This window comes from Balaenoptera ricei, chromosome 7 (genome assembly GCF_028023285.1).
Source record: "Balaenoptera ricei isolate mBalRic1 chromosome 7, mBalRic1.hap2, whole genome shotgun sequence".
NCBI lineage: Eukaryota > Metazoa > Chordata > Mammalia > Artiodactyla > Balaenopteridae > Balaenoptera > Balaenoptera ricei.
This window is the reverse complement of record NC_082645.1, coordinates 99,397,112-99,541,290: the sequence shown is the minus strand read 5'-3', so window position 1 is coordinate 99,541,290 and position 144,179 is coordinate 99,397,112. Positions and strand designations below refer to the sequence as shown.

The 144,179-nt window shown below is 37.5% G+C and overlaps 1 protein-coding gene across 1 annotated transcript; it reads left to right on the top strand.

Annotated features, from left to right (window-relative positions):
• Positions 1 to 30,108: 30,108 nt before the first annotated feature.
• BARD1 (BRCA1 associated RING domain 1) lies at positions 30,109 to 106,198 on the top strand. The gene is made up of 11 exons (XM_059927395.1): positions 30,109 to 30,347; positions 41,774 to 41,830; positions 45,691 to 45,839; positions 59,728 to 60,692; positions 70,915 to 70,995; positions 72,695 to 72,867; positions 87,424 to 87,532; positions 93,720 to 93,852; positions 94,459 to 94,551; positions 104,133 to 104,230; positions 105,270 to 106,198. The coding sequence occupies exons 1-11, from the start codon at positions 30,205 to 30,207 to the stop codon at positions 105,600 to 105,602; spliced, it is 2,334 nt and encodes a 777-aa protein (XP_059783378.1). The 5' UTR covers positions 30,109 to 30,204; the 3' UTR covers positions 105,603 to 106,198.
• The last annotated feature ends 37,981 nt before the right edge of the window (positions 106,199 to 144,179 follow it).

Sequence of the window (144,179 nt, the reverse complement as noted above, 5' to 3'; positions counted from 1 at the left end):
CTAAATATTCCAGAGAGGCTTTCAAGTAGTTAGTTGGAAACATGAGTCTAGAGTTCAGGAGGAAGCTCCACCAAAGGGATACAATGGCAGTCATTGGTATATAGATGATATTTCCAGCAATGAGATCATCAGGAGAGTGAATACAGAGGGAAAGAGAAGACAACCAAAGCCTGAGCACTGCACCCCTCCAATGTTAAAAGGCTAGAGGGAAGAGAAGGAACAACAGAGATCAAAAAGAAGCTAGCAGTAGAATAGGAAGAAAACCCAGGAAATGGGATGTCCAAATGCGAGGCCAATGGGGCAAAGAAAAATGATGTATCAAGGAAGAGGTAGCAAATGCTGCTGCTAAGTTAGGTCAAATAAGGACTAAGCATTTATGAGTGGATTTAGCAATGGGAAGGTCAATTCAATCCTGATGACAAATTTTGGTTGTCTAAACACTTCATAAATCCAGTGAGCTTCAGTGGATATCTGAGCCTTCCTGGGACTAGATACAATCCATGCTTTCTCAAGAAGATGAAGAGGGTATGCATGAAAAGAAGGAAGGACTCTTAAAATGTACTTTGGCTGCTTTGCCATTGTGCCTAGGGTCAGACATGTCACTGACAATAAAACACTGAGAATAATATGAAGGGCAGAAGAACAAACTCCCCTCGGTGCTCTGGGGGAAAAATACTGGAACATTAGAATCTCCTGGCAATCAAGCCAGATTAATTTACTCAATGCTTTGTGATAGATTTTGCTGTAAAATAAATTGGATAGTAGATTCTTTTGAGCAATAGTACCTAAAATTTCCAATTTCAGAGTATTTTGGCTTATTACAATCAATGGGAGGCCCCTAGATGCCTGGAAATGATGGCTGGATCCAGGATGGTGCAGCCTCCTAATGATAATGCTGGAAATCGCCCAACAGTAAGCCTTCATTGTTCAATGAAAACTCAAGAGGGATAATGCCAAAAAGCCTTATATACAAAAAGCAACTGACTCCCAGAAAGGAGGGGGCAAAATAAGTTCACATAATCACATCATCCATCCTCTATGTGGCAAAAGTTGTTCTGTGTCTGGTTTTAACGTTGGTAAAAATAATAGATTATTTTTCTCTCTTGATCGTATTTGATTTTGATCCAGGAATTACCTTTAGCTTTACTTCATTGGTGCTCAATATCATCTTCTCTCCTGATGGAAAATCCTACCTAGTCAGTGTTTGCATTTCTTCATCCACCATCCTTCTCATGGCAATAGTCACACCTCGGATAAAAATAATACCTATCTATAGGGTTGTTGAGAGTATCATGCAACTTAATCTAGCCCATTCACTTAAAACAGTACCTGGAAAAGAGCTTGTGCTGTGTGTATGAGTGTTTCCTCTTATTTTTACCTTTATGTGGTAAATGTTCTACCTTTGCATGGCCTATGTTCATATTGGTTTCTGTTCTTTGTGACCGTGACAATTGTAAAATATAGAGTTTATTAAATCATTGTGAAAATGAATATCTCTAATTCTAAATGTATGAATGTGCTGGAAATGATGATCCTGAGACCTTCAGAAACCCCACAAACTCTGGAGACAAGAGTAAATATGAGCCACTCATATTCCAAAGGCCTGGATCAGACCTCAGAGTCTGAAGATCTCTGAGTCTGAGATAAGCAATCGACATATCCTAAATGAGTATTTACAGCAATTACATACTTCTAAGAAAACTAACGCACCTATCCCTCTGCCAACCCACTCCCCCCCCACCTCAGATTCAGTAGGTCTTGTCTTTGGCCCAAATAGGTCACAATTTATTGTCCAAGCCTGGACTTTTCTTTGTAAAGAGGTATTATTGATTACATGAGCACTGAGACCCTTGCAGAGGCTGGGAACTTTGGTGATTGGATCCAGCCATTCTTCAAGCTCCTAACACCTCCTTGGGATGCACTGAAGAGGTAGAGTGCAGGTCTGCTACTCCCAGGACCCCTAATCACCACCCTCCTAGGACCCTCTTTCAGTTTTGTCATGTCCAGTTCCTGATCCTAGGGCCTCAAAGCCCATCCCCTTTCTTGGACTATTTTCTTTCACAAAACAAAATTTTCTTAACTCTGCAAGATAAGGTCCAGTTCTCCATTCAACCAAAAGCCTAACCGGGACAGACGGGTTTGAGGAGGAGAGAAAATTCTTGTGCTTCTGCTCCATCTATAGCTGTGCAAACAAAACACAAATGAATTCCTCAGTGAATGATTCTGGCACATAGTAGTAAAGAGGGCTGTACCACCTCTTGCCTCTGACTTTCACACATGTCGCTTTCTCTGTCTGGAATAGTGCTGCTTTTCCTTCCTCCTTACCTGGCTAACTCCTACTCACTCTTCCCATCTTAGTCTAAACATCACTTAGCAAATTTAAACTATGCCTTGATTCATTATTTTAAAAAATCAGCACAGCTGAACATTTTCAAGAACATTAATACACTTTCACACACAATGTTCACTAGCACAGCTGAAAGTGAGGACAGGGTGGCCTGAGATGACCTGTAAATAAGGCCAGGTTTCTCTTCAAGGGCTCCTACTTCCTTCCGGCAACCTCCTCACTACAGGACGTCCACATTTTCTGGAGCTGAGTGCTCCCAGACTCTTGCACCTTTTCCTAAAATCTTCCTGCAGAAAAGGATCTGTAATCAGTCATTTGCATCTTAATGGAAATGTAAATTGCTGTGTTAAGTCTCCCAGGGCAGCTGCAGCTTAAACCTAGGTACTTTTGTGGAATAAGAAGCTTTGTTCCCAAGTAAAATGAAGTTAAGCTGCAGGGAGGATTTTGCTTATTTCAGTACGTATTAAGTGACTTTGGGCCTGCCCTAAACTCTCCCTATCAGTTAAATATCACCAAACTTATTCTGATTTTCCCAAGGGTTATTTTGAAAACCAAATGAGATAATGTACTTGAAAGTGTCCATAAACTATAAAGTATTACACAAATGTTAGTGCTATTATTAGTAAGTTATGAATTTGACATTCATTGGCATTCAAAGCAAGTCTAGAGATTCCTTATTCATAATTCCCAGACCTCAGACAAAGTTACTGTATTCTGTTCTGCATTCAGTAGAGTTTGTAATTCCATGTAGATTTAGGGAGAGGTTCTGAGTATTGTCATAAAGCAAGAAAGCATTTTTCTTTAAGAATAAAATGATACATGTGTCTTGCAATGATTTTTTTAATCTTTTTGAATTCTATCTTTTGTCTCAGTGGGAATCTTCCAGCCTTCCTTACTTTTATCCCGGAAGAGCATTTTATTTTCCTATATGACTTGATTTTTTTTTTCTGTCTGATCCAAGAGCTAAACTTTAATATTTATTAAAATAACTCACTTTTTCATTTTCAATAAAAATGGATCAGATCCTCTCTTAACTCCTAGTTAATTAGGAGAAAATATTATATTTATTACTTCTTATAAGCGAGTTACACAGAGCTATAGAAACATATCTTTTAAAAAACGTAAAAAAGACAAACACATGGAGGCTAAACAATACGTTACTAAATAACCAAGAGATCACTGAAGAAATCAAAGAGGAAATCAAAAAATACCTAGAGACAAATGACAATGAAAACACGACGACCCAAAACCTATGGGATGCAGCAAAAGCAGTTCTAAGAGGGAAGTTTATAGCTATACAAGCCTACCTAAAGAAACAAGAAAAAGCTCAAGTAAACAATCTAACCTTACACTTAAAGAAACTAGAGAAAGAAGAACAAACAAAACCCAAAGTTAGCAGAAGGAAAGAAATCATAAAGATCAGAGCAGAAATAAATGAAATAGAAACAAAGAAAACAATAGCAAAGATCAATAAAACTAAAAGTTGGTTCTTTGAGAAGATAAACAAAATTGATAAACCATTAGCCAGACTCATCAAGAAAAAGAGGGAGAGGACTCAAATCAATAAAATCAGAAATGAAAAAGGAGAAGTTACAACAGACACTGCAGAAATACAAAGCATCCTAAGAGACTACTACAAGCAACTTTATGCCAATAAAATGGACAACCTGGAAGAAATGGACAAATTCTTAGAAAGGTATAACCTTCCAAGACTGAACCAGGAAGAAATAGAAAATATGAACAGACCAATCACAAGTAATGAAATTGAAACTGTGATTAAAAATCTTCCAACAAACAAAAGTCCAGGACCAGATGGCTTCACAGGTGAATTCTATCAAACATTTAGAGAAGAGCTAACACCCATCCTTCTCAAACTCTTCCAAAAAATTGCAGAGGAAGGAACACTCCCAAACTCATTCTATGAGGCCACCATCACCCTGATACCAAAACCAGACAAAGACACTACAAAAAAAGAAAATTACAGACCAATATCACTGATGAATATAGATGCAAAAATCCTCAACAAAATACTAGCAAACAGAATCCAACAACACATTAAAAGGATCATACACCACGATCAAGTGGGATTTATCCCAGGGATGCAAGGATTCTTCAATATACGCAAATCAATCAATGTGATACACCATATTAACAAATTGAAGAATAAAAACCATATGATCATCTCAATAGATGCAGAAAAAGCTTTTGACAAAATTCAACACCCATTTCTGATAAAAACTCTCCAGAAAGTGGGCATAGAGGGAACCTACCTCAACATAATAAAGGCCATATATGACAAACCCACAGCAAACATCATTCTCAATGGTGAAAAACTGAAAGCATTTCCTCTAAGATCAGGAACGAGACAAGTATGTCCACTCTCACCACTATTATTCAACATAGTTTTGGAAGTCCTAGCCACGGCAATCAGAGAAGAAAAAGAAATAAAAGGAATACAAATTGGAAAAGAAGAAATAAAACTGTCACTGTTTGCGGATGACATGATACTATACATAGAGAATCCTAAAACTGCCACCAGAAAACTGCTAGAGCTAATTAATGAATATGGTAAAGTTGCAGGATACAAAATTAATGCACAGAAATCTCTTGCATTCCTATACACTAATGATGAAAAATCTGAAAGAGAAATTATGGAAACACTCCCATTTACCATTGCAACAAAAAGAATAAAATACCTAGGAATAAACCTACCTAGGGAGACAAAAGACCTGTATGCAGAAAACTATAAGACACTGATGAAAGAAATTAAAGATGATACCAACAGATGGAGAGATATACCATGTTCTTGGATTGGAAGAATCAACATTGTGAAAATGAGTATACTACCCAAAGCAATCTACAGATTCAATGCAATCCCTATCAAATTACCAATGGCATTTTTTACGGAGCTAGAACAAATCATCTTAAAATTTGTATGGAGACACAAAAGACCCCGAATAGGCAAAGCAGTCTTGAGGCAAAAAAATGGAGCTGGAGGAATCAGACTCCCTGACTTCAGACTATACTACAAAGCTACAGTAATCAAGACAATATGGTACTGGCACAAAAACAGAAACATAGATCAATGGAACAAGATAGAAAGCCCAGAGATTAACCCACGCACCTATGGTCAACTAATCTATGACAAAGGAGGCAAAGATATACAATGGAGAAAAGACAGTCTCTTCAATAAGTGGTGCTGGGAAAACTGGACAGCTACATGTAAAAGAATGAAATTAGAATACTCCCTAACACCATACACAAAAATAAACTCAAAATGGATTAGAGACCTAAATATAAGACTGGACACTATAAAACTCTTAGAGGAAAACATAGGAAGAACACTCTTTGACATAAATCACAGCAAGATCTTTTTTGATCCACCTCCTAGAGTAATGGAAATAAAAACAAAAATAAACAAGTGGGACCTAATGAAACTTCAAAGCTTTTGCACAGCAAAGGAAACCATAAACAAGACGAAAAGACAACCCTCAGAATGGGAGAAAATATTTGCAAATGAATCAACGGACAAAGGATTAATCTCCAAAATATATAAACAGCTCATTCAGCTCAATATCAAAGAAACAAACACCCCAATCCAAAAATGGGCAGAAGACCTAAATAGACATTTCTCCAAAGAAGACATACAGACGGCCACGAAGCACATGAAAAGATGCTCAACATCGCTAATTATTAGAGAAATGCAAATCAAAACTACAATGAGGTATCACCTCACTCCTGTTAGAATGGGCATCATCAGAAAATCTACAAACAACAAATGCTGGAGAGGGTGTGGTGAAAAGGGAACACTCTTGCACTGTTGGTGGGAATGTAAATTGATACAGCCACTATGGAGAACAATATGGAGGTTCCTTAAAAAACTAAAAATAGAATTACCATATGACCCAGCAATCCCACTACTGGGCATATACCCAGAGAAAACCGTAATTCAAAAAGACACATGCACCCGAATGTTCATTGCAGCACTATTTACAATAGCCAGGTCATGGAAGCAACCTAAATGCCCATCAACAGACAAATGGATAAAGAAGATGTGGTACATATATACAATGGAATATTACTCAGCCATAAAAAGGAACGAAATTGAGTCATTTGTTGAGACGTGGATGGATCTAGAGACTGTCATACAGAGTGAAGTAAGTCAGAAAGAGAAAAACAAATATCGTATATTAATGCATGTATGCGGAACCTAGAAAAATGGTACAGATGAGCCAGTTTGCAGGGCAGAAGTTGAGACACAGATGTAGAGAATGGACATATGGACACCAAGGGGGGAAAACTGCGGTGGGGTGGGGATGGTGGTGTGCTGAATTGGGCGATTGGGATTGACATGTATACACTGATGTGTATAAAACTGATGCCTAATAAGAACCTGCAGTATAAAAAAACAAACAAAACAACTAATACTAAACTTTCATTGGGTTATTTGTATGGAAGAAACATGTTAATATAAATGTTTCAGACATTACATGAAATTTCTAAAAATCTTATATTTGTATTTGTATGGAAATATGTATGGAAATATGTTAATATAAATGTTTCAGACATTACATGAAATTTCTAAAAATCATATTTGTATTTGTATGGAAATATGTTAATATAAATGTTTCAGACATTACATGAAATTTCTAAAAATCTTATATTTGTACTTGTATGGAAATATGTATGGAAATATGTTAATATAAATGTTTCAGACATTACATGAAATTTCTAAAAATCTTATATGTTCTGGTATAATGTTATAAGTAATAATCCTATTTATTACTTTAAAATGTATATCTCAGAAATAACTAATTTTCTTGTCAACTGCATTATTATGAACTGTCATCAAATCTTTAACCATGGTCATTTTTAAGTCTTTTGTCATTTACAGACAGTTCTGGGTGTACTCTGATGATTTTGCAAATATGTTCCTATAAAAGGGTTTCATCTTCAAGAAATACATGGAAAAGACTCTGACAAGTACAGGTTTCTGGAAACGGACTGTACTGCTGAACTGAATGAATAAGCATTTTCAGAACTCTAATGAAAAACTGATGAACTCATAAAAGTGCTAACAAAAGATCAAGATGAAAAAAAAAAAATTAATTACATGGGACTGAGTGAACTGATGAGGATGAGTATAATTTTTGTGACTTTCTGTCTGAATTTAAAAAAAAAAAAAAAAAATTCCACAAGGACTCAGAGGCAAAGAATATACAAATCAATTTTCACTGCAAAGTAAAGGAGCTGTTACAGTGGAGGATTACTGGACTGAATGTCAATACTATGACATAGTATGAGTGTGTTTCATGTTTGGTAATTGCAATCATTGTTGCTTTTGTTGTGGTCATCCATGTACAATGCTTGGTGTCAGTGGATTTATCTCTTGTAAAAATAAAATACAGTGTGTGTGTGTGAAAAAAAAAAAAAAAATAAATAAATAAATAAATAAATAAAAAACTACTTTTTTCTGCCTACCAAATGTGTGCAGTTCAAACATTAGCATGTATTTCATATTTCCTGCATATCGCTAAGCCACTAAATTTTTCCTTTAATCAAATGTTTTGAATTTGCATGAATAAAAGTGATCACTGTCTATTCATATTGAAAGTTTATGTAAAGATTGGTCTCTGTTTAAAGTGGTCTTTGTGAATCTGTTTTTCTCTGAAGCCAGAAAATAGTTTCAGAAAATAGGCAGTGAGTTATCCCAGGAAAATAGAAACAAAAGAATCTGTTAGTTTATTTTCTGTTAAAGTGATATCTACGAGGTAAGAGTATGGCTGCTCCTGTTGCTAAATCAGAGGCAATGCCCTCTCAACCCAAATCAAATGAGCCACTGAGCTTTACTGACCCTGATGCACAGTAAACAAACAAATAAATCCATCTATCCATCCTCAAACTCAAGTACCTACCTCATGGGACCATTTATGTAGATACGTAGCTCTGAGTGTCAGAAAAGCGAACTGCAATGTCATGAGTCACATTGAGACTCTGAGTGTGTTGGCCTTTTAAAAAAATTTTTTTCATTCAAGTATTCATTTACTTACACATGCAACAAGTACTTTTGGCCAACTATGCGCCCGGCAACCATTTAGGTGAACAAGTGCCTGATCCAGGCATTCAGATGAGTAAGAGAGAGAGGATCCCCTGGCTTCATGGAGATTACGATCAAGTGGGTAGAAGGAGACCATAAACAAATACATAAAACAAGATCATGAAGCCCTGCAATGAGGGAGACAGATTGGCAAACAAAGGGAAGGTGACTCATTTAGATTGGGTGTCCAGGAAACCCTCTCTGAGAACATGAAATCTGTTTGAAGATCTGAAGAACAAGAGGGAGCCAAACCCACAAAGAACTAGGGAAGAATGTTCTTGGCCCAGGGGATAGAAATGCAAAGGCCCTGAAGAAGGAAGAGACTTGGCCTTTTTAGTATTTCTGCAAGGAGCCAGAGTGGCTGCAGCTTAGTGAGCAGAGTGGAGAGTGACAGGACAGGAAGTTAGAGACGGAAGTGGGGCCCACATCGTCAAGCTTATGAAGATTACAGAAAGGGGTTTGAGTTTTACTCCACGTGGAAGAAGAAGCCACAGAAGAGCTTTAAGTACTGGAGTTACAGGGTCTGTTTACACTTACAGCATCACTCTGGCTGCTGTGCAGGGAATGAATTGCAAAATTGCAAGAGCAGAAATGGGAAAACTAATAGCAAAGTAATTGCAGTAGACTAGGTGAGAGATGGTGGTGGATCAGGTGAGAGCAGAGGGGATAGAGATAAGTTAATGGGTTTGTGGTACCTTTGAAGGTAAAGCCAATAGTTATCAAAATACTAGATTAGATACTGAGGAGGAGATGAGAGAAATCAAGGATAACTCCTAAATTTTTGAAATGAGGCACTGTGTTGAAGGCCATGCCATTTACTGAGATAGGAAGGCTAAGGGAGGGATAAGTTTTTGATAAATCAAGAGTTCCATGAAGAGTATGAAACCGGGCAGGAGAAGCTAACATACCAGAATACTATATCTATCAGGTTAGACAAAAAATAAACCAATCACTGGTAGCAGAACTGCAATTAGGGAGGCATGAAACATGGTTCTTCCAGACTTATCTTTTTTTCTGCTTCAAAGACTAGACAATGGGCACAAATAATTTAATGGGCTCTATCTTGGGAGGGCTGTGATTGTGTTTAGCTGCAGAACACATAGATTCACGGTTCTACAAAACATTGATACATTTAATTTAATCATATAAGCTAGAAATATTTTACTAGCAGAAATATACATATATTATAGAACTAGAAAAGTGCCTGGTATATAGTATATGCTCAAGAAATATTTGTTGAATGAATGCAAATGTGTATAAAATATAAAATAATTATGAGTACGTGTGTTCATGAAAAACTAGACTAAGAGTCATAAACTATTTATAGATGCATTCAGCAAAATGGTGAGCATAGAGAAAGCCCGTGTGGACACAGATTAAGTGCAATTGTACTGTTGCTGATTCCACAGTTCCTATCTTTTCATTTTTTTCAAATAGGGAGAATCACTCAAAGAACATGTAATTTTAAAAATCAGCTTTCACCTGATGATACGATGAAATCTGCATCCACAAGGAAACGTGAGGATGTGGCCAGATGAAGGATATTCCTTCCTGGAAGCTGTAAGGACTAATGCTATAATTGATTTGGCTGGATTCTAGGGATGATTAAGTGGCCATAGATCATTGGGAAATAGAAGATTAACTAGAGAATATGTTCTTTGCTTTAGAGTAATAAGCTGGGAGTTTATGGTTTTTGATAATTTCACTATCCACTTTACATTTTTATTAAATCTGTGTTATCGGAGTACAAGTTAGCTGACTTTAGATGTAGCTTGTTATTCGTTGCAAAACATAGCTTTCAAGGAAATGCTGATATGGCTTCTAAAGGTTAAAGTTTCCAGTGTCAGATTTTCCTAGGCAACAGTTTAAAAGGCTTGACATTTGCTGAATAGCTGCTGAGAAAGGGCCTCTTACTAAAAGTGTTCTTCTTCTTGGCACATAGCATTTGTAGGAACTAGACTCATTCAACAAACATTAATCGAGGGTCTACTATACACTAGGCATGCTGGTCTGAGGCCTTGAGACAGACCTTCTATCTAATACAGAGATTAAATAGACCAACACCTACCCCCTTCCCTTCTCCACTGTTTAGTGGGGAAACAGCACAGCAAGGACAGGTACCCTGAGAGTCTAGAGGAGCAGCACCAGGCCCATTGCTGGAGCCTGGTGGCCCAGGAAGCCTTTCTGGAGGGGAATGACAAAGCAGCTGAGTTTTCAGAGATGAGTAAGATCTAAGGAGTTCACATTTCTAACATCTATCACCATTGTCTATTAACTGTCCGTTGTTCCTTACTTGTGGAATTTATATCATGTAAACTGTCATCTAAGGAACAATATTTTCTTAACTGAAACTTTGCATATTCAAACTACAAGAGTTCCAACCAGTGTGAGTATGTAGTTACTCTGAAAACTATGCTTAACTCACCTAATTGTTGAATTCATTATAAAGATTGAATTTAGCAAATTACATCCCAGAGCAAAGGTATCTGGGAATATCTTTAACAATAAGGTGCACATGTGTATGGGTGCTGTAAGGTTTCTCAGGCTTTGAGAGATATACTCAATTCCTGGAAGTTTGTTGGGCAAGTATGGAAGAATAGAAAGCCATTGCCTAGCTAAGCCTCACAGAAACTTTGGGTAATGTTTCTGAGTCAAGTAGCTTTTAAAATAGCTTTAAAAATAGTGGCTTTTAAAGGGAAAAAAAAGTTTCTGATACTGAGGTTGATTTATATATATATATATGTATATATATATACAAAGGTAAGACTAAACCTAAACTCCTTAAGCTAATAGCTCTTATAAACTAAAATACATAAATAAAAAATAAAATCAACAAAATTGCAAATTAAATATAAATCAAAATATAAGTCTAATGCAGTTTAAATTGAAAACATTAACTATGTCTCATGCTACTATTTCAGTAAAATTAAATAGAAAACTAAATAAAAGACTGGATAAAATAATTAAATAATAGAAGGATTTGAAAGATACAGACTCAAGTCTTATATTTATGTATACTTTTTTTTTTTAACCACTGTGACAATCAAGGACCTTTATTCTATTTTTGTTTTCTACCATCTTTACCTGCCACTTCTTACAGTATTATTTCAACCCCATCTTATGTTAAAATATGTGTACATTTTTTAACCTCAATAATACTAATACGAATAAGGCTAATTCACATTAGTATTAATAATTTCAAGAATTTGCTTGCTATTTGAAGATAATCAGATCTTGTAATTAACTAAATTTTGTCCAGAGCAACCCTTGATTGTCAGTTTATTGAAATTTGCATTAAATAGATACCTAACTCCAGTTAGTGGTGAGGAAAAGAAAACAAATTTCTAATGTGTATCTATGATTCTATTTACCAAATACAAAGCCGGAATATGCCCATACATCTCTGTATTAGTTTCTTATGGTTGATGCACAAATTACTACAAACTTGGTGGCATAAAACAACACGTATGTATTATCTTGCAGTTCTTGGAGTCAAAAGTCCAAAATCGGTTTCACTGGGTTGGATTAAAGTGTCGGCAGGGCCAAGCTCCCCCGGGAGGCTCTAGGGGAGAATTTGTTTCCTTGCCTTTTCCAGCTTCTAGAGCTGCATTGCTTGTGTTCCTTGGCTTATGGCTCCTTCCTCCATCTTTAGATCTGTCTTTGCTTCACCATCACACCACCTTCTCCTTTTCTGTCTCTGTAGTCAAGTCTCCCTCTACCTCCCTCTTATAAGCCTGCCGCAACCTCCTTGCAAGTGTGGTTGTACTGTGGTGAAGACTTTTTTGAACTCAGCATGTTGTGTGGTCACTCAATATTTCCAACACTTTTCTCAAGTTCCATTCCTGGGAAACACGCACTGATTTTAGTTGGCCTTTACTTGGTACATAAAATGTAAATGCAGTGTAGACACAAGCATGAGATTGGTGGCCATCCCAGTGATCCATGCATGAATCGGCTTATTTTTTCAGACTATCACATTTTTCAGCACATAAAATCTCTCTGGCCTGTTTGTCTACCATCATGGCAATTTAGCTCCTCTGAGCCTGAGTTTTGACTTCCCCAGGGTGAGGATTCAATTGGTTTGCCCAGCAGCATTTATAATAGGTTATCTCCTTTGGACAGAGCTTTTGTGCCAGACTGCCTAGCCTGGGCTAACAGTTATGGGATAAGCATCAGCAGGTCCAGTTATGCATAAAGCACTTTCTCTGGGGAAGGTAGGCAGTTTCTCAGAAGTGGGCAATCTAAATGCAAGTTTAATTGCATAATTTCTTTAGTAAAATTGGAATGGATTCCGTGATTCTAGAGCCTATGCAGTAATGAGGGTCACTAAATTGCTACAGTTGAGGAGATATGATAAATTCAAGGAAGAATACTCAAATTGATGAAATCTTTTTCACTATCAGTTACAGCTATATACAAGGCTAAAAGGATTGCTAAGTGCTTAGGGTGAAGAGGAAGGTGGGTTAAATTTGAGAAAACTGTCCAAGAGTTGTTATATCTTTATTGATTTCTTGCACGAAGAAAGGTTCTTCTCTTTGGAAGAAAGGAAGGGAAAAATACTTTCAGTGCAGGAATAAATACAGAAGAAAGTAAAAGTGGGAGAAACACATAGGAAAGATCAAGGTGCAATTTGTTTGACTTCAGCGGACAAATTAAGTTGGAGCAAAGCAGATAAGGGGATGCAATAGAAGCTTAAATTTATGGGTATTATGACTTCTCTAGTGAGTGAGAGACCCACAATTTAGGGTTCTTCTACCATAATTTGATGTCTGTCATTTATTTTGTCATGAATTTGAAAGCTTCAGAGAGGTAGAGTAAAATGACAGATGATGTTTATAGTTTCCATAGAGATTGTTCGGCAGAAAGGCACGGCAGTTACCATGGTCTAGCATTTTTATAATCTATTTTTTCTCATTCACCTCTCACAGTAATATATAATTTTTAGACCTCCTTGGGAAATTTAAATCATTTGGTAATTTTTATGTACTGCTAAGTTTCTAGGAACTTACTAAATTTTGATATGCATGAACTAAAATTACTGTGTGATTGAGTTTATTGAAGAATTTTATTCAAAACAAGACTAACAATAATTGAGAATCATCCTAAGACATCATTGTTGTTTATATTATTTCCCTGACCTATTCTTATAGGATGCTACTTCTTTGTTACTCATTGGAAAGTGAGAGAAATAGTGTATATGAGACAGAGTTCTTTTGCTCCTGCCATGGACCAAATTCTAAAAACAAATCTTATGGCCATTGTCCTAGGGAAATTGGTTGGTCATTTCTGATAATTACTAGAGCATGTTTGTGGCTGACAATGGGGGAAAAGTGGAATCAACAGTGTATTGTCAGAAGTGGTCCTCATTGTTTAAAGCAATGAGACGGTTCACAGGATTCTAAATAAAGAAATGACTGAAAAAAAAGGATGTTTCAAAAAGGGCAAGATATAGACCAAATTACTAGAATAGACAAGCGTTAAAGATGGCAGAAAGGGGGTGCATCTCTACTGAATCTTTGCGTTTACTGAATATCTGTTGGCCAATAATGGCTTGGTTTCTAATGCAACCAAATGCAAAACAATTTGGGCACTGAAAGTGCTTCTTCCAAAAGCAAATCTTTTTTTTGGAAAGCCAAACAAGTGAATTTTATGATGCATTATGATGATTTTTCCTAAATCGCTAGTACAAATAGAATGTGGAGATTTAAAATTATATGTGGAATTTTGCCAGAATGCCCATTCTTAATTATTTTTTGAAAAGGATTGGATAGATTTAAGCTTGATTTACATTTTTAATCATCTTAGTTTCTTATGTAAACCTGATTTGAAAATTCACATTTATCCAGAGAAACTTTCAAAATGAATCAATACATCACTTTAAGTGAAAATTTCCAGAAATGCTAATTGGTAGAGAGAGCTTCATTTCCTAGCAACAAGTCTCATTCCAACGTTGTATTTTTCTGACTGTGAATATGCATTGTATCATAAGATTATAATTGCATTTAAAATTGTCATCATTTACAGTTATCTTTTCCCTACATATACAACTTAACAAAGTTAAAGACAAACCTAACACTCTGACTAATCATTTTTTTTTACCAGTTTAAACTGCCACAGAGAAAAGCAATTAAAATAGAGAATCTTTTGTTTGTTAACCGCTCACCGGTCAGACAGTGGGTAAGCAATTATTTTTCTGCTTTTTTTTTAAGTTAAATTTTGAGATGAACAATTAACTTGTTAAAGACTAGGCATATATTCCCAAAATATATTATTATGACATGAGAATAGCATAACAAGATTTCTAAGGGTGAAATAATATTTCTCAATTTATTTCTCAATGATTTGAGAAATCATTTCTCAATGATTACATTTCATTTATATAAAATGATATTTCTCAATGATTATATTTCATTTATATAAAAATCAAGTCATTATAGGATGTTTGGGAAGACAGGCCATTCTTGATTATTTAGAGATCAGAGAGGTCTTTCTTCTGAGTTGTCATAATCAAATTCCTGGATTTATACAAGATTGTATAGGAAAGAAAATACAAAATACTTATAAATACATAATACAAAACTGGCCATTTATAAAATTAGTACTCACTCAACACAGAATTCTCTATGCCTAACACTAGATTGTATATCCCTGTTGCTTAAAGCATCAGCATCTGGACAATGTGATATAAATACAATGCAAATCAAATTCAAAGTAAAAATACAAATATTGCATAAGATGCAAACTTTCTTGAAGTCACTGAAAGTGACAGTGGACAGTTTCTAGAATCTTGAGCAAATGAGAATTTCACCACTCAACCACTGGAGAAGAGAAAAGAAAGCAGTAGCAATGATGACAAGGTAGGAGCTTCAAAAGAGAATTATTTGACTATCAAAGGATTAAGAGAGGCCCTTGGGAAAAGGTGGATTAATAATGCCATGTCCAACTATCAGAAACATTTCTTTGCCATGTTATACCTCAAAGCAATGAAGTTTTGGCTCATTCTTGGTTCATTCTAAAAATGAACACAAGGGCTTCCCCCTGGTGGCTCAGTGGTTGGGAGTCCTCCTGCCAATGCAGGGGACACGGGATCGAGCCGTGGTCCGGGAGGATCCCACGTTAGCGGAGCAGCTAAGCCCATGAGCCACAGCTGCTGAGCCTACGCTCTGGAGCCCACGAGCCACAGCTACTGAAGCCTGCGCGCCTAGAGCCCGTGCTCCGCAACAGGAGAGACCACCGCGCTGAGAAGCCCGCCCACTGCAACGAAGAGCAGCCCCGGCTCGCGGCAACTAGAGGAAGCCCGCACGCAGCAACAAAGACCCAACACAACCAAAAACAAATAAATAAATAAATTTATTTTTTAAAGAATGAACACATAATTGCAGTTATAACCTAAATGTTAAATAACATAATTTATTTTCACAATTTAAATTTCATTTTTTAAGCTAAAGATCCATCAAATCTCTTTTATCTTCCTCTTCGTTCTTCTCCATCGCCTCTTCCTTCTCTTTTTTTTTTTTTCGTTCTCCTACTTTAATATTTGTTATGAAATTTTGCCCCGGGGTTAAGAGGGCCAACCTCAAGTGGACCTTCCCCAGTACGAAATAGTGTCAGATCCCAGGGACCTACTGGGCAAAAACAGAAAAAGGAATGAGCCAGAGGCATTTCAGATCTCAATATTCTGAAAAAGATGAAAGAGCAGGCATTTTGGGACATAGGTAACAACACTTGTTCTGGAATGCCATCATCTTTTGGGGGTAGAATATCCAAAATCGGTGGCCTTTTCCCAGTTCTCAACCCTTGACCTCTCAGCGCTGGAGGAGAGTTTTTTAAAAAGAAGAATGCGATCGCGATGTTTTTCAGTCTCTTCCTCCCTGCACCCACCTTATTCACGTACAATCCCAAACTCTTCTTCAAAATAAGTTTTTTCAAACTTAAGTGATGCTTCCTCTATACCTGAATTTTTTCTTTTAATCTGCATCATCTTGCTTCTCCTGCCTCCTGATGTCATCAGTTCCCTAAGGTTCTTGTCCCTCTTCCTCAATACTTTCTCCTTGAATGTCCTGGATATCGAGAATCGGGTTTTTGAAATGCTTTATTTACCATGTGGTAAACAGGGACATTTTAGAGATCTTTCTAAATACTTGTCTGACCAAAAAAATTTTTTTCTAATGGAAATCAAGTTTCAACAAATCGAACAGGTACAACATGCACAGTCTCAGGAGGAGGCCGTTCTGGTTGCATTACTATTCTGCAACGTGTGGAAACAAATATCTCACATCCTTCCCTTTCATTCTGGACTTGAAACGGAATCTCTTTCTATTCAATGTATTCTTTTTGTTAATTCTAAGTATCAGAGAATACCATCACCAGAATAAATTTTCAGTCTCTCCCCGGCTTGAGTAATTGAAAAAGGGGATATGACTGAACAGCTTTGCTCATTATGATTCAGCCAAGAGCATCCATACAAGTGAGGAATAAGAACCATGGGTACCTACCCTCCCAGTGCTTTCTAATGAACCATAGGTCATTAGTACTGGGTCTTTTGGTCACCCCTAGTTCTAGTATAGATGCCCAATAAAAATATTAAGCATAAATTTTAGGTTGAGTTTGAATCTTAAGAGGCTGTCCATATTTGCAATTTATTTTCTTCAGATACCTTACAACTGATCTTAATAGATTATTTTAAAGAAAATCTCACCAGTGACATAGCTCCAATATAAAATGTGAAATCATTATGCCTTATAAAAACATGATTTATACAGGATTTTATTATATTTCATGTAAATAGTTATTAAGTAAAATGTAGTTCATTGACTGATTATAAACTTTTATAAATTGTTTCATGATATTCTTCATTTCATTTATGCAGAATATGAATAATATATCATAGAAAGGAGCTGTTATCCCCTCCGAAGTCATGTTGGAAAACTACAAAAGAAAGTTTATTATTTTAAAAACAAATTCACAATTGTAAAGTTTTTCTTCCTATACTTCATTTCAGTGAGTTTAAAATATTGATTTTCACAAACATGAATATTTTTAACTTTTACTGTATTAAAAAACATGCCAAACCTTGTAAAATAATGAGTACTGTATTTGTATTCAAATTTTCATTAGGAATTTTAATAAATATACTCTATGTATTAAGTAGTATACAAAGAAGATAACAAGTGAAGCTACTTTAAAATACAGAGGCTGCAGTACAATCAACTTGGAATAAGATTGTACTTCTCTTCCAAAGAGCTTGGTGCCATTTTTCTCCTTAAATGTTTCCTTTAAGAAGCGCATTGTTTGAAATTCATATTGCTCTCTCTTAGCAAGGTTAGGTCCTTTGTTGCCTTGACAGAATATGGATGTCTTGATTCGTGTTTGCACAGAACTAAACCATCACGGTGTATCACATGACTACTGAAACTATTTTATTGTCTTTCTGTCACATTACAAATTGATTTTAAAATACATTTGCCTTATAAAGACAAAAACTGCATTGCTTGTGCTTAAATATTGCGTAAACCAAATTTAGTGATCTGTTTATTCTTTATGCTTGCTTGGGCCCAGTTGTTAGCACTTTGGAATGTCCAACTGTCTGCAATAATTTACTGCAGAATAAACTCTTTCCTATATTTCTAGAGTCTGCAACTCTTTAACCTTATGAATTTAAGAATGAGTCAGTTTAATCTTATATCCTACTACAATAATATATTTGTATGTATGTACTATTACATTTATATGCATTTGATCTTAGTTGTATATGTAGTGGTTTGTTCTGTGTTTACTTGGTTGTAAATTTAAGTAAAGCACAACAGAGAAATGAATACACATACTGATTTATTGACAAAGGCTGCAAACGTAGTTCAGTTTGTAGGAAAGAAGGTGATGTATTTATCTATTTTATTGTCTTATGGTAACCTTTACTTTCAAAAGTTAGTGGCGTCTTTATTTAGAAGATCAGTGGATCAAATACTGTTTAAAGTAGGTATTACCACTATCTCAAAACTGGTATGCTTGTCAGCAAGTAATACTTAAAATACAAGAAATACTCATTTCAAGTAATACTTAATTTTTGAATAATTATAACACACTTAAGCAGAGCTGAGCTTGTCAAGATTGCTCGACCTGTGACCATGTTAGTGCTGTAATTTTATTTAAAGAGATATAGCGCATGAATGAGAATAAGAGAGGATGTGGGGCTATGGTTCTGTTTGATTTGATATTAAATTTATTCTCTGAGTAAGCAAATTAAATTGTTACTTTAATTCAGTATTTTAAAAAATGATCTTTAGATTTTCTTTTTAAACTATGTTGTACTAATGTTGTGTAATTAAATACTACCTAAGTCTGAGGATATCTCTATTCAAATTATAGGATTTTCTTTTTTGTCTGTGGTTCAAATATCAGAACAGAATGAGTGCGATTTTGTGATTCTCCCCCAATGCTTCAATCATTTATTCTGGCACCCTATAATTCAAGAAAAGAAATTTAATTCCTACTTAGAAATGAAATGAAGAGGAGACATTTCAAAGCAAGCCACATGGTCTATTGATCATAATGGGAGTTGCACAAAATCTTGATAGATTTTTTTAAAAGAAGGTATTTTTTTTCGGCAGAGGCCATTGTGCACTGATGATTGAAGTTTAAAACATTTGTTTTAATTTTAACAAATGTAGGGTTCGCTGAGTACCTCTTATTTTGAGTTTGGATAAAGAGAAATATAATGATAATCATTCACGTGTATAGTTTACAAACTGCTTTTTTTTTTAACATCTTTATTGGAGTATAATTGCTTTACAATGGTGTGTTAGTTTCTGCTTTATAACAAAGTGAATCAGTTATATATATACATATGTTCCCATATCTCTTCCCTCTTGCGTCTCCCTCCCTCCCACCCTCCCTATCCCACCCCTCTAGGTGGTCACAAACCACCGAGCTGATCTCCCTGTGCTATGCGGCTGCTTCCCACTAGCTATCTATTTTACGAACAAACTGCTTTTACGTAAGGTATTCTCATTTGATCGTCACAGAAACACTATGAGAAGGCAATTATTATTTTTCCCATTGTAGAGTTAATAAAAAGGAAGCAGAGATAGTAAACTCTGTGATGAGGGGGTCAGGTTGGGCTTCCAACACCTAAGATAGTGACTGATACGTAAGCGCTCAAGAACCATCTGATGCGTGAGATAATTGGAAGAATGCATTAAATGGCTTAGGTAAAACACATTAGCAAATGGCAGGGCCAGGGCTTGACCATGTATCTTACAGTTTCAAGGACAATGTCCTGTCTTTGTTTTTGTTTTGCCTATTCATTAGTTGTCATCCCACCTCTCCTGCTTTTTCCTGCCTGATCCTTCCCCAAGAGATGCTCATGAATTCTCTTAAAAATATGTATACTTTTAAAGTATATTTCTCCTTTTAGTTTTAAATACTCTTAACCATTAAAAAGAGCTGGAAAACAAAGGGTCTTTTTCCTTTTCCTGTTCTTTCTGGGTTTTGATAATTACTGCTATCACAGCATCCACATTCACCTAAAGTAATAAGCCAGAAAGATGTGAAAATCTTTGACATCAAGTCACTGAATGTGAAAATAGAACTCTATTGAGAAGATAATATGATCAGAAAAAATTTCAGGTAATATATTTTACCCACACGGACTGTCGTTTCTTGCCTCTGGCAGGATAAGCCTTCATTTGCTGGGCTGTTTGGACAGTTTTGAGAGTGAGACGATAAAAGCCTGAAACATCTTCCAGCACCACGGCCTTTGTCCATCTTGTTCTGGTAGCAAACCGTTTCCCCTTGGGGGCAGGAAGTATCTGATATTTTTAAAAAAACACAAAAACCAGAAGCTTCTTACCCAGCCCTACTGAGATAAAACAAAAGATTAGATTTCAAACCAGACTGGTGCAAATCTGAGCTCTCACCATCTTTGCTAACAATTTCATACTTTCCTCATCATTTCAAGGTCCCGGATTGCCAGCCAGCTCCTACCTTTTTTTTTGGCCACATGATGATGTGCTCTGACGCTGATCTGTAAGCAATAATGTGTTCACCCAGTTCACTTGCACAAGAGACCTACCTGTTCAGACATGAAATATTATCACCTCTACAATCAGTGTACACAGCATCCTTAGCATTTTCCAGGGAGCCAGGCGCCATAAATCCATAGATTTCCGGTTTGTTTCCACAGTAATCCTACATCCAGCTAAAAGAGTTCCATAATTTAGGACTTGTTCTTAAGGTTCTCAGTCACCCAACTCCTGGGACTCTTCACTGGCTGCCTTTTCTTGTTGCAGTTCCCATCTCGTGACAATCTTGTCGCCTCCTCCTTCTGTCCCTCTCCCTCTCTTCCCCTTCCTCCTTCCCAAGCCCCAAACCTAATTTCTCTTGTCCATGGAAAGTAGTTTAAACACTGCCTGTTGCTGCTTTGGCTTTTGCTAATATCCCTCTTAGCCAAGCACCTTATCAAGAATTTTCCCAAACCATCTCACAAAAGAAATTCCAATCTGAACCATTAAGAAAATGCTTTTTTTTTTTTTTTAACATTCTGATTTAACACACTCATAGGTTTTATTTCTCTTCATTCAGTTAGATTACATTACAACGTTCCAGTTACAACTTCATGTATGACTGGGGAATGGTGTGCGGAGAGGAATCTAAGCAATACCCACCAAGGAGAATTTAATCATCTTTAGAGAACTTGGAGGGCACAAATGATTTAGGAATGTCTAGAGAAAACAACAACAACAACAAACTTATCTTAATTAAAGAGAAAGTAGAGCAAGTTTGGTCCAGAAATAATGCCCCCAGCATCAAAGGGCCAAGCTGATTCTGACTACAGCGTTATCTGTCGCTTTGTCCTCATTCATTCACTCACTCATTCATGTAAATACCTACTAAGCTCCTGGTGCTGTTCTGTGTGCTGCGGTTATAGCAATGAGTAGACAAAAATCCCTGCTTTCCTGGACCTTACATTCCATGAGGAAACACAGATACTAAATTAGATAAATATAAGTTAAATATATAATGTATTAGCTAGTGATACCCGCCAGAAGCACACAGAGAAGGTAAAATAGGGTAGGAAGTGTTCCACCAGTCCGGCCCCTCACAGGCATGTGATGTGAACATAAAAGCACAGCAAAACCAGAAGCGTCAACTTCATACATCCTTTTTGGGAGATACTGAAGGCACTAGGCAACATAATTAGTACAGAGTAGGTACGAGATTGGGGAAAAGGAAATCTCCCTATTCTAATAAAGCAATGTTGACCCAGAGTACCTTCCAAAGGCAGCAGCTAGAGATGATTTTGAGCTGGAGGGGCTGTGGAGTCCAAAGGAGTAAGAATCTCACCATCTCAGAGCGTATCAGGCTTCTGAGCCGAGGCAGCAGAAATCACTGCAGGGCTCAGGATCAAAGCCTAGGAAGAGGGAAAATCTAGATGCCAATACTGTAGCCAATAGCACTGTGTTTGTGAGTAAACGTGAAATATAGCCTGAAGACTTCCCCTGGGTTGGGGGTGGGGGGTGCGGGGGAGACACCAGATCCAACACAGCAGGAAGATGCGCTGGTGTACAGGTAAATGTTGAACAACTGGCTTTCTGAGAGTAATTCCCACACACGTTCACTGATGTTTGTGTTCAATTCATGAGTAACATAAAAGTGAAACTTGTTTGTCAGTGATGTGAGTGAACTGTTTGCTCAATCAGTTTTGAATACTGGAAAAATAAATCATCAGTTTTTTGTACCTATTCACGATACAAGAGCTATAGACATGACATATTAATCTGTATTATTAACATAGATTTCGAGCTACCAAGGTGATGTTACTGAACGTGGAGTTGGCAAGAAATGTGCCAGGGCATACCATTATATACTATTATATACTATGGCATGTCCATTATAGACATTTTTTTAAAATGTAATTCACATTAAGAGGTTAGATAATAAAAAAAAAATGTAGTAAAACATTTAGGAAGTGATGAGTTTTAAATATTTATTACTTTTGTTTTAAGAAATTATTTAATTCTAAGTTTACACAATATGGTTTTTAATAATGGCTGTGTTTAACAAATAGCTAGTAAATTTCCTACAAATATAAGGTTGGCTCCTATGAGCCTGTATAAACCAGCTAGCACACATCACTGGTAGATGCCAAAACTATGTAAATGTAGATTGTTATTATTAATAATGTGACAATTTTTATTCTCAGGCTCAAGTTGCCCTGAAAGGGCAAGTTAAAAAAAAAATTCAGTCCTTTAATTTTACTCTATTTGCTTTGATTGAACTGGGGCTTTTCTTTGAATCTCTAAGCAACCTATTTCCAAATCTCTCTTACAATGCATAAATGAGCAAATAATAATGTCAACCATTATTTGTTGATTCCTGCTAGCTTCCCTCTCAAGAAGGTGACTTTTCACTAATTCCTCTCCAAATTCCAGAAGTTCCTTTTTGCGTTCAGCTATGTACTATATGTAATCACTACTAGCTAGTATGCATTAGGTTGAGCCAGATGAAATTGCTGTTATCTGACCATTTCTGACCTACAAAAACAGTAATTTCATATGCTTCAGTCTAATGTCTTTGCTGTAGTCAAACTGGTGCCGGTGTTCCCCCATCATTTGTGTCTCTGTGTTTATATCATTTTGCCCATTTGAAATAATCTTCCTCCACCCTTCTACTACTTTAAACCTCTCTGTCTCTAAGACTTAACTTCTGCTTTCACTTCCTCCACAAAGATATCCACGATCACCCCAGTCTTCTTTTTTAATAAATTTATTTATTTTAGGATCTGTTGGGTCTTTGTTGCTGCATGCAGGCTTTCTCTAGTTGCGGCGAACGGGGGCTGCTCTTCATTGCGGTACGCAGGCTTCTCATTGCGGTGGCTTGTCTTGTTGCAGAGCACAGGCTCTAGGCGTGTGGGCTTCAGTAGTTGCAGCACGCAGGCTCAGTAGTTGTGGCTCGCGGGCTCCAGAGCGCAGGCTCAGTAGTTGTGGCATGCAGGCTTAGTTGCTCCACGGCATGTGGGATCTTCCCGGACCAGGGCTCAAAGCTGTGTCCCCTGCATTGGCAGGTGGATTCTTAACCACTGTGCCACCAGGGAAGTCCTCCCCAGTCTTCTGTAAGCAATTTTTTTTTTTGTTTTTGGCCGGGCCACAAGGCTTGCAGAGTCTTAGTTCCCTGACGACCAGGGATCGAACCTGGGCCACAGCAGTGAAAGCGCTAAGTCCTAACCACTGGACCAACAGGACCCTGTAAGCAATTTTAAGCATTCTCTTCCCTGACCTTTTGTGATACTTACATGTGCACCACATAATTGAACACTTAATTATAACCTGTCTCATATCATATTATTTGTATTGTTTCTTATATTAATCTTGTCTGTAGACAGTAAATTCTCTGAGAGGAAAGACTATAAGTTAAACTTCTTCTGTAATCGTACAATGCATAGTTGTGCTGAAAATCAGTACGCACCCTCATATTTAAACTGACTTGGACTTAAAGTCCTTGGAAGTTAATTAAAACTAGGTTACGCAGGTGCTTAAAATCTGGTCTTTGAAGTCAGGCAGACCTGAATCTATTTCTCTACTCTGCCGCTTATAACCTGTGTGTCCTTGGGATGATTACTAAACAACCTGAAGCCCCTTTCCCCCTTCTGTCAATTGGATAGATAATGACCTCTTTACCTTCAGGTGATGGTTAGGATTATATGGTAAGTCTAAATTATATAGACTCTTTGTGGAAACTTAAAACCAACGGATACAGTTGACCCATGAACAACAGGGGTTTGAACTGCACAGGTCCACTTATACGTGGACTTTTTTCAATAAACACAGTTGGCCCTCCATATCTGTAGTTTCTGCATCCACGGATTCAACTAACCATGGATCCCAAACTTAATACATGATCTAAGGTTGGTTTAACCCTTGGATATGGAACCCCAGATACAGAGGGCTTACATGGGACTTGAGCAACCTTGGATTTTGGTATCGTGATAGGTCATGGAACCAACACCCCCTCCATACCCCCTGACCCCTGTCCCATTCTGAGGAATGACTGTATATTTTTCTCAATGATTTGATTAATTCATGTAAAGGAAAGACTATCATTGTGTATGTCTGGCTTAACAATGAAAAGTGTTGTTATAGTTATTTTTAAGATAAGGTTTATTCGTTGAGGTAACGTCCCAATCTCCCAATTAACACCTAAAACTTGCATATATATATATGCAATTTATATATATATATATATATATATATATATATATATATATATATATATAATTATATTATTTTGAGGCTGCGGGGAACAGATATTTTTAAAAGTTGAAATATACTGGATTGCAGTCTACCTGACTATCCAAGAGGATATTGTTCTTATTATCTAAGAATAAATTTCTTATCATTTTCTTTTTCTTTTTTTTTTTTTAATTTATTTTATTTATTTATTTGTGGCTGTGTTGGGTCTTCATTGCTGCACATGGGCTTTCTCTAGTTGCAGTGAGCAGGGGCTACTCGTCGTTGCAGTGTGCAGACTTCTCACTGCGGTGGCTTCTCTTGTCGTGGAGCATGGGCTCTAGGCGCTTGGGCTTCCGTAGTTGTGGCGCACGGGCTGAGTTGCTCCGCGGCATGTGGGATCTTCCTGGACCAGGGCTCGAACCCCTGTCCCCTGCATTGGCAGGCAGATTCTTAACCACTGCACCACCAGGGAAGCCCCATTTTATTATTCTTGAACCTAGAGTAGAGTAGGTTTGTAGAGTAATAAGTGACAGCATTTATTAAGAATTTACTGTGTGTCAAGAACTTTGCTAAGGTTATTAGCTTATTTTATCCATGCAACAGCAATGAGGTATTTTCTATTATCCCTACTTCACAGATGAAAAAATATATAAGCTATCTTTTGAGATAGCGAGAAAAGCAACTAAATGAAGGCAATGCAAAAATATTGAGGAGAGATTTAATAAACTTTCTGTCACAGAGAGTGACTTTACAACAGTAGCTAAATTTTAATTCAATATTCTCAACTCCAAAATGTATTTCTAAAGGCCTATTAAGGGGTATTATCAATACTAGCAAAATGAATCCAGTATGAACAAGGCATAATTTCCAAAACAGTATATGTGAATGGAAAAAAAATAAAGCTGAAATGCACTTGGTAACTGGCCATTGCTTTCAGGGACAATGGTATACAGTCATTCACTCATTTCCCTATTTATCGAACATATACCGTGTCCAAGGCATACTTAAATATACTGGTTACCTTTTACGTGTCCTTGGAAAGAAATTTAAATTATTGTATGAATTTTGATTGCACTGATTACAAAATTTTGAAACACAGTGGAACCCAAACTAGGGTCAATGCTCATTTCCTAAATGAACATTTTATGTGCAAACAAACAGCTGCTGGAATTCAACAGAATTTAAAACAAGCTGTTTGTAAATTTTACAAACAGCTGTTTTTGGTGATTTTTGTCAACAGAATCTTCCTGCTTTGCATCACAACATTCTTTCATTATGGTGTCCCGTCAAAGAATAACTTGTTGGCTTTAATCACATTTACAGAGATTTATGACTTAATACTTATTCAGTGGTAGAGCTTCTCAACACAAAATGTCAGTGAGCCTGTTATAAATTGCTTCTGGCATTCCTACTCTATCTTTTATTTGGCTGGGAGTATTTCCACCTGAAAGTGATAAATTCCTGCTATAACCACTTTATGTGCTTCAGTAATTACACTGTACAGAAAAAGGGGGTTTCTACTGAGATCTCTCCTTAAAAACAGCAAGTGATAAAAGGCAGTGGAATGAGCTGAACTCTGAAGTCTGTTGAACCAGAAACAATGACCAGTGAAATATCTGTGTCAGACTGAATTTGATAAATGATCAGAAAATACAGAAGATACCAAAACCTTTAAAACCATTGCTGAAGGGACATAATAATATATCTATGTCCTTAGACTACATACTTTTGATTCTGTAACAGAAATTTGGCAGGTCAAGAATGGGGTTAACATCCTTTCAAAAACCATTTCAAAATATCTAGATGCTTCTAGTGACTTAGGTAATTTTTCAGTAAATGCCAAGGTCTACATGACACTGAGACTGTGTCTATATGTGCAACTCAGAGAGACTGTAGCCACTAACTTGATCAATACATGTATGTACAACTGTACTGCCCAAGTAGGGGTCCACATTCATCATATGGTGTCTGTGGGTGGTAGGTACTGATTAGTTTTGGCCATACTGTTTTGTTTGCTTCATATAAGCTGTCTATAGTACATAGGGCAAAATTACTGTTTTTAATTGTTGAGGTTTCCTTGCTCTTAAAGGAAGAACAAAATAAATAAAAGATCTCCAAGTTAACTGAACAAAACTATAAGGGTTTGCCAAGGATGGTGTTAGGAATTCAGTAGATAACTTCATTTGCGATGATACTAAGAGAGATTATGGTCATTAAGCAAAATTCAAGCTTCCTTTCAGAGTTATTGCACCATATTTGCAAAGGAATTGCTACGGCAAGTATCTATGTTCCATAGTCACGGAATTGAGCAGCTCCCTCTAGCTCAGAAGATGTACTCTTTCGTAAGAGAACTTTAAAACAAGCATAACTGGCTTAGTGCAACTCAACAATGCTAAAACCAGTTCTAAAGATGGGAAAATGTGTTGTGCGCTGTGACTTAAGCTTCACTATATGTATTAAAGTTCAGGACAGTCCATTGTGAAGGGATTTGCATTGGTTGTGCTGCATTCCTGGTTTAGACCAGTTTCATAGTTTGTAATTCCTTTCTCACAGTAACCCTGTGAGAGGTCGGTATACATTGATCTGACATTTACAAAAGATGAAACTAAGTTCCAAGATAGGTTAAACAACGGGCCCATGGGCGCAATTCTAGGAAGTGGCAGGGGTCGGTTTATAACCCAGTTCTGCTTGACTCCAGAGCTCTATGGCACTTAATCATTATACCACATTGGATTCCAGAAAAAATGGCACAGAGCTTATGACTTTAACTTAGGTTAATGGCATTTTCACGTAGGAAGGCTAGCTCAGTCAAACGCAGAGAGCAGACACCACACTCCTCGATGCTGTGGAGGTTTGTTCCACTCCATCAATTACCACATTCAATTGTTCTTTATCAATTGTTTTCAAACTGCATTTTCTGGGGGTAACTCTAGGTTTCATAGAGGTCCTTGCAAACAAAATTTATATCTGTCAAAGAGAGTGCACTCAAAAGAATTGAGGTCGTCGATTTCACTGCATGACACCATAATTCAAAGCCAGAGAAGAATTAGTGTACGTGCTGAATTTGTGAGATAGCTTCACATTCCACGGGCTGAGAGTCTGGGTGTTACTCTTGTCCCATTTTGCTTGTTCTATATGTTTATCCAAGTGAATATGAGGAAGATTTACTACTTGTAAAATACTTCACAACACAACAGAAGAAAAAAAAATTGCATTTAGACTGTTTTTAACAAACTGTTATATTGAGCCTAAAGATTGGGAAAGAGATCCAGGCTGGAGATGCCTTTGGAGTACAGTAGAATTACAGATGGTAATCAAAGTGATGCAGGGCAGGGCATGGAAAGAGAAGAATGGGTAAATAGGCTAAAGCAAGCCAATTTGTATGCCTCAGAATCCCCCCTGCGACCAGAGAGTTACACTGGGGTAGGATGAATCATTTTGGAAGGGTTGAAGGTCCTAAGGTTCTGGGGAATACTGCTTAACTGGAAGAAGAGGAGGATAGACTAGGAGTGAAATGGAGCAACAAACCTAAACTTGATGGACTCAGGAGGTCCTTGCAGGGAAACGGAAAGGGAAATAGGATACCATCTATCCCTTTTTAAAGTGGAGAGGGGGTATTATTAATGCCCTAAGCTAAGGCTTTACCAGGACCCTATAGCTGGACTGCATTTCCCTGGGGAACTTTTTTCTGGGAACAGAATTTCAGGATTTCACACATTGTTGGTGTACCTCATCCTGGGTAGGTCACCCATCTTTTACCTGCACACATAATGGACATGGGAGAAAGAATTGGCTCTTGAAATTCAGGATGCAGGCCTGCGAGGAAGAGTTGGTTCAAAAACACATACCCCGTCTCCACTAAAAGCTAAGCATCAGTCACCTGAGCTGTAGCACTGCAGGGCTGGGAGGAAGCAAATGGAAGGGGAAGTGGCAGATGGAAGAGTAACCTTGCTTATTCCCTTGACCGGTGTGCTATGGCCAGCATGAAACAGCTGCCGAGAATTTCGTGAGTTTGAGGAGCGCTAATGGAGCAGTGGTAGAAGGAAGGAAGAGGAAACTAATAGGAGAAAGAAGTCATTGCACCTGCATCATAATTCATTTAATAGCCCTGCACGAACAGGCCAGTAACAATTGTTTGGTCCTCAAAGCATTTGACCAAAATGTGAAATTTTCATTTACTCTGATCACAGTTAAAGTATGCCCTAATGAAAAAAAGCATCTGATAAAAATATTCAATGTCATTCTGTGGTAAGTAAAGCATTCACAGTACTGATCATCTTCACATTAGTTTTGAGTACTTATGATGTAGGTGCTTTTACATTTACTGTAATCCCACAAATCTACAGGATAAATACTATTATCCCGGTTTTGCAGATAAGGAAACAAATGCTCGGAGAACTTAAGGCTTGACTTAAATCACACAATTATTCAGTGGAGGAAGTGGGATTAGAAGTAGGACTTCTGGCTCCTGAAGTCTCCAGCTAACTCCATTATACACCATAGCATCTCTCCAAGTTCATTTAACATTTTAAGTTCTCTAGAGTTTGATTTCTCTGCAAAGGGTAAGCAGTGGCTTAAAAAAATCAAGGATTAACTTCTTGGCTACCTGTGAGGTTAAATATATATATTTATATATATTTGGTTAATTTCATGTGCTATCATAGGTCAGGTAAAACACCCTGTAAGATCTTATTTAGTTTTACTCGTTCTGCGTCTACTAACCACGTGTTTATTTGGAAATGTTTTAGATGGCTGCCGTGTAGCTTAAAGACTGAGCGGGACTTGGGTGGACACCGGGTTATCAGCTAGAAGGCTATGGGAACACTCCAGGTGAAAATGATACAACTGGGCCTGTTGTGAAGACAGAGAGAAGTGGAAAGATTTGAGAGTAAGGGGGAAAAAATGCAAGGGTTTGGCAGCGGACTGAATGGGGAGGGTGAAGGGGTGCGTAGTAGGTGTATCTGTATATATGGCCATCAATGAAAAGCCGGGGGTGGCGTGGGGAGAGAAAAGAAAGTTACTTTCTTAGGAAATAAGAGTGTCAATGTTACAAGCAAAGCGTTTCCAAGCTCAGCAGTAGTCGAAACAGCACTCCTTATAGACCATGCTCAACTAAAAAGTTTCTCGGTTTGTGACTTTCCATTGATTAAATTCAGCCAAGGGTCCCTAGAATCCGCGCTCTGGGAAAGCAAGGACTTGCTCATATTCTTACTTTTACGCCTCAGGGCAGCCTGTGGCCCCACCCCCTTTCCCGCCGACAGCGGGGGTCCTACCGCAGCCGCGCCCGGCGCCGAGGCCCCGCCCCGCGCCGAGGCCCCGCCCCCCGGCCCGCGCGCCGGGACTTTTGGCGCGTTTTGGCCGTGCCCCGCCCACCCCGCGCGCCTCGTCCCCCTAGGCGTCCCGCCGGCACAGAAGCGGGAACAGCTGGGGCGGGGGGCCCGGGGATCAGGTCGCAGGCCTGCGCTGTCTGGGTGGTTGCCCGAGTTCGCCCTGCCTCCCGCTCTCCCAGGAGCCTTCTCCGCGAGGGCGGGGCGATGCGGGGGAACCGGCAGCCGAGGATCCGCTCCGGGAACGAGCCTCATCCCGCGCCCGCCATGGAGCCGGCAGGTCGCGGGGCCTGGGCCCACAGCCGCGCCGCGCTCTACCGGTTGGAGAAGCTGCTGCGCTGCTCGCGTTGGTAAAGACCGACCCTCGAGGGGGCTGCCGGGAGGGCCTCGGCGGGGGCAGGCGTCTTTTCAAACCTCCGGTTTCCTCCGTTCATTCCCGTCTCCCCACCTCCCCCAGCAGTTGGGCCGCCGAGCAGAGTTAGTACCTGACCAGGGATCTGGTGTTATTTATCCCCACTCCGGGCCCCCATTCAACCCTTTCTGGGCGGCTTTCTAGCCTTTCTTGCACCAAACCCAACTAAGATGGTAGTTTTCGAACTTTAGCGGGCCTAAGAGTCTAGAGGCGTGGCTGAAGATGCGGATCCCTGTTCCCGCCTCCAGAGTTTGAATCTGTAGCTCTGGGGCATCTGCACTGTTCACCGGACCCGTGATTCTTGTGACCAGGGTAATTCCAGAACCTTAGGCCGAGGACTGTTAAGTTTGAAGAGGCCCACTAAATTTGAAGCAGCTGTCACTGTTTGCTGAGCTGGCCCCTTTGACCTTTTCTCCGTCGCAGCCTTATTTGGGGAGGGAGGAGAGTTTGGGGGACTTTTTTGGGGGGTAGATTGAAGATGGAGGTGTGATGGACACCGCCAATTTCTCATTCAATATCACATTTCCTTGGTTTGATCAAAGACTGTATGGCTTGGGGTTCCAGCTCTTAAGAGATGCTGTTTATTATTACTTTTTGCTTCTTATTTTCTTCATGCTGTTACACCATGGGAATCCTTTAAGTTCAAGGTTTTCCTTCCATCTGAAGACATCACTTTCTTGACTGGTCCTCCTTGCTTCTTCTTTTCCTGTAGCTCCTCCTAGTATAGAAATAAAGAAGATTTATAAAACCCAAGAAGGGCTTATCTCACTTTTCATTTCTTCCAAAAGCGTTTATTGAGCGCCTGCTGTGTGCACAGCTCAGTATTTCTGCATCAGTATCAACTCTGGCAGGTTTTCTCTCTGCTCGTAGCCGTTCTACCCTATTTCTTTTTTGGACTTTGTTTTGATTTCTTTTTCCCCCCTCTGATGTCCAACTTGCAGAACTTTGTTGTAGGTAAAGCGTAAGTAACATAGCAACTCTTTCTTTAAAAATGGAAAGGATGTAACTGTCAGAGTTTCGCACTTATATTTTGTTTTACGAAAACTGTAAACCTTGTGACAAAATGACATCATTACCCTCCTTAGAAAAGTGGCACTTTTGTACATGAAGACATTCTGATGTTGTGTGTGTTTTCCCATAGCACAAGGGTCATCCATCAGAGACTAAGAAATTTAAAACTGGCTCTGCTGGTTGCTATAATAGAAGCAATTGTAGTCACACCTTCATAGGTCAACGAAAGTTAGACGTTCAGATGGCACATTTCTGTATGGAAGGCACTAGGGCGGCAGCGGCATGCCTCACGTAGACCGTAGCGTCAGACTGCTGGGGTCAGGTTCCAGCTTTGCTACTGCTGAATGGCCCTAGTCATCCAACATCTCTGTGCCTCAGTTTCCTTATCTGAGTGACGATAGTGCTCAGCTCATCCTCCTGTGAGGATTCATTAATAATAAAAAAAATATATTATTGAACACCTACCAAGTGCCAGACTACTCTAGGCATTGGAGATTCATTAGTAAGCAAAGCAGACAGAAACCCCAACCCTTATGAAGCTAACGTTCTATGGGAGGGAAGAAACTAAATGAAATTATACACGTAAAGTGGTGAATGTGGTGATTGTTATAGAATAAGTGATTAGCAGCAGGTGTTTTATGAAAATACAGAAATACAGTCTGCTTGCTGAATGGTTTGGGGGAGACAAAAGAGGAATAATTTATGGCTCGTCCTGAAATCTAATAAAGCCAGTTTCACTTTTATCCCCTACCAGTATTTTTCCAGTTTCTAACTGAAGTGAGCAGACAGTAAGAGCCAAAAGACTGAAAGTAGACATCAGTAACTAGGTCCAGACTTTTAATACAACCTGTTTTGGATGGTTAATGATACTGAACTCCAGTGATTTGTTTATTTATGAAAAAACATTTTTTTTTTTTTTGGTCCGCAGCTCGCCATGCGGCTTGTGGGATCTTAGTTCCCCAACCAGGGATTGAATCCGGGCCCTTGGCAGTGAATGCGAGGAGTCCTAACCACTGGCCTGCCAGGGAATTCCCTCCAGTGATTAAAAAAAAAAAAATTAATATACGAACCACTGATGGGTTAACTAAATCTCAGCTGTTTCTTTTAGTGCGTATTTTAACATAGGGCTCTGCAAACTTTCTCTGTTAAGGGTCATATGGTATATATTTTAGGCTTTGCTGTCACAAACAGTGTCTGTTCTTGTTTTTTTTTACAACCCTTAAAAACATAAAAAAAAAATTCTTAGCTCAAGGGCTGTACAAAAACAGGCTACTGGCTTGATTTGGTGCGTAGGCAGTAGTTTGCAAAACTGTTTTAACAGGTAAAACATCTTAAGGTTAAAAATCCTTTTTGGTGTAAAATTTAATGTCCCATGGGGTTTAGTGTTTAGAAGTGATTAGTGTTCCTCTGCCTGTCACTGCACGTTTGGCATTGTCTGTAGTGAGTAAAGCATAGGAAAAAACCAACCCATTCTTCCCTCCTGTGCTTTGCCTAGTAGCTGCCTGACATGATTACTCCAAAGGAGCAACTCAGGATGGCCTGCTTCTTGCTTTTGCTACCCGTCGTTCAACACAGTGTCATATTATTTGAAATTGTGTGTCAGTGTGTCTGTCCTTTTTACAGAGCTTCCAAGTTTTCCCCAGTGGGCTAGTGACTACCCCAATTACCCTCACATTCAGCTTGCAGCTGTCACCCATCTCGCGCTCCCAGCTGTCAGCTGTCCTGTGTAGCACATCGGATCTGTTTTGCAGCAAGCGTTACTTGTGAGTGAGGGCGGATTGGCTCCATTCCAGGGCATCTTTTCTTGACCTTTAACATAAGTATGACTCCAAGGTGAAGCTGATGAAATTGTTCAAGAGGCCAGATGTGACATATGTGTCAGGTCCAAGCCTCACAACCAGATAGAAGCTATTTAAAGATTTGGGAAAATGAGACAGGAAGCATGAGAATAATGGGTTCCTAAAGGAAGCAGGAAATGGGAGCTGTAGTGAAAAAGCCCAGGTGTCGCATGACACTGTTTTGGGAATTTAAATAATTAGATACCTCTTGATCTGTTTTTTGGTGGGTGCTGGGGTTTAGCATCTACCACAATTTTAATTCGGAGTTCTGGTGACTTTTATTTATTTATTATTATTATTTTTTTTTTAATTTTTATTTATTTATTTATTTTTGGCTGCATTGGGTCCTTGTTGCTGCGCGTGGGCTTTCTCTAGTTGTGGTGAGTGGGGGCCACTCTTCGTTGTGGTGCACAGGCTTCTCATTACGGTGGCTTCTCTTGTTGCAGAGCATGGACTCTAGGCACGCAGGGTCAGCAGTTGTGGCGCACGGGCTTAGTTGCTCCGCGGCACGTGGCATCTTCCCGGACCAGGGATCAAACCCGTGTCCCCTGCATTGGCAGGCGTATTCTTTTTTTTTTTCTTTAAAGATTGATTGATTGATTGATTGATTGCTACATTGGGTCTTCATTTCTGTGCTAGGGCTTTCTATAGTTGCGGCAAGCGGGGGGCCATTCTTCATCGCGGTGGGCGGGCCTCTCACTATCGCGGCCTCTCTTGTTGCGGAGCACAGGCTCCAGACGCGCAGGCTCAGTAGTTGTGGCTCACGGACCTAGTTGCTCCGCGGCATGTGGGATCCTCCCAGACCAGGGCGCGAACCCGTGTCCCCTGCATTGGCAGGCAGATTCTCAACCACTGCGCCACCAGGGAAGCCCCTGGCAGGCGTATTCTTAACCACTGCATCACCAGGGAAGTCCTCTAGTGAATTTTAAAATTGTAGTTGATTTACAATGTTGTGTTAGCTTCCGGTGTACAGCAAAGTGATTCAGTTATACATATATGTACATTTTTTTATATTGTTTTCCATTATGGTTTATTACAGGATATTGAATATTCTCTGTGCTATACTGTAGGACCTTGTTGTTCTAGTGATTTTTTAATCAACTTTTAGTAAAAAGTCAAAAAGCAGTCTTGTGATTTTTAAGATAGGTGATTTTATTTTTCTAAATTATCTCTTGTCGTTTTAGTAAAGGTGATTGAGATTGTTTTCTCTTATATTTTGAGGCTGCATAGTTTAGTGGTTAAGAGAATGGATTTTGGACCCTGGCTTCAAATCCTGGCTCAGTGATTTTGGGCAAATTATTTCATCTTTGTATGCTTCCTTTTCTTGACCTGCCGATGAGTTAGTAGTAGTTTACTACCAGTTAGTAGTAGTTTCTACTTTTTAAGTTTGTTAGGGGAATTAAAAGAGTTAATTTGTAAGGTACTCAGAGCAGTGTGTGCTATGTTCTAAGTGCTATATGAATGCTTGTAAAATAAAGGGTAGATTTCCTGACTCCAGCATTAGCCTTTGTCTTTCTTCATTAGTTTGGAATGTTGAGAGGCATTCTTATAGGCCATTCATCTTTTGATGGGATGATTGCTCCCTTCATTGTTAGGAGGGCAAACAATCCCTGAGGCACTGTAAGTGGTGGAAGTGGTGATGCAGAGAGGCTTTCCACCCTGAAGGAGCGATCCTTAGTTATAAGGGATGAAGTGTACACACAGTTCAGGGTAAATCAGGATGACCAGTGGAGGAAGGATTCCTGGACTTTTGAATTGGGGCTTGGAGAGATTTTTATAGGGTTAGAGGGGTAGAGGGTTATAGCAAATAAAAATATGCTAAAAAGTATGTAGAATACAGGGGGAGTGAGTCAGGTGGGCAGTGTTAAAGACAAGGTCAGATCCTAGGGATTAGAAGTTTAACATTGTTTCACATAGTTACTCCCTGAGGAGAGCAATTTGTGTAACTTTCCCTGGACTCCGGTGTCCTCATATGTAAAATGAGGAAAATGGATGAATTGGTTTTTCAGGCTCTCTCCAATTCACAGATTCTGGAATTATTAGTGTCTTTTGGATGCAAAATATTGTTTAAAACTTTTTAGTGAAGCTTGACATACACATAGAAAAGGGCACAAATCATTGGTGTTCACGTATCATATGTCCCTCCAAATTATGGGATTTATTTACTTTTGTGGTATTTTGATTCTTTGATTGACACCTGTCTCCTTCAGTTATACTGCGCATTTCATAAAGACAGGCTCACATTTGCAGTCACAGTGCTGGACACATAGTTTCTTAGTGTTTGTTAGATTAAGACATGAAAAATTAGGTTAAGTTAGGATCACGTTGCAGGTGGAAATACCAGAGGACCTGGTTAATTCATTTGAATTGCCAAGAATCCTCCATAGGTTCCTGGTAGTAAACAGTGACTAAAGTTTCAGGGGAGATGTAGAAGGTGTAGGTCTTTCCCCCTGCGATTTAGAGCTAGAACCACGACATGCACAGTCCTGTTACAGGCTACACATGCCTGGTGTTATATAGGGCTTGTGACTGCCAGGGAGACTTACCAGACACATTGAGCACCCTTTAGTACTGTTCTCCATAGCAGAGGAGATGGAATTACAAGCGAAGTTACTGTTATGCAGGTCTGGGGCCCAGAGGACAGTTTTCAGGCCGAGAGTACAAATTTGAAAGTTATCTGCTTATATGTGGCAATTGAAGGCATACTTCTGGAAGTGAGCTGGGAAGAGGGTATAAAGGTGAGTGCCTGTGTCTGAGCCTGGAAACTCAATATTTGAACATCGGGTGGAGGAAGTGATGCTTTAAGGACAGGAATATCAGCAGTTACTTAGATACTGTTTTGCTTTGGAGGAAAGGGAATGTAGAAGACAAAATAACCAAAACTGTTTGGGCTGGGTATACATGATATTGTCTGTGGCTTATCTGTCTCCTAATAGTAGATTCTATTATAAATAGTCATTAATAGATAGAATTCTATTACCCCTTTGATTTTGGGGATATTTGACTCATTGATTTATTCAGTATTTATTGACACTGAACAATTAGACATGAGTTACTCTTTTTCCCATGTGATTTACTTTAATAGGGCATACAAAATAACTATACAAAATAAGATACTTTCATGTCATTATCCATATCCCTTACTTGTTAACAATTTTATTTATTCTCCTCAAGAAAAATAAAGCCAATTGTTTAATTGGCTTGGGGATCCTCTGCATTTTGGTGTTAAATGTGTTGGTCCACACCTAAAAATAGCATGGGAATTTTCCAAAACGCAAGAGCACTGTAGTAGCTATCTTGCCTAATATTAAATAGCAGTTGATATCTCATGGAAGCTTAGGGAGTCATTCAGTTAAGAAATAGGTCTGCCTCTGTATTGTAATCTCAACTGAATTTACTTTCCTTTTCTTCTTTGCACAGAAAATTTTCTCTCAATAGGACCTTTAAAAAGAAAAAAAAAAAAAAAAAAGTTTGTTTTCCCTACTTAGTTCTTCCCTAAGTTATAATCCTCTGACTGTACCGGTCTTTCCAAATCAACTACATATAAAGTAGCAGACGTATGACTGCAGATGGAAAAAAATAAAGCAGCTGAATTTTCAAGGTACAGAAGTCCTGTTACCATGCAAATGTCTTTTGTTATTCTTCTGGATTCTTTTTCCTTCTAATATATATGTATATCAAACAAAAAATAGGGTAAGGATAAAATAGAATTGTTAATATAAATGCATTTTGTATGTAGTCTTCCACTTAGTTCGTTCACTAAGGATTTATTGAAATCCTGCTGTTCGCATAGCACCATGCTAGGTAGGTAATGGTGTGCTGGGGAGCTCAGAAGAATTGAAAGTCAAGATCTCTTGTCTGTAGGACTACAATCTATTTGGAGACTTCAAAAAAAAAAAAAAGAAAAGAAAGAATCAGGCAGATAAAATACAAAATACTTAGTTTTCAACATTGATTTCCAGAGCCCCAGCTTGATGCCATCTCTGGAACTTTAGAGCATTTTGTACTTAAGTCATATGTTAACTTGGCTTATAAAACTACCCAGCTAGATTATAAGCCCCTTAGGAAAGAGTGTAATGCAGTCAACTTTGTGTCCTTTGTATGTGTCTGCTGCAGGGTACAGATTCTGCACAAGTGATGGCATGGAAACTAAATTCCAAGACATTCTGTGCTTCTTTGTTTAGTGTCATTTTTATTGTATCATCCTGGATGGTATTTGGAAAATGTGTTCAGCTTGAATAGTTTTGTGGGAGGAGGAAGTATATTCTAGGCTGGGGACAGTCTGAGCAGTACTAGGCTTGGAATTGGTCATAAGGTGTTTGACAAATGTTACAGACACTGACTGGCCTGATAAGAGCAGTTTTTGTTGAGGAGCAGTGAGAACAAAGGTCGCCTGGCTTTGGAGTAACCAGACTGTGAAGAACTTTTTAATATTAAGTTTTTAAAAATTGAAAGTAATACATCTATATGCCAAATAATTAAAATAACATAGTATATGGTTATTAAATATTTGTTAAATGAATGACAAGTAAGTCTGAATCTTCTTCAAGAACCCACTCTGATCAGTTTCTTGTGTATCCTTTAAGAGATTCTCTATGTTTGTACCTCAGATGAGAGGGTACCAGTCATCAGGTAGATGTATCATGATTTATTTAGCCATTTCCTTGGTAGAAATTTAGATTGTTTCCAGTCTTGTACTGTAATAAACACAAGACTTATGCTGGAGTGAATATCCTTGTCCATGTGCCTTTACATTAAAAATTTTTTATTAGAATTATACGTGAACACAGTTGACAAAGTCAGTAGGACAGAGATTATAATGAAAACATTCTTTTGCCTCATCCCTTATCACCCTTGAGTTCTATACTCCAGATACAACCTCTTTCATCTCTTTTAATTCTTTAATTTCCACATTACCAAATGTGTTTCTATTGCTAGTTCTAGATTTTTTTTTTCCATTTTAGACATTTTTTGTTAACTTCCTAACTTCCTACTCTGAGAGATGAGTTTTTTTTAATTACCAATGATCAACTTTCTACTATGGAAGATGACTGGATATAGAATTCAAAGTACAAAATAATTTTCAGTCATTACTGTGAAGGCCAAATGTTTGTTCCTTGTCACCCGTGAGATGTTTTATGCTATTCTGAATCCTTTAAAATATATATATATATTTATATATATATATATATTTATATACACACACACACATATGTATCTGACATTTTATTATTTCTTAGTTCCTGGAAGCTTTTGGTATTTTGTTTCGATAGATATCTTTAGTGTTCTGAAATTTCAATTTTTCAAGCTTCTGAGATTATCTGAAGAATAAATTCCTTGCAGTAAGATAGTTGAGTTAAAGTTTGGTACATTTAAAATTTTGATAGATACTGTCTGGTTGTAATAATTCTTTTATTCCAGAGTGTCTTCTCAGCTAAGCTCTAGACATTTTCAGAAAGTCTCGCTTTGACAAAGATCCGTGCCACCCTCTGTGCAGTGTATCTATTCTTTGAGCTCTTCCATTAAAATTCTTTTGAACTTGGCACTAGCGTCTCCCACCTTTGGCTATAACACTCCTCTCTCTGCTCCTTCCCCCAACACATGCGTGCACATACTTTTCATTCCCTCTCCCAGTGTCTTTTCTCATCTATTAACAGCAATAAAAAGTATTTTCTTGGTCACTAATTAGAATAATTAGTACAGTTGATCAATTATTTGTAGTACTAGATTCATTGCTACTTGCACTGTAGCATCTTGTTGCTAGGGTGAAGGGTAAGAACTATAGATCAAGGGGTACAGAGTCATCTTAGGATGGAAATTTAAGTTTAGAAATAGAATCAAGGCACTGAGTCAGGTATTGGCAGAGAAAGCCAGAAGGCTGTGGACTGCATCCTGGGGGTAAACCTACATGGAGAGATGGGAAAAGAAGCAGCTAAGGACGAGCTGAAATCAGCACATAAATGTGCTATAAGGAAATTAAAACTCAGTGGAAGGGAAGGTTTCAGGAAAGAAGGTGAGGTCGATGTTATTTCACAGAGGGTCAGGGAGAAAGAGGACCGCAAGATGCTTTGGTGAGCAGTTTGAGCAGAGTGGTGGGAATTAAAGCTAGGAAGGAAAGGAGATGGAGTTAGCTGGTACAGAGCACCTACAGAGAACTTACAAGAACTTACATCCGCAAGAAAGGGAGGAGCTGGGGCAGACGGTAGAGTGGGCTGCAGGGTATAAAGCAGGGGTCCCCAAGCCCCGGTCCGCGGCCTGTTAGGAACCAGGCCGCACAGCAGGGGCAAATGTTCATCTGCCTCGCTCCCCGTCGCCTGCATTACCACCTGTACCATCGCCCCCATCACTGGCCTTACTGCCTGATTCTGTCCTGCCGTGCCCACCCCGCCCCCCGTCCATGGAAAAATTGTGTTCCATGAAACCAGTCCCTGGTGCCAAAAAGGTTGGGGACTGCTGGTCTAAAGGGCTTTTTGTGTGTTTTAGTTTGCAGGAGAGATTACCTTTGCATGTTTAGATGCAGATGGAAGATGAAAGGTGACTGTAATTATGAGAATAGACTCTTAGAAAGCAGAGAAGGTAAGGGGTCTAAGGACAATAGAGCAGCACATTTTATGAAGGAAGAATGACTGAAGGAGTTCTTTTCCTCTGAGCCTGGAGGGAGGGGTAAGATTATGGGTGGAGAGGTAGGAATGAGTCTGGTGGTGAAAAGCTCACATTGCTTGGCTTCGGTTAATGGGATTTAGGGCCTGGGGATTGTTTTGTATAGCCGTCTATTCATTTGTTTACCCACAGAACATCTACTACATCACTTTGGTAGAGATACAGAGGTGAGGAAACTACCAGATGAGTTTGTAGAGACAAGTTTGTGTATCTTCCTGTCTTTTTGTAATGGTTATTCAGAGCCTGAGAGCAGGCACGGGAGCGGACTGGTGAGCCTGTCTAGCATTGTATCAATAGATTGGCATCCTTGAGTGTCTAAGAGGTTAGTAGAATTAGGGTGGTGGTGAAGATGGCCCAGACCAAGTTAGCTCTGTGGCCTGGGCTGGTAGGGAATCCAAGGAGCTAATACTGAATGGAAGTCTTTCCATGTGGAAAGCAAACTGAATACGGAGGTTTGGTCAGGGTGATGGGATAAAAGAGAAGGGGGATATTATGTTAGGAGGAAGTGAGATCACACCACTTTTGGGATCTTAGGGGCAGAGCTCGTAATGAAGTAGAATTCAGCACACTTGATTCGAGATCAGAGGTTAGGTTTGGTAGGTCAAGTAATGAACAAAAATTACAGGACCAGCATGAGCATTGTAGTAAGGATCCTCTGAACTGCCAGAGTCACAGAAGTGGCTGGCACGTCGCAAGTCATAATTTTATCACCATGTTCTATGTAGTGTGATAGAAAAATCAGATATTCTGAGTTTTTAAAAAGTGATGGGTTTTATAATGTCAGTGAGCCCCATTTTCGATATCTTGAGTATAACATTGTGGGTGTGCTCTGTTTTTAGCACTCTTTCTGAAAGCTCAATTTCACTTTAATGTTCATATCTATTAAAATGTGCAGTGTGATACTTTTGATCTTTCAAGAAGTGTGGAAAACTGTTTTTATTGATATATGGTATGTGTACAGAGGTAATTGGATAATAATGGTGTAAATACCTACAGGTCCTAGGGTTAGTATAATAAACCAAGCACAAAAAATGTTCGTTCTTTAAAAGCTTTACTTCTCCTGTTTGCTCGTGCCTCATTACGCCCTCTGAATATAATGACTTGATATGTGTTTATTAGTTAAGTAGCATTACCTTCTTAGGATTATCAAACTTGGCAGGTGTTTTTTGATGGAAACGTTGGGAATACTTAATTGTCTGCAGACAGCCAACGTGATGATTCATTCCCATTTGCAGTTGCTTTAAAGAAAACAAACAACTTCCTATAAAATGAAAGAATGGCTGCATTTTTGATAAGACATCTGTAAAAAAATTGGTGGGTACTTGGCAACAACCGGAAACCAAATTTTTAAAATTCTTATGGTCAAAGTGACCAGATGTCCTATTTTTCTGTGGCAGCCCTGCTGTTCTATCTAGTTATCATTCCCCTTCACTCTCAGAAGTGTTCTCATTTGGACAATACACTACATAGTCATTCTACTTGTGGGTCTCATTTTGAGATTTATGGTCTACACTTTGAATCATTAGTTGAAAGAAGCAGCCAGTGGTTGGTTTTGCCTGTAAGAGGTTCAGAGATATTGAACAATGTTGCTTCTTTCTATGATTTCACAGTATATGCATTATAAAAAGTGTTACAATTTGAACTGAGTTTGGTAGTTGCTATTTGAATTCAGCAGGTGTGTGATGATACAATATTTAATCAGGGAGTAACAACCTTTCAAATGAATACATCCTTAATGTCTTCTGTTTTGAGAAAGAAATATGGTAGTGTTAGGCCTTGGACTTGTGAAATGTTGAGTAAAAAATGTTTATCTAACAACGACCTAAGTCTTGATTATTTTTCTTTCTTCAAACAGCACTAATATTCTGAGGGAGCCTGTGTGTTTAGGAGGGTGTGAGCACATCTTCTGTAGGTAAGTAATTATGGTTTATGATAGATACACACACATACACACAAATTTAGTGTAACTATGTTTTTTACTAGGTAATAGTCATGTAATCATGTTGATACTAGTATTACCTATGAGAGTTGTGTAACTCTCATAGATTGCAAAGTGACTTACTGTACATTATCTCATTTTGGTCCTTTCAACTGTCTTAATTTACAAATCAGAAACTAAAAGCTCAAAGAGGGTGACTTGTTGACAGTTACAAAGCTTAGTAAGTGGCTTTGCTAAGTTTTGGGGAAAAATTAATATCTGTTGTATAATTCAAATATGTCTCTTATTTTTCCAGTTAGTTTTGAATCCAGACTTTGCAAATTGTGAAACTTTAGTTCTTATCGTTACTGGATTAGTTTCCTAGGGCTGCCATAACAAAGTACCAAAAACTGGGTGGCTTAGAGCAACAGAAATTATTGTCTCACAGTTCTGGAGGCTAGAAGTGTGACAGCGAGGTGTCAGGTAGGTTGGTTTCTTCTGAGGGCGATGAGGGAAAATCTGTGCCATGCCTCTCTCCTACCTTCTGGTGGAGAATCTTTGGATTCTGGCATTCTTTCCTTGGCTTATATAGATACATCACTCTGATCTTAGCCTTCATGTTCACATGGCAGTCTCCCTTGTATGCGTGTTTGTCTTTGTGTCCAAATTTCCTCTTTTTATAAAATACCAATTATATTGGATTAGGGTACTCACCCTGATGATCTCATCTTAACTTGATCATTTACAAAGACCCTATTTCCAAATAAGGTCACATTCACAGGTCCTAGGGTTTAAGACTTCAGCATCTTTTGGTGGGACACAATTTAAGCCATAACAGTTATTATAAAATTATATCCATTAAAGCCCTGGCTGAGAGGTTAGAATATTAGGTTTTCATCTCATCTTATTTCTTATTCAGGAGGAATCAATTAAAGGAGTGAATGTCATAGTTTAATTGTCTGAGACAGGGTTAATATATCCTCCTTTGAAACTTTTAATTATTTCAAGTTATGACTGTGATTATCTGGCATGCACAGACTGCGATATGAAGTTTAAGCACATGTGGAAGTAATTTACTGTATGACTTCAGTGGGCTGGGGATGTGTGGAGGGCAGCTATGCTTGGGGTCCCAATTTTGTTTCTAGAAACATAGGTCTGTTACATAGGGCATATCCAGCAGGAGGATGGGGTAGGAAATAGTATCTATTGCCTACCTGATGTCTCCATCTGGATGACGAAATGGATTTCAGACCTGATATGTTCAGAGCAGATCTGTTGATCATCCTCCCCTTTACCCTGTTCCTGCCTCGGTAATCTTCATAGCAGTAACTGGTGCCACTGGAATAAATGGTATCAAAGTTGCTCAAAGCAAAAACCAGTAGTCATACCTGGTTGCTATTTTTCTTCCTTATCCCACGTCATTAAGTTCTGTCAGTTTCACCTCAAAATGTGCCCTAAATCTTGAATTTTCCCACTTTTCTCTATATTTACTACTGTTTATACTTTGGTCCAAGCCACCATCAAATTATCTCTCCTCAGACTATTGTCAAAAGTTCATAGCTGGTTCGCTTCCCCATTTTCTACGTTCTTGTGAGTGATCTCACAAGAGATCTTTTGGAAATGTAAATCACGTTCCTATCATTACGGCTCTTAAAGTCCTTCAGTGACTTCCTATTACAATCAGAGTGAAATCCAAACTCTGCACTGAGGCCCACAAGACCCTGCGCAGGGCCCAGTCCTTGCCTGCCTCTCGGACCGCACGTCCCTCTGGCTCACACTGTTCAGCCGCCTTCTCCTTTTAGTGCATTAACACATCAAACTCACTCCTGCCCCAGGACTTTTGCACTTACTATTCCTTCCATCTAGAATGTACTTCTGCCAGATTTTTGGGAGGCTAGCTTTTCATCAGTTCCATTTCAGCTCAAATATTACCTCTTCCAAGAGGCCTCCCATTATTCCTGTATAAAATTTTGACCACTCCCTGTCTTCACTCTGGAGCAAGCAGATTTGTTTCAGGGGTTGTACTCACTGTATATGACAGATTAGTGACAAATCTGGAACATAACAAACTTGAAATTGTATGTAATGAAATTGTATGTAAAGCTTGTGTATGTGTGTGTGTTTCATACATTTAATTGGATTCTAAAGGGGTCTGTGACTTAAAATGGCCAATGAAAGATTAAGAGAGGCATGAGAACATCTTAAAAGAGAAAATGGTCATCTGTATATGAACAGAGGAAAGAATTGATTCAGTGTAGTTTTGGTTCATTTTCATTATATGATGCCAAGAATTAGGGTAGCTGTTTGTATTCTTTGCAGATTTGGAGATACGTAAAGCTGCTGAGCAGTGCTATAAATGCCATGAAGTTTTGTTTTTATTCTTTTTTTGGGGGGGGGGGGCGCCGCGCTGTGCGGCTTGCGGGATCTCAGTTCCCCAACCAGGGATTGAACCCGGGCCATGGCAGTGAAAGCCCAGAATCCTAACTACTAGGCCACCAGGGAGCTCCTGCCATGCAGTTTTAAAAGATGGTTTTGATATGTCACAGTGCAACTGAAGCATTGGAGTCAAGGGGAGGTTGGAGGGAACACAGTTTTTTATCTTACTGACATGTTCTGCTAGCTTCAGAATACTTTCATGCCAATCCCTAATAAAAGTAGTCCATGAACTCTCTTTAAGACGTAAGTTTAAAAAAAGAAAGTCTTTAAGTCATGTGACAGGGGGACCCAAACTTTTTGGTCTCAGACCACTTTACACTCTTGAAAATTGATGACCCCAAAGAGATTTTGTTTACTTGTGTGTGTATTTCCCATATAAAACTGAGACATTTAAAAAATACTAATTCATTTAAAAATAAAAAACCCATTACATAATAACATAAATAACACTTTTTAAGGAGGAATAACTATTTTGCAAACTAAAAAAAAATAGAAGAGTGGCACTGTTTTTACATTTTTGCAGATTTCTTTATTTTGCTGAGTAGAAGACACGTTACATATTTGGAAGGGCGCTCCATTGTAAGAATCCTCTGGCCCTACAAACGGGAGGGTCACATGAAAAGGGATGTAGTGTTTGGAGTAGATTTGGCTTTTATGACTATTATATTACCCAGTCCTGCTAGAGCCCATCTGGTGAAGCTAAGGGAGGTGTGGATTTAGAGCTTTCGTATTTCAGGATTCACAGATAGGCTTCAGGGGGGATTGTGAACAAACGCTTGTGCACATCTTCATCAGAGTCACAAAGGGTTTGTAACCCCCAAAGTTAGGAGAAACCTTTCTAACTATGAGACTGTAACTCTTGGACATATAACCCAAGGTAATTTAATTGAGTCTACAGGTTATAAAAGTACCTGAAGGAACCAAACATCCTTTCTCAAAAACTAAAGCCTTTAGACACTTGTACAAAAATAAAAGAAAAAACACCTTTCCCCATTTCTTTGCAGTAATTTTAGGTATCTCCATGAAGCACAGTGTTAGGTTTAGAGTAGGAAAGGTTGAGATGCATGGCTTACATGCATTAGGTACTAAATATTTTTTTTATATCTCCCTCTGTACTCTCACTCTTTAGAAACTATAGATTTATTTGCAGGGAAAAATTATGCAGACTATTGTCTGGCCAAGTGTAGTCTCTACATAGCAAATTACATAAGCAACTTTAGATTTAGATAGGGTGTGTGTGTGTTTGTGTGTCAGTGTCATACTCTTTCAAAAACACTGTTTTAACTAATATTTTATAATTGACCATTGTTTATTAGAACAGCCTCTGCTTCATTTACTTCAGTTCAAACTGTTTATTTTTTTCAATTCAGATCCTGCTGAATGTATTGATCTCTATATATTTTTTGATCCTTTTTAAGTAATTGTGTAAGTGACTGCATTGGAACCGCATGTCCAGTGTGTTACACCCCAGCCTGGATACAAGATGTGAAGATAAATAGACAATTGGACAGCATGATCCAGCTTTGCAGTAAGCTTCGAAATTTGCTACATGGCACTGATTTTTCAGGTGAGAAATTCCACTATCTCTCTTAGTTAAATAACTGATAAATTCATATTGATTTCATAAAGTATGTAAAATATGAATGACATATTTCAGATGTTAAGATTTATAGTGTTAGGAATCATTTTGAGAGGTGACAGATACCTTAGAGGTAATTAGGTCTGACTCCCTTATTTTATAGATGAGAAACCAGGGTCCAGAGAGGTTAAATGATCTTGCCTGAAGTCACACATGCAGTTAGTACCAGGAGCAGGAGAAATAGAGCCCGTTTCTTCTGATTGTCAGTCCAGAGACTTTTTCACCACCTATACTACCTGCTTTTTACAGTTATAATAATTTCTGTATAATATATATGGAATAGTGATTTTGTCCTTAAACTCAGTTAACTATTATTTCACAAGATAGAATACAACCTTTTGGGTATCACTTTTCTACAAATTAGTTAGATTAATTTTGCACATTTTTGGAAGAGCAAAAAATCTGATATTCATTTTCTTTTCTATTTAAATGGGGGTTAATGTTTTTCAAATTGTTCTTACACTCTGTGTATTAACTATATATTTTCCCATTGTGCTTTCCGCTGAGAACTAATTAGCTGTGGAAAGCAAGTAAAGTGTTTTGAATCTTCATAATCAGATATTGAAATTGTCTTTTTGTTGACCAGATAACGTCATTTTAGCTTGTGTTTATGGGAGAACCTTTTCTTGACTGGCAGGATGCCATGAATGATTGATAAAGCTCATATAAAATGGTTGAATTTCTGTTTTGAAAACTTTTGATCTTAGCTTTCCAACATGATGTGTTATTGTCAGCTACTAAAGGTGAAGTTGATTGGGCAAAATAAAGAAATAAGGCAACTACTTTGAGTCTTATTGACAAGGTCCATATTTCTGAGAAGAATTTAAATTGCAGTTTACCTAAGAAATGTTTTCTTCGTCTAGTTTTCTGATTATTGTATTAGACTCCATTCTTCCATGACAAAATGTGCTATGGTGATAAAGTTTTACTGATTTTCAGATGTAATTATATATGCACATGTTTTAAAAAGTATTTTAAAAAAATGATATGTAGTAAACCTCTTTAACAGCACAGTGAGGAAAAGTTTTATTAGTTCCTCTGTATTGTTTTCCTCCTTTATCAAAGACAGTGCTGATAGTGTTTTATTTTCTGTTTAAAGCAGATTAGTGTATGATCCGTTCCCCCTCCCCGCACCCCCTTACCATCGATTAAAACAGGAGTTCTTAATTAAGAGTCCATGCATCTTTAGCAGTGAATTAGCTAAAGTCGGGGGGAGTTAGTGAGTCTCTTGAGTTAAGTGTACAATATGAAAAATGTTCATGTCTATGTGAAAGTGGCTTTCCTCAGATTCTTAAAGATGTGTGGTCTGTTAGGAATGTTGGCCATGCATTGACATTTGGGTGTTATCTATATTTTTTCTGTGGCTGTCATGATGTTTGATTCTTCTTCAGTTGCTGTAGAGTAATACATTAGCTTGCTAGGGCTGCTGTAAGAAAGTACCACAGACTGGGTAGCTTATCAACAGAAATTTATTGTCTCGCAGTTCTGAAGGCGAGAAGTTCTAAATCAAGGGCTAGGTGAGTTTGGTTACTTTGAGGTCTGTGAGGGAGGCGTGTGTTCCAGACCTCTCCTTGACTTGTAGAAGGCGGTCTTCATGTTCACATGGCGTTCTCCATGTATGCGTGTTTGTGTCAAATTTCCCTTTTTTGTAGGAACACCATTCATACTGCATAGAGCCCCACTTTCCTCATCTTTACCAATTATATCTGGAATGACCCTGTTTCCAAATAAGGTCATGTTCTGAGGTAATGGGATTAGGACTTCATTATATGAATTTTGGGAGGGACACAGTTTAACCCATAAACAAGTAATGTGACATTTTTTTTTTTTTTTTTTTTTTGACATTTTTAATGGTGATAATAGGGGAGCAGAATAACCTTCAGTGGGTTGATTGTAGTCAGTTATCGCATGCCGGGGTACTGCATACCATGTGGTGCAAAGAATTAGATGACTCCTCAAGAAATTTTGCTGTAGTTAGTGATGTTTGAATTATCAGTATGGTTTTCATATTTTGTGGACCATGGAATATGAAATGCCTTAATATTTCATCATTAAAAAAGATATTTAGGAAAATTGCCGAGTTGAGAACAAGTTTTTGTGTGGGACCTGAGGCCTTCTGAAATGCTGTCTTTCTCATCTCAGAGGAGAGGTGGAGTTTGGGGAGAGAATTATGGTGATTCACTTTCCAAAGGCCATTTTGTGTTCATTTTCCTTATTATAATGAATAATAATTACATTAGTCATTACCAGACTTTAGCTGTGCTGGCTTTAATATTTTACTTATTTTAAGATGAATTGAAATTTCACTGATTGCCTAACCTATAATCAGAATTTTAGGATCTTTATTCTGTAGGTGAGGAAATTGAGGGCCTAGGTTAAGCAGGGTGGTCATGCTGTCAGTTTCTTGCTTATTGTTTTATCATTTAACACGGTGCTTTTGTTAGAAGTGTGGGCATTTGTTTTATTTGTTGAATTGTGTTGGAGAAAAATTGGCAGTGTTAAGACTAATTCATATCCTAGAGACTAGACTTAATTAAAACAATTTTAAAACAAACTCTTAGGTTTTGGTTTCACTAATCCATTTTATAATGGTGACATCATCCTTTGCTACATTTAGAGAAGATGAAATAAGTCTAGAGTATAAACATATACTCTTCTATCTGGATCTGTAATTTCCATGGTACAAAGCGTTTTCTACTTATTGTAAGTTGCATTGTTATCAACTTTTCCTCCTAAGGTCCTCCAAAACAAATTTAGCCTTGAAGGGCATTGGAGGTGTTTTCTTTCAGTATATCCCTTGGTTCCTTATAGTTTATCTGTTCAATATATTTCATGTATATATACCTTTATGTTAGTTTATTATCTAGCAAGTACTTCTAAAACTAAAGTATAAGGCAAACTAGGTGAATACGTAGAGGGAACTAATAGTTGGGGACGAATAACGGTTGATCCTCTTTATAATGAGGAAATTGGAAAATGATATCATTATAAAATAAAGGTATTAGATTAAGTGATTCCTGAGTTCTAGCTCCAAAATCATATGGTTCTGTTAAATAGTCAAGTGCTGAAGATGATGAATTAAGTGGAATGGTTGGACATCTCCCACATTTTCTGTATTTATTTTTTTAAACCTGTAGTTCACAATTCATCTTCCAAATTAACCTTGTTACTTTCATTTACTATAAAATATATAATTACTATAATTAAGATGGGTAATTAGGAAGAACTTGTTAAATCGTGGGCATAGTATATAGTATATTGGAGATAAAGAAGCTTGATTTATAGTAATACTTTCTCAAATGAACTTCTAAATACTTGAAGAAATTTTTGTTGGTTCAGTGTACTTTAAAGAGAAGAGGTTGTCTGTCATAAATTTTTCTGACAACCATTTATGGATAATTTTACCTTATTCTTTAAAACGTAGTCTGCTTTCTACCAGTGGCGTTAAATTTAGAAGTTTTTATTTTCTCTTGCCCCCTATCATATTAAATCAGACCTTGCAGGTGCTGGTTAGGTTTTGTGAAGCATATGTTGGTGTTGGTGACATTAAAAAAAATGCTTTGATTATGCTTTCATAGGATCCCAACTTTCCTTTCTGTTTTCTGGTTTTGGGAGAGATCCTGGTCTTTCTGTAGCGAATTACATAGTGTTTCATATATGCTATGACTTTTTTATAATAGATGAAGATGAGCATTTGAATAGCTGTGTGGCTGTTGTTTTGTTTTAAATAGAACTGAATACTTCTTAACTTACAAAATAATCATTCTTTAGTGAAGGCGTTAATGTTGCACAGATGGTAGCAAAGTACTTTCCTTTGATTTTTAATAAGGGACTAGTTTGTCAAAGAGATTTCTCAACTTCTGTTGTGAAACCTATAATAGAGAATAATTTGAAAGGCACACAGTGTACATCATTATAATCCTTTGATGTAGATTAATGATAGCTAAATCACATTTTCTAATTGCCTCCCTTTTCTATAGTTTATTACTAAATTTTAAGAAAAACACTTGGCTAAGCAGCTCCTTAGCAACATGTGTGTGTGTGTGTTCCTCGAAATTTTGTGGTATACTCAGAAATATTTAAATTCAGAGAGTAGAATTCTTTTAAAAATGTCATCATTAAGAAATTTACTATGTAGAGGAAGGACCAATATTTTTCTTCATGAAATGAGTATGATAATTTATCATGCTTAGAAGCATTCACCCGTAAAAACGGTTGTAGCTGTTAGTAGTATGATTTATGTTCCAGCAGTGGTGGTGTTTTTGCTTTTTACAGTCTTAACTTAGCTATACTGTGCAAAATCCAGAACTTAAAATCATGCTTGCTGTAGTGGTTCTTGCTTAGTTAGGACAAGATGCATAATCAAAATCTTCTTAAGTAAATTTATTACTGGATGATTAGTGAGATTATTGTGTACATGTAAACTACATAAATATATGCTCTCTGCATTTACTCCTTTGTAAGTTAGGAAATATGTGCTCCTGAGTTTGAAGTTTTGTTGTCTTTTTAGATTTAGATTTTTTAGTTGATTGAGTGTGTTGTTACTACCTACAAGCCTTAATTTTCCTTTAAAATGCCTAATTCTGCATTTTGAAAGTTTTATAAGTGTGGAGGACTTCAGAATTCGACATTGTTTTTAAATGAAAATGTCATCAGCTGTGTTTAATAATAAATTTTAAAAAATCAAGTACGAGTTTTTACAGACTACCAGAGGATTAACCTTTAAGTCTTTGTAATCCGGAGTCTTTCTTAAAAAGTAATCCTGATAACATTTCATTTTGACCTTTTCTCTAGTCTCGAGATTATGGCGGAAAGGACTTGGTTTTGAAATCTACTTGTCACTGCAGAGAAAAGACCTTGTTGAATTTAGACATAAAGTCTGTGTGAATGGATCCTCATTCTGATTGTTTTTATTTCCAAGATCCTGTCCTAACAGCACTTTTCTGAGCAGGTGATGTTCAGTTCGGATGTAAAAGGGTGACAGAGGGTCTGCTCTTATTCGGATACCCACTCCTCCTTCCAGCTGGGTTTATCATTTACTGACTTTTCAGTGCAGTGCTTTCCTTTTCCATTTCCAGGAGGAAGGGATAGCTTCTTTGAAGTGGAGTGGAGTTTGAATTCTTTAGCTTAGCAGGAATCATATCCCTGAAATTTCTACAGAGATAAATGCTAATTGTTTTTCAAAATCCACTGTTTCATTTTTTTCTTGTCTGTTTAAAGTGCTGTCTTTTACTTGGCAGATCTATTTATAAAGATAGGACTTTTGTACTTAAGAAACATGAGGTGAAAGAATAGGCAAAAGAGATTTTGAATTTTAGAGAAGATCTGAGATTTTAGTTTATTAATCTTCTTGTGTATTAATAATTTTAAACTGATAAAATAATAAAGTGTTCTGTGTGAATAAAGAATATCTAAAAGGAATTCAAAAAATAATATTTCATAACTTCCTTTTCTTTTGCTAATATTTTAAGACATGAGAAATGTTGAAATGTATTCCCAGAAACAATAAGAAAAATGAAATTAAAATTATGTTGTCTCTTTTAAGTATGAAAGCTTTGTAGGAAGAGCACACTTGACAATTTTATATAACACTGTAGTAACGTCAGACGCGCTTATTCCCTACACGGTGGCTGTCACCAGTCCTTAGGCGAAAGATGCACCGCTGGCTGTTGGTTTTCTTCTTAAAGTAACTTAGTGTTAGAACTTGGTTCATTAAGATTTTCCTCTTGATTCCATAATGTAAGAAAACTGTTATACAGAGTTCTCTTCAGCTTCAATGAGGAGTGACCTCTCAGGAGAAAAACATGATGCAAATAATGTCCTTTTTCCTTCTTTTTAAAAAAATAAGACAAATAAAACATATTTCAGTTGTCCTAGTTGGTTATAGGAGATTCAGTCCGTGTTAATTTGGAGAATGAGTATCAGGCAATACGAAATTACTTGTTAGTCACTGTCAATCCTGTCAGGTGGTGGTGGTCGTGGTGATGGAGTTTTTTCCAGTTTCCCTGCCTTTCTGGTGTTCTTTTTGTACCTGAAATGGCCTCTTGATAATCCAGTTTGTGTGGAGAGAAGAGCACTGGATTGGGAGTTCGGAGACTCCCTTCCTCTCCTTTTTTAACTTTAATGCCTCATATTTAAAATGAGAGAATTGGACAGGTGATCCTCAAGACTTCTTCTAGCCCTTAAACTGAATTCTAACCTCCCTTGTATAAATACCTGTCAAGATTTAAGAGAGGATATCAGATAATTTATTCATCAGTTCATCAATGTTTTCTGAGCACGATTTATGTGCACACCTCTGTGCTGGGCTGACCTGGGTTGGTTTTACGTGCCTGTATGGGGCGAGAGAAGAGAATTTTAAGGGAATATTTTTTAAAGAAAAGTGAATGGGCTTAAAGGCAAAAACAAAGCAAGAGAACCTGAAGAGGGATCACTGCCAGAATCAGAAAGGGAAAACTGTACAGTTCATCACTATTTCTGGAGCGTCTGTTAACAGGCAAGGTCGGTAGGTCTGAAAAAATACAGTACATACAAAGATTATACTATATGTGTGTAGAGAAAGACTCACTTCTCCTTTGTGCCTCCTCTACTCACACTACTGTGTTACATACAGTACCATTTCACTTATGACACCAGATGTGTGGGTTTTCCACACATCATGCCATTCTGTGGCATCCGCTGGGTGTCCTACAGTTTACTCAATTCTGACGCTGTCCACCTGGAGATAGCGTCAGATCTTACAGGTTAAGAGTCCCATAAGACCGCCCCCGCCCAGGTACAAATCTCAAGTCCAGGTTGTGCTTCTGACCAACTGGCTATAGATTGGAAGCTCCTGTCAACTCCTCAGGTTTGAATAATTTGCTAGAGTGACTCACAGAATTCAGGAAAACATTTTACTTACCAGATCACTGGTTTATTATAAAAGGATATACCTCAGGAACAGCCAGGCGGAAGAGGTGCACGGGGCCAGGTATGTTGAAGGCGCAAGGGGCTTCCAAGCCCCCTCTGGGTGTGCCGCTCTCCCAGCAGCTTCGCACGTTCATCAACCTGGAAGCTCTCCAACCCTGTTTTGGGGGTTTTTTAATGGAGACTTCTTTACATAGGTATGATTGATTAAATCATTGGCCATTGGTGATTGGCTCAACCTCAATCCCTCCTCTCTTCCTGGAGGTCAGAGCGTGGGACTGCAAGTTCTAACCCTATAATCCGGGTTGGTTCCCTTGGCAACAAGCCCCTATCATTAGGGGCTTTCCAAAAGTCACCTCATTAACATTAACTCAGGTGTGGTTGAAACGGGGCTTGTTATGAATAATAAAAGACACCCATTTCACCTTTTTCATTGGAGCTATTTTGGGAACTGGGAACACAACTAAGTATAACAAAAGATGCCCCTGTGGTTCATACAGGAAACTACAAGGGTTTTAGGAACTATGTGCCTGGGACAGTGGACAAAGACCAAATATATATTTCTTGTAAATCACAATATCACATATAGTGTGTACTTAGTGAAACTTTTTTTTTTTTTTAAACATCTTTATTGAAGTATAATTGCCTTACAATGCTGTGTTAGCTTCTGCTTTATAACAAAGAGAATCAGTTATACACATACAATATGTTCCCATATCTCTTCCCTCTTGCATCTCCCTCCATCCCACCCCTCTAGGTGGTCACAAAGCACCGAGCTGATCTCCCTGTGCTATGCGGCTGCTTCCCACTAGCTATCTATTTTACATTTGGTAGTGTATATATGTCCATGACACTCTCTTACCCTGTCACATCTCACCCCACCCCCTCCCCATATCCTCAAGTCCATTCTCTAGTAAGTCTGTGTCTTTATTCCCGTCTTGCCACTAGGTTCTTCATGGCCTTTTTTTTCTTTTTTTTTTTCCTTAGATTCCGTATATATGTGTTAGCATACTGTATTTGTTTTTCTCTTTCTGACTTACTTCACTCTGTATGACAGACTCTTAACTCCATCCACCTCATTACAAATACCTCCATTTCATTTCTTTTTATGGCTGAGTAATATTCCATTGTATATATGTGCCACATCTTCTTTATCCATTCATCTGTCGATGGACATTTAGTTTGCTTCCATGTCCTGGCTATTGTAAATAGAGTTGCAATGAACATTTTGGTACATGACTCTTTTTGAACTATGGTTTTCTCAGGGTATATGCCCAGTAGTGGGATTGCTGGGTCGTATGGTAGTTCTATTTGTAGTTTTTTAAGGAAACTCCATACTGTTCTCCATAGTGGCTGTATCAATTTACATTCCCACCAACAGTGCAAGAGTGTTCCCTTTCCTCCACATCCTCTCCAGCATTTATTGTTTCTAGATTTTTTGATGATGGCCATTCTGACCTGTGTGAGATGATATCTCATTGTAGTTTTGATTTGCATTTCTCTAATGATTAATGATGTTGAGCATTCTTTCATGTGTCTGTTGGCAATCTGTATATCTTCTTTGGAGAAATGTCTATTTAGGTCTTCTGCCCATTTTTGGATTGGGTTGTTCGTTTTTTTGTTATTGAGCTGCATGAGCTGCTTGTAAATCTTGGAGATTAATCCTTTGGCAGTTGCTTCATTTGCAAATATTTTCTCCCATTCTGAGGGTTGTCTTTTGGTCTTGTTTATGGTTTCCTTTGCTGTGCAAAAGCTTTTAAGTTTCATTAGGTCCCATTTGTTTATTTGTGTTCTTATTTCCATTTCTCTTAGTGAAACTTTTGAATGTTTACTTAGTGAAAACATATGAGTTCAGTTCATATGAACTGCCAGTTCATATGAAATGCCAGCTCTATCACCAATTAGGTATATAACTTGATGCAAGTTTTATTTTCTATTTGTTTAATTTACCTAAGAAATATAAGAGAACATTCTCTTAGCAACTGATTAAGCAATATAAAAGTGTATAAAGTGTGAAAGTCCCCCCTTCACCCTTTATCCCCCACCAAAAAACACAAAATCTTTTTCAGAGGTACTGTTTTCATTGTTTAACCTTCCTAGTCTTTCTTTTACGAATTCATGAAAATATTTGGACATAAACACAATAGAATTTTTAAAATGTAAATAGGGTTGTGCTACACTTAAAGTGTCTTGGGGATGTTTGCATGTTAATTGACATGTATCACGGCTACATAAGATTTTGTAATATAAATGCTCCGTAGTTAACTGATTTCCAGTGAGTGAACACTGACTTTTTTCCTAATTTGGGCTATTACAAATATGGCTGCAATTAACACACATCTATGTTTGCAGGCAGGCACATGTATGAATATTTTGTATATTTTGTAAGATAGGTTACTGGAGGTAAAGTTGCTTTGTGAAAGAGCATGTGCATGTAAAATCTGCAAATATTTTATCACATTGCCCCTGAAATTCCTCAGTGCAGTGCTGCATCTTTGATGATACTTGGCAAAGGGCCTATCATGGCTTCCTGCACGTACAGGGGGTTGCGATACAGGAAAGGAGCTCTGAGCTTTGGGGAACTGACTGTTTTTATAGTAAGCAGAAATAGGCGTGCTTTTTTTCCCCTGGGGAGACGCTACTGCATCCCTCACGGTGGCTTGCTGCAAACACAGCCCTGAGAAATGGCCTGGGTAAAAAGCAGCCAGGGCCTTGCCTTCTTGGTACATCTGCAAGAGTGTGTAGGGATGTTTAGGAGCCCGGGCGGCCTGTCTCTTCCAGCATCAGTGTTTTTTCTCTAGGTGCCTTCAGTGGTGTAAGCCAGAAACATATGAATTGTTTTTGTCACCTTCTCCTTTATTCATTTCATCACCAAATCCTGTAAATCTTATCTCCTAAATATTTTTCAAATAATTCTACTTCTTTCTTTTTCTACTATCACCTCCCCAGGCTGTCATCTTCTACTTAGACTCCTATTTCGGCCTCTTAATGATTATTCTTGCATCCACTCTTGCCTTCTTCCGACCTATTCTCCCACACTCAAGCCAAGCGGGATCTTTTAAAAACACAGGTGTAGTCATGCCACCTGATTCATATAAAGCAATTTATTGGTTTTATATTGCTCTTAGCATAGGATCGAAGTCTTTAACATTGCCAGCAAGAACCTGCACGGTCTGGCTATCGCTTTATAGTCTTCATCTTTAAACCACTTTCTTCCTTGGTCTCTCTGCAAGGCAAATATACTGGTTGTCTTTTAGTTACTGAAATATATCATACGCTCTCTTGCTACTGGGCTTTAAGCATTTTATCATCTCTCCCCTGCCTATTTGTTTAGTTAATTAGTAGCCTTTTAGGTTTTGTATTTTACCATTTCTACTGCTACAGTGCTTGTCAGAGCCACTGTGATCTTTCTAGTGGATGATAGCTATGTAATTGGTCACTGTGTCCATTCTTTTCTTCTAAAGTTCCTTCTCAGTAGCAGCCAGAGTGATCATTCTAAAGCATAAAACATTATTCTCCCTGAATTGAGTCTGAATGAGATCCAGCTTGCTTTAGCTGGATTATGTGATCCCATTAATTTCATTCATTTAGCAGGAGGTATTAATTGAACATCTACTATGTGTTAGACATTGAGTGGACACTGGGGAATGGCAGGGTAGAGATACAAACTTCTGCCTTCCTAGAGCTTCTATTCTGATAGGACGAGACAGACAAGATACAAAAAGAGATGTAAATAAGTAGGAGGTGAGAATTTGTAAATTTAAACAGAGTGTCAGGGATGATCTCACAAAAAATGTGACATTTGAGCAATGACCTGTAGTTGGTGAGAGGGTGAGCCATGCACATATTTGGGGAAGAGGTCTCCAGGCAAAGGGTCAGCAAATGTGAAGGCTTTGAGGCAGAAGCATACCTCGTGTGTTTGAGGAACAACAGGGAGGCCCAGTGGCTGGAATGGTGAGGAAGGAAAGAACAGGATGTGAGATCAGGAAGGAAATGGAGGGTCTGGTTATTTCTGACCTTTTAGACTAAAATTGTGGCTTTTATTAAGAGTCAGATTGACAGTCTTTGGTGGGTTTTAATGACAGGATCTGACCAGTTATAAAAGGACCACTGACTGCTGTGTTGAGAATCGACTTAGAGCGGAGGAGGCAAAGACATCGTCAGGGAGAGCACGAAGGAGGGTGGGGCAGTAATCTAGTGAGACAGTATGGTACCATGGTGGTAAGAGTGGAGGTGCAAAAAGTAGTCAGATTTTGGATGTATTTTTCAGGTAGAGCTGGTAGAACTTGCAATTTGCATACGGGATGTGAGAGAGAGAACAGAGACAAGTTTGACTCTTAAGGGTTTTGTCCTAAGGCATCTGGACCGATGGATATGCCATTTACTGAGATGGGAAAATTGTAGGAGGAGCAAGTTTGGGAGGATGTGGACCAGGAGCCCAGTTTTGGTCATGCTTGGTGTGAGATACTTACTAGGAGTAGACATGCAGGTAGAGTCGTTAAATAGGCAGTTGAATAGTGGAGCCTGGAGTCCAGGGGAGAGGTCTGGGCCGCACTTATACATTTGGAGTTGCCAGTGTATACATAAATAACTGCGTGTATGTTATATATATATATATGATTATTAAGGGAGAGACGGCAGATAAAGTCCTGATCCCTCCCACTTCAGAGGTCAGTGGAGTGAGGAGTACCAGCAAAAAAACCCGAGACTGAGCTTTTTATAGAATGCTTCTGCTTACCTGCCTGACTTCATTTCCCTCCATTTTCTGCTCCTTCTACAAGTTCCAGCCACAATGGCATGCTATCCATTGAATATGCTAAACTTGTTCCCATCTTAGGACCTTGGCACTTACTCTTCCTTCTGCTTGGGAAACACTTTCCTAGATCCTTAAGTGGCTGCTTCCCTTTTGTCATTTAGGTCTCAACTTAAAAGTGAGCTCCTTAGAGAGGCCTTTCTTCATGACCTTAGCTGAAGCAGCAGGTGTTTGTGCAGAAGAGTGCTCACTCACAAAATGTCACACCTTGTCTACTTAGGGACAATGGTTATTTTCTTTTTTAAAATTCTACCGAATCTTTGTGTTTTAATTCCTGATTATAAATACGTATTTTTTTAAAAAAACTTTCTTTTATAGTATATAATACATACATCGTAAGTGTATATAACTTGATGAATTTTCACAAACTGAACTTACCCAGAAGAATAAACAGTACTCTAGAAGCCCCTCTCATTGCCTGTTTCCAGTCACTGCCTCCTTTCCCCATAGGGATGATCACTGTTCTGACTTAACACGTTAGGTTAGCTACAGCTGTTTCTATGTTCTCTTTTATATCTGGCTTCTTTTGCTCAAGAGTATGTTTGAGTATATAGTTATAGTTCATTCATTCTTGCTATTTTTCGTTTATATAGCTCGAGGTTATATTAGATGGTACCTGAAGAGTTGTGACTATTATCTTTAATTCCCTAGATTCATTTTGTCTGAAGTAAGTTGAAATCAGGTAGCATAGTCCTTTCAACTTTGTTCTTCTTCAGTGTTGTGTTGGCCATCCAGGTCTTTTGCTTTTCCACATTATAGTTACTTTGCTTTTCCATGCAAATTTTAGGATTAGCTTGTCTATTATTTTTTTAAAAAACATACTGGCATTTTCCTTGGGATTATGTTACAGTCTATAAATCTGTCTGGGAGAATTGACATCTTAACAATAATGAGTATTCCAGTTCATGAACACGGTATGTCTTTCCAATTGTATAGGATTTCTTTCATAAATATTGTTAATTTTCAGCAAGCAGAGCTTGTACATATCTTGTTAGACTTGTACTTAAGTATTTTTTTGGTACTATTACAATCAGTACCAGATTTTTAAAAAATTTCAGTTTACATGTTCATTGTTAGTATACAGAAATACAGTTGCAGTTGAACTTGGTACATTGACCTTGCATTCTGTGACCTTGTTACAGTCACCTGTTTTATTAATTTTTTTTAAAAGATTCTCTGGGATATTCTATATAGCCAATCAAGTCAGCTGTGAATAGATACAGTTTTAGATCTTCCTTTACAATCTGTGTATTATCTTTTATTATCTTTTTCTTACCTTGGTGTGCTATCCAGGACTTTCAGTATGACGTTGAATAGGGATGGTGAGAGCAGACATCTTCACCTTGTTCTTGATGACAAGAACAAGATAATAGGAACAAAACAGTAGTTCCAGTCTTTCTTCATTAAGGATGGTACTAGCGGTGTGTAGTTTTGTAGATGTCCTTTATCAGGTTGAAGAAGTTTCCTTTTATCCCTAATGCTGAACCTTTTTAAAAATAATGAATGGATGTCGGATTTTGCCAGATTTTTTTTTTTTTCTATATCTGTTGAAAAAAGTCACATGGTTTTCTTTTAGTTTGTTGATACAGTGAATTATATTGATTGATTTTCAAGTCTTTTTTTTAAATTAAGCATCAGTTAATAAGTGTTAATTTTTTTTTGACTACTGCTTATTAAATCTCATACCTGCTTATCAGTCTGTTTATTTATTTAGTATAGCTTTTCTCCATGGCTCTTATCACTACCATACAGCAGACTGTATGTTCTACTTATTTATTTGTATATTTTGTCTTTCCCAGTGGAATAAATATACAAATATTTATTTGTATATTTTGTCTTTCCCATGTTTCGTTCCCTGCTGTATCTCCAGCCACTAGAACATTGTCTGAAATAAAGTAGGATTCTGTAAATATTTGTTGAATGAGGATATCTGCTTTCAAGGAGTTCAAAATCTAGGAGGGAAGGAAGAAGTACACAAATAAAAGGTGATACACCTTAGGAGAACTATCAACAAAATTCTTTGGGAGCTCAAGATGGGAGAGATTAAGTCGTAGAGATTAAGTCGTGTAACAGATTTCTTTTCCTTTTTCCTATCAGATTTGAAAGAAGAAACATCTAGGAAAAGTTTATTTAGTGATGCAGAATATAAGAAGAATTCAATAAAAATGTGGTTTAGTCCTCGAAGTAAGAAGGTCAGGTATGTTGTGAGTAAAGTTTCAGTGCAAACTCAGCCTCCTGTGATAAGTGATGAAAATGCTCAGCAGGCCTCCATGTACGAATTTGTCTCTACAAGCCCTCCAGTGGATGTTTCTGAGAGGGCTAAGAAGGCTTCCACAAAATCTGGAAAAAAACAGAAAAAGAAAACTTTGGCTGAAATCAACCAAAAATGGAATTTAGAGGCAGAAAAAGAAGATGGTAAACTTGACTCCAAAGAGGAATTTAAGGAAAAGCTAGTATCCTTCTGTAGCCAACCATTTGTTATTGCTAGTCCGCAGATAAATGGTAAAACAGACTTACTAGCAAGTGGCTCCGTAACAGAATCTGAATGTTTTAGAAGCTTAACTGAAGTCTCTTTACCATTGGCTGATGAGCAAATAGAGTCTCCAGAAATTGAGAGCAGGAATGAAGAAGTGACTCCTGAGAAGACTCTCTGTGAAAACGATCTTACATCTAAGAAATCCTTGCCATCAGGTCATATTGGGAAACATGGGCGTCGCAACAGACGTTCCAGTCCTGTTTCTAAGAGATGTAGAAGCAGCAGTCCGAGCACCAGTGGAAATTCAGTTAAGCAAACAGTGCTCTCAAAAAACGTGCCATTGCCTGGATGTTCTTCACCACCTTCAAAGGAACTTACAGTTGGTGACACACTGAGGAGGAAAAGCAGTAATATATTAGATGAATCCATTAACCTCTCACCAGGTACGCCCCCTTCTACACTGAATAGTCCAAGTTACAGACGAATGATGTGTAGTCCCTCAGCAATGAAGCTCTCGCCCAGTAGTCTTATGGCTATGAAAAGAAATCATCGAGGAGAGACTTTGCTCCATATTGCTTCAATTAAGGTAGGATGCTTACTCGAAAATACAACTTCAGAATGAGACCCAGTATAAAACAGTTTCTTTGGAGTTTGTGGAAAATGATATAAGATTACTAGGCTAATTAACCTAACCAGATGTGATACTCCCTGTGAACCAGAGAAGCAAAAATTCATAAGGACTGTATCCCTACCTCAGAGCAGTGGCCCCTGGTCCTGAGGAGCGTGATCTTGCAGGAGAAAACCAGTATTTCCGTATTTCAGCTTCAGCTTTGCCAAGCGCTTTTATTTTCGTCTATTCCATAATGTTTTTTTTTCAGTTTTCACCATTTTGTTTACCCATTCTTCTCATGCTTTATGGATATAGACAGACAACTGCCAAGTTACTGCTGGCAACACATCTTTATTACCTAACTTCAGAGCTCAGGGGCAGTGTGAGAGGGGATGAGCTTCTGTACTGTTGACACTCCTAGTGGGTACTGCCGGGATCTGGGAGGTTGCAAGACGTGGTCTGTACATTTCTCCAGTGACCTGAAAATTTGATTGTCAGAAATGGCTCCTGTGGTTCACCATAAAGGGGCTTCTCTGGGGCCCACAGTCAGCCCATTCCTTTTACTAGCCTATTCACTGAGTTACCTTTGTTGCCTCTACACCTGGGATGCGGCAGTGTTCGTTTTCCGGAACCTGGCTAGTTTGCCGAGCATGTGGTGTACGTGCTTGCAGTGGTTAATCTTTGAAATTGACGCAAGTGCTGCACGTAGAGGGGAGCAGTTAGCATCATAGCTTTATAGACTTTGGTCTGTGAATCCATGCAAGTGTTATGAAAATACAATATGGGAGAGATTACTACTAAATTAGCATAGCTTTTATGATCTTTCAGTAAATTTACGGGGAAACCCTTGGGTCCTTTGCATGGATAAGGAACTTTGGGAGGTCTGGAAAGAGCCCCTTGAGACCCTGAACATGAAGCTGGTGAGCAACATAAAGTGTCTGGGAAGAACATGGAGTAGGCATTGAGTCCAGGGATTTCTGTATTTTTCTGTGGAGAAAGGGAAAAGCACAAAAGTGAGTTTCTTCCAACGCTTTTTTTTTTCTTGCTTTATCTTCCAATAAATGATGAATGTAGGATCTCTACGCCTGATGCCAGTAAGGGGAGAACCTGCCACATGACTACTTTCTAGGCATTTCGTATCCTTTGAACAACTTGAATTTTTGGAGTTGGCTCTGGTTACGTTTTAGTCTGATTTTTGCAAAGCATGATTTTAAAAAGCAGACTATATTTTTTGTCCTCTTTGTTTTATTTATATATATGTGTTTGTGTGTGTATTATATAATATATAAGGTATAATAATCCTAACATTATAATGTTATTAATGCTTCATAGATATAAGTAGCTAGCATAATAATAAATATTTTTTGTTCATTTTTCTGGCTAATACATACATGTAGACTGCTTTAGTTTCTACATTTTGCTTACTGGGAATTATTTTCAGACCAGCAGTTAAGCATCTGCTTTCATTGGTAGAGAATTTTTCACTCAGTCGTAAGAATCATTTATCTTTATTAGTGAGGATCTCTAGGACCTAGAGTCTAGGCCATGGTTTGGCAAATCTTTCTTAAAGGGGCAATTAGAGTAAATATTTTCGGCTTTTTAGGAATATAGTCTTAACTATTCAACTCTGATTTAGTGCAAAAGTAGTCATAGATAATATGTAAACCAATAAAACTTTACACATGAAATTAGGTGTCGGGCCTACAGGCTATAGTTTATCTGTGCTTGGCGTAGGCTGTGGAAAAAAGCCCAGTGGAATCTTAAGACAGGAAAAAATGGTGCCATGATGCCATCTTGGTGAATTTTCTCCATTGATATGTTCAAGATTGCTTCAATACAAGTTTTGTCAGATTGTCATTTTACTTAGCAATTGTCTTGCCAGAATTAGAATTACTCATTTTGATTCTCTTGAACTTATCAAATACTATACTGTCATTCATTGGCAGATTCTGATATAGTACATTTAAGAAAAGTTAATTGATTTCTATTGTTTTTTAAAATGCCTATTTAACAATAATGTTCTCTTTTACAAATTTATTATAAGTTGAATGCATGTCCCCATCTCAGCTTGATTTTAATAATCAAACAAATACTTGAAGAAAAATCAAAGGATTTATCAGTATATTTATCCTTTTATAAATAGTATTCATTTCATTTTCTATCCTAATTTTTTTGTTTGCAACCAAGAATGAATAATCTGTGCCTACTTGAAAACCAAATGCTGCAATCCTGCTGTCTTGTTTATGCTTTGTATCCACCTACTTCAAAAAAGGATTTGAGGTGGCTCTAAAGTTAAAGCTACAGTTGGCCTTTGAACAAGGCAGGGGTCAGGAGTGCTGACCTCCACATAGTTGAAATCTTCGTGTAACTTTTGACTCTTAAAAAAGTTAACTACTAATAACCTACTGTTGACTGGAAGCATTATTGATAAAACAAAGTTGATTAACACATATTTTGTATATTATATGTATTATATACTGTATTCTTACAGTAAAGGAAGCTAGAGAAAAATATTATTAAGAAAATCATAAGGAAGAGAAAATACATTTATGGTACTGTACTGCATTAATTAATTAATTAATTAATTAATTAATTAATTAGGGCTGTGTTGGGTCTTCGTTTCTGTGCAAGGGCTTTCTCCAGTTGTGGCGAGCGGGGGCCACTCTTCATCACGGTGCGCGGGCCTCTCACTGTCGCGGCCTCTCCCGTTGCGGGGCACAGGCTCCAGACGCGCAGGCTTGGTAGCTGTGGCTCACGGGCCCAGTTGCTCTGCGGCATGTGGGATCTTTCCGGACCGGGGCACAAACCCGTGTCCCGTGCATTGGCAGGCGGATTCCCAACCACTGCGCCACCAGGGAAGCCCTGTACTGCATTTAGATAGCATAAGTTTACGTCATCTGTTCATAAGATGAATTATCTGTCAGTACATGCATCAATGTTGTCTTATATGATACAAAACACTGTAGTCGGTATATGTATTACTAACACTAGACATCAAAAATGAAAAGCTATTGTGAAAGAGAAAGTCATATTTATTTACAGGTATAATGATTGATGCATTGATAAGAAGCAGCAATATGATTGCTTTATGGTAGACTAGTGTAATTGATAGAGTTGCATCACTGTAGCCTAGCTATATACTATAAATGAATCATAAAATTTTATGGCCTAAGTATTACAGTCATATTCATATTACAGTATTGGAAACATCGTTACGTTTTTTTAAAAACCACTTACCTGTGATGATAGGCTGATGGGCAGTTTCTCCAATTACAAGAGAGAGGCATGCTGTACAGAGAGGCATCTTGTATGGTAACGTAATTCTGTGAGAGCCAAGGTATAAAACAGTAAGAAGACTAACACGTTATTAATTTTATATTAAATATCACCTTATGTCTATGTAAGGATAAACTATTATCTACATATATTTTATGCATTCATGACATAACTAACTTTTCTTAATTTTTTTGATAGTTCTGTGCTACCTGGATTGTCTGCAAGTTTTTTCAAATTGTTGCAAATCTTCCAAAAACTTTCCGATATATTTATTGAAAAAAGTGTGTGTCTAAGCAGACCCGCACAGTTCAAATCTGTGTTGTTCAAGGGTCAGCTGTACTATAACATGGAACGAGGAGCAGGGAAAAGGAAAGAGTTACTGCAGCTGAGTCATGAATACAGACCTGATAACTTTGCAGGTAGCCAGAACAAATGAGGTTTTTTGCTGTCTAAGGTAGATTTTGTTGTTGTTATTGTAGTTGTTATTTTCCCCTGAAACATCTTGTAGACATGCAATGTCCACATTTTCCATGTTTCCCCCAGATCCTAAGTGTGCACTGTTGCACTGCGCGTGCCTGGTGGATGCGCTGAGGGCAGAGAGCCCCACGGTAGTTCTACTCTTCTGTTGGGCTAGTTAGCTTCCCTTGCTACAGTGATGGCTTTATAGAATGATCTTTGAACTTGGTCACGTCATTAATAAAATTCTTTAATATCTTGCCCCAGACCTACCTCTGGGCATCTTTGTTGGCCATAGCTATCACCCTAGTGGAAGCTACCTGTATTTTCTTGTCCTGACCACTTGAAATAGCTTCCTATTGCTGTCATAACAACTTTCCACAAATTTAGTGAGTTAAAACAAGGCAAATTTATTTTCTTACAGTTTTGTAGGCCAGAAGTCTGGTATGAGTCTCACCACACTAAAATCAGTTCGTTGGCTATGCTACTTTCTGGAGACACTAGGAGAGAACCCGTTTCCTTGCTTACTTGGGTTGTTGGCAGGAACTGTGTACTTCCTTCTGGTTGTAGGACTGAGATCCTGTTTTCTTGCTGGCTTATAGCTGAGGGCCCTTCTCAGGTTCTAGAGACTGTCACATTCCTTGGTGCGTGGACCTCTTCCTCTGGATTCAGAGCGGGCAGCAGCAGGTGGAGTCCTGGCATTCCATCCTTCTGCCCCAGCCAGGAAGAGTTCACTGCTTTTAAGGACTCACGTGATTAGATGGGAGCCACTAGGACAGTGCAGGATAATCTTCCCCACCTCCAGGTCTGTACACTTAATCACGTTGCAGAGTTCCTTTTGTTGTGTAAGGTGACATAGTCACACGTCCCTGGGGATTAGAACGTGGACATTGTTGGTGGCAGTGTGGGTGTTGTCAGTTTTCATCCACATCACTGAACTACCTTCTCAGCTTTTCCTCTGTACTTAGTGCACTCAGTGCTCTGTATAACAGCCAGAGTCATCTGACCAAAGTCATAACTTGTCTTTTCTGCGCTGCCCTACCAATAACTTCCCGGCTCACTTAAAATAAAATCCACAGTCCTCCTTATGGCCTATACAGACCTCTGCTCAGATGCCACCTCTTCAGAGAGACTTTTCTGAACTTACCTAAAATAGCAGTCTCTGCCATATGCTTAGCTTGTTTTGTTTTTCTTCCTATTATTATTTCTTGGCATCATTATTGTAGATCTCTTTGTTTCCTGTCTTTCTCTTTAGAATGAGAGCAAGAGTTGTTTGTTCAGTGTTCTGTCTTCAGTGTCTAGAACATTGCCTGGTATGTAATAGATTGATATTTGTTGAATAACTGAGTGATTTTCCCACTTAGCCATGATCTGAACCCTCTTCTTCTGACACTGAACTTTAATGCTACCAATACTTGGCACATGTTCTTTTTTCTGCCTCTTATATCCTTTCCTCTGCATCTTTCCCTTTTCCCTAATGATCCTTTGTATCTAACCTTCAAAATCTAGCTTATAGCCTGCCTTCTGAATCAGTCTTTTTCAGAATTCCCAGAGTTGGTTTTTCCTCTATGGTGACATTGTTTTGTTTGCATTTATATGTTTTTAGCTTTCTGTTTATTATATGACTCCTCAATTTGACTTTGTGGTTATGTGGAGTTTATTCCCCATTTAAAATGTAATTTCAAAATGTGGGTAATAACTTCATGCTTCAAAAATAAGAATAGGGGGCTTCCCTGGTGGCGCAGTGGTTGGGGATCTGCCTGCTAATGCAGGGGACACGGGTTCGAGCCCTGGTCTGGGAAGATCCCACATGCCGCGGAGCAGCTGGGCCCGTGGGCCACAACTGCTGAGCCTGCGCGTCTGGAGCCTGTGCCCCGCAACGGGAGGGGCCGCGATAGTGAGAGGCCCGCGCACCGCGATGAAGAGCGGTCCCCGCACCGCGATGAGGAGTGGCCCCCGCTTGCCGCAACTAGAGAAGGCCCTCGCACGAACTGAAGACCCAACACAGCCAAAAATAAATAAATAAATAAAGTAGCTATAAAATTAAAAAAAAAAAAAAAAAATAAGAATAAAAGTACTTACAGTGGAAAGGCTCACTCCCATTTCTGTCCTCAGCCACCCTCTTGCTGAACAAGCCCTTTCTTGCTTTCTTGTGTATCTTTTGTGAATTTCTTTACACAAATATAAGTAAATGCTTTCCATATTAGTACACACTTTCTGTACATTCTGTTGTAGCATAGCGTTCCATGAATTTTTATTATTCTACTGGTCCCTTACTGATGGATGCCTGTGTTTCCATTGTTTTGCTTTTATAAACTGTGCTGCAGTGAGCAATCTTTGTTTCACATGTGAGCAGGTATATCCTTAGGATAAGTTCCTAGAAGTGGGACTTTTGGGTTAATGTAAAGCATCTGTTAACCTTATTTATCTTGAAACGGTCCATACTTGGCAGTAGAAGGCTCTTATTAAATATCCAGACTGCCTAAATACAAGGCTGCCTGAATGTAGACAGTTACTATATCATCAGCAGATAATGTTTATGTTCTCAGTTCTCAGATCCTTTTCTCCTCAGGATCATGGGCTTATAGGCCAGCCAGCTAGTTTTTGGACATTCAGTGACATTTGAATGCATACCTTAGACAGGATTATTTTTGAATTCTTTATTTATACATTTATTTTCTTACACTATGGAATTTCAAGCAGTATATTTATTAATACTGTGTCTGGGATGTTGTGAGTATCCTTATTCAACCAGAACAAAAGTTGAGATTCACTGTGCTCTCTTCATGCCCCCATGTTTGTACTTGAATATCTATGTCATCTATGGCTAAAGTGATTTTGAGAACATGATGTTATAAACAAGAGATTTTACGAGGAAACGTTATGCCTACATAGAAACTAAGATAAACACTCATTGTTTATTCTTCTGATTTAATAAGAAGAATCTTAGTATTTGACATTTCATTATACAGAGAGAAAAATTTGGTTTGTTATTCTGTTTTTTCACCTTTGCTTGAGAATTTGTTGATGCTGGAATAAACCGCCCCAAAGTTCTCTAGCACAGATTCTTCAAATGGTAATGATTACTCATAATTCATTGCCATAGCAGTGAATGTATTAGAAATAGAAGAATGACTTGAAGTTGACATGCCATGATGTATTTAAGGTGCAGACATAATAGATAATATTTTGAAGGCAACTTACAAGGGATGGTATGCCTAACATAACAAAGGTGATGAGGATCTTTTAGGTAGAGAGAAAATCCCCTGTGAGGCATCTCCTTTAGGGTTTGACTTAGTAACCATTCATTATACCTTAAGGTAGTCATGTTATATTGTGTGTAAAATCATGTTATTACTTATCCTCCATACTGGCTTCCTCAGACAATAACAAAGGACTCAAAAGCAAACTGGCATCTGTGATATTTTCAAGATTTCAATTTCTAGAGCACCTCTTGGAGTCAGTCTCCATTTTTCCCTTTGTCACCCACCATCTTTGTAATACCAATAACTTACTGTCACGATGGCTAGGTTGTCCAAGTCATCTGTGAAATTATTTTATTCAGTAAATAACTAAGACACCCAGAAAATGTTTAATAAACTTCAGAGCTCCGTTCCAGACGACTAAACTTTTTTTTTTTTTTTAACAACACCTAGTTGCTAAAAGGAGAAATTTTAGGTACCTGGTTAGTTCATTTATGTGGAAAAGCTTAACTGTTTGGGTAAGTCATCATTATTGTACTTAATTGTAATGTCCTGTACTATTTTTATAAAAATATTTATTCTTAATAGTATTTTTTTTTTTTTTTTTAATATTTATTTATTTATTTGGTTGTGCCGGGTCTTAGTTGTGGCACTCGGGCTCCTTAGTTGCAGCTCATGGGCTTCTCAGTCGCAGCACATGGGCTCCTTAGTTGTGGCACGTGAACTCTTAGTTGCGGCATGTGAACTCTTAGTTGTGGCATGCATGTGGGATCTAGTTCCCTGACCAGGGATTGAACCTGGGCCCCCTGCATTGGGAGCACGGAGTCCTATCCACTGTGCCACCAGGGAAGTCCCCTTAATAGTATTTTAAAAGAGCTAACCTTTATAAGGAAAAAGAGTTTTATTTGTGTGTGTGTGTATTTGTTTTTGGAAAGTTAACTTATACTACTGCCATATGCATGTATGAAGAATATTTCCTTTGAATGAAAGGTTAGCAATAAGAAAATTCAATGTGACACTCATGTTCCCTTATTTTCAGCCTTTAAGGTTTTATTTGAAAACACCGAGTCTGTTTAAAATTTTTTATAAGCCTTGGTAAATACTTTTTTCTTAGATGGTTTTTTCCCCCCCTGTGGTTTTAAGAGAATCTCAATTATTCTTTTAAGTTGTGAGAAGCCTAAAAGTGAGTGCTTATTACTCAGAAAATATTCTGTTTGAGAAGAAAGTAATTTAAAGAAATCAGAAGCAGAAGTTAATTTGTTTCCTGGAAACTTTATATTGGTTCAAGCTTATGCAGTTACTGTGGACCCTATCTAATTATCATAATTTTATTTATGTGCATGACATTAAATTTACATAAAGTAGAAGGAGAAAATATGACAAACTTTTAAGTACTAGGGAGGAAAAAGCAGATCGGGTATAAAAAGCAAGCAATTTGCAAATCAGCTATACATTTCAGGGAAGTATAGGGGTAAAATGTTAACAGAAGACACCTTTGATAATATGAAGAGGTGACATGAAAGAAAAATACCACTGGCTAGCAACCTGAAAAGAGATTCTGCTTTTAGCTTCTAAATTGTCACTAATTGTCTCTGTGACTCTTCCATGGGACTCTTCCATTCCACAGTTGTGTTTATATTATTTTACAGGCTTCTTTAGGTTAATATGTTTTTGTGATTGCCATGTAGAATTAGATTGAGGACATTTTTGAGAAGGTTTACATGTATTTTTTTGTGGATACTTCATTTTGAAGGTCAGGAATGTGTGTGGTTCTGGCAGTTCATCTGCCCCAATATTCATGGGATCGTTTAAAAAAAATCAAATTTGTATCTTGACAGATTTTCCTGAGCTCATTTGGAACCGACTTGAATATAGTGCAAAAGTCGCTAAGTGTATGTTAACTTGCGCTAGAGGTGTAGAATTTGTACCTCTAAGGAACTATGGGAAATATTTTTTTTATTGGAAGTGGGGCATTTGATTTGAAACATATAGAATACTTGTTTTTTTAGGCCCATTTAATATTTAAGGTCATTTTGCTAATTTAGAATCTTAAAAATATATGTTGTATGCGGGTTTGTTTTTTTTTAGAAAACTGAGTAAGCTACCATTTTAAGGTTTGCTGTATTTGAGAGGTAGTCTGAAACAATCCAATAAAAGCAAATGTTACTGTATTTAGGGGACTTAGTGACTTCTACATTTTTCAAACCAATAGAGAAAAACTCATTTCAGAAGAGTGCTGGGGCTGGGAGTGGTAGGAGAGAGGAGATGTCCTTCTCCCTAAAGAAGCTCTTCTCAAAACACAACATTGGGGCTTCCCTGGTGGCGCAGTGGTTGAGAGTCCGCCTGCCAATGCAGGGGACACGGGTTCGAGCCCTGGTCCAGGAAAATCCCACATGCCGCGGAGCGGCTGGGCCCGTGAGCCACAATTACTGAGCCTGCGCGTCTGGAGCCTGTGCCTCGCAACAAGAGAGGCCGCGACGGTGAGAGGCCCGCGCACCGCGATGAAGAGTGGCCCCCGCTTGCCACAACTAGAGAAAGCCCTCGCACAGAAACGAGGACCCAACACAGCCATAAATAAATAAATAAAAAATTAAAAAAATAAAAAAAAAATCTTAAAAAAAACAAACAAACAAAAAACACAACATTGGCATGTATAACTTTTGTCATATGTAACTTTTATTTATTCAGCCTTTTTCAGAGTAAGCTGTCAGTTATTTTGGAGAAAATAAGCTTTGCTTTTGCCTAAAAAATATCTTTGAGCAAATAAAGTGAATATAAACTAAATTAATATCTCGAGGATAAGTGGATTAACTGCCAGTAAGACAACAGTTTTTGGCTTTCTAACATTGGTTTTCACTGAGCAGCCCTCTTGGCTTTAATTTTGTTTTAAACGGAAATCAGAAACCATTTTCATGTATGCTCAGAAAGGATGTTTTTCACAAACGAAATGGTGACTTTAAAAACTTCATTTTGATCAGGTGATCTTTGGCTAGTGTCCTTGGTATTTTGAAATGAATTTTGATACAGGTTGCTAATAGCAGAGATTTTGTACTCTGTATTCAGTGATGGACCACATGGCTTTGATGAGTTGGCACCTCAGAACAATCCATGCATACATAGCTTACTATTTATTGACTCATGAGCAATAGGCATAGAAGAGAGAAGATTTAAATTTTATCTTGAAGATAAAATCTTAAATCTTAATTTTTTTTTCTTTCCTTGATGATTTTTAATTTCTTTCTACCTTTTCATTTTTCTACTAGGGCGACATACCTTCTGTTGAATACCTCTTACAAAATGGAAGTGACCCGAATGTTAAAGACCATGCTGGATGGACACCATTGGTAGTTTTCTAGTTGTTTGTTTTTATTATCATTCTGTTTATGTTTTATAGTTATTATAGTTTATAGTTATGTAGTCATCTATATATCATCCTCTACCACCTATACAATCTCTTTGTAATCTGAAGAACTTATATTTTCAACAAATAAGAGTAAATGATTATGTTTTGTCTAGCTTTTCTGTTGTGACGGGTGAAAAATTGGCTACCTTTTGACTGACTACATTTAGATTTGAGAATCCAGTTACACCATATTGCTGAATTTAGCTCATTTATGGAGAGGTAACTGCTACAGCTGACATCAGGCTCCATTCTGCAGCATTGCATGTCATTGGAACCACATTTCTTGGAACAAAGAGAGGTCAGAGGAACTGGGTGTAGGAATGTATCACAAGGCAGTGATTCTTATTGAGGATCTGTCTTAGGCTGACTTATACCCTATCCAGGGTATAACACACAGAGGCAGTAGAAATCTTTGCTCATGTTAAACATTTTTTAAAGTCTTTGCTTATTATTACTAAAAAAAAAACTGTGAAGGATAGTCTGGAAAAAGAATGGTACAAATACATGGGAACAAGTGCTATATCGGCTAATTACATTAGGACAGTAGCATGTGGCTTGAATGCAGCCATAGAAGTGTTAAGAGATGAGGTGGATGCCCTTATTCGGTGAACTGTAAATTCACAGAAATAGAGAGAGTCTCATTAGAACAGGTGCAAAAAGGTTTTAAATTTGTGTATAATGACTTCTCCTTGCCAATTTTTTAAGCTGGGAGTGTTTAGTCTGGATCAGAGTCACTTTGTTGTTTGGACTCCACAGGCTGGCTAACCTTTTCAAGGAATGGTTAATTTTTCTTTTAAGCCACTAAGGCAAACTGTAGTAGAAGTTGGTGAGTGATTTAGAGGACCTGATGCCTTATTTGGATTCCTTTCTCCTAGAAATAGACCTACAGACATTTGATGTGGTATATCGCCTATTAAGATTTCAATGTATGTACTTAAAAAGTATGGCATGCCAGAGGTTTATTAGAATAATACAACATAGTGGCATTGTTAGCAGATCATTAAACATAAGGAAAGATGTGCATGTAAAGCATCTTTGAACATTCATTCAGTAAGCTCTTTTTGAGTGCCTACTCTGTGTTTTTTCTGTTATCATTGGCACCAGCCATACAGTATCTGTAGCTTCAGCAGTTGGAGAAGCTTTTCTTATAAATACTCTAGGATATTCACTTTGTTAGGTGCTTATATATACATGCAGGTGCACCGCTTCGCTTATGGCTAAGCCCCTGATTTGGTGAGTTCTATTCAGCCTTGGAGGATTTCAGATTTTATGCATGATCTGGTTGTTAAATATTTTCTATGTTTTTTTTTTTTTGTCTTGTTTTAAATTTCTTACTGTAGAACAATTTAGGAGCCATAATTGGCCCAAAGCTATATTTTCTTCCAAATTAAGAGAGCTTGACCCAAGGCTCAAATGAAAAAAATCTTTTTCCATGAATTGCATAAATCTTGATCGCCATGCATCTTACCATAAAGACTATTAATAGTGGCTTTTACTCTGTCAACAACTTATGGTTTAGTACGAGTATTTAGGTAAGAAACAATTTACTGATTGAGGTTCACATTTATTTTTCTGAAGTGTGGTTTTGTTATGATACTGTTCATTGCTCTTCCTCATCACTCTTCTTTTTCTTTAATTAGCACGAAGCCTGCAATCACGGGCACCTGAAGGTGGTGGAATTGCTGCTCCAGCACAAGGCGTTGGTGAACACCACTGGGTATCAGAACGACTCACCTCTTCACGACGCAGCCAAGAACGGGCATGTGGATATAGTCAAGCTGTTACTCTCCTATGGAGCCTCCAGGAACGCCGTGTAAGTAGTTCAACTTAAAAACTGTTTTTTTCACTGACTTATTCTTGAGTCAAGGTCTGTGATGAAACAGACTTTACTACCCAAGTTGATGGCTCTGTTTTCTTTCACAACTAAATTTAGATGTGGCCATTATATTCTGGATTTAAAATCAGCATTCATGCCCTTTTCCTTTATGATACTTACGTATTTGAGGGAGATTTGCTCTTTTAATTCAGAAACAGTTGTCAAGTTAACTTTGGAAGCTTTGACTTTCTGGAAAAATTCACTTAGTTTTTATATTATATAAAGTGATTCATACTTACTAATAAGGCAAGAATTAGAAGCATATAACTACTTTGTATGCTTCCCAATACTTTAGAATTGTTTTAAATATTCTGTGCCTTTTCTCCTTTTTTTTTTTTTGCATATTTAGTGTAACCACAGTTAAAATATGTAAGAATTCAGATGTTAGGCAAGTGCAGTCAAATTATTTCTTAGATTTTTTTACATCATTCAAATGAGCTCTGGGTAAATTGTTTTGCAGTGTTAGGGCAGAGACACACATTAGTGAATGCTGGCGGCTGCATTTTAAAATTGCTGTTGTCAAGAGTGTCACAAGCAAATGCTGTATGTGGATTTTATATCTTTAATCTCTAACTTGGTTCATGTCTCCCTATATCTTATTTTACTCTTTTCAGTTAATGAGGTAGTTGAAATGAAAATGCAAGAATTGCCTCTCTGTGCCAGCATTACTTCTACAGGTTTGGAAGGAGCACACAGAAGTCAGGACTTAATGCTGGTTACAGAGGCAAATAAGGATTACAAAATGCAGAGCTTCTAGGTTGTAATTTTTTTATAGGTAATCATATAATGTAATTGAAAAACAAGTTAATAATACAGGAATGTACCATACCTTGGTGCTGTTAGTTTTGGTAAGTGTTTTTAATATCCTTTATTTCCCATCACATGTAATAAGATAGGGCAAGCTCAGGGAATACATATCTTATATTTTTAAATTTTTCTGTTTTTTTACGTACACACACATACACGTACATGGTATGTGTTCATGTATGTGTGTGTGTGTGTGTGTGTGTGTATATACATATATATACATATCTAACAGATATGACCCTCCTGTGGGCATAGCAGTCCATTTGATAGAGCAAGTGGTTGCTTGGGTCAGGTGAAACAGAATAGTTTCTATTCATGGGTTCTTAAATCAGCCATGACTACTCTAATGAATGGAGCACTGGTCAGGGCATTAGGGATTCCAGCTTTTATTTGTGACTCCATTATTGACTTTATAGCCTCAGGCAGGTTAGTTTCTGTGCCTTGGTGTCCTTACCTATAAAACATGGGTGATGCCGGCTGCTTTTCTATTTCTTCAGAGCACAGTGAGGATTAATGAGCCAAAACACAGGACCTGTCTTATGGTGTGTACACCATGATTCTTCGCTACATTGTGAAGCTCATTAATACCCAAGATGAGGGCCTGAGACAGTGAGCGGGTCTGCCTTCACAGGTGCCTTCTCAGATAGCTGTGTTGTTCTCAATAGGCTTACATAGTGAAGTGGCAGTTTTAGGTACATCGATAGCCCAGCATGTCCAGTAGATCTTTCTGCACTCATGAAAATGCTCCATATCTGTGCTGGGCACTCAGTAGCTACTAGACATCTGTTACTATTCAACACTTGAAATGTGGCTATTGCTACTGAGGAAATAAAATTTAAAATGTATTTTAATTAATTTAAATAGTCACATATGCCAAGTGGCTACTGCATTCCAGAGAGCTGGTTGATATAGTTAGGATAGTAGGGAAGGAAGGTTTATTTGGTGACAGAAGTTGGGAATGATGTTGGATAGAGGATAGTAAGGCAACTATAGGGCAAATGCAAGAGTCGATTTAATCTCGGGTATAACAGGGTGGGAGCTGTTTCTAAACATCCTTATTTTGTGGACTATTGGTCATTATACTTAAGTATTTTCTGTGTTTTCTGCTTTCTGTTTTATTTTGTGGTAGTTGTTGTTGACCTGATTGGCTTTGCCATTTACTAACTGGTTTCCTTTTCAGATTACTTTTCATAAAGCAGCCCAAGAACTTTAAAAATATGCAATTCTGGTCAAATGACTTACTTGCTTAAAACCCTTCACTGGCACCTCTTAATGTTTTTAAAATAGAAGTCAGACTTCAGAACATGGTTTGTGGGGCCCCAGACGGTCTGGCTCTCCTCATCCCTCCAGCCCCGTCTCTCCGCAGTTCCTCCTGTTCCCCTTCTCCTTCAGCCTTTTTTTGCACTAGTGTTTCTAAATTTTTATTTCCTTAAAATGTGCCAAGCTGTTTTGCTTCCTAACCTTTAAATATGCTTTCCCTTTTTCTGGAGTATTCGTTTTTGGTGGTCAGTTTCTCATTCTTTGGGTTTCATCTTAGGTATCATTTCTTTTTGGCTGGCTTTCCCGAATCCTTTGTCTGTATGTGACGCTTCCTCCCAGTCACAGACCAGAGGTGGTGGTGCCTCTGCCTCTTACTATCTTCTCATTAGGTAGTATGCGCTAGGTACCAGGGATCGTGCCTGCTCTCCCAGGCCCTGCCGAGTGCCTAACGTAGTCCGTACCCACATTTATTTGTAGAGTGAATTGGTAAGTGTTCCAATGCATAAAAAGATGGTATATTTTTTCCTCTCTTGATAAAAGGGGCTGATGAGCTGAAAATAGGAATTGCTTCCCTCTGCTCCCAACTTGACTGTAATTGTGAAGAGAATGTCTAAAACCAGGTTTCCATAAGCTGCACCTTGTCTAGGCCGGTAGAATGGGTTCCTGGTAGATGTCAGGGTAAATGATGTGAGCTCCCTGAGCAGAATTGTTAGTCTCTTGCCCATTAGGCATCCATGTTACCTTTTGTGGGATCGCAAAATAATTTCCCAAAGTAATTCCTCCAGCCTTGGCATTTTTAAGGTCTATTTTTCTTTCTGCCAGTGTTCTGGCTATTTTCTTTCTAGAGTTAAGTACTTCCAGGTGAGAATAGGTGAAGTTTGTTCCTGTGCCTTCCTCCATCCCTTAAGCAGAGCATGGGGAGCGGGGCATAGGGACTATATAGGGTTCTTACTACTCTTTTTTTTTTTTTTGCCTGAAGTTCTTGTTCCTTTTTTTTTTTTTTTAAATTTATTTATTTATTTATTTATTTTTGGCTGTGTTGGGTCTTCGTTTCTGTGCGAGGGCTTTCTCCAGTTGTGGCGAGTGGGGGCCACTCTTCATCGCGGTGCGCGGGCCTCTCACTGTTGCGGCCTCTCCTGTTGCGGAGCACAGGCTCCAGATGCGCAGGCTCTGTAGTTGTGGCTCACGGGCTTAGTTGCTCCGCGGCATGTGGGATCTTCCCAGACCAGGGCTCGAACCCGTGTCCTCTGCATTGGCAGGCAGATTCTTAACCACTGCGCCACCAGGGAAGCCCTCTTGTTCCTTTTAAGCCATTAATATCTCAGACTCCAGACTCTGAGTTGGCAAACATGCTTTTCTTTTTTTTTCTCTGTTACTCTTAATGTATCTCTTTTCTCAATAACCAGGACTAGACTCTTTCCATTCCTGGGAGAAGAGTAGGGAACTTCTCCCTACTCTTAGAGTGGAAGAAAGAGTAGAAGAAAGGGCAAAAACTATTCTTTTATCTTTCCTTTGTTTGGGCTTGGTACTTTGACTAATTGAAGTTGTAGATAAGTAGGGTCCTTTTGCTTATTCTAAATTTCTAAATGGCATTCTTTAGCTCTAGAACAGACATTTTGGCAATCTTTATTATCTCAAAGTTGAAGTCTTCTTTCTACTTAGATGCCTTCTTTTCCTGGGTTTCCAGTGAAATGCTGTTAGGTTTTCTCATTCTCTTCTCCATCACTCCCTTTACTTCTTCATCTCCCCAGTTGTTTTATCTGCTACTTGTATTCTAGTAGGAGTGAACAGACAGTTATATTGGTGGTTACAGAACAGTATGATACAGGCCTTCATAGCTCAGTGCCCCAAGATTCTATGAAAATCCAGGGTAGGGGCTAGAAATATGACTAGAGGACGTCATGAAAGGCTTTCTAGAGGAAGTAGCACTTCAACTGAATTTGAAGAAAAAGAATAGGAGGATGGGCTTTTCAGAAAGAGGATGATGGGTGCTAAGGTACTACGGCCAGACTGCTTGTTGGTTCACTTCTAGGAGCTGATACAAGACTGGAATGAAGGGAGGGAAGAGGATGAGATGAGAGGCCAGAGAAGGTGGGCAGAAGCAGTGAAAGGCCTTGTGTGCTAAAGAGTTCAAATTTTAAGTTGAAAACTTTCACCTCCACACTGGGCAGGAAGTTCAGTGAAGAGGTGTGTTCAATAATCTAGGGGACAAGTGATGAGAGTCTGAATTAAAGTGGTGACAGTAGCAGTGGGGGGTGGAGGGGGAATTGGCTGTTTTTATCAGTTTATTCCTTCACATGAAGTTTGATTTACTATGTTAAGTTTCAAAAATATCCTATTATGATTTTCATTAAAATTGGGTAAGTGTATAGATTATAGTAGATTAATAAAGTTGATTTCTCACTCAGGACCATGGTATGTTTCTCTGTTTATTTAAGTCTTCTGTTATACATCTTAGTCAAGTTTTTAATCTGTTTTATATATGTGTGTTTGTATACACATGCAACTAACTATTTATTGAGATTTTCCTAGGTATTTGAGCCTTTTGTTGCCCTGGTGAAGTGGATATTCTGTTAATAAATATAACTTGTTATTCCTGATACAGAGGAAAGCTGTTGATTTTAGTGTGTTTCTCTTATACCTAGCCAACACCTAATTTGAAGGATTTAATGGTCATTTATTAACTTTTATTTCTTACTGCCTTTGTCACAGTTTCCAGAACAATATTATAAAATAATATTGATAGTTGGCATGCTTATTTTATTCTCATTTTTAAAAGATATTGACTGTAGGTTTATAAGTCACTATTAAAATCAATATTAAAAGTAAAGATCTTCTCATACAGATGGCAAACAGGCACATGAAAAGGTCCTCATATCACTAATTATTAGAGAAATGCAGATCAAAACCACAGTGAGGTACCTACCACCTCACACTGGTCAGAATGGCCACCATCAAAAAGTCTACAAGTAATAAATGCTGGAGAGGGTGTGGAGAAAAGGGAACCCTCCTACACTGTTGATGGGAATGTAAATTGGTGCAACTGCTATGGAAAACAGTATGGAGACTCCTTAAAAAACTAAAAATAAAGCTGCCATATAATCCAGGGATCCCACTCCTAGGCCTACACCCAGAGAAAACCATAATTCGAAAGGATGCATGCACCCTGATGTTCATTGCAGCACTGTTTACAATAGCCAAGACATGGAAGCAACCTAAACATCCATTGACAGGAATTGATAAAGAAGAGGTGGTATACGTATAAATATAATGGAATATTACTCAGCTATGAAAAAGAATGAAATTATGCCATTTGCAGCAACATGGATGGACCTAGAGATTATCATACTAAGTGAAGTAAGTCAGACAGAGAAAGACAAATACCATATAATATCACTTTTATGTGGATTCTAAAATATGATACAAATGAACTTATTTACAAAACTGAAACAGACTCACAGACATAGAAAACAAACTTATAGTTACCAAAGGGGAAAGGGGATGGGGGAGGGATAAATTAGGAGTTTGGGATTAGCAGATACAAACTACTATCAATAAAATAGGTAAGCAACAAGGTCCTACTGTATATAGCACAGGGAACTGTATTCATATCCTATAATAAACCATGGTGGAAAAGAATATGAAAAATATATATATATCTGTGTGTATATATGTATGTATAACTGAATCACTTTGCTATATACCAGAAAATAGCACAACATTGTAAAGCAACTATACTTCAATAAAAAAAAAAAAAAAGATCTTCCTCCCAGTTATTTTACCATTTTTAAACAAGACTGTATTTTATTTTATTAAATGATTTTGAGATGATCTTAGAGTTTTTGCCTGTTGATGTCATTAACACATTTAAAAATATTACACCATGTTGCATGCCTGGGATAAAGTTGACTTTGTGTATTGTGTTATTCTTTAAACAAATACATTAGTTTGCTAGGGTTTTATTTAAGACTTTTGCATCTATAGGTATAAGTTAGAATGGTTTGTTGTTTTAGGTTTCATTTTTTGCCCTCAAATTTTGATATGAAAATCATACTTATAGCTTCTTAAAAATAATCAGGATGCTTTCCACCTTCTCTGGTCTGGGGGATGTGAATGGAGTATCTTACAGAAATAATTCCCACCCTACCTCCTGTTTTCCATCCCCTGTCCCTTGTCTCCAACCTGATATAACATTATTTAGATAGCTTTCATACTGTATAATATTTGGAGATCTCTCTCAATTTGGTTACTAGTTGTTATCACTCTGAAATACTAATGTGTTAATAATAGAGTACAGGAACTAAAGAGAAACGGACTTTTTGTTATCCCATTAAATTTATTCCGAAATCGTCCCTGTGGACTATAATACAAAGTTTACCTATTTTATAATTTTATCTGAGGCCATATATGTACTTCTGACTTTATCTTTTATTTTGATTTAATTTTAATATTCTAATACTTTACTGTTTTCTTTAAGTCACATTTTGCTTAGAGTACTTTCTTACGTGCTCTGAGCTTTCGCTGCGCAAACTTTGGCATTTTTTAAATGCCTCTTACATTTGAATACAGTGTTAATTCATTTAACTCTGAATTTACTTGTGTTTTGCATGAGAAATTTACTTCTTAAGGACTAAAATAAGAGTCCATTACCTAAGAAGGAAAATTCGTTCTATATTAACTTCAGATATGAGAATAAGGGTCTCATATCTTCTATACTTCTGTGTTGCTCAAGAATATTCATACTGATGACTGTTCAAAACCTCACTGGCTCTCCGTCTGCACTGCTTTCTGTGCATCCCAGTGTGAACTTAAAACCAGCGCTATTCCAGTCACATCACAACTATTTTGAGTGTTTGGAGAATATCATAGAAATACAGAGTTTAGGATTTGGTACTTTGTCTGCTATTAACAGAGTTTTCCTTGCAAGGATGTAGAATTCTTAATTAGAATAGTATATAGACCACTGGACTTATTAATTATTCCACTGCCCTAGTTAATGTTTAAAAAATTAATCTATAACAGAGATAATTTATGTTTTATAGCTTTTAGAAAAACATGTTGCTCTTTTGAATTTCTCTGCTTTTTCTTGCTTCACCGCAATTCAAGTGACTTGAAAGCTTAAAATCTATGTTTGCAATTTCATAGTTGTTCATAAAGGATTTCATCATGGACCGTCTTGGTATTCTGTCATGCATGATAGGTTTAGCAGTAGTAAAAAAGCCTTTTTGCATGTGTGTTTGGGATTGAATGATCGATATGTGCAAGTGCAAGTATAAATTTTCCCATCTCTCCTTCTCCCCTTCTACTAGTGGTAAAACTCATCTTGGGCACAGTTGTAGGTGGGTGTCTATTCTATCATTCTTGAGGGGAAAAGGACATTGAAGTGCTATACTATATTCTGAACTCTACCTTTGGGGTAAAGCCAAAATGTTAAACACCTGAAGAAAAGCTGAAGTGATAAACTTCCTTTTTATTAGCCTTAGTGGTTAAAAAGAATCCTAGTGAGGAAAGGAATTTTCAGTCATCTAGTTTATACTTTTTTTAAAAAATTAATTAATTAATTAATTAATTAATTTATTTATTTGGCTGTGTTGGGTCTTCGTTTCTGTGCGAGGGTTTTCTCTAGTTGTGGCGAGCGGGGGCCACTCTTCATCGCGGTGTGCGGGCCTCTCACTGTCGCGGCCTCTCTTGTTGCGGAGCACAAGCTCCAGATGCGCAGGCTCAGTAGTTGTGGCGCACGGGCCCAGTTGCTCCGCGGCATGTGGGATCTTCCCGGACCAGGGCTCGAACCCGTGTCCCCTGCATTGGCAGGCAGATTCTCAACCACTGCGCCACCAGGGAAGCCCCTAGTTTATACTTTTTTATCTTTACATTGTACCATTCATACTTTTTAATCTTTATGTTGTACCATATAGGAAAACATAAATCTACTCCTATTTTAATGTTGCTAAGAAACCAGGCTTCTGTCCTTCCCTTTAGCGTACATCTAAATTGTCATTACAAAGCATACATGAAGTATGTCATAAAATTGGAGAAAATGAAGAGAAGAGGTCAACACTGGAGATGTAACTTATGTTCCTGTATCTTCATTTTGTATCTGTCTCCCCCAAAATGCCAATCTGATAATATTAATAGCAAGCAATTATTGAGCACTTACTATCTGCCAGGCACTGTTTTAAGTGCTTTTGATACATTAATTCATTTGATCCTTACGTATATTAATCCTGCAAAGTAGGTTGTATTCTCATTTTACAGATGAGGAAACAGAGGCATAGGAGGTTAAATACCTCTAAAGTCATACAACTATTGAGTGGCAGAGCTGGAATCTAAATTCAGGCCGTCTGATTGTGTAACCCTAGCTCTTAGCTACCCTGCTCTGTTGATGATATCCCTTCTGCTTGCAACCGTCTAGGGAGCTGTTCAGGGTTTCTTGTGCCCTAAGGAGACAGTCCACCTCTTCAGTACCATCCTTTTTGTTTCTGGTCACAGCTTACATTTCCAGAACACCCCATTCTTCTGTGCATTCTCTCTCTTCTCTCTCTGTCTTTCTCCCCCTTCTTCTCTTCTGTCTTTCTTGCTCTTCTCTGTTTTTAAATTTTTTGGTGTTTCTCATTTGCCACACTAGCTCACTTCAGCGCCTTCGCACAAGCTTTTCTCTCTGCTGGGAGACTTATTCTACTTCTGTACCTCCTTTTATTCTACTTCTGTACCTCCTTTTATTCTTTCTCCTTTCACATCTAAGCAGCTTCACCAAGCTTTTAAGTTCTTCCCATTTTCTTTCCTCTGCTTTTGCCCCACTGAGCTCTGTGCAGACCTTATATCTCATTGGTTCTTTAGTGACTAAAAGAGTCGTTAGAAGTACTTGAATGAACGACTGTTTGTCAAACTGAGTACAAAGTGATGTTTGTAGCTTTTCCCCTATATGTACACAATTACCACTTGGTACCCACAGAGGACTGGTTCCAGGGCCCCCCACAGATACCAAAATCTATGGATGCTCAAGTCCCTTATATAAAATGGCATAGTGTTTGCATATAACCTATGCACAACCTCCCATATACTTTTTTTTTTTTAAATAAATTTATTTATATTTTATTTATTTATTTTTGGCTGCATTGGGTCTTCGTTGCTGCACATGGGCTTTCTCTAATTGTGGTGAGCGGGGGCTACTCTTTGTTCCAGTGGCTTCTTGTTGTGGAGTACGGGCTCTAGGCACATGGTCTTCAGTAGTTGTGGCACGTGGGCTCAGTAGTTGTGGCTCGCAGGCTTTAGAGCATAGGCTCAACAGTGGTGGCACACAGGCTTAGTTGCTCCGCGGCATGTGGGATCTTCCCGGACCAGGGATCAAACCTGTGTCCCCTACATTGGCAGGCGGATTCTTAACTACTGCGCCACCAGGGAAGTCCCCTCCCATATACTTTAAATCATCTCTAGATTACTTATAATACCTAATACAATGTAATGCTATGTAAATAGTTGCTGGCACATGACAAATTCAATTTTTGCTTTTTGGGAACTTCCTAAAGAAGAAAATTTTTTTTTTTTAATGTTTTGACTGCTCTTGGTGAATCCGTGGACATGGAACCCGTGGAAACGGAGGGCTGACTGTATGCACATATACTCATTCTGTGTGTGTTAAATAAATAAATGATTATTACTAGTTGTGATATATGTATATTATGCATATTAATATATACATGCATTTTTATGTTGAATCCATTAATCTGTATCAGTAACGATGATCCTTCAATATTTCTTAGTTACATTTTGATAGTAAAAAGCAATAACTTATGGGCACTTAGATCTTCAAAAGTCATATCTTCAAAAATTTTATATGAAATATTTTTAAAATTATGATTTAAAATCACAGCTAAAGGAATAGAGCACGAATATATCAGATGGAAAAAAACTGGTAAAATTTGCCAATGTACTGTGTTGTGAAGGAACAGAAAAAAAAATTTGGAATCAGAGATACCTTCTTGGTTAGTGACTATATAAAATGTTTCAATTACCAATTTTTATGATTTAGGATTGATAAAGTATATCTGTATGTAATCATTTGCAATTCACTGAATTATAAAGGGCTTTTTTTGATAAGGTCATTAAGAGAACTGAATTGTCAAAAGTGGTGCATTTGAAAGCTATTAATATACTGTCGTGTACTATATGTAAATTCAGCAGTGAAGATGTTGATGTTTTCCTGTGTTCTGAAAATAGTTTTAATTATATTGGTGTTGCATTGACCCATATAGTTTAGCCAGTAGACAATTATGCTTCTCTGTTTTCACAGCTACATACTATCTTTGTCTCTAATGACTATTGCTTTATGCCTGATTATTTCATCAATTCTCCATATTGTGTTTGGCTCAGACACATGAGCATACAGTAATTAAACTCTTCAGCCTTGATAGAAGGCTTTCTTCCAGTAATTCCATCCATTTCAACAATCACATCGCTTATTCCCTTTACAGGCCTTTCACATTCATCTACCAAATTCTAGTTTCTAGTCCTAGGTTTGAGGTCATTTTATTTGCTAATGTGTATCTTTTTTTTTTTTTTTTTTTTTTACCTCCTTTGAAATCCATCTCACATTTTGCCTCATTACTTGTGCCTTGGTTTATACCTTATCAGTTTTATACTTATCTCTTGAATGAGTATTTGTCCTCAGTAGGATTACAGGCAAAGACAGTGTTTTCTAAGTTTTATGTATCCCTCCAAAATACCTAGTTTAAGGTTAAGGTTTTAGGTTAAAGTATGTCAGAAAATAGGGAACATGCTCTATTTAAGAACATTTAGAAAAAAATCGTTCTATAAGCTCCCTTAGTAACCCATTCTAATAAAATAGCAAATTAAATTATTGATGTTTATCCTGAGTCCATGGTGTTGCAATAAATCTAAAACAAACAAAACACACTTCTTCCTTATGTAGAGATGGGGAATAATTGATATATCACTGTCTTCAATTAATAGTCACATTGAGGGCTTCCCTGGTGGTGCAGTGGTTAAGAATCCGCCTGCCAATGCAGGGGACACGGGTTCGAGCCCTGGTCCGGGAAGATCCCACATGCCATGCGGAGCAACTAAGCCCGTGCGCCACAACTACCGAGCCTGAGCTCTAGAGCCCACGAGCCACAACTACTGAGCCCACGTGCCACAACTACTGAAGCCCATGTGCCTAGAGCCTGTGCTCTGCAACAAGAGAAGCCACCACAATGAGAAGCCTGCACACTGCAATGAAGAGTAGCCCCCTCTCACCGCAACTAGAGAAAGCCCACAGGCAGCAACGAAGACCCAACACAGCCAAAAATAAATAAAAGATAAATAAATAAAAAAAATAGTCACATTGATAGTCCCTTGTGACTTGTCCTCCATGTATTACCTATTTTTTTAAAAAGAATAAATGTAATTATATATATTTTAAACTGATTTTTCACATAAATCTGTAAGCAAAGTATTATTCCATTCAAATATATCATTATGAGAAAAAAAAGTTTAATGACTTTCTTGTGCTCACATAATAAAGGAGAAGTCTTACGTATGCTCTGTCTTCTCTTGCTATGGTTTTCGAAGGTGTCACAAAATATTTTGTCTAATTCCAAATTTCAGTGGTCCACGGCAGAGCAGAATCAAGACAGGATTTAATAGGCTCCATCTCTCACGATGCAGGACTAAGGGTTAACTGATTATTTCAATCTGTAGCTTTTTTTTTTTATTTTAATTTATTTATTTTTGGCCGTGGTGGGTCTTTGTTTCTGTGCGAGGGCTTTCTCTAGTTGTGGCAAGCGGGGGCCACTCTTCATCGCGGTGCGCGGGCCTCTCACTGTCGCGGCCTCTCTTGTTGCGGAGCACAGGCTCCAGACGCGCAGGCTCGGTCGTTGTGGCTCACGGACCCAGCCGCTCCGTGGCATGTGGGGTCCTCCCAGACCAGGGCTCGAACCCTTGTCGCCTGCATTGGCAGGCAGACTCTCTACCACTGCGCCACCAGGGAAGCCCCAATCTGTAGCATTTTTAATGTGCCATTCTCCAGTTCATTAGCAATGCAGGAGGGCTAAGGGTTTAGCAAATTGTGTATAAGCAGAAGCCATCCATAATCCAAGTGGAGAAACCACATGGTTAAAAGCCATATCAGATAGTAAGCTTTTGTATTAGGGACTCTAAATGTAAATTAGGATCTTGCTAGTCATTTTATGAAGCAGTTCTTTAGATGGTGAAAGCATCTTGTTTAAAGACAATTGTTTCATTGGTTAGTTTTTGATTTAAAGTCCTTGTTAGCTGATAGTCGTTCTTTGGGAAGTAGTTTCACTTAACATTTTTAAATGTTGTCGTAGTGGACTTTTATTTGTATTTGTGTAAAATATCTATGCTGTAGTTGCTGTGCATTAAGTACACTGATTGGGCTCTTAAATTTTATTTCCTTGGAGAAATATACATTTGTCTTCGTGAAAAAGTCCTTATGTGTGCATTGATTGTTTGGTTTTTTTTTTTTTTGATGCATGTAGTGACTTTTTTTTGGTTTGTTTATTCATTTTTGCACTTGGTGATTTAAGATCTAGAGTATTGATTCCTTTTTGATACATACTTACAACATATGTATGTGAGGAGTTTGTATATTTGGTACCTGGGCATAATAGAGAATGAAATTGCGAAGTATCAAGTGTAGTGGATGAGATCAGCTACCTTTTGAAATAAGGTGAGCTTGTCTGCTTTAATGTATGGGAATTTGGGAAGACCCAATTTCCAGTACAGTAACTTGTGTCACTTTGCTGTAAATCAGAAAGTTGAAATACAATTGATTGTATTGTACTTCAGTTCGAGAAAAACTGTTGCCAGAAGAAAGTTACAGGTTATAGGACCTGGGCATGTAGGTGAATCTGAGAATACACGTTGACCAGTGTTTTTTTTTTTTTTTTTTAACATCTTTACTGGAGTATAATTGCTTTACAATGGTGTGTTAGTTTCTGCTTTATAACAAAGTGAATCAGCTATACATATACATATATCCCCATATCTCTTCCCTCTTGTGTCTTCCTCCCTCCCACCCTCCCTATCCCACCACTCTAGGTGGTCACAAAGCATTGATCAGTGTTTACGTAGCATTTTCCCAAGAAGGAAGAGTGACTGAACCTGATAGTCACGAATAGCAGTCATTAGGGAAACATTTGCTGTGGTTCATTTCTTAATCTGTTAGCTTTCTTTTCCTACTCTGCCATCAAAACAGCTTTCTCCAAGGTCATTACTGACCTTATCTCTAAACCCGGTAGATGCCCGCATCCCTCATCCCTGTGCCCTCCAGGCAGCATCAGAGCTGACACCTTCTTCCTTCTTCTTCCCCGTATGTTTCCCTCCGTTTCCTTCCAGATCTGTTTCTATACATTTAATACAAATTTAAAAACTGGTATTGTACCAGGTTTATCATTTTATATCCTGTTTAACACATTGCATTTTTTTACATGAACATTAATGACCATTATATAGATATCCTGTAATCTTAAAAAGCCATAGAAGATTTTAAAAGAAATGTTCATTTTAGAAAATTTTTCTGCCATGGTATAATGAAGTCATTTTGAAACCATATGTAAGGAAGTGGAATAAAGGACAAAGTGCTGTAGTTGTAACAATTTATTTATGATTGGAAGACTAGTCATGGGCAATATGGAATATTGTTGGAATGAATGGAAGGAAAATGCGACCTTTGTCAAGTCATTGGAACCTTTCTGTCTGTTTTCTAATCTATGAAATAACCATTGTACCATGTTTCTGAGGTCTCTTCCAGTATAATATTCTGTGACTCGTGAATTAGTGCATGCTGGGAATTCTGCGTCAGTATGTTCTCTGCATCACATCAGTTTGCTCTGTGATGGCTGTGATTATTATAGATTATAGTGTACATACATAGTAAAATTAATTTTAAAAGTGCCCTGTTTACTACTTTATTAAATTGTTTGTCATGTGGCATAGTTTTCCTTCTAGTGGATCTAAATTCCTATCTTGTGAATTTATCTAATTTCTGTATTTATTTATATAGACTATGGAGCCTATAATAGCTACAGTAAATGATTTTTATTTGCATTTGAAATCATCTCACCCCATAGTGATTAATGATTATGAAGCTATATTTTAAAATATGAGTATGAATACACAAGAATACAGAGTTGTGAAAAAATTCATGTGTAAGTAACAATATATTCAGTTAGAAATACTCCCTATAATGGTCTGGTGTCAAATTGAAATTTTATATCTTTTTTCTAGTCAGCAGCTTGTGGTACTTGATCCTTATGCCTTATGTGAATTCTTGAGTCATTTATTTTAGTAAAAATTGTATGTTATTAAGGAAGTTGAAAAAGTTGTGCCACTAGTGTATTCATTTAGTTAAGAATCAGATCACACATTTTATTTACTTAAACCCATCTGCGCTTATTTTACCAGTAACATATTTGGTCTGCGGCCTGTGGATTATACAGACAGTGAAAATATGAAATCGCTGTTGCTGCTACCAGAGAAGAATGAATCATCATCAACTAGCCATTGTTCAGTAGTGAGTATGGTTTTAGCTTTGGGAAATTTATGTATTTTATTGAAATCAGCTATAAAATGAACATAATGGCAAAATTTCCAGTTAGCGAACTGCTTTCATTCACCAATTATTGAGCACTTTCTGTGTAGTAGCTATTGTGAATTCAAATTCAAAGACATAATCAGAATAAATCAACAAATACTTATTGACCTGCCCCCTCTATATTTTAGGCAGCACTCATACAGCAATAAATATGACTGATAGAACTCTTATTCTCAAGAAGCTTACATTCTAGTGAGAGCTAGGAAGGAAAAAGACTGTAAATATGTAAACTAATATAAATAAAATAATTTCGGGAACGTATAAATGAGTGCTTTGAAGAAGATTTTATAGAGTGTAGCGGAGTGGAGAAAGCGGGCTCCAGAAAAGGCACTGTTTCAGCTGGGTCATCGAGGAGGGCCGTTAAAGAGCCGATACTTGGCCTGAAACCTGAATGAGGATGAGGGGGCATCCAGGTGACTATCTGGAGGACGAGTGTCCAAACAGAGGGAACAGCAAGTATGTAGGCCCTTCAGTGGATGACCTTAGTGTATTTGAAGATTAGAGAGAAGGTCATTATTGCTAGTGAATAGGGCATGTCTAAGAGTAATGGGAAACCATTGATAGGATTTAAAGCAAGGAATGGTATGATTTGATTTATGCTTTAGAAAGTTCACTCTAGCTGCTTTCTAACCAAGAGACATGGGGTGGCAGCAAGAGTGGAAGCAGGGAGATCACTTAGGACTGTTTCCTTGTGACAGGAGAAAGATAGCGTCCTGGATTAAGGTTAACAGCAGTGGAGATTATGAGAAGTAATGAGATTAGTATGTTTTTTTTTTAATTAATTAAATTATTTATTTATTTATTTTGGGCTATGTTGGGTCTTCGTTTCTGTGCGAGGGCTTTCTCTAGTTGCAGCAAACGGGGACCACTCTTCATCGCGGTGCGCGGGCCTTTCACTATCGCGGCCTCTCTTGTTGCGGAGCACAGGCTCCAGACGCGCAGGCTCAGTAATTGTGGCTCACGGGCCTAGTTGCTCCGCGGCATGTGGGATCTTCCCAGACCAGGGCTCGAACCCGTGTCCCCTGCATTAGCAGGCAGATTCTCAACCACTGCGCCACCAAGGAAGCCCAGTATGTATTTTTGAGTTAATGCCACCAGAACTTTTGGATGGATTACATACAAAGTGTGGAGAAGGAGTAGAATTAATAGTGGAGAAGATGGTGGTGCCATTTACTGCCTTGTGGAAAGAATGCCTATTCCTTAGGAACCTCTATTTTAGTGGGGAATATGGATGTAAAAAAAAAATATTACACACTGCAGTGAATTTGTAATACATGCCATAGAAAATGTACAGTAGAATCATGAAGGAAGAAGCTGACTTTAGGAAGGATCAGAAGAGAAGGTGACAAGGTGTTTAAGTAAGCCTTTAAAGGTACAACTTTTAGCAAGGTATCTAATAGAGTGCTAGTGACTGCAAATAACAGAAAACGTTCACTCAAACGCTTAAAGGCAGCGTATTATCTTTTTTTTTTTTTAATTAATTAATTTATTTATTTATTTTTGTCTGTGTTGGGTCTTTCGTTTCCGTGCCAGGGCTTTCTCTAGTTGCGGCGAGCGGGGGCAACTCTTCATCGCGTTGCGCGGGCCTCTCACTATCGCGGCCTCTCTTGTTGCGGAGCACAGGCTCCAGACGCGCAGGCTCAGTAATTGTGGCTCACGGGCCTAGTCGCTCCGCAGCATGTGGGATCTTCCCAGACCAGGGCTCGAACCCGTGTCCCCTGCATTGGCAGGCGGATTCTCAACACTGCGCCACCAGGGAAGCCCGGCAGCGTATTATCTTATATAAAGATAATCCCAATATAGGACAGCTCTTAATTTGGTTAGTTTAGCAATTACGTGGCTGCACCAAAGACCCAAATTCTTTCTGTTGTTCTACTTTGCCATCCTCCGCTTGGTGGCTTTGTCCTCACTAATCTCCCTCCTAGTGGCTGCAGGATAATTGCCACAATTCCAGATGTGACAGTGTCCAGCGTTACGACTAAAACCTTTCCCAGAAGCCTTCCGGTGGACTTCCCCTTTATGTCTTACTGGTCAGAACTGGTCACACAATTGTTTTTGGCATACATCACGGTTGAAGATAGGGTCAGTCCTTGAAGAGTGGGTGTCTGAACAAAATTAGGATTCTCTTAGTGTGGAGGGAGTGAGGAATGGATTTTGATTGCCTGCTGCAATCAGGTGTACGAAGCAGGGATGACAAGCCAAATCTAAGGGACAGCTGGTCAGAGAAACAGAGACACGAAGGACCTTAGAAATTTGAGAAACTAGAGTTTAGTGTGAGAGGAGCATGAGGTGCGTTAAAGAGGAATTGGAGGTAAGGAGATTGTGAAAGAGCTTGAGTTCCCTGTGGAGTTTACACTTTATTCCCCAGTTAGTGGGGCGCCTTCAGCGTGTCTCTAAGTGGAATGGGGCTCTGCAGGGGATAGCTGGGGGCAGGCCGGGACTGAAGACTGGTTAGGAGGCTACTGAAGTGGGGTCCAGGTGTGAAATGGTGAGGACTGCAGCTACACGTGGCGGGGGAAGGAGCAGGTGTGTGGAGCGGAGGTGAGGGGTTTTAGAGAGAGAGGGATGGTGGACACACTGTATCTTAGCAACTGCTCAGACGGAGGAAAATGAGAGGAAAGGATGAGCTGAGATCTAGAACTGTTCAGAGAAGACTTCTTGTCTAGTGAGGGCAGTGGAGTAGTGATTGACCCCACTGTTTAAGATAAGGAGGTAACCGAAAGTGTTTATAATTTGAGGTGGTCATAGGTGCTGCCACAGGCTGGTTACCCTTATACTTTGCAGACTCTTAATGTCCTGCTCTAGACTTCAGCCTTTTAAGTGTGCCCCATCTATAGAATTGGAAGAGAACCTAGATATTAGCAGTTTAATTTCCTCATTTTATAAATGAGAAAACTGAGATGTAGTGTGATTTGCCCAGGGTTAACCAGCCATAGGAAAAAAAACTTTTTTAATGGATCAATTAGAACTTAAATTTCTTAAATCTTAGGTCAGTATTCATTCAGTCCCATCATACTTAACTATAAATTGGCACTTACTTTATTCATTTGGACTTGAACTCTGCTGGCAGAACATAACATAACTAAGTTGTCATTTGCCAATGTTTCTTTTATGTAAAGGCTGGGAAAGGATTATTTTAGATATGTCAAAAATAAAGATATCTTTATGGTATTATCGGAATCTGAGAGTGGCAATCTTTCTTTTAATTCAACTATCCAATTACTATCGTGTTTTTATTAAATGTAAGAAACCTATACTTTCTTCATGTCACATGGACATAGCCTGTGAATGTTGTTATTTACTATCTTAATGGTAGATCCTTGGCTAAGGAAGCGATAATGAATGGTAACAAGTCCTTAAGTTGAAAGGGTTGTTTCTTTACGTGCACTCATTAAAATCAAGCTCTGGGATCTGCTTCCCCAGCCACTTTCAGACTCCCTTTCACTCATCGTTTTCAGCCACATAGGCTGCCTTGCTGTTTCTTGAATCCCCCCCAAACACGGTCCCATTTCAGGTCCTTAGCATGAGCTGTTTTCTCCACCAGGAACAAATGTTGGGAGCCAGATGTACACATGGCATGCTTCCTCACTCCCTTCGACTCTTTGTGTAGTTTTTCAGGTCCTATTATTGGTAGACTCATTAATTTTGATAAATTCAGAGTAACTAATTTTTCTAAGAAAAAGTTTCATATCTAATTATTCCTTAAATAAGAGTGTATTTAATGCCAGTGTACATAATATCTAATCTCTCTAAAAGCAGAGTATTGAAGCTTTTGGATGTTTTCTGAACATCTTCTGAACCTCCTGGTTCTGAGACCTCTGCTTACTCTCAAATCAGATGCCTTCCCCACTCCCACCTCCCACCCCACATCAGATATGTGGCTTTGATAGCTGTTTGCTTTATTTTATTCATTTTTTAAAGACCTTTCCTTAACTATGAAAAATTAGTGCCAGTTTCTATTTTTTATTCTAATTTAGAAACTGGATAGGAAAATGCTTGACCCACTTTGGTGCTTTCCTGAGGTTGGTGGAAATAGTATCATATGCTATATTTAGAATTGATATCTTTTCATTTTTTATTTCGTGCAGAGAACTACTTTAGCTGAAGTGGAGTTATATGAATTGAAAAGTAATGTGTTCCATTTAGAGCTATTTTATGGCACTTATTTGTATAAGTGACAAGAATATTTGAAATGTTGTTTTTTAATATTATCATTGTATAGCAATTGAATGATTGATAAAGTAGACTGAACTATTTTCACCTTATGGAGTGTTTACAGTGTTTAGGTTAGGCATGGTTACCTCATCTTATAATTTAGTGAATAGGAAAGGTAAGTGGACAGAAATGTGATGTCAGTACGTGTGTGGTGTGTGCACAGCACATCCAGGAAAACCTTTGCAACTTGAACCTTAGAGAAAGAAGTAATTCAGGAAGCTGAACTTTTAAGTGTTGAATATTGCCATTAAAAAAACTTTTTATAGAAATCTTTTTAAAAATGTCTTGAATCCACACTTAAATACATAGTAGAATCTTAATGTATTTTGAGTGAATGAATTATTGAGATCAGTCTGTTTACAGTTGTAGCCAACAATTTATGTCTAGTATTGTACGGCATCAGACTGGGTAAATTATCGCTACTCAGATATGTGAAGTGAATATTTAAATATCAATTTTCTCCCATCTACGTGCTGAACTATACTGGTAATTATACCTGCAGTGTTTCACTCATGTTCTGTGGAACTTTTGAGAGCCCAGATGTCCAGAATACATACATACTCATACATGTAGGAGGACCCTTTGTATGGTGTTTGAAAATTAAAGTATTGTGTTTGGCTTTTTATCTTGTAATACAGTAGTGCTGATTTACATTTTCTTTCTTATCTGCTGGGTCATTGCTTTTCTTTTATCAGGTAGCTTTTGGCTAACTCTCACTCCAATTTCATTTATTAAATTTCTGTTGGTTGCTATTGAAAACACTGTCCCGTTGCTTCTTTGAATCTTTCATGTCTAATCTTTAACGGTATCCATTGGTGCCTCCTTTTTATTCTTGTCTTTTTTGTCTTCTGTAAGTTCTAAGTCTTTCTATTAAAATGAAAATATTAGTCTTTGTTAGATCACTTCCCTTTTCATAAGCTGCATTGACTTACTACTGTTGGTGGATCTGATGTAACTCTGGTATTCCTTTGTCTGTTTTCACTTTCTTGGTTTCAAGAGGTAACTGTTTTAGTGTTAAAATTTTGTTTTCTGTCTTTGAGATCAGTGCTGTTCTAGAAGCCTTAGTTTTCTTTAATTTTTTATGTAATCTCAGTTTAAATTAAAAAGACCAAGTTGAGTTTAACTCCATTGGAATAAGTTAGTGGGGGGGGAGATAGAGAATTGATCATTTTAAGTGGGTATTTTGGGTTACTTTAAAAAAAGGGGGGAGTGCTTACTGGTGACAGAATGAAGTTGTAAAACCCTAGGGAGACCCAATTTAACATCAAGGAGGGACTTCCTAGTGGCACAGGTGTTAAGAATCCGCCTGCCAGTGCAGAGGACACAGGTTCGATCCCTGGTCTGGGAAGATCCCACATGCCGTGCGGAGCAACTGAGCTCGTGTGCCACAACTGCTGAGCCTGCGTTCTAGAGCCTGTGAGCCGCAACTACTGAGCCCGCGTACCGCAACTACTGAAGCGCACGCACCTAGAGCCCGTGCTCCACAACAAGAGAAGCCACCGCAATGACAAGCATGTGTACCGCAGTAAAGAGTAGCCCCCCACTCGCCACAACTAGAGAAAGCCCTCGCGCATCAATGAAGACCCAATGCAGCCAAAAATAAATAAATAAAAAATAAAATAAATTTATTAAAAAAAAAATAGAATCAAGGAAACAAGACATCCTGGGTATAGACAGCTAGCCCAGGTAGTGTTTTATTGGGAGAAGGGGGTAAAGAAATAGAAAAACAGTTGTTCAAATGCATTGAGCATTAAGGTTCAATGGAAATTTTTGAGAATTACTAGATAAACTAAGGAATGAAATCCAAGCTTGTATCAATTGAAAGTCAGTTTAATTTTTCTCTAATCTTTAAATGTTTTTAACACTGTGGCATCTCCTCTTCCATTGACAGGTAAACACTGGTCAGCGCAGGGATGGGCCTCTTGTACTTATAGGCAGTGGACTTTCTTCAGAACAACAGAAAATGCTCAGTGAGCTTGCAGCAATTCTTAAGGCTAAAAAATGTGCTGAGTTTGACAGTACAGGTGAGGATTATTTATTTATTTGTTTATTTTTGGTTGAAGAAATTTTTAAATGGGTAATTCCATTGTAGAGCTCCCTTTGATAATTTATATGTTTTAACCATTGGGATCTGACTATATACTTTGAATCTGGTAATAATTCTAAAATGTTTTTACAGTTATAAACTACTTACAAGTCTTAATTTAGTTAGGAAATATAAAGTTTAAAGCTTTGCACCTATTTTTAAGACAGAACAATACGTCAGAGCAATTTTATGAGTTTGCTAATGACAAATAAATTGTAATGCAGCATAATGCTTTAATTCCTTAGTTATAATTTGAAATAGAAAAGAAAAATTTGTGTTGGCTACTGTGGCTTTAAGATATATGGTTTATTTAAAAAAAGAAAAATATATGGTTTATGATCTGGTTTTTCATGTTGGTAGCCAGAATAGAGAATGAAACTAAATTAAAGAAGTCTTATACCTAAGTATAAAAATTGTTGCCTCTCAAGAAAATTCAGGTATAAGTTTATAAAATGTAGACTTAACTGGTTATAAAAAGCAAACTGGTTAAAAAATTATTTCGGTTTATATTTCTGTTTCTCTTATTGCTTTTTTTGTTTTCCAGTAACTCACGTCATTGTTCCTGGTGATACAGTTCAAAGCACCCTGAAATGTATGCTTGGGATTCTCAGTGGTTGCTGGATCCTAAAATTTGAATGCAAGTATTGGATTTGGGAGAATTACAAAAGGAATTAAGTAATGAAATAAAATGAAATTGACTAATTTCATTTTTATAATGCACTACTGCCAATAATTATTTAAGGACCTTATGCTAATTTTTTTACCTCTGGTTAGTCACTGCATTTTGAAAAAGCATCTCATATTAATGGTATCATTTAGATGTTCTTAGTAAATATCCACAAGTATGTCCTGGTTTCAAAATCTTTTATTCTACAGTACCAACTATTTTAATCAAGAGTAAATGGATTATGTAATAGACCTGTAAGCTTAAACAATCTGTATTACCATTACATGATACATTTAACTTAATAAATGCATGTTTTAAATATAGAACTATGAAATGAAAGTAGTTTATTGCTTTCCCTTTTTGATTCCTACAAACTTAACTGTATAACTCTCTTTTGCTCTCTTAGCTAATATGGTATATTTTAGGAAGCTGTTTGGCAATTTAGACTGCCCTGTACTACCTGGTTTGGGGCGAATACACTAGGTAGTCTCTAAACCTCTGATGAAAATGTGTCCCCATTACCCCTTTCTAGTTACGTGGTCAAACACCACTACCTTTGGAGCTGCCTCTCACCTTCCCAGCTCTCACTTGTCTGTTTTTCTTAACCTTGGATTCACCTAGGACTTAACAAAATAAAAAGAAAGCTCATGCAAGGTTATTTTCTACTCCTCAATCACTAAAGTATCTACTTGTGTTATGATGGCTAATACAGGACGGTGAAATGACCTTTTTTGCTAGCTAATTGTTTATAAAAGAATAGTGGCTATTAAGGGGGTACACAGGGAATCTTGTTATGATGCAGTTGAGTATCTTGATCCTAGTGGTAGTTATGTTACACAGTCTACACATGTGATTAAATGTCAGATGTACGTGCGCATGCGCGCACACATACACAGAAAAGAGAGCATGTATAATTGATGAAATCTGAATAAGTTCTTTGGATTGTATCGGTGTCAAATTCTTGCTTTTGATAATTGTGCTATTGTTGTGTAAGATGTTAACATTGGAGATAGGGTGCATGGAACCTCCCTGTATGTTTCTTTGCAACCACCTGTGAATCTATAATTATTTCAAATTAAAAAGTTAAAAAAGAATAGTGAGTATTTTTAATGAAACTTTCCTTTTAAGGAGCAAATGATGGATTAGTTTTGAAAAATCTTTTGTTTTATAGCTTTGTGTTTTGAAGGTTTTATGGCAGAGATGCTTGATTTAATCAAAATCTTTATATTATTAATTTAATCTGTTGTTTGAAATTAACTTGGTTTGTAAAAAAGTTTCCTTTTAGCAACTGATATTCACATCTTTATAAAATATAGCTACCACTTTTCTTGTGATGGTAGTCTCCACTGATTTGGTCTGAGTCAGCTGTGACTAGCAATGCTACTCTATCTGTTCTCATCAATCAATATCTGTTACTAGTCTCTGCCAGTCAACCAGTTAAACAAGTATGATAAACAATTGGACTGATTGGCCATTTACATAGAAAAAAAAGTTTCTCTTTATGTCTCTTATTTTTGAACTTTCATTTCCTTTTCTAATCTGTGGCAAGCCTTATTGGGCCTCAGTATTTAAAAAAATGACTTAAAATGGTTCCAGGATTATAGATGTTTTTGTACTGAACTTGTGCCAGAAACCTTGCCTGTGGTTATAGGAAGGAATGGATTTTCATAATAATAAGGTCTCAATAATAAAGAAGCCATGTGAAATTTTGAATATTAAGACAGTTACCACCTACCCAGTAAGTCTCGTTCTTGTGAATTTGCCAAACTTGCATCTGGTTACGTATACAGACTACATGATTCATTTCCATAATATCTGCCTTCTTTAAGAAATGGAAGTTTTGTCACTTTAATGGCTTGGTCATGTCATTTTTATAGAATCACTGATGGACTCAAGCTGACCTAATAGCGTGCTGCTTGGTGATTTTCACAGTAGTGAATAATATACTCTAATATCAATCGTTCTTTTAGGATAAAAGATGGATGGAATCTCTTACTGAAGTTCATATCCCCATATTGTCTAATACAAAGTTCAAATAGGTTTGAGAAATAGGTTTAGGGTTTGAGACAATCACTTTAAATAGCCGCTGGGTTTATTAAAAGAAAGCAAGAACCCTCAAATACTTTCTATCCTAATACATTTTTCTATGGTTTCTGTGTTGTTCTTAATGTCAGGCAACTTAGTGTGATTTTTAAAAAAGTATTCACAGCTATTCAAAATTAGTTGAAAACCATCTATATTAAGGAAAGATGTGGTGGACCAAAGCTTTCAAAATTAATCATAAAGATTTATGACTTATTAAAATTAGATCTTGTGTTTGAGTATATCCACCAGCTTGCCTGGTAGACAGAAGCTTTACTGGCTGAACTATATAGAAAGTTTAGTATCAACTTTTTATGGCATTTTCCACAAACCAAGTAGATTAAAGAGGAAATTTCATCTAAATTTTCTCTGTAGAGAACTGTCTTATTTAAAAACTTAAGCAAATTTAAACAAATTAACAAAAAGAATTATACAAAACAGTCTGGATCCATTGGATCCAAATTTAACTATTGGAAGTCTTCTGTTGAAACTTACTTTGTCTTAATTGGTTCATATCTCTTATTTTTTTATATTATATATATATAGAGCATCTTACAGTGTCATAGTTAATGAACTTTGAATGAACATTCTAAGAATAGGGCATAATTATACTATTGTACTAGCCATTCTGTCTCATCATATTTATTTTACAGATATTTTATCAAATGGTATTTATCTTTATTTTACAGAAACAGGAGACACAGCTAAGAAAGTTCATTCTTCAAGATTAAATTTGTGCCTGAGATTCTGCTTTAGTCCTAGTTTTGGTGCTAATTACTCACAGGCAACTAATAACCATCCCCGTACAGGGTGAATTTTGGTAATTAAAGAGGTGACTAGAATGAAGATTAGAAGATATATAAATATGCCATTTTATTCATCTCTTAGAGAATGAAAAAGGTGGAATTGCATCCTAAGGATGTAAACTAGCCTTCAGAAAGTGAAAATGTATTTTACTGACCTGTTCTTTCAGTACACTGCTTTCAAAATCTCCTCTAGCCTAACCTTTTTTAAAAAAAAATTTAATTCTGCCTCTTCATTTCTCATCTCATTGTGAAGGGGAGAGCAGATGACTGTCCTCTTTTCTTTCATAATCTCTTCCTCTTCTCCACTCTCATCTAAGTTTAAATAAAATTGCTGCTATAGAAATTCTGAAAGACCTCAGCACCTAAGGGAATTGCTGTGGGAATGTGCCAGACATTTTGCACTGGACTTGTGTCTGTGAGGAGAGGAAGGGCCAGATACGGTGTTTCTTTGTTTTTGTTTTAGATGAGGAAGATGAAGCCTAAGAGGCAATCCTTATATCATCGTTTTATAAATGACTTCATGATCAGATTAATAAACTTAAACTTTTCTATTAAAATTTATTTCTTCAAATGGATGTTGAGTGAGCTGTGGAATTTTAAAAATACAGGTAGTTTTTACTAGTCATATTTTGCTAATTATCAAAAAATAAGTATACCAAAGCATTTCTGTCAGCTAAGATTGATTAGGCAACTTCATGCTTAGAGAAATATTTTACAAAGATTGTCTAAGAATAAAAAAAAATTAACATCTGTTGATATAATAGTCCTACTTCTGAGAATATACTCCAAGCAAGTAATACAAAAGAAAGAAAAAAAACTATTTGCATTGTTATTTCTTATAACAAGAAGTAGGGGGGAATAACTGGAATATGAAAAAATAAAGAACATTCTGCAGTGCTTAAAGGTGTTTTCTGAAAAAAATTTTATTTTTATATGATAACTAGTAGGAGTGAAATATGAAAAAACATTTGTTTAAATTTTTTAAAGAGCATAAAACAATTATATCTTCACTGTCAGTATATAAATGTGTGAATATGTACAGGGAAAGAAACAATCAAAACAGTTGTAGATTGGTAGGTAGAGGTCTGTTTGTTTATAACAGTTTTAAAATCAATGTATGTCTCTTAAATTCAAGTTTTTTACGAACAAGTTCAAATTCTCAAGTTCTAATAACAATTAGATCTTCTTTTTGATCTTTTCTACAAATTAATTGGGTAGGTAAGGGTTTCATTCTTAATCAGGGAAATTAGAACCTGTGCATGTATATTGCTCGCGTCCGGTGCACCGGATTGTTGACACCTGCTGTGCAGACCGAGCAGATGCATTTTAACATGGTTGTTGTCCAAGAAAATGGAAGTCTTACATAAATATTTCAGTTTTAAATATATGACTAAAAAAAGAACACCAAGTATGAGTTTTTAAATTATTGAGAAAAATTTTGGACATTAGGCTGAGTTTGGTCTTTAACCACATTTATAAAGAGAAGGATTGTTTTGATATTATTATTCATAATACAAGGTTTTAGAATTGATACCCAAATTTTGCCCAAACAAATTTTATGATACAGTAATATATTTTTGTGATAGAATTTGACCAGCTTCTCAATATGCATTAAATAAAATAAATAAATTTAGCAAACTATCCTATGAGGAAATGGATTTTTATGTATGAATATGCTTATAATTAGAATATTGGCTTAAAAAGTAGCCAAAAATAAACAGTTGTTCAGTGGTATTTATTTGAAAACACAAAATCTAATGATCTGTGACAGGTGATTTCCTAAATCTAAATGTTTATGATGGCACGAGAGGAGCATTGACCTCTTATTTTACATTTTCAGCCTTCATTTTATTGTCCTTCCACTCTTCCCTGTGGAATATCATAGTATTGGGCTTAGCTCTTCTTTTACTTGCCATCCAATTTTTAAAAAATTACAGTGAGAGTGAAAGTTGTTTTTCCATTTTTGTCATTGTTGTAAAAAGTTTCCTCTTAAAAACCATTTCCTTTTGTCTGAAGTTCAGTGATATCATAGCGTGTTTGACTAAAAAGCCTACTAGAAAACCATCTAAAAGTAATTTTTTTTTTTACAACTTGGGTGTTCATTTTCAATACAATCAGAAAGGAAATTCTTCAGTGTTTATTTTACTAATATGCGGTTTTCTTGAGTTACATAAGTGCCCAGTTTGGATCTAATGACATATATTTATTAGGATTTTTGATTTTGACATAAAATATTTGATTCTGTATTTTCTTTTTTTTTCTTAGGATAACATTTAGTGTTGGCTAAGAGTAATATTTAATTCTGATTTTCAGTGCTATTTCAGTTACAAATAGCCAGTGGCTCCAGAAGAATAACAGTTCTTTAAATTAGGAATTTATTTATTGCTCTAGCTTTTGAAGAGAGTAAGCACATTCTGTGGTCTTCATGGAGGGATACTTTCCCCTTTGGACATTTGGAATTTTGGGCATTTAACAGATCTCCATTTTAACGCTTCATTCTGTCTTCATTGTATTCTATAATCATTTGTATGTAGCTGTAGATTCAGAAACCCTTTTTTCTACTCCCTCCCGTTTGTGCAGTCCTTCTTTTCTTTCTAAAACTAGGAAAAGTGACTAAGCTTGATATAGATTAATGAGCATCATCAGTGGTTCATGCAGCTGAAATGAAAATACACATCCATGGATATATGTGCTTTTATGAGGTAGGAGGCAAGAGTGGCTACTGGAGATTCAGAATAAAGGAATACATTTCTGGATGGTACAAGCTTCTTTTAAAAAAAAAAAATCATATCCCAGAATTCATAAGCTGCATTAGTATACAGATTCTAGACTTTGCTTAGGTAGCCAGAGCTACCTTAATGACTTTGAGTTAATGACTTTGAATTAAGCAGTACTTTGGGAATTGGGCTGCTTACCTCTATATAAAAAAGTAATAAAATCAGGGCAAAAGGAAAGCTTACCTGAAATGGTAGACATGATCCGGAATACATCTGTGCTGAAAAGAAGCTTAGTTTTAATAAGATAGGTAGTTGATTCCTGTACTTCTGAAAAATGATAGCTTTGGCCAAAATCTTAAAATATAATAGAACATGTGAAAAGTAAGAAAGATGATATAAAGCATACATTTTACAAGGATAGTAGCTTGACGCATTTTAAAGTATATGTCATTCTGGCATATTCAGAAATCTCCTGTGTTTACATAAACAATATAAATTATTCATGTATAGTCATTTCAGTTTGGATTCAGATCCTCCTATTTAGCTGAGAAAGTTAACTAGTGATCTTGCATATGCATATTTCTTCACAAGAATCCATTTCTGCTAAACTATTTTATTGGCAGATAATGGAATAATATGGACTTTATTAAGTACAAATACAAAATATAATTTGGTTGAGTTTTAGGACGTATTTTTTAATTGAAGTATAGTTGATTTACAGTGTATTAATTAGTGTTGTACAGCAAAGCGACCCAGTTATACATATATATACATTCTTTTTTATATTCTTTTCCATTATAGTTTATCATAGAATATTGGATATAGTTCTGTGTGCTATACAGTAAGGAAGTAGCTTTAAATTGGGGGAAAATGACCTGTTTTAAAATCTTTATAGAGATTAAGGATTACAGTATATATTATACTTTAGATGAGTTTATGACTAGGAATGTTGTGAAAGTTCTGATTGTTTAACATGGAAAATAGATTTAACAATTCTTGCTGCAGTTTGCTTAACGAACTTATATTGAGTAATTAAAACCTTAAAATATTATCTATTATTTAAGTTTGTTAATTAGGTAGTATTTTGGCTTGTAGATTCTTCCATTTCATTGATGATGTTAATATATCAGCATTTAGGTTGCTGAAAGTTTAAAGCATTTCATTCTTGTTTTGGTAAATCAGTTCAATTGGTTTATCGCAAAAGAAATCTACTAGGAAGTTGATATGAAATGTAATTATCGTAAATGTCTACTGAGAAGTATGAACATTCTGAAACTCATAGGGTACAAATGAGAGAGTGGCAGCTTTGGCATCAGTCAGATTAAACAAACTCATTGATTCACTGAAAACAAAGCCAAATGCATTGTTCTCCCCCCTCCAACCCCCCCACTCCCAGGTAGTCAGCAGTTTTTGACATTTTGGTATACTTTTTGGCTAATCTCTTAAAAATAAGGATCTTCCTATTTAGTCATCTGTTAAGTGGTTATGTCATTTATTTTGAGATTCAGTATATTAAATCTGAGTAGACAGTACCTGGCATTTCCTAAGATGCTTTATTTTTTTGATAAAATAAAGATAAAGAAACACTGATCTAGAAGTTGGAGGATATCTGAGTTCTCATCTCACATGTATCACTGGGAAAGCTGTTTAAATCTCTTAGGATTTAAGTTTCCTTATCTATGAAATGAAGAGGTTGATTAGACAAGCATCAAGAGTTTCAAATTGGCAATCTAAGTCCAAAACAGATACAATTTATGTGGTTTAGTTCAGCATAATCATTTAATTTTTGTGTCTTTAGGTATCATGTACATTTTCCTATTTGTTACAGTCTCCATAACTCCCTACCACTTAACACAAGGTTCCCCACATGATTATGTAATTTGAATGGCCCTTGTAGGGGTTCGAGTTACAGTCTTTGGACTAGATGTCACACCCGAGTTTCAAAAAATTCTCCATGTTTTCTGTTCCACAACAGCAATTATAACGGGTTGTTAATAGACCTAGAAACTGTTCCTTAGTTTTCAGGGGGAAGCCGTATTTTCCTTCTTTAGCTGATATTAAGTGGTAGAGAGAGTTGGCAAATTGTTACTTGGAATAAAATGATATCAGAGGAGCACATTCTTCATGTAGCTCAGTAATTGTAATTAGAGCATTGGATTTTTCTTTCTGCCTTTACAGAAATTTACTGAACAATCGCTATAAGGCTGAAAGTTTTGTGACTTGAGGCATATTTACACTGAAAGAGCACTGGCATCTTCCTCTGGTAGTGCCATGCTGCCCTCTTGGTGTCTGCCATCTCATTTCTCTTGATGCCATGCTTATCTCCTTCTGGTATCTGTTAAGACTACATTCTGTTGATTGACTAGTGCTGGCATCTTGCCCAGATCAATTGAAACCATTTTAGTATGCTTTTTTGATAGTTTAAATAACCAGTCAAATAAACCCATAAAATGGATAAGCAGCCAGCATAGGCACAGCCGATTTATTTATTTCTGTAGTTAGACATTAGCTGTTTACTTGTTACAGTTACTTGATATTATAGGAGTATTCAATGTTCAGTCCTTGGCTTTATATGCTGGCATATACAGTTCATCTAAAGATACTGGTATAAATGCTCTTCAGATATCATCAGGAAAGGAGGTTTAGGAAGGGGGTTACATGCTTAAGTGATAAAAAGTAAAAGTAATACTTTATATGTGAAATAATGAGCTTGAGGTAAGTCAATGATTTGGCTAGATTGGTAATGTTTTTTGCGTTGGTGTTTAATGTAGAACCAATATGTGATGTCATGTAAGCACACTGTCAGTGTTTCTTGTATGGTTTTGACCTAGTCAAAAATTTTATTTTGAGACTCATTTTCAGTATACAGTAAAGTTAATATTTTAGTATTAGCTTCATTGGAAAGATAGTTTTTTATACCCTGTGAGTAGTTATTAAAAATTCTATTTTTAAAATATAATTTTTACTACATGCAAAAAACCAACAATTTTTTATAAAAACCATCATATTTATGATCAGTTAGTGAGAAGAGTAGAATTCAGCATAGCAAACTTAGCTAAATATGATCCTTGTATTGAAAACACTGGGGACGAAAACACAGGCAAAACTAGCAAAAAATTAAGAATCACATAATAGGGAATTATAGATATGCCAGGGTTGAGTGTTCAACTGGAATATGCATTAATAGTCCCAAGTTAAAAAATTCAGTCCCTTGACAAAGCTCTGCTTTTGGCGAGATAGATGTATTCAGTCATTAAGATATTCTAACTTTTATATGTTACGCAGTGTCTTGGAATATCTCAGTTGAAGCAGCTCTAAAACATTTGAAATATTCACCAAGTCATCTCTAGACTGGTGACTTCAGTGTGTACCTGTCAATTCCAAACACGTCCCAGACTCTGCTTTACTGTTTATTTTAACAAGAGCTGTAGAGCCCCTGTTATTTGACCAGCTTAATAAGCGAGGTGTTCTGGACTCAAGTACTTTCCTTAATGTCAGATTGCTTTTAGTCTAACAGGAGGTTAGGCATAGGACTGCCAGAATGAGTGGGGTAGATGATAAGACCTCAGGGTCAGATCATTGTGGGCTGAACTAAATGAGAGACTTTTTATTCATCTTAATTTTGATAATGGTTATAAATTAAAATTTAGATTTTTATTCTTGTACATGAAATAATGTACTGATTTAGGTTTTTCAGAAAGAAAACTAAAATTTGTATTCAGTACATTGCTCAGTCCTCTGAAGGGAAGATTTCTTACATTTTCTTTATGTGGAAAACCAGTTTTATTACATTTTGTTTTGGCATAAGTAAGGTTTCTTTTTCTGTTTCAGAGCAATATTTAACCATGAAGAAGAAAAATCACTTAGGTAAATGGCATAATTTCAATGTGAAAGAAATAATGCTCACTTGATATTTATTTTGCTTTTATCCTCATTTTTTTCCCAGGGGTGAAAGCATGTCTACAAAGAAAAGAATGTGAACAGGAAGAAAAGTATGAAATTCCTGAAGGACCACATAGAAGCAGGCTCAACAGAGAACAGCTGGTATTTTCCTTTTGATACTACTTTTATTGTTCTTATTATAACTTAATACTATTATTACCGTCAGGAAAAACTTCTCCTGCCCTTTCAACAAGTACAGGTGACTGATTAAAATTTTAACTGTGCTTATTTCAAGCACTTGATTCTGAGAGATGATCACAATGAGCAGTAAAAACCAGAAGGTAATAATTTCATACTGTTACTAGATTTTGGGCATCTTGAACATTCCCATAAACGTTTCAGAATCTGAGGTGAGTCTCAGATATAGGAAGTAGCTTGAGAGAAGACTTAGAGCTACTGCTCGGATTTAGTTAACCATGTCTTTATTACCACATATTGTAGTTTTAATGGCTAAAATTCCATTACCCTGTTGACATATAGGTATATTAAAAATGCCAAAGAAAAGTTTTTGTAGAAGGGACTTGTGAAACTTTTTCTGTAAAGCTCACAGAAGTGTGTTTCATATCTAATTGGATCCCTAGCCATGGCCTTATAATGTATTGTGTTCTAAGGAAAACATCTCTAGAATCCTGGAGGCCACACTCCCACGTCACTGCCCTGGCGACCTTAGATTGGTAGTATCTAGGAACCTAAATATGGATGGGCAGAATTGGAAAACTCCATAGAAAAGCTGTTACTCTTACAATTAAGTTTAGCTTGGTATCCATGAAGCATGTTTCAGATACCCTAGGAAGGAATTCTTGGGGCTTTAAGTCCCACGAAATATGAATAAATATTCTGATATAAGAGGCTTGATGAACAGGTTTTATGTGTATGTATACCACACACACACACAGAGCACACCTAAAATGTGAGAAGAGTGAAAAGCACCAGAGTCTTAAGGAAAAAATTGTATAGGAAACCTTTATTTGCATGAGTATTTTTTTTGACCTAAATGGTTTATTTGAAATACAGCTTGTCCTAGCACCTCATTAAGTAGCTTCTTAACTGCTTGTGACTTTTATTTTTATTTCCCTATTCATATGCAGTGTTTTTAAATATTTTGGTCTGCTTTTAATGAGCTTTTTTTTTGTTTTTTCAGTTGCCAAAGCTGTTTGATGGATGCTATTTCTATTTTGGGGGAACCTTCAAACACCATCCAAAGGACAACCTTATTAAGCTTGTCACTGCAGCTGGGGGACAGATCCTCAGTAGAAAGCCCAAGCCAGACAGTGACGTGACTCAAACCATCAATACAGTCGCGTACCATGCCAAACCTGATTCTGATCAGCACTTCTGCACACAGTATATCATCTATGAGGATTTGTCTAATCATCGCCCAGAGAGAGTTAGGCAGGGCAAAGTCTGGATGGCTCCTTCCAGCTGGTTTATAGATTGTGTGATGTCCTTTGAGTTGCTCCCTCTTGACAGCTGAATCCTATAGCAGATGTACATTTCAAATTGAACTTACGCAGTGTGAGAGCCCAGTGACTGCACTGTTTTGATCATTCACATTTTTACAAATAGGTAGACTCATCCATACATTTTTTTTTCCCTTGAATTAAAAAAAAACAAATTGTTTGCCAGATTATGAATTCATTCTATGTTTACCATTTAGATGCGGAGATTGCTTTAAGGGATTTTTCTTTTTAAAACTGGCATATGTGTTGATTCATCATGTCCTTCTATTCACATTATCAGCTGTCAGAGATTAATGAGGGGATCAGAACTGTTGGTTAAACATACAAGTGGTATCACTATGTCTCACCCTTTTAATGTTCTTTGATGAAAAAAATCCACACCTGCCACCAGCAAAAATACTTGCCTTCGTTTAGTAAGCAAATAATATTGTCAAATAATTTATTCTGGCTTTGTTATAATGAAAATAGATTACCTGGTCTAAATGTGCCACCATAGGTGTTAAATTCTTCTCCTGTCTACAGTTGTATTTATTTTGCTACTTATAATTTACTTGTTCCTACATTTTTGTTCCCTTTTTTAAAAAAAATCTTGTCTCTTAATCAGGAAATCATGATTTGAATCTAAACATTACTGTTCTCTGTTGGTGAAAGTCAACATTGGGCTCATGATATATATTTTTATTGTATATATTTGCTTATTGTTAATCAACTTATAACTGTTAGTAATATATATATATGTGTAGAACATTTTCTCTAACACATTTTAGAGACATTGTCAGTCAAATGTAAATAAATTAGGGAGCAGTCTTTCTGGTAGACCTTACGTATTGCTAAAATAATTTTTTCTGTAGGTCTTAATTTCTTTCTTCATAAATTGTTTTTCATTTTTGGATTGCTGGGGAGGCAGAAGTTGGTGATTACTTGATTTAGAACAGATTTTTGTCCAGGTGATACAAAAGGCTATGACAGTAAGTTTAACGGTAGTAGTGAAAAGGATTTATTCATAATACCAGGACCATCAAGGCTGCAGAATAGTAGACAGGATGTCACCTGAGAATGGGGAGACCTGGGAAGGTTACTGTGGTCTGAGTGTTCTTATTTGTGAATCAGTAAGGTAGACTAGATCATTTTAAAACATTTTCTGAGAAGTAGAATTCTTTAATAAGTCTTTCTAGAAATTTAGTGTACTTATAATATTAAAGACATGGAAAGGGTGTTACTGTTGAGACTTGCCAGTTTGGTCCCTTTTGGGCCAAAGGGAATGAATAGTTTGGTAACCACTAGATTAGAATACTGAGATTCTGAAGTTCATGAACATTTTAAGATCCATTTATTTGAAGTTTGAGATTCGGCTGATTATTTCAAAATAAAATTTACTTTAATCCCTTCTTTGACATGTTATTTTTCCATATCAAGAAATAAATTATGTGAACACAATAATACTGCTGACCTTGACCTTCAAGGGTGAATTAGCTCTGAAACACTCTCTCCAACCAGTATTGTGTTTGTTCCACATTTCATTCAAATGGAGAATGATGAACAACATAGCACCAAGCAAATCTGAGGGGTTAGATAATGTCTGGATTAAATAATTTAATAAGACTCTGGGATTTTGGTTGTCATTTTTGATTTATAACTGACTTGTAGTCACTTTCTATTGCCTCATTGGTCATATTCCTAGACAGGTTTGTGTTTGTTCCTCTGATCTGAATTCCCGTTTGTAAAAACACTTTGGGGAGTTGCTACTCGCTTTCCTTCATTCACTTTCTTGGTTTGTCCTCCTCCCTCTTTGTTGTATTTTGTGTCCCACTATTAAGCAGTTTTGTTTTTGGTTTCTTTAAATATTTATTTTGGCAGCAGTTAATTGATGTTAAGCTCTTGAAACTTGTATTTTCTGTATAGATATACTTGTAATTATTTTCATTTTTCAGTCATAGATTCAAGCTTCCTTTTTATTTACCATAAATCACTAAAGTTCTTTGTGCTTCCACATCTCTGTTTCTTCTATAGAGGTGACTTACTCTGCACTGTTGAAGAGCGAGCCTCTGCAAGACTTGTGAGGAAATCTTTCAGCTGACAAAAGCTTGTCTTTTTGACCGCTGTATTTCTGAAGTATATTAGGTACTTTATTACTTAAATAAACTTTTTTGAATGCAGTGTAACCTCGGTAGTTTGGAATCATCATTAAGACTGTCATTTATTACACAGTGATTCCCTTGTGGTTCATTTTTTTTTAAACTGAAGTGTAATAGACATAGTACTGTATCAGTCTCATATGTGCGTCATAGTGATTCAATATTTTATATACATTTCAAAATGGTCACCTTGTTAACTAGTTACCATTTATCACCACACAAAGTTATTACAATATTATTGACTATATTTCCTGTGCTTCGCATTACATCCCCATGACTTTATGTTATAACTGGAAGTCTGTACCTCTTAATCCCCTTCACTGATACTGCCTGAACCCAACCCGCCAACCGCTTTCCCCTCTGGCAACCACCAGTTTGTTTTCTGTATCTGTGAGACTGCTTCTGTTTTGTTTTTTAGATTCCACATATAAGTGAAATCATAGAGAGATTGTATTTCTCCGTCTTATTTCACTTAGCATAATACCCTTTATGTCCTTCCATGTTGTCGCAAATGGCAAGATTTCATTCTTTTTTATGGCTGAATTTGTTGATATTGTACATAAACATTGTACATATAAGTCACATCTTCTTTTTCCATTTTCTCTTGATGGGCTCTTAGGTTGTTTCTGTATCTTGGCTATTGTAAATAATGCTGCAGTGAACATTGGGGTGCACATATCTTTTCAACTTAGAGTTTTTGTTTTCTTCAGATAAATACCCAGAAGTAGGATTGCTGGATCATATGGTAGTTCTATTTTTAACTTTTTGAGGAACCTCCATATTGTTTTCCATAGTGGCTGCATGAATTACATTCCCACCAACAGTGTACAAGGGTTTCTTTTTCTTCACATTCTCTCGAACACTTGTTATTTTTTGTCTTTTTGATCATTGCCATTCTGACAGGTGTAAGGTGATAAACACTGTGTTTTGATTTGCATTTCCCTGATGATTAGTGATGTTAAGCATCTTTTCATGTGCTTGTCGGCCATCTGTATGTCTTTGGAAAATGTCTCTTCAGGTCCTCTGTCCATTTTTAAATAGGGTTTTTCTGGGGTTTTTTTGGGGTTTTTTTGGGGGGGGTTTGTTTTATTTTTGGATATTAAGTTGTAAAAATTCTTTATATAGTTTTGATATTAGCTCCTTATAGAATATATGATTTATGAATTCAGTAGGTTACCTTTTTATTTTGTTGATGGTTTCTTTTGCTATGCAAAAGCATTTTAGTTTGATGTAGTCCCATTTGTTTAATTTTGCTTTTGTGTCCCTTCCTTGCCTGAAGAGACAGGTTCAAAAAAATATTGATAAGACCAGTGTCAAAGAGCTTACTGCCTATGTTTTCTTCTAGGAGTTTTATGGTTTGCCTCCAGCTTTGTTCTTTCTCAAGATTGTTTTGGCTATTTGGGTCTTTTGTGATTCCATACAAAGTTTAGGATTCTTTGCTCTAGGTCAGTGAAAAATGCCATTGGTATTTTGATAGGGATTGCATAGTATCTGTAGATTGCCTGGGGTAGTGTAGACATTTTAACCGTGGTAATTCTTCCAATCTATGAGTATGGTATATTTTTCCATTTATTTGTGTTGTCTTCAAATTCTTTCAGAGTACAGGTCTTTCACCTCATTGGTTAAATGTATTCCTAGGTGTTTTATTCTCTTTTTATGCAATTGTAAATGAGACTGTTTTCTTAACTTCCTGATAGCTTGTTTTTGGTATATAGAAATGCAACTGATTTCTATAAAGTTTGTATCCTGCAATTTTACTAAATTTATGTATTCCAGTAATTTTTTCATGGCGTGTTGGATTTTCTGTATATAGTATCATGTCAACTGCAAACAGTGACATTTTTACTTCTTTTCCAGTTTGGATTCCTTTTATTTCTTTTTTTGTCAGATTGCTGTGGCTATGGCTTTCAATACTACACTGAATGAAAGTAGTGAGAGTGGGCATCTTTGTCTTGTTCCTATCTTAGAGGAAAAGGTTTAAACTTTTCCCCAGTGAGTATGATGTTAGCTGTATATTTGTCATATATAGTTTTTGTTATGTTGAGGTACATTTCCTATACCCACGTTATTGAGTTTTTATCAAGAATGGCTGTTGAATGTTGTCAGATGTTTTTTTCTGCATCTGTTGAGTTGATCGTATGATGTTTATCCTTTGTTTTTGTTAATGTTAATGTGGTATATCACACTGATGGATTTGCAGGTATTGAACCCTCCTTGCATTCCTGGAATAAATCCTATTTCATTATGCTTCATCATGATGTATGATCCTTCAGTGTATTGTTGATGACTTTGGTTTGCCTTTTTTTTTTTTTTTTTTGGTGTCTGGTTTTGGTATCAGGGTAATGCTGGCTTCGAAAATGAGTTTGGAAGTGTTCCTTCCTTTTCAACTTTTGGGAACAGTTTGAGAAGGATAAGTACTAACTTTAAAAATTTTTGATAGAATTCCCATGGGAGTTTTAAAATTCCTGTTTCAATTTCACTACTAGTAATTAATCTATTCAGATTTTATCTTTCTTCATGATTCAGTTTTGGAAGATTGTGTGTTTCTAGGAATTTAGCCATTTCTTCTAGGTTGTCTGATTTTTTTGGCATATGATTTTGTTCATAGTAATTTCTTATCCATGGCATTTCTATGGTATCAGTTGTAACTTCTCTTTCATTTCTGACTTTATTTGGCTTCTCTTTCTCTCTCCACTCCCCCCCCCCCCACACACCCCCTTATGAGTCTGGTTAATGATTTATCAATTTTGTTTATCTTTTCAAAGAACCAGCACTTACTTTCATTGATCTTTTCTATTGTTTTTTATTTTTCTAGTCTCTATTTCAGTTATTTTTGTTCTGATCTTTATTGGTTCCTTCCTTCTACTAACTTTAAGCTTTGTTCTTCTTTTTCTAGTTTCTTTAGGTGTAAAGTTAGATTGTTTATTTGTAAATTTTCTTTTTTCTTTTTTTTAATTTTTATTTTTTAAAAATGTATTAAGATATAGTTGATTTACAATATTGTGTTAGTTTCAAGTGTACATTTTCTTATTCACATAGTCTTGTCTCTCTGAACTTCCCTCTTAGAGCTACTTTTGCTACATTCCACAGATTTGGGAAAGTTGTGTTTCCACTTTTATTTGTTCGATATATTTTGATTTCCTCTTTGATTTCTTCATTGGCTGATTGTTTAGTAGCATGTTGTTTAGTCTCAACGTGTTTGTGTTTTTTCCAGTTTTCTTTTTGTAATTGATTTCTAGTTTCATACTGTTGTAGTTGGAAAAGATGCTTGATGATGATTTCAGTCTTATTAAATTTATTGAGACTTGTGTTGTGGCGTAACATGTGATCTGTCCTGGAGAATGTTTCATATGCACTTGAAAAGAATGTGTGTTCTGCAGTTTTTGGATGGGATGTTTTGTGTATATCTCTTAAGTTCATCTGGTCTAATGTGTCATTTAAGGTCAACGTTTCCTTATTAATTTTCTGTCTGGGTGATCTATTCATTGATGTAAGTGTGGTATTAAAGTCCCCTACTATTTTTGTATTACTGTCAATTCCTCCATTTATGTTCACTAATATTTGCTTTATGTATCTAGGTGCTCCTCTGTTGAATGCATAAATATTTTCAAATGTCATATCCTCTTGTTGGGTTGACCCCTTTATCATAATGTATTGTCCTTTGTCTTTTGTTAGAGTTTTGGTTAAAGTCTGTTTCATCTGATATAAGTATTGCTACCCATGCTTTCTTTTTGTTTTCATTTGTATGGAATACCTTTTTCCATCCCTTCATTCTCATCCTGTTTGTGTCCTTAGATCTGAAGTGAGTATCTTGTAGGCAGCATATAGATAGGTCTTCTTTTTTTTTTTTTTTTTTTTTTTTATCCATTCACTCACCCTATGTCTTTTGATTGGAGCATTTAGTTAATTTACATTTAAAGTAATTGTAAATAATTAGGAACTTACTGCCATTTGGTCAATTGTTTTCTGGGTTTTTTGTAATTCTCTGTTCCTATTTTCTTTTCCTATTCTTTTTCCTTGTGGTTTAATGATTTTCTTTAATGTTATGTTTGGATTCCTTTCTCTTTATTTTTTGATATATCTATTAGAAATTTCGGTTTGTAGTTACCATGAGGTTCATATATAACAGTCTATATATAAATCAATCTATTTTAAGTGGATAGTTGCTTAAGTTTGAGCACAGTTTAAAACACTAAGGACTTCCCTGGTGGCATAGTGGTTAAGAATACACCTGCCACTGCAGGGTACATGGGTTCAATCCCTGGTCCAGGAAGATCCCACATGCCGCGGGGTAACTAAGCCCGTGCGCCACAATTACTGAGCCTGTGCTCTAGAGCCCGCAAGACACAACTGCTGAGCCCATGTGCCTAGAGCCCATGCTCCACAACAAGAGAAGCCACTGCAATGAGAAGCCTGCGCACCTCAACGAAGAGTAGCCCCTGCTCACCGCAACTAGAGAAAGCCCGTGCACAGCAACGAAGACCCAACACAGCCAAAAATAAATAAATTTATAAAAATAAAAACACTACATCCCCCTCAAGGTTTATGTTTTTTACATCATATTTTACATCTTTTTGGTGCTTATTCTTTTATTACTTATTGTAGTTATAGTTGATTTACTACTTTTGTCTTTTTATCTTCATACTAGCTTTGTAAGTGGTTAATTCACTACCTTTACTATATATTTGCCTTTACCAGTGAGATTTATGTTTTTCATATATCAATATTTTCTTACTTCTATTTATGGTCTTTTCTGCTTAAAGAATTCCCTTTAACATTTCTTGTAAGGCCAGTTTAGTAGTGATGACTTCCTTTAATTTTTGCTTATCTGCAACACTCTTTATCTCTCCTTATATTCGGAATGACACCCTTGTCAGAGTGTTCTTGGTTGTAAGTTTTTTCCTTTCAGTGTTTTGAATATTGCATGCCACTCCTTTCTGGCCTGCAAAATTTCTGCTGAAAAGTCTGCTGATAGTCTTGTGGGGGTTCTCTTATATGTAATTAGATGTTTTTTTCTTCCTGCTTTTAAAATTCTCTCTTTAATTTTTGACATTTTAATTATAATGTGTCTTGGTGTGGACCTCTTTGGGTTCATCCTCTTTGGGACTCTGTCCTTCCTGGACCTGGATGTCTCTTTTCTTCCCCATGCTAGGGAAGTTTTCAGCCATCATTTCTTCAAATAAATTTTCTGCCCCATTCTCTTTTCTCCTTCTGGAATCCCTATAATGTGAACGTTAGCACGCTCGATGTTGTTCTAGAGCCCCTTAAGCTATTCTCATTTTTTTTAATTCGTTTTTTCTTTTCGCTGTTCTTTTTCTTTTGCTGATCTGTGCAGTTTTAATCTCAGTTATGGTATTCTTCAAGTCTGAGTGGTTCCCTCTTATATTTTCTAACTGTTGAAGTTCTCACTGTGTTCATTCATTCTTTTGAGTTCACTGAGCGTATTTCTGACCATTACTTTTAATTTTTATCAGGTAGATTACTTATTTCTGTATCATTAAAGTCTTTTTCTGAGGTCTTGTCTTGTTCTTCCAGTTGGAACATATTTCTCTGTTTCCTCACTCTTCTTGGCTCTCCATATTTTTTCTATGTATTAGGCAAAACTTCTACTTCTCTTAGTCTTGAAGGAGTAGCCTCGTATAGGTGCTGATTCTTCTCATTCAACCCTGCACTAGCTCTTGGTTGTCTCTTGGGTCTTTGTGGTTGTCTATACTGCCTAATTTATTTCTGATAGGCCTCTGTTGTTCAGGGTGTGCTAATACCTGTCAATGTTCCAAGGGGATCTAGAGGTGTTCCTTGAGCAACAGTTGCAAAAATTAGGGCTCCTGATGAGTGTATAAGCTCTTTTATGGGGAGTCTCCTTGAGCTGTAGGAAGACCAAGGAGGTGCATAAGGGTGGTGTCCCCTGCTTACATTCCCTGTGGGTGCCCCCTAACCTCTACATCTGTGGAAATCCTGAAGCCTGCCCCTCAGGATCAAGCTCCAGGCTAAGTAAATAGGCTTTTCACAAGGAAGATGGGTTGTGTTTCAGTCTCCTGTCTGTGTAGTTTCGTTGGGCAGGTTGGCCCACCTGTGCTAGCAGGTTAGGTGGGGAGTGCAACAATGGCCTCTCCCAGCAGCTCAATCTCTGGGTAGTGTTTCCACCATCCCAGCCCCTCCAGCTGATGCTTTCAGATTTGCAAATATCTCTCTTTCACACAGTCTTAGCACATTTCAAACTGGTGTTATTTAGCTGGGTCTTGATTTGAGAGAGACCACATGTGTGCCATTTAAGAGTGAAGTCTTGGGCTTCCCTGGTGGCGCAGTGGTTGAGAATCTGCCTGCCAATGCAGGGGACACGGGTTCGAGCCCTGGTCTGGGAAGATCCCACATGCCACGGAGCAACTGGGCCCGTGAGCCACAACTACTGAGCCTGCGCATCTGGAGCCTGTGCTCCGCAACAAGAGAGGCCGTGATAGTGAGAGGCCCGCGCACTGTGATGAAGAGTGGCCCCCGCTTGCCACAACTAGAGAAAGCCCTCGCACAGAAACGAAGACCCAACACAGCCAAAAATAAATAAAATAAATAAATAAATAAAAAAAAAAAAAAAAAGAAGAGTGAAGTCTTAGTTTCCTATAGCACTTTGGGACCTTTTCTAAGCCAGACATTTTTGAGGCTGGTCTCTCTGGTATAGATCCTAGGGGCTGGGGTGCTTGATGTGGAGCCCCAACCCCACGCTCCTCCAGGAGAAGCACCTGCCTGGTGAAATCCCTCCTTATTGTGTGCCACCAGGTGTGGGTGGGATTTTTTGGCAAGAGTGTTTCTCTACCACTCCTACCCATCTTGATGTCCTTTTATCTTTTCTTGTGGAGCAAGTATTCAGTTCTCAGGTTCTATTCAGAAGGAATTGATCCAAATGTAGTTTTGTATTTGTCGTGTTTGTGGGAGGAGGTAAGTTCAGCCTCTTCCTATGCCGCCATCTTGAATCACCTCTGTCAGAGTCTTATGGTTCTACTGAAGTCAGGGTTGGGAGCTTTTCTACAGTGTTACACATGGCTATTTTCTAGTTCTAGTTCTACCGGTATCTTGCAGTTTTCCCCTTGACAGCTGCTACTTTATAGCTACTTATCTATTTCCATGAATACATTACCCTATCTAATTTGTTAATTTTTTTTTCTTTTGACTTTCTGGGAAGTGGAAACCAGATAGGAAGTATATTAGAATTATGGATGAAATAAGGATAAATAAACAATGTGTGAGAGTTTTAATGATTCACCTAAGAGTTAGATACTTAAATTTTCATAGGTAAGACTTATCATTTATCTCATCTTTCTTGATTTCTTTTGAGCCTTCTTTGTGAATTCAGCAATTAAGTGACCTCTGCATAGATGAAGATTGTGTTTTGGAAGGTTTGATGTTTCCTGTGGAAATAAGATGCAGAGAGGGGGACCACATTACACGTTAGCTCTTACTGCCTCCATGAGTTGGGGTAGAAAAAAGAGTCAGTGATGTTCTAAAGGTTTGTGGACCTCATCATAGTCACAAATGTCTCTTCTCTAAATGTGGCAGGAAATAATGTTTTTATTTGATAACAATAAGCCACTCTTTTATTTGAAGACGGAGTGAACTACAAATTGTGAACTTACTGTATATCTTTATAAGTCAGCCCTTTTCAAGAATATGCACATCAAAGCAACTAATAAATGAAAACTAAGCAGTTCTAATTTTTTTTTCCCAGTCAACTGATATGTATTATGTTTGGCTACTTAGCTGCATACTCTCTTATGAATTAGGGATTGTTGATTATTTGTATAGCTTTCTAAGGCTCTGAGTGCACCTTTCTATACCTGGAAGTTTCTATTAGAATGGTGATATGGGAGAAGTGAGGAAAACACTGAACTGTTCTGACTCTGACCTGGCTTAAAGGGTTTGTGACTAACACCCCAGCACTTATAAGGATTCTTTTGGTCCTAGTGCTCCAGTTTGCCTGCGCAAGCCACTCTGAGAAGGTCAGTGAGCCTAACATCAGGCTTGAAGATTGGATTAAAGACCCAGGAAGGGCATGCCTCCTGCACAAGCTTTGAAGTCAGTTGGACTTGGGTTTGTTTACCATCTCTTTACTAGTTTAGTTAACCTGTGTGTACAGTTATAAAGTTGGGCTAATACTGTCTGTCTCACATGGATGTCAAGGTGGATGAAAGCACTGAGCACCTTGTAGGCACTCACAGGGTCACCTTTCATTCCTATGTGAGCCAGGTGGATCAGAGACACCTCTAAAAGCAGCTCTTGACAAGTGGCTTTAGGTAGCACAGCTTGTCTTGGTCCTGAATCATCCTGGCTATTGTCCCCATCTCCAGCTCAGCTGCTGGCTGTCCTATCTTCACTTTACTGACATTAGCCTTAACAACATCCAGGACCTGGCTTGTCTGGCTAATTTCTCACGTCTGACTTCTCTCCCCAGCTGTGAGTGAAGTTTCCCCAGCTATATGTAGCCTCTCCTACCCATTCAGGTAAGATTTTGTTTGGCTTTCATCCCCTGAATGCATGTACTTTGGGTACCAAGACTACTTACCTTCCATACTTAATATATGCCCCTTAGAAAGCACTGGCCAAACTTCTCCTGTCAGCATTGTGTCACAATCCCTTTTGGACACCTCAACCCTTCTGCTGTATGACTTCGGGATAAACTTACTTTACACATCTCTTAAAAAAAAAAAGGTTGATTTTTTGCTGCCTTTGGTTTATAATTTGTGAAACTCATATTTTCATTATGAATACTACAAAATTTTCAAAATCACTCCCCATTGCCCGCTGGCTAAAATAATATTGCCAAAATATTCTTCCATCAGTGAAATATATAGGTCTTTTTCTAAATTTTACTAATGTGCCTACCTTCAAGTTTTTATAACTCTTCTTACAGAAGTATTACATAGTTACTGTAGAAAATTTGCAACATACAAAAACACAAGGAAGAAAATAATAGCCAAATTCAGGGACCATAAACTGACAAATTGGTTTTTGGCTTTCATAATGTAAAAAAATAGATTGAATGCTATTGAAAGGTCATGTATGCTTCGGGTTTCCACAGTCCCCATCACTCCTTACTGTCTTACCCTGCTTCCACTTTATTCATTTACTTGGGCCCTGGAAATATTGAGTTAATCCACAACTCAGAATAACGACTATTAACATTCTTATCTTTTCTTCTATGCAAGCACACATACATATAGCTTTTATAACTAAGGATTTAAACCCTGAAAATACTTCCCATATTTTTCCATGTAATTAAATATTCTTAAATGTAATTTCCTGTAGTTGTATAGTAACCTATCAACAACATGTAGTATAATTTATCAAATCTGTGCTATTGAATATTTGGGTTATTTCCATTACAGATAAAGCTGTATAAACATCTTTATAATACATTTTGGTCCTGGGGGAAGGGAGAGATTTTCTTTAAAATGTCAAGCCAAGTCAGTATCTACCATTACCATCTCTATAAAATGCAGTGCACACTCTACATATTTAAATTAAGACCTATAGTTATGCTTAAAATATAAAAATTAGAAAATGAAAAAGAAAATGAGCCTTCGTTGATTGCTATGATTTCATGAGTTGATGAGGCTTTACATGTAAGGTTCAGAACACTCCAGCTCTTATGGGTTAGAAGCTAATTAGAAAAAGAAGCAGAAAAGGAATTTTTGGCTGTTTGGTAGAGATCTTACGGGTCATCTTGCCAGTGAGGAGCTCTTGTGTTAAGATGAGGAAACGGGCCTGGAGACCTTTAGATCACATACCTCGTTGTTGTCTGGGCCCAGATTAAAAGCATGCATTCTTCTATTTCTGCCACGTCACCTTCCAGGGTACATTGCTTCTTTAAGAAATGCAAAGCACTTGCTGTTATAGAGCCTATAATCTGACTTCTACTTAAAAGAACTTATTAAGCTGATAATAGACCATCTAGAAGAGTAGATGGCATCCATCCGCTGCATGCTGTGACCCCCACCCGCCTCTACCTCAGCAGACGTTACTAATCATTACTTCTGTTTTTGAGACCAAAAAGGGTCTTAAAATCTTTCTCAACTCTTACTTCAGGCAGCCACAACCAACTGGTCAAGTTGGTTTATCAGTTTGGATGTATTTACCATCACTAAACTGAGCCATGCTTGAAAAACTTAAGGAATCTTTATATGTGCATTGCTTTCCCCACAGCATACGGGAAGTATAGGACCTATTCCAGTCAATAATTGTGGCTCAGTATAGAAGTGATTCTTAACTGGGAGGCCATGCCCTCCTAGTTGAGGGTTGAAGGAGGATAAAAGCTCAAAGACAGGGAGAAAGTGGGAAGGAGGAATATGGTTTGAAAAAGCTCTCTAGGTGATTTTAATGCCTGCACTTCCCACAGTACAAGTTACATCTTTGGTACTATTTATTGTTGGAAATGTATTTGTGATGTGGTCACACCATTTAGAGATTGTATTCTGATTCAGGCACCTATTGCAATGCAAAATGTGCATGTGTGTATTTGACTAGATGTAACTCTATATTGTGTATGTAATATATCTGATTCCTCAAGACATGCATTTCTAAAGGCAAGGTATGCGGTGTTTGCTATAGAATGTGGTTGATGCATGTGCCTTAAAACCATCATTCTCACTATAATAATCATTTCTTTTTTCTGTGAGTGCTGGAGTTCTGATACCTGGTGGTAAATTCATATTATTTTTCTGGGCTGTGGAAGTAATGATTAGTAAGTATCATGTTTACTTTAAAAAGGAATTAATACATTGTGAAAAGTAAATGAAGTGTGAAGCTATTTTTCATTGACTTTTTTTTTTTGCAGATATGACAGAAGCACAAAGGGCAGGCAATTGACTTTTTCAGTAAGTATCCTCTTCAAGTGCTATGCAAAGATTCACTAGTAATTACACATAGCATTTTATCCTTCTCCATTTGAAAAATATAGATCTGATGTACGTTTTCAAAGGAGGTTGAACAAGAGTCTGATACTGATTCCCTCACTACTTTGTACATTGATTCATCAAATATTTATCTGGAAACTGCTGGATATCAGGCTTTGTTGCTCGGTTGGAGCAACGAAGGTGAATAAGACATGGTCGTAGCCCTCGAGGGGCTTACACTCCAGCAGGAGAGCCAACAAGTAGAGAGATGACTGCACAGGTGGTATTGTTTCTGGCAAGGCTGGCGCCTGTCACCTGTGCAGGAAGAACGCCTTGGTGGAGACCTACCTGTACCCTAGTGGGCATTTCTATGTCGGAGCCTCAAGAAGGCTTCCTCACACACAGCCATACGTGACTGACTTGGCAGAAGGACCAACCAGCGTTTGCTCTGGATAGACAGGTATGTTTTGAAAAGGTTTCTAGGACTCATTCTTAGGACCAGATGAATTAATATTCACCATAAAACATTTTTTGATTTCCCTTGAGTGATATTTCTAAGAATGACATTTTATCAATATGTTATTAGGTTTTTTTTTTTTAATTAGAAAGTCAAGTCAGAAATAGGAAGTGTAGCTTGCTGAAGCCATGAATAGGAAATGAGGTTTTTTTTTTTTTTGGCTGTCAGTGTTTAATTTGCTAAGTTATCACATTTAATCTCAAGATAATTTAAACAGTAGTTAAAGCTATCCAGATTATGTCATCTACCTTTTTTCCAAAAAAATGCATATTTTTAATATTCATGCTGGTTTTCTATGAATTCAGATGTAGTCATTAAGAAGGGATTTTTTTTTTAATGTAAGAAAGGCTTTTTATATGGATTGTTGGCATTTAAAATAATTTCCATTCTGTAGCAAAGTAATTTGTGTACATAGTTTAAAAAGTCAAATAATACTAAAAGATTTAGATGAAAAAGCATCAGTCTTCTGAATCTCTCTCTCAGTCTCTCCCCAGAAACAATCATTTTGCACCCTTTCAGCAGTTTACTTTGGTATTTGCCTTCTCCATTAGTATGTATATGTGCCCTGCATTCTCTTGATTCATCCATTCTAGACACCTACTGATTTCCTCTTACGGTACATGGTCATCTTGGCAGTCTGAGATTCTGTCTCCTTTCCTCTCCAAATCTTCCTAATAAGTGACTTAAATCTCTCTTCAGGGTTTTCACCGTGATGACTATGGAAATATTCCCTGCTCTTTCAAGTTATTTGCAGTGATTGCATTTCCTGTCTGCAAACCTTTTTGTTTTTCTTGAATTTTTGTTAGTTTTTAAAAGTTACGTTCAAATGTTTGAACCTATGTATGTCTACATCTTCCACTACTTCCTGGCATCTTTGAGAAAGGTCTCACAATATAATTTTTCTCCAAGATGAACCTGTTTGGGTAATAGACTGGTTTCAGTGTTTTTCTGGACACTTCCCTCCTAAGCCCTCTGTTTTCCCCTCTCCAGTGTGGACTGCTCACCGGTAATATCTGCTGCATAGCTTTCATCCTGCGACTTCTCTTCTCTCCCAGGTCCTGGGAAACCCCTCTGCTTCTCTTCTCTATTGGAATCCCTGTTTTCTGCTTTACACCGATATTTTGATGAAGGATATCCTCCAGTAGCTTCATGAGAAGCAATACAATCTCTAAATATTTTGTCTGAAAAATGTTTTTATTCTCCCATCACCACTGACATTTGGCTTGGTAAATAATTCTTAGGTGGTAATGGTTTTCCCTCAGAGTGGGGTTTTAAGGGGTGAGTCAACTTCTTCCTCCTCGTCTGTGTTCCCTCTGCAGGCACTGGGGTTTGACCTTCCTCCCATCCACGAAGTCATTTTCATCTACTGTATACTGTTTTCATCCACCGTATATTGGGTTCTGCAGTGTGGTTTCCAGGCAGAGAAAGGGGCAAGCAATGGAACAATGCCTTTAACATCTGTACTCATTCTTCTGAAAACCAGAAATTTTTACCTTTTATATATAGTTAATAAAACAGTGCTTTGGACTACTTTGTCATTTGGAAATAACTGGGCATAGTTTGTTTAAAATGGTGTTCTCTGGCCCTCTTAGAGTAATGTTTGACAAAATAAGGCAGGCTAGTCATGTGGGGCTTGGAGCAACTTGCTAACCGAACTTAGTTAAACAGTTCCAAATGAGATTTGGGCCCTTGAATGGTGATTTTAAATGGCTGAATCATTCTTTGCCCAGAAAAGCCCACTGATTCCATCTGTAGTATTCTGTATACAAACTATCATGATATTCATGGTTAATCTTTTTAGCAGCAAGCCTTCGCACCTAATGTTTCCTGACCAGGCATGTTTTTCTTTAGGTAGTACTATTGAGATTTATAAATCTTAGAGCCTAAAAGTAAAGGCAGTATTCACAGGAGATCTGCTGAAATGAAATGAAAGTCATCTAGATATAGGGGAGGTGATGGGGATTTTAAAAGGGCATAAGAAGAGAATGCTATCAGGTAATGATGACACAAAAAGATAAGGCCAATTGATGATGACCAACTGGACATTTTGGAGGGTGGAATACCAAGTAGAAAGTCTATCAATCTCCTAGAACTATGGTTGAGGAAAGAGGAAGAAAGAATAAACAAAATGAAGCATACATAATAATTGCTTTAATAAATACACAAATTACGCTATAATTTCTTAAGAATTGGCAGATAAGCTACACCTCTTCATTAAAAGGTAAGCTTGTGGTTTTGTGGCTTTTCATCTGTTAGAAAATATAGTCATTCAATTCTCAATATATCTGTATATTGTGGGAGTTTAGGGCAATAAACCTCTTACCCTGCTATGAGTGGTAAATAATCCATAGAAATATCATATTCAGGTGGTTATCTCTGGAGAATATCTTAATATTATATAATAATTTTTGAAGGAAAGGAATCCATAGAACAAAAAAAAAAAAAAATTCAGAGTTCAACATGTCCTTGATGGGATCATCCCTAGTAATACTGTCAACTTGTGTTGAGTTTCAGGAAATTGTGAATTAGAATCTCGATCCTGAGCCATTTTCTTCTCTTGTTTTGAACCTGTTCCAAAATTTTGTTCCATTATAAATCATTTCCATTTGTAGGTGATCTAAGGATCACTAAATATAGCATGTTGCTTCAGTTGTCTCGTTTAAAATGTTACATCAGGGCTTCCCTGGTGGCGCAGTGGTTGAGAATCTGCCTGCCAATGCAGGGGACACGGGTTCGAGCCCTGGTCTGGGAAGATCCCACATGCCACGGAGCGACTGGGCCCGTGAGCCACAATTACTGAGCCTGCGCGTCTGGAGCCTGTGCTCCGCAACGAGAGGCTGCGATGGTGAGAGGCCCGCGCACCGCGATGAAGAGTGGTCCCCACTTGCCGCAACTAGAGAAAGCCCTCGCACAGAAACGAAGACCCAACACAGTCATAAATAAATAAATAAATAAATAAAAGAACGTGAATTTCTTTAAAAAAAAAAAAAAAGCAAACTGCGCTATTCATTAAAAAATAAAAAAATAAAAAAAATAAAATGTTACATCACATATAAACTAAAAGGCTACAGAATTGGACCTAAGGGGTTTTTTTCCCCCCATTTTTCTCCACTTTATATTTGAGTGTTTTCGTATTGCCAGTTCTACCACCAGATATTTTTAATACATTCTTCCTTAATAGAAAGGTCTCTGCCTCTACCTCTGCCCTACATCTGCATCTTGAACAGGAGACTGATTGCATTGTCTTTGGTTTCCTTTTTTTTTTTTTTGGCTTCAGCTAGACTTCCATTCCCCCCATATCACCATTCTCCTGCTTTCTCTGTATTTTTACTTCTCATTGACTGTTCAATGGCATTCAGTCTCAAAAAGTCTGTTTCCATGCTCCCCAGTGATTTTCTAGCTTTGTCATCCAAGAGGAAACAAGGTTCCACAGGATTCTTGGAATTGTCTACTTTTATAAAGCCATCAGAGGTTCACCCACTTCAGTAAATAAAACAGTACTTTTTTTTTTTTTTTTTGCCTTATGAATTATTAGCTTTTTTTCTTTCTCTCTTTTTTTCTCTCCAGAATTTGGGTTTTACTTCAACATTGCCTCAGTGTGGCTATCAGAAAATTACCAAAACTTTTATTTCCAGTTACTGGTGAAAGTCAATGGTCTTTTGGCTCTTACGAAGGAAACCATGACCTAATTTGTATAAGCTCCTTAAAAGTCAGGACTATATAGGAATCAAAGCAGTGAATGCTTTCTTGTTGCATGCCTACCATGATTAGACATCATTTTCATTGGTTTACAAGTGTTAAATAATTCTTGTAACAGCTTTCATTTCCTTGGTACAATTTTTGTCCCATTTTAAAGATAAGCAAACAGGCTTTGAAAGTTTAAAAGTACTTTGGCCAAAGCCTTACAGATAGCTTTAGTCCTGCTGAGACTTGAATCCAGATAATCTCACTCAAGGGCGTGAACTATTTACTACCTCAGCCCTCCACAACATCTTGGAACGCACATGTGGCTCCAGGAGAGTTTTTAGTGCAAAGAATCAGTCCCTAAGCTCACTGAAGCAACAAATCTAAAGAGGATGAACTCGGAAAAGCAGTGTGAAAGAGAACGTAGTATAGTGGTTAATAATGGACTAACTTTAAGGAGTTTTTTGTTTTTTTAAAAAATTTATTTATTTATTTATTTATTTTTGGCTGTGTTGGGTCTTCGTTTCTGTGCGAGGGCTTTTTCTAGTTGTGGCAAGCGGGGACCACTCTTCATCGCAGTGCGCGGGCCTCTCACTATCGTGGCCTCTCTTGTTGCGGAGCACAGGCTCCAGACGCTCAGGCTCAGTAATTGTGGCTCACGGGCTCAGTTGCTCCGCGGCATGTGGGATCTTCCCAGACCAGGACTCGAACCCGTGTCCCCTGCATCGGCAGGCAGATTCTCAACCACTGCGCCACCAGGGAAGCCCTGGACTAACTTTAAATTATAAAGTTAACTTAAATGATTCGTGTCTGACACTCAGTTTCATCATCTGTAAAACGGGGACAAAAATGTCTTGAAGGGTCATGAAGATTAAATTAATACATATAAAGTGCTTGGCATGAATAGGGTAATAATTATACATGGAATCTGTCTTAGGAATAGATCAGTCACATGGATCTGAAAGGCAGCGGTCTAAATGAGGTAGGGAATTATTTTTATCTTATGTAACAAAAAAATCTAGAGGCAAGTGGTCCAAGGCTGGTACAGTGGGTCCCATTCTCCACCTTACAGCATTATTAAAGGTGTTCACTATAGCTTTGGCCATCTCGTCTGCATTTTAGACTGGAAGGAGAGAGCCGGAGAGCTACCAGCTCTGTCAACCACACCTAAAATCTGCTTCTTCTGTCTCATTGATCAGAAAGTCACATGATCACCCCATCTGCAAAGTGTTGACCCTTAACAACAACAAAAGAAAATGGAACTGTTAGCAACGAAGCAGGAGCTAGCCAACATAGGTATGTGAGTGTGCATGTGTATTTATACATGGCGCTTACATGTGTGTGTTATGTACCAGAAGCCATAGCAGAAAGAACAAACTACCACAAAACTAGGGAAGAATTGGAGCAGTAGCAGCTCTAGCCAGCAGCAAACGTAAGGAGCAACACCTCATAGAAGCTGGGGGAAATAAGTTAGAGAGGGAATGAAAGGATGTTCCTGCTACAAACATTAAAATATTAAGACAGAAAAAAATGAGCTTGACCCTTGCAAAAGAATGGTGTGCAGATGCCATTTTATATATATATAAAGGTCACAGTCACGTCTTAAGAAGTTACCTTAGTTGGTTAGGCAGAGTTATCACAAAGCCTCTGTATTGGGCTTGAACTCCACAGAGATTAATTACCTGCCCCCTTATCGTCTGTCCTTGGCCAACCTTCTCATAAATGAGTGTAGTCCAGACAGTAATGAATGTAGATTTTTTTCAACCTATCTTCTCTCCCATGGGGAAAGCAAACCCAAACCACAAAACATCCACTCAGTAGATAATGAACTGATAGCATCATCTTTGCTCTAAAGGACAAGAGGTGGTCTGTGGTGATAGAAGGCACGCGGTTGGCTTGGGGCTTTGTGGCCATCAGAAGGGGCCCATTTGTCATCAGCCCACTGCACACTGTATTCTTTTCTAGAGTGACATTTTCACATTGGAGGTCTCCTTACCAACATGGTCCAGTGGATTGACATTTGCCCTGCAAATGGTTGATTTCATTAGCCTTATTGATCTGTAATGAAAAATACTTTCAATGCTGAGGCTCCATTGCTCAAAACAATTATATAATCAAAGGTTAATTTAACCGTGGATACATGATCAGATTATATTTAGATGACATTTTGGTGTCTTTTCGTTTGATGAGGCTTAAGTTCATCTGAGGGTAAATGCAGATACAGTTATGCCAAACACATTTCTGAGGTTGATTTAAAATAAGGAAATTGTAACTATAAAACAGGGTAATAATTTTAATGATACTGAGTTTCACTCAAATAATTCAATTGGCAATATTTAATAGCTAAGATGATAAACAACAGGTACATATATTTCTTTAGCCATATATGTAATGGGTTAAATAAAGGAATCTTCAAGAGTGCCAATGCAAGATGGATGGAACAGATAGAAATATAACCCATGAAGAATAATGCCCAGGTTCACTGTTAATAGTGAATTTCTTATATAGTAATGCTGGGAAACAGCCTGGCTGAAAAAGATAACTATGATTTTTTCCCCCTATGTGCTTTAAAATATGAAGGTAATGTGATTTTAATATGCCTGCATTTGAGAGAGGACAGTGACCTGTATACATTTCTTTCGCCTCTGGTCCGATAAAATTCATTTTTACCCTTTCAGAAGATAGGCTATTTCAGAGAAGATTCTTGCTTGTTAGGCAAAATGTACTAGTAACAAAAGAATGCAGAAAAGAGGGAAAATTTGTCCCACCTAGTGAAAAAGAAACATTTAAAAAATTGGAGATATATTTAAGTGCTGGGCTGTCTTGGGATCTTACCAGAAAATCCAGAACTGAGCCTTTAGTGTTTAAGAGTCGTCATCGCCCTTGGAGGAAGATAGGCATATTTGTGTCCTGCAGTTATGAGTCAAGCCCATTTCATTGTGGCATTGATGGAGTTTGCTGGCTTCAGCTGCTCGGTGTTTGCCGTTATAAAGATAAGAGCTGATGCAGTCACACAGAATCTCCTGTTATTTATGTCGATGTACTCTCTCTGGCTTGAAGGATTCTGCTTTACCTAATTTCAAATCACTGCTAGGCATGATTGGGCCAGTACAGTGTTTCTCAATTTCTTGGAGCTTTGCTACATATTTCTGCCACACAAAAGTCAAGGATTTATGAAATTAAATCACCATCTCCTAATAATAAGATCTGCAACTGCCACTCTTACATCAGAGTGCACTCTCACATCCAGAAATTAAGATGTCAAGAATTTCTGCCTCTATCAGGACAAATTCAAGTATTTCTGAAACAGGGTTCAAATATAACATTTTGCCAAATATTTGTATTTATTTTATATATTAAGAACATAGCACTGAAACCATTTTTTTTTTTTAACAAAGAAAGTTTCTTTTGGCTTGTATATCATTGCCAACAATGGTGACTCTGAAATCAGAATTTAGCCAGCTATATTTTTGATTTATGAGTACAGAATAGCATGCATTTTGCTCTTCTGTAGCAAGATTGCTTCCTCAGAAGGGGTGGTAGTAAAAAATTTATGTTTTCTGAGTAAGCTAAGCAGACGTGAATCAGAAGACACACAGGGAGGAAATATATGTTCTGCTGAGGCACTGTTTTTGCAAAGGCTCTTCTTGACAATAACCACACGTTATGTCCCCGTCCTTTACAATATTCTGTAATTTCTAATACAACATAAAATAAATGTACACTTTCCTTTTTAAGTCAACAGTTGTAGGTTCTGCTATCAATCCCTCAAATTATAGTATATTGTGTGGTTGGAAACAGCATGATACAGTAGCAAGTGCATTAAACCAGGCATGTCCAGACACTATCAAACTCTTAGAGGAAAACATAGGCAGAACACTCTATGACATACATCACAGCAAGATTCTTTTTGACCCAGCTCCCAGAGAAATGGAAATAAGAACACAAATAAACAAATGGGACCTGATGAAACTTAAAAGCTTTTGCACAGCAAAGGAAACCATAAACAAGACCAAAAGACAACCATCAGAATGGGAGAAAATATTTGCAAATGAAGCAACTGACAAAGGATTAATCTCCAAGATTTACAAGCAGCTCATGCAGCTCAATAAAAAAAAAAAACGAACAACCCAATCCAAAAATGGGCAGAAGACCTAAATAGACATTTCTCCAAAGAGGATATACAGATGGCCTACAGACACATGAAGGAATGCTCAACATCATTAATCATTAGAGAAATGCAAATCAAAACTACAATGAGATATCATCTCACACCGGTCAGAATGGCCATCATCAAAAAATCTAGAAACAATAAGTGCTGGAGAGGGTGTGGAGGAAAGGGAACACTCTTGCACTGTTGGTGGGAATGTAAATTGATACAGCCACTATGGAGAACAGTATGGAGGTTCCTTAAAAAACTACAAATAGAACTACCATACGACCCAGCAATCCCACTACTGGGCATATACCCTGAGAAAACCATAGGTCAAAAAGTGTCATGTACCACAATGTTCATTGCAGCTCTATTTACAATAGCCAGGACATGGAAGCAACCTAAATGTCCATCGACAGATGAATGGATAAAGAAGATGTGGCACATATATACAATGGAATATTACTCAGCCATAAAAAGAAATGAAATGGAGGTATTTGTAATGAGGTGGATGGAGTTAGAGTCTGTCATACAGAGTGAAGTAAGTCAGAAAGAGAAAAACAAATACAGTATGCTAACACATATATACGGAATCTAAGGAAAAAAAAAAAAAAGGCCATGAAGAACCTAGTGGCAAGATGGGAATAAAGACACAGACCTACTAGAGAATGGACTTGAGGATATGGGGAGGGGGTGGGGTGAGATGTGACAGGGTAAGAGAGTGTCATGGACATATATACACTACCAAATGTAAAATAGATAACTAGTGGGAAGCAGCCGCATAGCACAGGAAGATCAGCTCGGTGCTTTGTGACCACCTAGAGGGGTGGGATGGGGAGGGTGGGAGGGAGGGAGATGCAAGAGGGAAGAGAAATGGGAACATATTGTATATGTATAACTGATTCACTTTGTTATAAAGCAGAAGCTAACACACCATTGTAAGGCAATTATACTTCAATAAAGATGTTTAAAAAAAAAAAAAAAAACAAACCAGGCATGTCCTGGATTGAGTCCCCACTGCGCCATTTACTAACTGTCAACTCGGACAAGGCTTTTCACAGTCTCCTTTTTTTGACCTGTACCACAAGAATAATCATCTTTGGCTATCCCATGGGGTTGCTTTGCACATCAAGTAATAATGTGCGTGTAAATTGTTAGGTCCTTTATAGATATAAGAAATTATAATTTAAGAGTCTTTTAACACCATACTAGCCTTTCTAAGTTCAGGGTTTATTCTATTAAGGGAAGAAATTTGCTGATAGATGTACTTGATCCAGGCAGGCAAAGTTATTGGCTGTCAGGAGAAATGGGAAGAGTTTTTGACATCAAACAGGTATGATATTTTAGAGATGGATAACACCTCCAGATGCTCTCTAGTTTCAAGATATAGGATTGCAATAATTGTAATATTATTGTCAGAATATTAGCCACCTATCTAAATTTGAAATATTTTATAGATGTCATGTAATTAAAGGTAAATAAAATCAATGATATTTTCAAATAAATGGTTTACACTCTATCAAAATAACAGATACATTATTTGTTACCGAGATACAATTATCATGCAGTTCTGATAGTAATTCAATTCAGATTATTTATTATCCTTCATATTTAAGGTAGTAAGTTATTTCTTGGAAAAGGTTAATTACATTCTTAAGTGTGGAGATATTCTCAAATAAAAATGTTTTATTCCTAATCCTCTTTTTTTTTTAAACTTACAGAATAGAAAGTATATCTTCTTGAGCTATTCTTCATAGTTACATACTCTCACTGGGATCAAATAATCATAAATTGCAGCCAAGATTAATGTTTACATTGGATTCTCAGTCACGCATATATTCAACATCACCTTCAAGAATTAAAAAGGGGAACTTTAGTGGCATAGACTATTGAAATCGCAAAGTAATCACATGAGAGGTATCTTAAAAAATGCATGTATTTTTGTTCTTTACAGTGTAGTAAAAATATGTGAATTTGAAATTTGGCTTTGAACTTAAAAACTTGCAAAACTCTACATGACAGTACAGGAAATATGTTCTCAAAAGTAATCAGAAACCAAAGGTCAATTCAATATGACCAACAGAGAGATTACTAAACGTTATTTTCTTTTTTTCCTTCCATTTTTTTTTTTTTTTTTTTGGTTATTTTTTTGAAGGAAAGCATTCCATCTGTTAATGTCATTCTCCTTTAAATGCTCAAAATAATTTCCAAAAGAATGTCTTTTATTGAGATTTTTATGCTGCTTATCAAAAACTTTTCATTCTTTACACCCCATTTAGTCTTTTTTTTTTAAACATCTTTATTGGAGTATAACTGCTTTACAATGGTGTGTTAGTTTCTGCTTTATAACAAAGTGAATCAGTTATACATATACATATATCCCCATATCTCTTCCCTCTTGCATTTCCGTCCCTCCCACCCTCCCTATCCCACCCCTCCCATTTCGTTTTGACATTATAAATGTATATCTCTTGAAAAGCATCATATCTTAAATAAATATTTACAAAATGACCAGCTATACTACTGCTCAAGACAGTATGGACTTAAAGATAAGACATAGTTTTTGATTCATGAGGAGAAATTGTCTTTTCCTGATGATTTAACAAGTTTAAGAATCATTATTTTAAAGAGACAACAAATATTTTAAGTCTAAGTCAGATGAAAACAAATTGTATATTTTATCATCAGTCTAACATGGGAGGATGTGTATGTCAGTTATATATTACTGTATAACAAGACTTAGTGGCTTAAAAGTTATATTTCATGAACCTCTGGCTTGATTGGACTCACCTGGATGGTTCTGTTCTACCTGGTATCAGCTGGGACTGCAGACATCTGTAGCTTTGACTGGGTTGGGCCATTCAGTATGGGTCAAGTGAATCAACTTCTCTGCGGTACACACAGACCGGCAATCAACTACCCTATTGTCTGCTCCCTCTCCCCTCCTGTCCTTTGTCTTACCTGTTCTTGGTCTTAAGTTGGAGACTTGATTATCTCTCTACTGCCCTGATTCCTACTTTATTTGAACTCTAGACTACAGCTTCCACAATTTTATCTCATTTGTCAGCACTCTTCCATCTGCTTTTTCTCTTCTAGAAATATGTTGAAACAGCCCATCTGCTGAAGGCCTCCATCTAGTCTTAGAGGACTTTTATCCTTTACTATCTTTTGAATGGGGTTCAATAAAGAGAGGAGACAAAGTCAAACCGCAGTCTAGAACAGCTGATCAATTGATGCTCTGCAGTGTCAAAGTGATTCAAAGGGATGTTTTTCATCTCTTCCCAGGCTCAGCCATGAATTGATTTCTGACTCCTCTAAATTATGTTGATAATCAGGTTTGTAACGTGATGCTCCAAGATCCTTTCTACTCTTTAGATGCTCTCTCACTGGTAAGAGTTGCAGATAGCATCTTGGTGTCTGCTTTTGGTCTGACCTATGTGCACTATATCTGCCCCACATCTCCTCGTTTCTGACATAGCTACACAATTTTTTTCCTCTTTTGATTATTTGAGTAGAAATCAGTGTGGTGTGGAGTTAAATGCCCACCTCAGTTGCCATTTGACTTGGAAGTCCTTTCCAACCCCTTAATTTACAGATAAGGACATTAAGTTCCATTAAAGTATGTTAAGATAGTAACAGCTATTTAGTAACAAGGGTGGACTTACATACACTTAGATCGTCTGACTCCTTCCCCAATGCTCTTTATACTACATCACTGCTACTAACTGGTTCCTGGGGCATGTATTATTCAGGGTCACTAATATCATGAATCATAGGTATCAATCATTTATTCTATCTTTCTGTCCTACATTCTGACTGTTGAATTGTTCTTATGTATGTTGAGCTAAAATTTGTAGCCCAGTTGCTAGTACCAGCTGGTGCTGGCTTTTTCTTAAGGTCACAAGAATAAGTTGTGTTTTGTTTTGTGTTTTTTTCCCATGTAGTGATTCTTCATTAATGGATTTGACCTCTTTCTTCTATCTTTTGACCCTGAGTCTTTCTCTTTTCCTGGTTAAACAATCTTTGTTCTTTCAGCAGATTTCCTTTTAAGCTTTTAATTGTGGTAAAATGCACATAGCATAAAATTTACCATCTTAACTATTTTTAAATCAACTGTTCCATAGTATTAAGTACATTCACATTGTTGTGCAACCAATCCCCAGAGCTCTTTTTCATCTTACAAAACTGAACCTCTATACCCATTAAAAATGACAGCTCCAGAGTTCCTTGTGGCCTATTGGTTAGGATTCTGGGCTTTCACTGTGTGGCCCGTGTTCAATCCCTAGTCGGGGAACTCAGATCCCACAAGCCGTGCAGCGTGGGCAAAAAATAAAATAAAATAAAATGGCCACTCCACATGCCACCTTCCCCTGAGTCCCTGTCGCAATGAATTTGACTGCTCTAAGACCCTCATAGAAGTGGAATCATAAAATTTTTGTGACTGGCTTATCTTACCTAGCATGTCCTCAAGGCAGTTCTTTTATACAGGATTTCAAACCCATCCCAGTCACTTTTTTTTAAATTTTCTCTTCTTTTTCCACGTCCCATTCAAGAAGGTGAGGTTCAAATAGCACATATTAATCTAGGCATAGTCTGTGAGGCAGGGAACCCGTTCTGAATATTACATTTCTAATAAAGAATGTGTGAGAGTTTTTGATTGCCTCCTGCTACTGTTGACTCATATTGAGCTTTACTATCAACTCAGACTCCTAAATACTTTAAGCCACTTCTTCCCTGCTGCTCCTCCCTCACCATCATGTCACACCAGGCACAAGGAACATTAGAAATTGCATATTAAGGTCATAATGAGATTTTGAAAATCTGCATAGGATCTGCATGATGATGAATTTTCTTATGCTGTTTCTTTTATAATAACATTTCATGTTTTCATTAAACTCTGGTCCATAGGTAGAATGAAGGCTGTGACCTTGGGAAATAGAAAATAATAAAAATTATTAATATACATTGACCCTGTTCTCCAAATGCATGTTCTATAATGATCCAGAATTACTGTCTTTTTTTTTCCCTCTGAAGACACAACATATGAAATTGAATTTTTTCTTTACAGACACTTCAGTTTGCATTTAACAGGTTAACAGTTCTTCAAAACGATGTCAAGCCACACTTACGCAACTGTGATAAAAATGGATTGTGAACCCAGATATAGGTCGTTTGTTACTAACAAGAGTACCAAAGTTTATAAATGAGTTAGTTACCTTTTGTTAAAAATTAAGATAGACCCAAGATTCTCTCTCTTACGTGCTTTCTGATATGGGAGGAAAGGGGTGGAGTTATAATCATTAGCTAAGTGAGAAATGTTCGCATTTCACAGCCTGTCCTTGAAATGCAACTGCTGCTTATGTACTGATAATATGTGAGAGATTATGAATCATTTAAATCCTAATAAGTTGCAATTATTATTATTATTATTTAGTTTTAACAGTAAGGAAGACCGTAAGGATGAAGAAAGTATGAATAAAAATGTGAATTATAACTCTGCATTACATCCAGAGGTCCCAGCTATTTCTTTCTTTGTGTCAGCAAAATCTGTGTAACCAAGGGAATGGAACTTGTGAACATTGGCCAGTACATACGTTAAAGCTGAAAAAAAAAGTGTTGAGAACCACTAATGTAGGCAATTAGGATAAAACACATACATGTATATTCTATATTTATATATAGGATATACATATATATGTATAACTGAATCACTTTGCTGTATACTCGAAACTAACACAACATTGTAAATTAGCTATACTTTAAAAAACATATCTGGGGACACGAATATAATTTTTACATTATAAAAACTTATACATGTATAAGTCTATATTTTATGAGACACCTGAAGCATTGGTATTTAGGCAAGCAGTTACCTGGTACTGGTGAAATTCCCTAAGAATGTAATTTACTAGCCCCTGCTAGGGTAGAACTTTTGTAAAGTAGTCCTTAAAATGGATTTCAGAGACTCTGGGAGGGCTCACACCGAGGAGTACTTCCCAGAACTTCTGCTGCAGTGTCCTTGTTCCCATGGTGAGCCACAGAGGCTGCCCCTTGCCTCTGCAGGAACCCCTCCAACACCAGCAGCCGTGTGGCTGACAGGGCCTTCGTGCTCCAGCCAGGTGTCAGGCCTGTGCCTCTGAGGTGGGAGAGCTGAGTTCAGGACACTGGTCCACCAGAGACCTCCCAGCTCCACATAATATCAAACAGTAAAAGCTCTCCCAGAGATCTCCATCTCAAGGCTAAGACCCAGCTCCACTCAACGACCAGCAAGCTATAGTCCTGGACACCCTATGCCAAACAACTAGCAAGACAGGAACACAAAACCACCCATTAGCAGACAGGCTGCCTAAAATCATAATAAGGCCACAGACACCCCAAAACACACCACCGGACACTGTCCTGCCCACAAGAAAGACAAGATGCAGCCTCATCCACCAGAACACAGGCACCAGTCCCTTCCACCAGGAAGCGTACACAACACACTGAACCAACCTTAGCCACTGGGGGCAGACACCAAACACAACAGGAACTACGAACCTGCAGCCTGAGAAAAGGAGACCCCAAACACAGCAAATTAAGCAAAATGAGAAGACAGAGAAACACAGCAGATGAAGGAGCAAGGTAAAAACCCACCAGACCAAACAAATGAAAAGGAAATAGGCAGTCTACCTGAAAAAGACTTCAGAGTAATGATAATAAAGATGATCCAAAATCTTGGAAATAGAATGGAGAAAATACAAGAAACATTTAACAAGGACTTAGAAGAACTAAAGAGCAAACAAACAATGATGAACAACACAGTAAATAAAATTAAAAATTCTCTAGAAGGAATCAATAGAAGAATAACTGAGGCAGAAGAACGGATAAGTGACCGGGAAGATAAAATAGTGGAATAAGTACTACAGAGCAGAATAAAGAAAAAAGAATGAAAAGAATTGAGGACAGTCCCAGAGACCTCTGGGACAACATTAAACGCAACAACATTCGAATTATAAGGGTCCCAGAAGAAGAAGAGAAAAAGAAAGGGACTGAGAAAATATTTGAAGGGATTATAGTGGAAAACTTCCCTAATATGGGAAAGGAAATAGTCAATCAAGTCCAAGAAACACAGAGAGTCCGATACAGGATAAATCCAAGGAGAAACATGCCAAGATACATATTAATCATACTATCAAAAATTAAATACAAAGAAAAAATATTAAAAGCAGCAAGGGAAAAACAACAAATACCATACAAGGGAATCCCCATAAGATTAACAGCTGATCTTTCAGCAGAAACTCTGCAAGCCAGAAGGGAGTGGCAGGACATATTTTAAGTGATGAAAGAGAAAAACCTACAACCAAGATTACTCTACCCAGCAAGGATCTCATTCAGATTTGATGGAGAAATTAAAACCTTTACAGACAAGCAAAAGCTAAGAGAATTCAGCACCAACAAACCAGCTTCACAACAAATGCTAAAGGAACTTCTCTAGGCAGGATACACAAGAGAAGGAAAAGACCTACAATAACAAACACAAAACAATTAAGAAAATAGTAATAGGAACACATATCGATAACTACCTTAAATGTAAATGAATTAAATGCTCCAACCAAGAGACAGACTAGCTGAATGGATACAAAAACAAGACCCATATATATGCTGTCTACAAGAGAACCACTTCAGACCTACTGACACATACAGATTGAAAATGAGGAGATGGAAAAAGATATTCCATGCAAATGGAAATCAAAAGAAAGCTGGAGTAGCAATTCTCATATCAGACAAAATAGACTTTAAAATAAAGACTATTATAAGAGACAAAGAAGGACACTACATAATGATCAAGAGGTCAATCCAAGAAGAAATATAACAATTGTAAATATTTATGCACCCAACATAGGAGCAACTCAATACATAAGGCAAGTGCTAATAGCCATAAAAGGGGAAATTGACAGTAACACAATCATAGTAGGGGACTTTAACACCCCCTTTCAGCAATGGACAGATCATCCAAAATGAAAAGAAATAAACACAAACTTTGAATGAGGCATTAAAAAAGATGGATTTAATTTATATTTATAGGACATTCCATCCAAAGAAATCAGAATACACTTTCTTCTCAAGTGTTCCTGGATCATTCTGCAGGATAGATCATATCTTGGGTCACAAATCAAGCCTTGGGAAATTTAAGAAAATTAAAATAATATCAAGTATCTTTTCTGACAATAATGCTATGAGACTAGATATCAATTACAGGCAAAAAATCTGTAAAAAATACAAATACATGGACACTAAACAATACACTACTAAATAACCAAGAGATCACTGAAGAAATCAAAGAGGAAATCTAAAAATACCTAGAAACAAATGACAATGAAAACACGACGAACCAAAACCTATGGGATGCAGCAAAAGCAGTTCTAAGTGGGAACTTTATAGCATTACAATCCTACCTCAAGAAACAACAAACATCTCAAATAGACAATCTAACCTTACACCTAAAGCAATTAGAGAAAGAAGAAAAGAACCCCCAAAGTTAGCTGAAGGAAAGAAATCATAAAAATCAGATCAGAAATAAATGAAAAAGAAATGAAGGAAACAATAGCAAAGATCAATAAAACTAAAAGCTGGTTCTCTGAGAAGATAAACAAAATTGATAAACCATTAGCGAGACTCATCAAGAAAAAAAGGGAGAAGACTCAAATCAATAGAATTAGAAGTGAAAAGGAGAAGTAACAACTGACACTGCAGAAATACAAAGGATCATGAGAGATTACTACAAGCAACTCTATGCCAATAAAATGGACAACCTGGAAAAAATGGACAAATTCTTAGAAAAGCACAACTTTCCAAGACTGAGCCAGGAAGAAATAGAAAATATAAACAGACCAATCACAAGCACTAAAATTGAGGCTGTGATTAAAAATCTTCCAACAAACAAAAGCCCAGGACCAGATCTTCTCAGGCGAATTCTATGAAACGTTTAGAGAAGAGTTAACACCTATCCTTCTCAAAGTCTTCCAAAATATAGCAGAGAGAGGAACACTCCCCAACTCATTATATGAGGCCACCATCACCCTGATACCAATACCAGACAAAGATGTCACAAAGAAAGAAAACTACAGGCCAATATCACTGATGAACATCGATGCAAAAATCCTCAACAAAATACTAGCAAACAGAATCCAACAGCACATTAAAAGGATCACACACCATGATCAAGTGGGGTTTATCCCAGGAATGCAAGGATTCTTCAATATATGCAAATCAATCAGTGTGATAAAACATATTAACAAATTGAAGGAGAAAAACCATATGATCATCTCAACAGATGCAGAAAAAGCTTTTGACAAAATTCAACACCCATTTATGATAAAAACGCTCCAGAAAGTAGACATAGAGGGAACTTATCTCAACATAATAAAGGCCATATATGACAAACCCACAGCCAACATCGTTGTCAATGGTGAAAAACTGAAACCATTTCCTCTAAGATCAGGGACAATACAAGGTTGTCCACTCTCACCACTATTATTCAACATAGTTTTGGAATTTTTAGCCTCAGCAATCAGAGAACAAAAGAAATAAAAGGAATCCAAATCAGAAAAGAAGAAGTAAAGCTGTCACTGTTTGCAGATGACATGATACTATACATAGAGAATCCTAAAGATGCCACTAGAAAACTACAAGACCTAATCAATTAATTTGGTAAAGTAGCAGGATACAATATTAATGCACAGAAATCTCTTGCATTCCTATACACTAGTGATGAAAAATCTGAAAGAGAAATTAAGGAAACACTCCCATTTACCATTGCAACAAAAAGAATAAAATACCTAGGAATAAACCTACCTAAGGAGACAAAAGACCTGTATGCAGAAAACTATGACACTGATGAAAGAAATTAAAGGTGATACAAATAGATGGAGAGATATACCATGTTCTTGGATTGGAAGAATCAACATTGTGAAAATGACTACACTACCCAAAGCAATCTACATTTTCCATGCAATCCCTATCAAACTACCAGTGGCATTTTTCACAGAACTAGAACAAAAAAATTTCACAATTTGTATGGAAACATAAAAGACCCCGAATAGCCAAAGCAATCTTGAGAAAGAAAAATGGAGCTGGAGGAATCAGGCTCCCTGACTTCAGACTATACTACAAAGCTACAGTAATCAAGACAGTATGGTACTGGAACAATAACAGAAATATACATCAGTGGAATAGGATAGAAAGCCCAGAGATAAACCCCCGCACATATGGTCACCTTACCTTTGTTAAAGGAGGCAAGAATATACAATGGAGAAAGGACAGCCCTTTCAATAAGTGGTGCTGGGAAAACTGGACAGCTACATGTAAAAGAATGAAATTAGAACACTCCCTAACACTGCATACAAAAATAAACTCAAAATGGATTAAAGAACTAAGTGTACAGCCAGACACTATAAAACTCTTAGAGGGAAACATAGGCAGAACACTCTATGTCTTAAATCACAGCAAGATCCTTTTTGACCCACCTCCTAGAGAAATGGAAATAAAAACAAAAATAAACAAATGGGGCATAATGAATCTTAAAAGCTTTTGCACAGCAAAAGAAACCATAAACAAGACGGAAGGACAGCCCCCAGAATGGGAGAAAATATTTGCAAATGAAGCAACTGACAAAGGATTAATCTCCAGAATTTATAAGCAGCTCATGCAGCTCAATATCCAAAAACAAACATCCCAATTCAATAATGGGCAGAAGACCTAAATAGACATTTCTCCAAAGAAGATATACAGATTGCCAACAAACACGTGAAAGAATGCTCAACATCATTAATCATTAGAGAAATGCAAATCAAAACTATAATGAGGTATCACCTCACACCTGTCAGAATGGCCACCATCAAAAAATCTACAAACAATAAATGCTGGAGAGGGTATGGTGAAAAGGGAACCCTCTTGCACTGTTGGTGGGAATGTAAATTGATACAGCCACTATGGAGAACAGTATGGAGGTTCCTTAAAAAACTAAAAATAGATCTACCATACGACCCAGCAATCCCACGAATGGGCATATACCCTGAGAAAACCATAGGTCAAAAAGTGTCATGTACCACAATGTTCACTGCAGCTCTATTTACAATAGCCAGGACATGGAAGCAACCTAAGTGTCCATCGACAGATGAATGGATAAAGAAGATGTGGCACATATATACAATGGAATATTACTCAGCCATAAAAAGAAACGAAACTGAGTTATGTGTAGTGAGGTGGATGGACCTAGAGACTGTCATACAGAGTGAAGTAAGTCAGAAAGAGAAAAACAAATACCATATGCTAACACATATGTATGGAATCTAAAAAAAAAAGAAAATGTTTCTGAAGAACCTAGGGACAGGACAGGAATAAAGATGCAGACGTACAGAATGGACTTGAGGACACAGGGAGGAGGAAGGGTAAGCTGGGGTGAAGCGAGAGAGTGGCATGGACATATATATACTATCAAATGTAAAATAGATAGTGGGAAGCAGCTGTATAGCACAGGGAGATCAGCTCGGTGCTTTGTGACCACCTAGAGGGGTGGGATAGGGAGGGTGAGAGGCAGGGAGGCACAAGAGGGAAGAGATAGGAGATATATGTATATGTATAGCTGATTCACTTTGTTATAAAACAGAAAGTAACACACCATTGTAAAGCAATTATACTCCAATAAAGGTGTTAAAAAGAAATGGATTGCATTCCAACCTGTGAAATAGTATTAAATATTAATAATGTTTATAAATATTAATACATATCTTTGAATTTGGAAAATTGTTTGACAGGTATAGTTTGCTGACTCTCCCTCTTAAAATACATGTAGCTTCTTAAAGCTATATTGGGTTTTCCAACAATATCAGCACCTTCAGAAAATACATATGACTCAGAAATAATACATTTATTACTGAAAACTAATTTGTGTACTTATTTATCAAAAAGCAGGGATAGAGAATTACTCTCTACTTTTTTACTGAGATTCATTCAAAAAATGTCAAGATGCTCAAATTGTTTCTAACAGCTAATTTATTAGCTTTACTTGACCATAATTGCCTTAATTTTCATAGTTTTCATAATTTTCATAAGTTTAGCTTTTGTTTTCTGATCTTTAGGTCATACTTCCATAGAGTTATATTTTATTGATAATTCTTTTCTAATTACATTATTCTATTTAAATTGCATAACAATCTCATGTTTCCTCTTTTAGGATGACTATAGATTTTTCTGCTTCTCTCTGTCCTCACTCTTTTGCTTCTTTTGCTTTGTGCATTTACTTATACACCCAATTGTTTTGCTCTTACTTTCTTATCATTTAACTTATCATATTGCACATATTAGTCCCTATAATCTCAGTTATTTCAGTTTGAGTTGATAAAATTTAGTTTGCTACTAAATGAGTAGACATTAAACTGCCCATTCACTGCCCCCAAGTTTTGTTACTGTGTAGTAGGGTTTCAGAGTGGTACCATTTAAGATTCTTTATGCAGTTATTGAACTTTTTCTTTAAAAATTATTTCTTTTTTACTAAACACTCTCTAGATTGCTGGGCTGGCTGGACACCCATGCTCTTAGTGAAGGCCACAGGGTCTGAAGTGGGTGTAGCTGTCCCTTTCCCCTGCTGCCCTGCTTGGTATCTTCCTGCTGTCACTGTATTATTACACCTGGAATCTCTACAGTCAGCTCTGCTCTTAATTGCTCCCTTGACCCTTTACTGTGTTCATCTGTCTTCTTCTTTCTTACTTTTTTTTTTTAAAATAAATTTATTTATTTATTTTTGGCTGTGTTGGGTCTTCGTTTCTGTGTGAGGGTCACTATCGCGGCCTCTCTTATTGCGGAGCACAGGCTCCAGACGCGCAGGCTCAGCAGTTTTGGCTCACAGGCCCAGCTGCTCCGCGGCATGTGGGATCTTCCCAGACCAGGGCTCGAACCCATGTCCCCTGCATTGGCAGGCAGATTCTCAACCACTGTACCACCAGGGAAGCCCTTCTTTCTTACTTTTTGCATTGTTCTTCCCACCCATCTGGCTTTGGTGTTGAAAAGGCCTGATTTTAACCATTGCTATAGGTGTTTGTGGATTTCCTTCCTTATGGTTCTTGAACCAGCCAGGCACATGTCATCTTTTGTGGTGTTCCCATGTTTAACTTTAGCAGCGAATATCACCAATGATACTGGTTCATCTTTTGGCCATACCACTTTCTGCATGATGGATCTTGCTTCATGCTTGCCCCAGCATGGACAAAGATGGCTGCAGCAGCTCCAGACATCACACAGCAATCTCCCGTGTCTAGAAGAGTGTCTGTGCTTTTATAAGAGCAAAGAAGACTCCCCTACAAGTTACATCAACAGAATTGCTTTCTCATCTCAGTGGTCAGAACTGAATTGTTGGACCAATTCTGAAACCAGTCACTTGGGAGAGGAATGGAATTGCCATGATAGACTTATACTAAACAAGATCTTCCCACAGATCTGGGCAGGGGCCCAGCTTCCACTAAAGACGAGGATACAGATTCTTGCACAGAATCAAGACTTTGTTAGCAAGAAGTCAGAGATGGGATTGGCTATTGATTAGGCCACAAGTACAACTGCTATAGGAATGAAGATATTTGATTGAACATGTATTGACTGGAACCAAATAACTGAGATCAGACTTGAGGAAGTATTCTATCCAAAAGGCTTTTTGTCAGGCCAAACCACCAGTGTCCTTTTTTTTTTTTTTTTTTTTTAAATTTATTTATTTATTTATTTATTTATCTATGGCTGTGTTGGGTCTTCGTTTCTGTGCGAGGGCTTTCCCCAGCTGCGGCAAGCGGGGGCCACTCTTCATCGCGGTGCGCGGGCCCCTCACCATCGCGGCCTCTCCCGCTGCGGAGCACAGGCTCCAGACACGCAGGCTCAGCAATCGTGGCTCACGGGCCCAGTCGCTCCGCGGCATGTGGGATCCTCCCAGACCAGGGCTCGAACCCGTGTCCCCTGCATTGGCAGGCAGACTCCCAACCACTGCACCACCAGGGAAGCCCCCCAGTGTCCTTTTGATTTCTGAAGCAACAGTTGATATAATACTCACTGACACTTAGCATATCTGAACTTTTGGAGTTAATTATCCTCTCATGTCTACGTTCTGTTTCCCCAACTAGATAATGGTGGTGGATAATATTTTGACATGTGGCAATCAGCAAAAGGACAATTGAGGGTTTCAGGTTATGACCTTGTTCCTAATCCCAGTCACACTTCCATGTACAGAGCAGAGATTGGCCCTGAGCACTGAATGTCTCCTCTTGCCTTCTCATTCAGGGGCTGCAGACTGCCAGCTGTGGGTGTGTCAAGTTCACAGACATGCTTTGTTTCAGTATTACAATGTTTTTGAAAAAAATTTTCTGAATAGTTATTAATATTTACAAAATGAGAGATGTTATATAAAATCCTGATTTCTCACTTCTTTTGAAAGATCTGATGCTATGACACCACTGGGTCTGCATCCGTCAGGGCCGCAACTGGCTCGGGCTGCCCAGTGCTGGCCTTTTTAGAAGGGAGCCTGTGATCTCCTTTCCTCCCACAGCTGGGTTCTCTTTACACTATGAGCATTTCATTCACTTAAGGTAACTGATTGGCCCCTAGACCATTTATATTTGAGACTCCTATTCCAAATCATTCTGTACAATACTGTCATATTGATTTTTAAAAACACTCTTCTGTTCTACACTTTTGATTTCTTCTAGTTGTCTTTAAATAGTTTTCAGCCTCCTTAGTAGCATTTTGTCCTACCACTTAAATGGAGATCTCCTACCTCCATTGCATAAACCCTTACCTCACCATTCCTCCAGTGGTGGTATCCCCACCTGCTTCCGTGCCTCTCGTCGGAAAACTTCTGTGGCCTGGAACACTTTCATGGTAGGCTGAATAATGTCTCCTCTGCCCCAAAGATATCCACATCCTGATCTCTGAAACCTGTGAATATGTTACCTTATATGGAAAAGGGAACTCTGCAGATGTGGTTTAGTTAAGAATTTTGGGATGGGAAGATTATTCTGTATTATCCAGGTGTGCCCCATATATGCACAGGGTCCTTATAAGAGAGACACGGAAGATCACATTGGGAGAAGGTGATGTGAAGACAGAAGCAGAGATTGGAATGATGCTATTATGAGTTAAAAAATGCCAAGGTAGCCTTTAAAAGCTGGAAGAGGCAAGGACTGGATTCTCCTCTGGAGCCTCAAAAAGAAACCAGCCCTATTGACAACCTTGATTTTAGCTCTCTAATACTTAACGGTAGATTGCTGACTTCCAGAACTGTATTTACTTTGAGACAATATTTGTTTTGTTTTAAGCCACTAAGCTTGTGGTCATTTGTTACAGCTGCAACTAGAAAATCACTGTAACCTTCTTTTCTATATTTGCTTATAAATGTTACCTTCTTGAAGCACTTCTGGGTTTTCAAAACAATGCACAATCTCTCATTGATTTTGTGTGTATATATTTCTTAGTTCCCCTTCTGAGTTCCAAGCTCATTGACAACAGGCCATTGGTGATTGAGTGCTGTGTTTTTCCCAGGACTTACTGAGTGTGTGAACACAGTTAATAGTTAAGGACTATTTGTTGAGTGAAAGGGAAGACTAAGGATGTCGGTGGCTAAAATGGTCATGAGAAGCAATTGTCGGTGAGCGAGTCGATTAGGATGCTTAAATAACAAGAGTTTATATGCTTTAGTATCTTGAAAGGTTAGTGCATCTAGGTTACTTGCATTGGCCTGATGAACCTGAAGGAGAGGAGAACACTATTAAAATGGAGTGATTTCCCCTTCAGTTTGGGTGTGGTATGGGTCCTGAAAAGCCTACGTTGCCTGTTGGATCCCAGGAGAAGAAATTTTACTCACTGAGTTTTAAATTCAGCTTCTATCGAGGGCTCCTCCCAGATGATATGGATTATGGATTGCTAAAGCGTTTTTTCCTTGTGGGAGCTTTGGTTTAGAAGGCTACTCCATGCTAGAAATTGTAGATTCCCTTAGCAAATGAGGTCAAGATAATTTTTATTTGTTTTTCTGACACAGTAGAGTAGGTTACAGCTATCTAAGTAGACAATGTGTTATTTCAGTTATACCTAGACAATGGCATCCAGACAGAATTTCTCCAGGGAAGGTGACACATTTGCATAATGTCACTGAAGGTTTGTGTTTCTGTATTAACTGACAGAGATGGGCAATGACAGGATGTCAGACGGCTGCAGTGATGACAGAGCCCTTGAAAATAGAGACTGCGTGTTCCTTCAAGACGACATCACTCTTCTGTTACAGGAAGGTGGGAGGACACCCAGAGGAAGGAGACAGGGGAAGGTGGGAAAAGAGCTGCTGAGGACTTGAGAGGGTGAAGAGTAGTGTTTGATCACTGAAGGAAGGAGGGAAGCAAATGTTATAATTATGTTCAAATTTTGATAACAGAATGAGAAATTTGGCACAGAAATGGCACAGATGAGTTAAGCATTTTAAATTTATTTATTTATTTATTTATTTATTTATTTATTTATTTATTTATGGCTGTGTTGGGTCTTCGTTTCTGTGCGAGGGCTTTCTCCATTTGCGACAAGTGGGGGCCACTCTTCATCGCGGTGCGCGGGCCTCTCACTATCGCGGCCTCTCTTGTTGCGGAGCACAGGCTCCAGACACGCAGGCTCAGTAATTGTGGCACACGGGCCTAGTCGCTCCGCAGCATGTGGGATCTTCCCAGACCAGGGCTCGAACCCGTGTCCCCTGCATTGTCAGGCAGACTCTCAACCACTGCGCCACCAGGGAAGCCCAAGTTAAGCATTTTATATGACTAAAGTCTAGGGTAAGACTAATATATTTCTGTTGTTTTCCCATTCCGTCTGTTTGTTACAACTTAAAATCTTGTATTTTATATGTGTAACCAGAGTGAAATGCACCCTAAATCTCTGGACCTGTATAGGTTCACAAGAGCAATTTCGGCATTTGTTTTTTGCCTCTCCTAATGAGGAACTCAGCACGTGGTCAGTTCTTCAAAAGAATCCACTCATGTGTGTGAACATCTTAGTGTGTGACATAGACATTACTTGATATTTTACAGAGGAGATGACTTGAATATGTGTGTATGTGGGGGAGTGGTTATATCACACAAATACCAGCTCTGTCTCAGCAAAATTTAAATTCTCAAATCCACTGAAAGAAAGGGCTCTCCAGTTAATAGGCTCTGCCAGTTTCAGAGGGC

What these genes read in the sequence shown, in the direction of transcription:
- BARD1 (XM_059927395.1), top strand. Translation starts at nt 30,205, where the DNA reads ATGCGGGGGAACCGGCAGCCGAGGATCCGCTCCGGGAACGAGCCTCAT. An exon ending in ACATGGCACTGATTTTTCAG is followed by an intron (nt 45,840 to 59,727) that starts GTGAGAAATTCC and finishes TTTTCCTATCAG; the next exon opens with ATTTGAAAGAAGAAACATCT. An exon ending in CTGGATCCTAAAATTTGAAT is followed by an intron (nt 94,552 to 104,132) that starts GCAAGTATTGGA and finishes TTTTTTTCCCAG; the next exon opens with GGGTGAAAGCATGTCTACAA.